Source organism: Pholcus phalangioides, unplaced genomic scaffold, assembly GCF_987345545.1.
Source record: "Pholcus phalangioides strain wild (caught in Gottingen) unplaced genomic scaffold, Ppha-v1.0 ptg000017l_1, whole genome shotgun sequence".
NCBI classification, from domain to species: Eukaryota; Metazoa; Arthropoda; class Arachnida; order Araneae; family Pholcidae; genus Pholcus; species Pholcus phalangioides.
The window spans coordinates 50352166-50479566 of record NW_028301610.1 but is presented as its reverse complement, the minus strand read 5'-3'; the positions used below and the strand labels follow the sequence as shown (position 1 = coordinate 50479566).

The 127401-nt window shown below is 38.3% G+C and overlaps 1 protein-coding gene across 4 annotated transcripts; it reads right to left on the bottom strand.

Annotated features, from left to right (window-relative positions):
• Nucleotides 1-44281: 44281 nt before the first annotated feature.
• On the bottom strand, nt 44282-109296 carry LOC149074061 (uncharacterized). Of its 4 annotated transcripts, XR_016194450.1 has the most exons (9): nt 109163-109296; nt 106079-106180; nt 103843-103944; nt 97950-98039; nt 67851-68019; nt 52214-52318; nt 49928-50050; nt 48550-48705; nt 44282-44527 (listed from the first exon to the last, which is right to left on the bottom strand). XR_016194450.1 is itself a non-coding variant. In XM_089246904.1 (8 exons), the coding sequence occupies exons 1-7, from the start codon at nt 109205-109207 to the stop codon at nt 49941-49943; spliced, it is 723 nt and encodes a 240-aa protein (XP_089103030.1). In that variant the 5' UTR covers nt 109208-109296; the 3' UTR covers nt 44282-44527; nt 49928-49940. The 4 variants fall into 4 exon arrangements, 3 of the variants coding, with proteins under 3 accessions (XP_089103030.1, XP_089103031.1, XP_089103032.1); XM_089246904.1 differs by lacking the exon at nt 48550-48705; XM_089246905.1 differs by lacking the exon at nt 48550-48705 and having other exon boundaries at nt 49938-50050.
• Nucleotides 109297-127401: the final 18105 nt, after the last annotated feature.

Below are 127401 nucleotides of genomic sequence, written 5' to 3'. Positions count from 1 at the left end.
AAAATGTCACGAAGTGAAAGATGATTCTGACCAAAAGCGGTCGTAAAATGATGACGATGATGTGAACAAGTAAAAGCATGAGCAATGGTAAATGGACTTTGACAATGAGGGCACTGCGGTTGACTCTCTCGTAGTAAAAGATACGATTGTGTGATACGACTGTGTCCTATGCGCAACCGGGCAAGCAGAACTTCCTCCTTTCGGTTAGTTCTGCAGCTCGAACGCCAATGGCCAAGTGTGGGCTTGATGGCATGCAATTTATTATTTATCTGATGGTTCCAATGATCCTGCCAGCGGTGATGCATCACTTCCCGGAGGATTGAGAAGTGGTCACTGGCAGGTACCAAAAGGTTATTGTCAATGTTAGTTGTTGTTCGAGCTGCGGTGTCTGCTTTTTCGTTGCCCGGTATTCCAACATGACCTGGTACCCAGTAAAATTTTACTGTGATACCATGATGAATGAGGTAACGCAGTTCATGAAAAATGGCATGAATGAATGGATGAGTGTGAAACGTACAGGAACACAGTGCTTGCAATGCGCTGAGAGAGTCGCTATAGATGATGCATCGTCGGTGGCGTTTGCGTCGTATATGACGTAGAGCCTGAAGGATTGCGTACAGTTCTGCCGAATATATAGTCAATGTGTCTGGAAGTTTGAAAGATGTCTCCTCACAGCAGATGTAGGCACAACCGACATGGCCAGGGCTCTTGGAGCCGTCGGTATATATGGGGAAGTACTTGTTGTACCTACCCCTGTGCCTAAAGAATATCTGTCGATATATGACATCTGCTGTGGTGGCTCTGGCGTATAACGATAATGAAAGAGAGACATCTGGCAGAGACTGCTCCCATGGTGCCAGTTGCCAAGCAACTGGGGCCACACGACTGATGTCTATTTGTATTTCTTCTACAAGTGCCCTCATACGAAGACCGTAAGATGGAACACATGAAGGGCGAGCAGCAAATAGTCTATGAAATGAGGGGTTAAAAATGACACGATGAAGTGGATGATCTGGAAAAGACTTCATCTTGATAAAATATTTCAAGGAAAGTTGCTGGCGTCTTGATGTCAGTGATGGCTCGTTGCATTCGACATACAGGCTCTCCATTGGAGACGTCCGGAAAGCTCCAGAACAAATCCGTAGGGCGAGATGGTGGACTGGGTCGAGCACACTCAGATAGCTCCGAGGTGCCGACCCGTATACAATGGAGCCGTAGTCGAGCTTCGATCTTATTAAAGCTTTATATAAGTGGAGGAGCGACTTACGATCAGCTCCCCACGATGTAGAAGAGATGACCTTCAAGAGGTTCATCGTCTTCATGCAACGAGCTCTTAATTGCGCAATTTGAGGTTTGAAAGTGAGTTTCTTGTCAAATGTGATGCCGAGGAATTTAGTATTTTCTACAATAGGTATTAGATTGTTATTGAGAAACAATTGTGGGTCATCATGTAGGTCTCGACGCCGACAAAAGTGCATAGCAACAGTCTTGTCAGCGGAGAATGAAAAGCCGTTATTATGAGCCCACTTGCTGATCTTGTTGAGAGCGGTTTGTAATTGTCTCTCGGCTGACCTCATATTCACTGATTGGTAAGATATCAACAGATCATCCACGTAGAGTGCGCCAGTGACAGACAACGGGAGTTGGTTCAACACCCCGTTGAGTCTTAAAATGAAAAGTGTTACACTTAAAATGCTACCTTGAGGTACACCTTGTTCTTGAATTTGGGGAGCTGATAACGTGCTTCCGATCCGTACCTGAAAGATGCGGCGAGCAAGAAAGTTCTTAATGAAAATGGGCAAGTTGCCCCGCAAGCCGCTATTATAGAGGTCGGAAAGAATTCCGTGCCTCCAAGTACGGTCGTAAGCCTTTTCTATGTCGAAAAATATGGCTAGCATATGCTCCCTCTTCACAAATGCTTGTCTTATTGATGTCTCAAGGCGTAACAAATTGCATGTTGTGGACCTGAACCGTCTAAAGCCGCTTTGATGTTTCGATAAAATATTGTTAACCTCAAGGTAGTGCGTAAGGCGATAGTTGACCATGCGTTCCATGAGCTTACATAGACAACTGGTCAAAGCAATAGGTCGGTAACTATTAGGTTGCTGAGGATTTTTGCCAGGCTTCGGGAATGCAAGAACAATGGCTGCTCGCCAGGTGTCAGGAAATGAATGACTGACCCAGATCCGATTAAATAATATGAGTAAATGTGAGAGTGATTCTGGTGAGAGATGCCGAATCATGGAATAATGAATGGCATCGGGCCCTACAGCTGAGTCAGGACTTCGCTGCAAGGCCGTCGTCAGTTCATGAAGGGTGAACAATGAGTTGTATCCCTCCGGTGTAAAAGGCCGGAAGGTGTACGATGTACGTTCGGCCGATGATTTAATGGGATGAAACGATGGGGGATAGTTCACATCGCTGGAAACAGCGGCGAAATGGGCGGCGATGGTATCCGCAATACCCCTCACATCGCTGATGATAGTGCCATTGGTGTCTAAAATATTGATGGGATGAGACTGATAATGACCATTGATTTTTCGGATCCGGTCCCAAATGATTTTGGATGAAGTAGATGAATTGATTCCCGTGGTAAACGTTTGCCAAGACTCGCGTTGAGCCTGGCGCCTGGTTCTTCTCGCTATCGCCTTTGCTTTTAAAAATGCCAACTTGTTGTCATGGGTAGGATACCGCCGGAACCTACTCCATGCTTTCTTTTGTGATTTAATCGTGAGATTACATTCGTGGTTCCACCAAGGTTTAGGAAATTTAGGAAGTTTCGAGGAGACTTTGGGTATTGATTCATTTGCTGCAGAGATGATACAACTGGTCACAAGGTCGACACAGTGGTCGACGTCGGGTTGCGAAACCATATCCTCCGTGATTTCTGCCTTGACCGTGAAGTCTGCCCATCGGGCGGCCACAAGCTTCCACCGAGGAGGACCCTCAGGTATGCTATGGCTTCGATCAAGGCACTTAACCACTAGAGGAAAATGATTGCTCCCGTGGAGGTCCGGATCAACCGACCAGGACCAGTTGGGCAAGAGTGAAGGTGAGCATAACGATAAATCTATTGCAGTGAAACTATTGTTTGGGGCATGAAAATGAGTGAAACTGCCATCATTCATGATGGCGAGGTCCATGTCTTCTAACAGCCGTTCAACCATCTCGCCACGTGGGGTGTTGCTGTTAGAACCCCATATCATGTTATGTGCATTGAAGTCTCCAAGAAGAAAAAATGGTGGAGGTAATTGATCAATCAGATCTTCTAGATCTCTCTGTAAGATGGTGTCATTTGGTGGCAAATAAATGGAACAGATGGTAATTCTTAGGCCTGTAGAGATTTCCACCGCGATGGCTTGCAGGTTCGTGCGCAGCGTTAGAACGCGCGACGACACGTAATGTGGAACCAGCAAAGCAACACCGCGGCAGGCTCTACTCCCGTCATCGTAATCAATACGGAACAGGGAATGTTGCCTGATGTTCCATGTCTCCGAGGGCTTCGTAAAAGTTTCCTGGAGGGCCACGCAAACAGGATGATAGTGATTGATCAAATCCTTGAGATCTTCATAGTTGGATCTAAGACCACGAATGTTCCATTGGATTATGTTGGCCATAAATTAGGTAGAAGTAGACGGTTCGAGGTCTTTAAATTTATTCCGGTCTAGTTTCCGGCGAGTACCACCAGATTCTGATACATTATCAAGATCCATGTCACCAATTGACTTGTCATCAATTAGTGACACATTCTTGAGGGTGGGACATTTTATTGCTCTCTGTATCGCTTTTCTTGAATATCCGGTCTTTTTGGATTTATTTCCAGAATTAATCTTGGGTTTAGTAACAGTAGGTTTTTTGAATGTGTGCACTGTTGCTTTTCCTGCCTCTTCTTCGGAGGTAGTGGACTCCCTCCGTAATCCAGCAGAGCAACAGCAGCCACAACTATTACACGGTTGGTTAGATGATGATGTTTGAGTTGATGTATCAGCTATTGGTTCAGTCTGAGTTGTTACGGATGCTTTGGTGACATTGTTAGTCATATTAGCTGATGATGGATTTGTTACCATATTAGAATATGATCTATTACCTATTGGAGTTTGGTTAGAGGTTATACGACGGCGTGCTTCGATATATGAGATGTTATTGAGGACCTTGATCTTCTGGATCTCTTTTTCTTCATTCCATTTCGGACACTTTCTGTCAAATGCGGGGTGGTTGCCACCGCAATTGACGCACTTGAATGGTGAATTAGTGCAGTTGTCCGAAATGTGGTCCTTCTCACCGCATTTTGCGCAGGTGGGTTGACTGCGGCACGCCGTTCGTGAGTGGCCGTATTTTTGGCAGTTAAAGCATCGAACAGGGTTAGGAATGTATGGCCGGATTTTGAGGTTATAATAACCTATTTTGATATCTTTCGGCAATGTTGGTGATGAGAATGTGAGAATTATGTTTCGTGTGGGAGCTGGATTGCCATCTTTGCGGCTCATAATATGTTTGGCAGATGTTACGCCTTGAGACGCCAGCTCTTGTGTTAGTTCTTCTTCATCCATGTTAATTAAGTTAGTATCTGAAATGACACCACGTGAATAATTCAACGTGGGATGGATTTTGACTGTTATTGGAATGTCTCCGAGAGATGTGAGCTTTTGAATGAGTTCGGCTTGTTTGGATGTGTTAGTCTCGATGAGAAGGTCTCCTGAACGAAGGGCCTTCACCGATTTTAAGGTACCAACTGTGCCATAGAGAGCTTTATCTATTACAAATGGTGATACTTTGGCCAGCGGTTTTTCAGCATCTGAAGAGTGCAGAAAGAAAAATGAGACAGTTGATGAATTTGAAGCAGTTACATTGACATGTGTTTGGTTTGAAGCAGTTCTTTGACGTTTTGGTGCATTTTGATTTTTTCCCATATTTGAATGGGTATGGTTCCACTCCCACCCACCATGCCCACCATGGAGCCCTACAAGGGGACGCGCACACGTAACCGGTGAAGGTTAGTAGCAACGTCAGGTTAGGTGGGAGCTATACACCACCAAAGCAGGCGAGCAGACGCGTTCAAGATCCAAGATCGTCGTGAAGCAGCACCAACAAACCTCAACGACGTCCGGCAGGCCCGGCCCCTCTACCTGCCCAGTAGTGTAACCCCTTCAGCCACCGAGGCGACCACAGCCGATTGACCTGGACGGGGCTAATCCAAGCCTCCCGTTTCGGCTGAATCCGAGGCCAAAGCTAGCGCATCAGGCTAACCAGGATCCCCATCTCCAGCCTTACGGGTCTCCACGCACGGCAAACACGCAGGTAGACAGCGTCCCAGACAGAGCTTACGCTAGAAGCAACGCCCCGTCTGGGAGGACCCCTCCCCGCCTAAGCGGGGTCCACAATGAGGGGTTGGACACAAGACATAAACATGTACAGGACAAAACAAGACGCAAGACAAGTACTGTAAGATGTGTAGAAAAAACATGTAATCTTGGCTATTGAAAGTGAAGGATATGAGCACAAAAAGCGATGACAATGACGTGTGATAGATTTGGCGTTACCCAGGGTGCACCACGAGGAGGCCTATCACATTACACCCCAATAATCACTTGTTATCAATAAACTGGATTAGGGTATCTGAGATTTTTAGCAAATTCGCAGATGACATGAAGCTGGGGGGGTAGTTGGGAATCAAAACAACAGGGAGTTGCAAGCAAAAGGATTACAGCATGGTCTAATGAATGGAGCATGATGTTTAGCTTTGACAATATATGCTATACAATTTAGAAACAAAAGACCACAATAAAATATATACTAGTTATTGCTCATTTCATTTTTAATTCTAATAAAATTAATTACCACTCAGTAAATCCCATATTAATTCATATTTACAATCAGTTTAATAAAATAAATTTTATTATGCAGACCTGTGGAATTGAAATTTTGGAAAATTGTCTGGAAACTGATGAACATACCAAGTTTTGGAAATCATGAAGCTTCGTGGCGCATTTTTGGTCACTGATTTTAGACGTGGCTCATTTTTGAATATCATGTAAAAAGTTTTTGCAAAAATTGATTTCGGTATAACAGGAGTAAATCTATAAAATATGTATTATTCTAACCTTTTAAATACCAAATTAACTTTACAAAGAATTTTTTACATAATCTATACCAGCGGTTCTCAACCGGTGCTCCCCGGAGCCCTAAGTGAACTCCCAGGTAAATTTTTAAAAAAATTAATATTTTTGAATAATAAAAATTAGGCCTACAGGGCTCCGTGGGTCAAGAAAAGTTGAAAACCGCTGATCTATACTATTATATATTTTTTATTATGTAGCTTTTAATATAAAAGTAGCATAGAGAAAAGAACAAAAATGGAAGGAACAAAAGCAGTTTTATTAATAAGAATTTCCTTGTTTCTAAGTATTTACTGAGATATTTGAATTCGAAAATTGGGGGAAAGTTTAAAAAAACCAGCAAATACTAATAGGCAACGCTTCTTTCCCAACTTTTCTCCGATTTCTGAATTCAGATATCTCTGTGAATATTGCACTTAGAAACGTAAAAATGTTTTCCTTGTCATCAGAAGAGACAGGGCAACAACTTTTTAATTCGGTTCTTGGGCACAGGTTTTCCGTATAAAAAGGTTATTTTTTTTATTTTATTTCAATAACTATACGATCCCTTGAACCGCAAGAATGACTTTAATATCTGTCACCGTTTTCTTGCTATTCCCATTTTGAAAACCATCAGGCGATTGTGGGACACTGTATATTCAAGTAATGCAAGCACATTCAAATCACACGAGTGCACAAACCACTGGCGGGCCCCGTCTAGAATTTTAATCGGTCCACGAAACAATTTTGAAAAAGTATTTCATTATTTCAAAATACGCTTTAGGACGTGCGGTTAAAGATATGTATAGATATTATGTAATGTGTGTGCAATTATTTATTTTGTTGCTAAACTATAACCCCCCCCCCCAAAGTATGCAGCTTTCATATTCAAATGTACGCACCATACATGCGAATTAAATTTAGCGGTGTTTTTCATCGATGTGTAGACGCCTGCATGCCGGAGGTTGTGTGCCCCCGCCCTCGTTATATGGCAATCGTTATGGATCGGAATAGGATACGAATACAGGACAGAAAAGTAAAATTTGGGCGCAACTATATACAGTACCACTTTTTTTGTTTTCATTTGTTTATGGGGGTGGATAAAAAAGACTGAAATGGGAGAGGGCGGCAAAATTTGTATAGCCCACAGGCGGAAAAAACATAAATACGGCCCTGGTCGTGAGCACCCTTACGGCAACTTTGACATGAGTATGCCTGAACTGCATACTTTGACATGAGTCTGCATAATTGTAATCCTTGGATGACGTTTTCACGGAGTGTTTAATTGATCAAGTGCTCGTGAGCAATTGGACACTCTATGCTTCCGGGAACACCATGGGGCTCGCGATCAACACGTTAAAGATGCCTGGCGTATGCCATGAATGAGTAGATGCGCTACATTATATACTCATAAATTTCTGGGGAGGGGACTTAAGTACTCTAAGGCCGGTATTACACTATAAAAGTTTGATAAAATCCCTCTTATAAAACTTATATCCAACCAATAAATCTCATAGGTTACATTTGAGAAAATGCAACCGAGAAGCTTATTGGTTGAATTTTTCATGTTTTATAAAACTTTTATAGTGTAATTCCGGCTTTAGTCTCATATTATAACGTCTGTGCTTTTACGAACAGTCGACCAGGCGCTGATCTAGGGCGATGTGTCGGGAGGGGTGATTTATTATTCAGGTTCTTTGAATCGTCCCGTATTTTACGGTACAGACAAATTTTTCCCTAGTTTTTACCTCTTGGGAAGGGCGATTACCTCATCTCCCTCCCATCTCTGGATCTGCGTATGAGCCGAGGCAGACACCTCCAGTGACAAATGAAGCAGAAGTGGACATCTTCTGCATTGAAAGGAGTAGAGGCTGACATCTTCAGCCTAGAATGTAGCCTAGGCAGGTACCTCCAACTGCGAATGGAGCGGAGACAGATATATTCAGCTACGAATGAAATCGAGCAGACACTATCAGCCCATGGGTGGAGATGGGGGGGGGGGGCGCGCCCAGCGTCAAAGGTGGAGTATATGAATTGACATCGTCATCGTGCCCCCCAGACTTTCAAGTCTATCTCCGCCTATGTATCAGCCGCGAATGGAGCAGTGACAGACATCTTCAGCTGGGTTATTAAAGCTGATTCAGACACCATTAGCTGCGAATAAAGCCGAGACCGACACCATTGGTACGTCGAATCATCCCGTATTTTACGTGACAGATAAATTTTTCCCTCATTTTTTGACTCTTGGGAGGGACGATCGCCCCCCACCCGGATCTGTTCATGCAGTCGACCCTCGGTTTACGAACTTACTACATGTAGGTTGTTCCGAAAGTCCTTTCGTAAACCGAATTGTTCAGAAACTGAAATAGTTTTTTCCCCCCATAGGAATCAATATAAAATTTATTAATTCGTTCCAATGACTCCGAATATTTTCAGTGTGAACTTTCACAGCAATGCTTTGCGTAATGAAATTTATAACGTAAAACCGATTGAAATCAAAACGCTTTTCCCTAGAAGTGTAGCCACCTTATCAAGTCGCCTTACCTATAGAAGAGACAATCCCAATCAAAGCGTATTAATAATAAGCGTTCTCACCAAAGCGTATTAATAATTCTTTAATACGCTTATAAGTTATAGTCTTTAATACGCTTTGATCCCAACCTTACGTCACGGGCTTGTATCCATCGAGTATAGCTACTAGAATAAGGGTCTTATCAAGTCGCCTTACCATCGAGGAGACAAAAGAAACCCTATTTTTCCTCTAAGCTTATATCCCATATCGAAGCACAGGTGGGGGTCACACACACGCGTCTGGTTTCTTTAATACAGTGAAACCTCTCTTTTGTGGACACCGACGAGACAAAAAAATTCGTCCGTAAAAGAGAGGTGAGCATGCTTTTATTTTTCAAGGGAAATTATTTCGCCGTAAAAGAGGGGTGTCCATTAAGAGGGGTTTTACTGTATTAAGAAGTCACCAACGAATAAGGAAAATTCACAAAAAAATGCATTTCGACACACAATGGATGCGTCTTCAGAGGAAAAAATATTTAACCATTAAATATATATAAACTGAAGAGCCAAAAAAACTGTTACAGGCATGCGTATGCAAATAAAGAGATATGGAACCAATCAGAGTACGGCGCTGCGGTCGGCAACGCCTATATAACACAACAAGTGTGTGGCATAGTTGTTAGATCGGTTACTGCTGCTACAATGGCAGGTTATCGAGATTTAAGTGTGTTTGAACGTGGTGTTATAGTCGGCGCACAAGAGATGGGACATAGCATCTCCGAGGTAGCGATGAAATTTGCATTTTCACGTACGACCATTTCACGAGTGTACCGTGAATATCGGGAATCCGGTAACAAATTAAATCTACGACATCGCTGCGGCCGGAAAAAGATCATGCAAGAACGGGACCAACGACGACTGACGAGATTCATTAAACGTGACAGACGTGCAACCCTTCCGCAAATTGCTGCAGATTTCAATGCTGGGCAGGGACGCCGGAAGTCAAAAATGATTGGTGTTGCTCAAAGTACGTCAGTTATTTCTTTGTACAGGCCACGATATTTACACATATTTTCGACTGACTATACGTCCTTTTTTGAAGTGAGCGTCCCGTTTTTTTTTGTTTCGAATCTATTTGATTTCAACGATGACCCGTTCTTCAACCTACTTTTGCAGTAGAGGTAAGATTTTTACCACAGTAAAATGTAACAAACCTATCCAGAAGGGAGTGTATGGGTACCATGTCTGTCCCAAGACCAGTGCCGCCTTTACGCATGGGCCCACCCGGGCTCCTCAAAAGAATGCTGGCCTCACAAAAATGAGACCTAGTTAAAATTTTCGAGAATTTGCCAGGTGGAATCTCAAAAATTACTTGGCCCGGGGGCCCATGACGCTCTAAAGACGGGAAGGCCCTGCCCAAGACAACCAAAAATTAAAATGATTTTTTTCAATAAATTAAAATATTGAAAGAAAAAATACCTTTATGTGTGCTATATTTTTCAATTTCTGTTAATTTAAAATGTCTCTGGGACAGATACCTTGTGCCCAGAGCCTTCTTAAGAGCATCGTGGGCACCCGGACCAAGTAATTTTTCTGAGATCCTACCAAACAAATTTTCGAAAGTTTTAACCATATCTCATTTTTGTGAGACTCTTTCTCCTGAGGCCCCCAGGCCGCACCCGAGTAGGCCCATGTCTTAAGACGGCACTGCCTGTGCTCCCCTCATAATATTCACATAAAACTGTGAAATTCTATTATAAATCGATAAAGTGGTGGAAAATGGGTTTAATCATCAATCAATGATTGTTTTGATCATCAGTTCTTCAAAACCATGCTATTTGCCAGCTCTTTTTTCTGAAATCGAATAATTCTATCGTATGTATTTTACAGTTTTTTGGATTGGATTGTTGATGATTTAGTTGGATTCGCGTTTCAAGTTCTCCGATAATTTAAATTGACAACCATCACCACAGAGTAAAGTCGCGGAACATTTGAGTATAGTGTTTTAGAATATTGGGGAAGCTTACATTGAAAAGAGAAAGTGATACAAATACATAAAGCCGGGGTTCTCGAACTTTGCGCCGCGGCACCCTGCAAAGATTTTTCGAAGAGACTCTTTGTTAAACTGCACTGTGGGGAGCTGCGGATAAGCGTTGATTAGAGAAAGAGGTGCTGCGGGTGTGAAAAGTTTGAGAGAACTCCTGATATAAGTGTAAAAGATGCCCCACACATCCTCCAACGCTGCCTGCACTAGGATCTTTGATGGGCCCCAGGCCAAGTGATTTTTCTGAGGCCGTATTAGGCAAATTGTCGAAAGTTTCAACCGGATCTAATTTTTGTGAGACTCCTCTTCTTTTAGACCCTGAGCTGTGCCTGGGTGGGCCCATTCTTTTTGACGACACTCCCGCCAGTACCTAAGGGGCCCGGTGCGTCTCAACAGTTTCAGACACGAAAAATATTTGCCCGATTTTATATATTTGGTGGGGAGAAAGAATCGGCATCCATTATTTCAAAATATACAAGAATGCTGCGAAATACCCATACAAAAAATGCTAAATACACAATTCAATAAATTAACACAAAACCTGGCGATAATTCGGCACTGAAGGTAATTTTAAACTAATTAAAGAAAAAAAAATCCTGAAACCGATAAAAATTTTGTACTTGATGAATCAAAAATAATTGAAAGAAATAATTCCAACATCAATAAAAATTCAGAAATTACAGGGGGGGGGGGGATTTCAGAATTGTTGAAACTTCAGAATTAATGCAAGAAGTAATTTCAGAATTCATGAAAGCCTCCAATAGTTTACCGTGAGTGCAGGGGTCCACAAAGCACGGTGCTCAGTGCGACCGGTCCTGTCGCACATTCCTGAGAGCAGCTCTCACTTTCACGGCGGAAATCACTTTATCTCATTTCTCTTTGACAGCCTCAACCGTTTTCTCCACTGAGGGCAAAGCAAGATTTGGGGAACAGGGGGAGGGGTGAGACTAAGGTGAAGAGGGGCTTAGCTAGTCAGTGAATATCCTGTTGTTTAATATTTTGTTGGCTGGGCTATGCCCTCACATCCCGTAGGCTGGGATTTCTGGCGGGCCCAAGTAGGAGGTGGATTTAAGGACCGGCGCACAACCTGGGCCGCGTAAAACCAAAAAATTACACTTTTTTCTAATTTTAGGAGGTCCAGTATTTACTTTTGTTTCATCTGCCCCCCCCCCCCAAGCAAAACTTTTCACGGGCTCTTTTGTAGTTAATTTATAGCTTGAAAAACCCCAAAAAATTATATTAATTGTTCCAGGCCCGTTCCCATGTCAGCCCTTCCCTTGTGGGGTCAAATGCCGAACTTCGAAATTGGGCGTCGACATCTGCACAACAATTTTACCCAATTTAATAGCTGAACTTGAAAATTATTGGCAACATTCCCAGTTTAAACGACGGCGGATGGTTTTTCTACAGTTAATTACACAAAAGAAAGCAAAAAAAATGTAATTTAAATAAAAGCAAACTTACGTGGGGTAGAATCTAGTTCATCAATATGTCACTATGAAATCCTTTGAACTTTGAAAAAAAAAAAAAAATCTTAAGTATTTTTTTGCTCACATAGGAGCGTTTCATCATTCCACACATGGCCCCGACATTCCCCCTAGGCTGGAATCTTTTGCGGGCACCCCCCCCCCCGACCAGACTTTCACGGGCGCCTTTATGATGGATTTATAGCGTGAAAAAACAAAAAATAATGAAAATCGTCCCCGGGCCCCAGGGCTGGAGCCTTGCCAGCCCACCCCTTGTGGGGGACATGATTCCACAATAGTAGAGCAAATTTGTGATTATTACTATCTGATAAATAGTTCAATCTTACACGAACGGCAAGGAATGGTTCGATTCTGTACATGCAGCTGGTCATCCGACAGAGATGAACGGAAAAAAACTTGCACAACATAGGAAGTCCAGCAGTACAACAGAAACGATTTTTTTCCCCTTCATATGGTAAGTATACTGCCTATCTATTCAAGGAACAGCCAGGCTGCACACCAATTGTATGCTATCAGCGGCTGTCTTTTCGCTGAGTAGTAAAAAAGACCGACAGCTAAAATATTGTTAATTGAACGCATGTGTTGGTGAAATGGGTCTGCAAAACGATTTTTTCCTCTCCCTATAGAAATATTTGGTTCCGAGGAGAAAAAGAAGCTATATCCGTTAATTCCCATATTTAGCCGCGGGCATCGGTGCCGGCTTTGATTTTGAACAATACAACGCGAATCACACGGGTATATGAATACAAGAAATGTGGGAAGAATATGACGACATTTGCAAGGACATTTGGTTAATGGTGTCCTTTTTTAAGCAAAATTCTGTTTTGTCAACCCTAGGGGATAATGAGCAAGCCAGACGTCTGGAAAAGTGTGCAGACTTCTCAAACATGAATTCATTGGTGACTTATGGACCGAAATAGGGCAGGCATCACCTTTTAAAATTCTGATTCTGGTTCTATGAATTCATAGGTTCTCCGTGGGTGAGGGGGGGAGTGGTGGCTTTTACCGTTGGTAGTACGGAAAAGTAATGAAAAAAACACGCAAATTAAAATAAATATTTGCGATAAATATTTGTGATTTATATATATATAATTAAAATACTTTTTTTCAATTACTCAAAAAATTTCCTTCACTTTTCCCTTGTACAACACGATGTATAAATTGTACGTATATATAATATATATGTGTACCTGTGGCGGATTACCGCACAGGCGCATGAGGCGCGCGCCTGGGGCCTCGGCAGAGCGGGGGGCCTCCAAGTAGTTGTGTGCTTCATCCTACATATGAATTTACATGCGCATCAACAAATCTCTTGAACTAAGTACAGTATCTGCTCTCCCTTTTTTTTTTTTAACCGCAATTTTTTTTTTTTTTTTAATGTATACTGTACGTATAAGAGTTATGGAAGAAAAACGGGAGCTGAAAGAAAATAACAATTTACAAGACGCAGCTCTCAAGGGCCAGTTCTTCCCCTACAAAGAAAGAAGAGACATTGTAAAGCGATCATTCAGGGAGGGTCATTTTCAAACAGTATTTCCCTAAGGGCACAAGCAGCAGGAGGGGTGAGAACAGCAGGTCCTAATGTCAGTCCGAAATGAAAATTGGAGTGAAGGCATAAACAGATGTCTCATTCATAGCCCCCACAAGGGGTGGGCTGGCAAGGCTCCAGCCCTGGGGCCCGGGACGATTTTCATTATTTTTGTTTTTTAACGCTATAAATCCATCATAAAAGGGCCCGCGAAAGTCTTGTCGGGGGGGGCCCCCGTAAAAGATTCCAGCCTAGGGGCCCTAGTCCAGGATGTGGGGGCCATGGTCTCATTCCACAGTATTAAATGCTTTTATGGGCGCCGATAATACGACAGCTTTGGTGTAAGCTTTTGTATACAGTATAATGGATGGCAAGATGGCTATCGGCAAGCGGCGACATCGACAGGAAGAGACACTCGTACTAATTAAAATGAATGTAGTAGAGCTCTTATTGTGATTTTGTCTCCCACTTGTTTGAATGAAATACTATAAGCTGGTTCAAACAACATATACATTTGCAATCTATGACTGGAACCATACGACCATATGACAAAAAAAAAGTGGGGTTTGAAATGAATGCTGAATGACATGCATTCTGAATCACGTGATTTTTCTGTTTCTCTTTTAACACTCCCTCCCCGGCTGAAAAAAATCAAGGGGGTTTATTTTCCTTCTTTCTAAAAAAAAGAGCTACATTTTTGGATTGGTCAAGGAGGCTTGGGTAGACAACATCTTTGTGTCAGACCGAAAAGTGTTTATTGTTAATGTAATTGTAATGTGTGTTATTGTAATGAAAAAAATTTTCATGCCGATCCTCAAGATTTGCTTTAGGATTTAGATTGCAGAATCTCCAAAAATAACGGTAAGCAAAACTAAAAATATATAAATTATCTGATAAATTTTTATTTGAGCATTTCAATTCACCTACAGTAGTCTCTCGAGAATTCGGTCGTGCTCTAATCCAGCACGTCCAGTAGTCCAGGATATTTAGGTGGTGTGGTGTCACTTTTCTCCTGATGCCCTAACCCCTTAACACGTTCTAATATTTCTTAATTGCTGATCAAGTCCTGACTATGTCTTTGCACGAAATTTCATATATTATTTCAATGGGTTTCTTCAAAGTTAATCCAGCAATTTCGGTAAAATCTGGCACACCGTGGTCTAATACGTACCGGATTAGCGAGAGTCTACTGCAGGAACCTTTGAGGCATAGCAGGCCATATTGAAACATTTTATAAAGTACGCGGGCCACAATGTTATACTGTGGCATTTTTCGTTATTATAACGGGGGGGGGGGCATAATATAGAAGATTTTTATTCACTCTGAATACAAATAATACAAAGGCAAAGGCCACAACAGGCAGAGTGCCCAACGAGGTGGCTGAAAGAGAAAATAATAATAATTAATATAATAATAGTAAAAATAAAATAGAATAAACAAATAAAAAATAATAATTTCTAAAAAAAATTTTTTAAATAATTTCTTTCATTAAATTTTATTCATTCTGAAATAATTTCTTTCATTAAATTTTATTCATTCTGAAATAATTTCTTTCATTAAATTTAATTCATTCTGAACTAATTTCTTCCATTAAAAATATAATTCTTATATTTACTCTGATATAATTTCTTCCCTCTATTGAAGAAATGTTTTTCTATTAAATATTATCAGTATCTTTATATCAAATCAAATATATTATATTTGAGATATTATCAAATCTTTATTAATCAGTAATATTAAATTACTAAAACTATGACGGATCTCCATTTTTGCCGTGTGGCTGAAGGCACCAGGGCGGACATCTTAGATTACTAAAAATATGATGCAGAATTTTACTGTGATTTTTTTTTTTAATGGGAGTGTGATTATTTTTCATCTAGTACCAGAGAATATCATTATATTTCCTTATCTTATTTTTGTGTTTATGGTTTTGGTGATGCAAAAATAAAAAAAAGTTATGATTTTCATAATATTGTTCATTTTAGTGAACCATCTCGTTCTTATTAGGGCCAAAAGGGTGCAGTGGTGGATAAACGCAAATTTGTGGGTGGGGGCGGTGGTTGTGACCATGTGTTCAATTTTTCAGGACGGTTCTGATTTTTTTTGGAAAAAATTCTGAATTTTCCCCCTTTTTTAAGCAAATTTATTTTCTTGGTTTGTTATTCAGTCAAAAACGTAGAAAACATTTTTTTTTCCATTTCTGCTCTCGGGGGGGGGGGGGGGTGACAGCCCCTACCTTTAATCCGCCCCTGATAGGGGGGCCTCCAGATCAGGTTGCGCCTGGGGCCTCCCAAAATCATGATCCGCCACTGATGTGTACGCGTTTATGTCCAGGAAAGAGATGGTCGAGACATTTTTGTCTCAATTTTCATGGTGCATGCAATCAGTGTTTGATCTCGTTTATCGAATCATTTTTTCTTTTATGCACAAGAATCATTGTTGAGATTTGTCTTCTGTAAATATAGAATACTGAAATGATTATTCACATGCGTTCTGGAAGTAGTAGCGGAGGGGTTTCCTGGTGTTTTCGACGATAACTTCATGGTCATTGGCGTACGCAAGAGGGGGTGGGGGTTGGGGGTTCTAACCCCCCTTGAGCCAAAATTGTAGTGTTATTTTGCAGGTAAACGTAAACCCCCCCCCAGAAGGGAAAAAAAACTGAACACCCCCCCCCCCCCGAGAAAATTTTGCTTACGCCTATGTTCATGGTGATAATTAAAATATTGTGTATCTTTTCTTTTTATTTGCAGTCATGTATTTTTTTTCTTCACAAATTCTCTCTCACAGTCAGAAGTCATGAAAAATAGAAAAACAAACGTCGAACCATTTCTCCTTCGTCTCTGAATCTCAATATATATATATATATACAGCATCTCATTTTATTAGGATGGTTTTTTTTAAATACAAGTTTCTGTATCTGTGTGAATTTGTTTATTTATACTTATGGTGTGCTTTGAATTTTAATTTTTGGTAATAGCGCTGGAATAAACGATTCTGCAGTATGATTTTTTTTTGTGGTATAAACTTCAGATAACAAAGCTATGTCTCATTATTGCATTTATTATTATTATTTTTTTTTAACTACATCGATGAGATGATGTTTTTATCTCTTTACAGGGCATAATAGCAATAAGCTTCCTTATGATTTTCAGCAGTAAATGTGTATAAATTAATGAAAAAGTAATGGGTATAGTGCATGGTTTTCCAACCTTTTTTGTCCCATCGCCCCCTTCTTCAGAAATTTTTTTCTCCCATCGCTCCCAACGCAATCTAACCCATGGGATCCTATGGTACACCCGTAGCTTCTACCGGCCCCCCCAAAACATTCTATCGCCCCCAAGGGGGCGTTATCACCCACGTTGGGAATCACTAGTATAGTGCATGGGCGGAGATACAGGGGGCATGCCTCCCCCCCCCCCCAGCGTTAAAGGTGAATTCGACTAATCTAATGTATATATTTATATAGAAATTGACATCATTATTAGCGTGCCCCCCCCCCACCCCAGACTTCCAAGTCTATCGCCGCCTATGGTATAGAGCAGCTTTTTCAAAGTGTGCGTCGCTGTTTCTAGGGGCACCGCCAACCTTTATGTGAGGTGTCACGGCGAGCTTGATATATTCATTTGTGCACCTATTTATGCTTTGAAGAAGTTTTTATACGGGAAAATATCTATTAATCTATCCTGAAGAGCCACTGACGAATCATGAAATAGGCAAGGGAGCCGTGGTTGAACGATTGGTATTTTATAGGGAAAGTGTTCCACTGAGAGAGGGATTAACTTTACAAAATATTTGGGCTTGTCAATGCTAAAATAAGAAAGCGAGATATCTTGTCAGTGCCACTCAAAGGGTTTAGATTTAACTGAAATCAACGATGAAGCGTACTATCTCAAGTCTATTGCTGTGACTGCCGTTGTGGTACTCTATGATGCTCATTTTATTCTCATGCTTAATGGATATACAGGGTGTATTGGACGTGAAATGACTAGCAAACAAAAGGAGCTATTTACAGCTATGCAACTCACAAGGAAAGGGTGTTTTTTCAAAAATTTTAATTAAAAAAAAACTCTTTCAGTGCAATATTTGAGCTATGTTCAAATAGTGATTGGTATGATTGGTATTGCTCTAGCAACACGAACAAATATGTTCCGGCGTCCCTGATGCTGGGCCATCAACAAGTGTCAGCGTGCGAACCATTCAACGGAACATCATCGATATGGGCTTTCGGAGCCGAAGGCCCACTCGTGTACCCTTGATGACTGCACGACACAAACCCTTACGCCTCGCCTGGGCCCGACAACACCGACATTGGACTGTTGAGGACTGGAAACACATTGTCTGGTCTGACGAGTCTCGGTTCCAATTGCTTGGAGCTGATGGACGTGTAAGGGTATGGAGACAACCTCATGAATCCATGGACCCTACATGCCAACAGAGGACTGTTCAAGCTGGTGGAGGCTCTGTGATGGTATGGGGCGTGTGCAGTTGGCGTGATATGGGACCCCTGATACGTCTAGATACGACTCTGACAGGTACGTAAGCATCCTGTCTGATCACCTGTACCCATTCATGTCCATTGTGCATTCCGACGGACTTGGACAATTTCAGCAGGACAATGCGACACCCCACACGTCCAGAATTGCTACAAAGTGGCTCCAGGAACACTCTTCTGACTTTAGACACTTCCGCTGGCCACCAAAATCCCCAGACATGAACATTATTGAACATATCTGGGATGCCTTGCAACGTGCTGTTCAGAAGAGATCTCCACCCCCCCTCTTACTCCTACAGATTTATGGACAGCCCTGCAGGATTCATGGTGTCAATTACCTCCAGCACTACTTCAGACATTAGTCGAGTGCATGGCAAGTCGTGTTGCGGCACTTCTGCGGGCTCGCGGGGGCCCTATACGATATTAGGCATATATACCAGTTTTTTTGGCTCTTCAGTGTATATACCTCACACACAAACAAACAAATAAAACGAAAGTACGTCTGTTCACTTCAAGGGAGTGAAATAATAAATTCCTAGCATGATATCTAACGTAGCTAGAAATTAAATTGGAAAAATATTTAAAAAACACTAGAGAGGGGGCGCAAATTTCCCTCTTTAACCTTTCCTTCGACATTACGAGGGGCGCCAAAATGCGTGCTTGCCCGGCTGACCAAGCATCTAGTTAAGGCCCTGCCCCGGAGTAAATTTTCATTTATAGTTGCGGCTCAGGGAACAGTGATTGGCTATAGCTATAATGCTGACGACGTCGTACTTTGCCAAAGATGGTGGATAAGTCAGCCTGGGCTCTCAAGAAGCCTTAAGTCATACTTTTACCGATAATATTTCACTTCAAAGCTCTTAAAATCTGAATTTTTTTTACAACTCTCTATGCCCCCACAATGGCTTCTAGTTTATTTTTCCTCGTGACCGCCTTTGGGGAATATTCCAGCACCGTGGTTAAGAAATACCGATTTTTTTTTAGTAGACAATGAGTATAATCAATTTTTCCCTTTGTTTGAAAATCAAAACGTCGATCCTGTCGAAAGACTTCTTATGATCTATAATGGATCCCGTTAATAAAGTTTTCCAAAAAAAAAAAATCGTCTTGATAAAACGTAAGCGGGAAAACGCTTTAAATATATATATGGAAATCTTGATAGGTATTAGTAAACGTGGCCACGAAAATGAGTCGTACTAAGTGGGAATGTTATAGGCGAAATCCACTGTACTTTCTGGGAAAGATCTCTCATTCACCAGGGTAGAATCGGATTTTCATTGTTGAATGGCCCCTTTAACTTTTTTCAAGGTTGTTTGCAGAAAAGATGCCCTTCACTGATTGGATGAAAATATCTAAGAAAGGCACTTGTATTGTGTTATTGTTAACATTATGAATACGAGTTTTTAGCGGCTTTTAGTTTGTTTTTTGTGAGGTCTTCACGTGCATTCATCTTGTATCGTCAGTATCAAAGTCGCTTGTAAGTTAATGCAGCTTTGTTCAGTATTCTCACTTGTATATTTTTATTTGAAATGATGGTACAGAGAGAGAAATATATGTACTAAGAATTAGAATATATATATTCTGGTGATAAATTGACTGAACTACATTATCTTAGGGAATACTGAAGAGTTTATTCTTCTTTAAGTCCCTCGGAAATGTGTGATAACAGTTGCTACCATGGCCCCCACATTCTGAAGCAGGGCCCCTAGGCTGGGATCTTTTACGGGCCCCCCGACCAGACTTTCACGGGGTCCCTTTTATGATGAATTTATAGCGTGAAAAAACAAAAAAATGATTAAAATCCTCCCGGGCCCCAGGGCTGGAGCCTTGTCAGCCCACCCCTTGTGGGGGCCATGGTTGCTACACACACGCTCGTATCATTCAGTGCAAACTGAGTTAGCAAAAACTGTATTAGGTATAATCGCGTGGCTAAGAATGCGGGGAGAAAAAGGAATTTTTCAACAGCAGGAACTATGATATGCAAAGGTGAGACGGTTCGCATTATAATTAATTGATCTAAATAATTATATGTAATTAAGCAGTTTGAATCATTAATATCTATTTCAAGATTTGATTATGACGTGATTAGAAAGCCGGGATTACACTATAAGAGTTCGATAAAAGATCTTTTATAAAACATAAGCGTGTGGGTTATATTCGAGCGAATGTATCCAGTAGGCTTATTTGTTGTTTTTTGTAAAAGATCTTTGATCAAACGTTTATAGTGTGTGTGTGATTACACTAAAAGTTCATTAGGCCGGCATTACACTATAAAAGTTTTAGAAAAGTTCTTTTATAAAACCTGGAAAATGAAACCAATAATATCATCGATTGCATTTGCTCGAATGTAACCAATATGCTTATTGGTTGGATTTTTAAAGTATTATAAAAGAACTATTATCAAACTTTTATAGTGAAATCCCGGCCTTATACACGCGTAGTTTAGGTATTTTTTTCTTATAGCTAGACTGATTTGAGATTCGTTTATGAAGACAATAGACTGTCTAGCACGTGTCTGTTGTACACTCGATTTTGTGATGCAATTTGGCCCTTTCTCAAGCTGGTGCGCCGGACCAGAAGGGGGTGCAAATTTGACACTTCACACACAACCCCTTCAACATTACAAAAGGATGCCGACCAAACATCTAGTTGTATCCGTGACAGTTTGTCAATATTTTTTTCTTGCCTATGGCTCCTGTATGATCATTATTTCTTTCTGTGCCCAGAGGCGGATCGAGAAAAAAAGTACCTGTGCGGGACATTTTTGGCGCCCCCGACCACGATTTTTTTCGAAAAGGCTTTTCCCCCTTTCAATTTCGATTTGTGGTCGCCTTTGCCGGTACCTCTGGTCATAACTAGTGCTCCAAATTTATGAGCGAGACCTTGCATATTTGAATTTTTTTATGCACTTTAAATAAAGGCGACAAATGCTTCCCTACCACAGCAGGGCCATCAGGATATGATCTTTGGCGGGCTCACTAAAGTGTGAAAAAGCAAAAATCGATAAGAATCGTTCCCGGATGGAGCCCTGACCCTCCGGACCACAGGGATATCGAATAATAGAAATGTATCTCATAAACATAAAATTCGCTTTGCAAAAGTTTTTCGATTAGCGTTCATACTTGTTTTCGATTGAGAAAAAAACCATTAATACTCAAAATATTTCACGGTCTATTTATATTATTGTACCTCGTGTTATTAGCATGCTGCGCTTAAATTTGATCTGTCGTAAGCATAACTCAGGAAATCCTTCCCCCTCCGCAAGGTTGGGGCTGACGAGGCTCCAGCCCTGGAGCTTGAGACAATAACCACCATTTTTTTCTTTTTTCATGCTATGAATTCGCTATAGAAGGCCCCGTGAGAAGCTTGGCTTATGGGCCCGCTAAATAAAGCTTCCAGCCTTGGAGCCCTGCTCCAGGATGTGAGCCATGCTGGAAATACGTCAGAAAATTCAATTAAGTGCCAAATAAACACATATACTGGGTGTCCTGTAAGTTCTAACTCGGCCTTTATCTCATCAACCATTCATCGTATAGCAATGGTTTCACAATTTGAAAAATTTTGAAAGTACATTCAAAAATCACCCTCTACCAGTATTTGGAGTAAAAAAGCATGCCACAAAATAAAAAAAAATTAAATTTTATAAGGACACCCCCGTCCTAAAAACCTAATTAGAAAGTTGTTTCCCTGTCTCTTCTGAGCCCAACAAAATTTGCAACATTTCTGAAATATTCGCTGAAAAATTTGAATCCACGAAATGGAGAAAAATTGGGAAAGAACAGCTAAAATATAGGAAAGGAGCATTGTGTCCGTTAGTTTATGCTGTTCTTTCCCAACTTTTTGCGAATTGAATTAAATGCCTCGGCGAATATTTCGCTTGGAAACGTGGATTTCCTTTTTTGTTGGCCTCAGAAGAGACGGAAACTTTCTAATTGGGATTTTTAGAGCAGGGTGTCCATATAAAAATTTAATTTTTTTATTTTATGACACTGTATTTTCACTCTCAAAACTGGTACAGTGTGGTTTTTTAACACACTTTAAGCATTTTTTAAATTGGAACCATTTCTTTAAGACTAACGTTTGATGAGATAAGGGTCGAGTTAGGACTTACAAGACACCCTGTATATTGTTGTACCGGTTGGCATCAATAAGTGAAAAGAACAATTGAAGCTATTTCCCAAATTTCTCGAAAAATGTTACTTTTTTTAACTTTTTTAGTTTAGTTTTTTGAATTAATTAAAAAAAGCCAAAATTAAATGTTAACAGCAGCCGACAAAAGGAATTATATAATAAGTAAGAGTTCATAAAAATCATTAATACAGATAATTAATGTAATTCATTAAAGAAAAAATAACGAATAGAAAATTGATTATTGAAGGAGGTGCAGGATGGAAAAAAATGGTAGCGAGCCACTCTCTTCAGCGATATATTTTCTTGGTCCTCAGAGAAAAGGCAAACAAAAGGCTTAGATTTGTTGTACCAAGTGAATTTCAAAATATGTGCCGCAATACCATGACAATCTATCCATTCAGTAATTCCATGTAGGGCCGTAACTAGGCTGGGCAGGGACGCCGGAAGTCAAAAATGATTGGTATTGCTTAGGCTGACCATATTTCCTCGAGAGAAATACGGGACATTGAGATTCCAAATACGGGAAAATACGGGACATCGCCAATTATCGCCAAAAATGACGCCAAAACCGAGCAAAGTTGCCAAATATTGTTAAAATTACGGTAAAATCACAATGGCGGGAAATGAAACGTTGCTGCAAATTGCAGTAGATTAAAATGAATTTGACGAAAAAAACGTTCACCAAGACAAATGTGGGAGATAAATATTCTCATTTATAGTTGTAATTATCATAATATAGTTTATTAGTTGAAAAATAATTTCAATCTTTGACTTCAATAAAGAATAAAAATTCAAGTAAGCGTCGTGTAAAATACGGGAAAAACCGGGACACTTTTGCGAAAAAGTCGGGACGACCAAAAATACAGAAAATACCGGGACTGTCCCGGGAAATACGGGACGTATGGTCACCCTAGTATTGCTCGCTGCGTCCAACTAACTTTCAGTTTCAATATATGGTGTGACCATGCGTCCCGTTTTCAATAAAAATGTCCCGTTTTGGGGCTTTTTTTTGTCGAATTCAAATTCCACATTTTTTTCGCCATTCCTCGCTCAGATATCTCTGAGGTTCCAAAGAAAATTGGAGTTCTCCGTCTGAATGATTTATTTGTGGAACCCACACCCTGAAGCACGGATCTTTGACAGGCCGCAGACAAGACTTTTCACTGGCCCCTCTTTAGTGAATTGATGTTAATCAGCAGCTTCGGAATTCCAACCAAGGCGTTATCCTTAACACCAGGGACTTCGGGAGCGTTTGAAACTTGTGGATTCTTGTCTTGTTCTTATAGAGGAAATTTTGATTTCTGAAACATAGTTCGGGGGTGGGGGTTGCTCGGACATATGCCACAAACTACCGTGGATGATCGAGCTACCCACTGAACCCCCAATTCTGACGGATCTGTTCAATACGGCTTTGACCGGCCCCCAACCAATCCAACCACAGTTGTTTTTTCCAAGAAGAGCATATAAATGGACTTTAATTTTTTTAGTCAATGAAAGTTAAAAAATAAAGTTTTTTTTTTTTGAGATCAAATGTTATTTTGGAAAATAGGTAGCAATGTAGGTAAAATTTCCTTGGTGATCTATAGCCCCCACATTCTGGAACAGGGCCCCTAGACTGGAATCTTTTTCAATTTCTCAAGCCACACTTTTCACGGGCCCTTTTGTAGTGAATTTAATAGCATGAAAAACAAAAGATAATGATAATTGTCCCGGGCCCCAGGACTACAGCCACTGCTGAATTTAAAGAAAAACATTTTTTTTTTAAATGACAGAAGTTTGTTTTTCCAGAGTTATTCATACAAATAAAATTCTAAGAACTCATTTAGATAAAAGTGGACTTACCCCCTTGAAGTGAAGTACAATCTACTTCATCAATGTGTGACTACGAAATTCTGAGGCAACAAATATTATGTAATTGTCTTTTTTTCCCTCAGAATAATGATGTTTCATCATTCCAATAATGCAAATTTGAGAAGTTTTAGGAGCGGCAAGTAGGAAACGGTTGCATTCCCTATATGCAACTGATCATCCAATAGAGATGAGAAAAATTTGCCACACACACACACGCCATGGATAGTTCTTAGAAAAAAGTATATGGCTGCAGCAGTAGAAACGAGTTTTTTTCCTCATGTGGCAAATACTGTATATTGTATATCTATGCAAAAAAATAGTAAGGGACTTGAGTCACTGGCATTCACTCATTGTATGCTTTTATCAGCGGCTCCCTTTTCATTGAGTAAAGAAACGATGGACAGATCCAATTGTTAATTGAACGCACGTATTCAGTATGTACAGTCTGCAAAAAACAATTTTTATTTTTTCGTATAAAAACGTTTGGTTTCGGAAAAAAAGCCGGTAAGTTGCTAACAATATCCGTTGTAATCATTTCCAGGGCCATGGTACCCTCGGGCATCGCGTTGAGGACCACCGAGAATTTCAACAACAGGAAGCAACACAGGGGAGTGTTGAATACATCAAAAGGCGGGTAGATGACAATGACATTCGGTCAGGGAGGTGTTCATTAAGCACAATCCGGTTTTGCAAACCCCGGGGATAAATCGCGCAGACCCCAGCAAGCGCCAGGCGTTCATGGCCTTCACAAGGGTGGGGCTGACAGGGCTCCAGGCCTGGGACGATTCACATTTTTTGTTTTTTCACGATATAAATTCACCATAATAGGCCCCGCAAAAGATCCCAGCCTAGGGGCGCTGATGTGAGGGCCACGTGTGTTCAATATTTGCGGAAACATTTACAAATATATGCTTATAACAAATTGTTATTTCTGAATCTCGGGTGATCTGCTCCTTGCAACAACCCGCTTTTCCGAGTCCGGAAGATAGTTTTTGTTTCCCCTAAAATTTGCCGTGCTCCCAAAATTGCTGCCCAGGGCCAAAAGTCTTTGTGAAAACGTCACAGCGTTTTACACGCCGCACGTTATTTTTCAGCAATAATTTTGTGGGGGGTGTAATGTTATAGGCCTCCTCGTGATGCACTCTGGGTAACGCCAAATCTATCACACGTAATTGTCATCGCTTTTTGTGCTCATATCATTCACTTTTCAATAGCCCAAATTACATGTATATTTCCACACATCTTGCAGTACATGTCTTGCGTCTCGTTTTGTCCTGTACATGTTTTAGTCTTTTGTGTCCAACCCCTCATTGTGGGGCCCGCTCAGGCAGGGAGGGGGTCCTCCCGGATGTGCTTCTAGCGTATGCCCTATCTGGGATGCTGTCTACCTGCATGTTTGCAGTGCGTGGAGACCCGTTAGGCTGGAGATGGGGATCCTGTTTAGCCTGATGCGCTAGCTTTGGCCTCGGATTCAGCCGAAACGGGAGGCCTGGATTAGCCCCGTCTGGGTCAATCGGCTGGTCGCCTCGGTGGCTGAAGGGCTTACACTACTGGGCAGGTAGAGGAGCCGGGCCTGCCGGACTTCGTTGAGGTTCGTTGGTGCTGCTTCACGAAGATCTTGGATCGTGAACGCGTCTGCTCGCCTGCTTTGGTGGTGTATAGCTATCACCTAACCTGGCGTTACTACTAACCTTCATCGGTTACGTGTGCGCGTCCCCTTGCAGGGCTCAATGGTGGGTGAGAGTGGAACAATACCCATTTAAATATGGAAAAATATCAAAACGCACCAAAACGTCAAAGAATTGCTTCGAATCAACCAAATGTAACTAACTGCTGCTTCGAATTCATCAACTGTTTCATTCTTCTTTCTGCACTCTTCGGATACCGATAAACAGCTGTCAAAAGTATCACCATTCTTGATAGATAAAGCTCTCTATGGCACAATAGGTACCTTAAAATCAGTAAAGGCACTTCGTGCAGGGGACCTTCTCATCGAAACTAACACATCCAAACAAGCCGAACTCATTCAAAAGCTCACATCTCTCGGAGACATTCCAATAACAGTCAAAATCCATCCCACGCTGAATTATTCACGTGGTGTCATTTCAGATACTAACTAAATTAACATGGATGAAGAACTAACACAAGAGCTGACGTCTCAAGGCGTAACATCTGCCAAACATATTATGAGCCGCAAAGATGGCAATCCAGCTCCAACACATAACATAATTCTCACATTCTCATCACCAACGTTGCCGAAAGATATCAAAATAGGTTATTATAACCTCAAAATCCGACCATACATTCCTAACCCTGTTCGATGCTTTAACTGCCAAAAATACGGTCACTCACGAACGGCGTGCCGCAGTCAACCCACCTGTGCAAAATGCGGCGAGAAGGACCACATTTCGGACAACTGCACTAATTCACCATTCAAGTGCGTCAATTGCGGCGGCGACCACCCCGCATTTGACAGGAAGTGGCCGAAATGGAATGAAGAAAAAGAGATCCATAAGATCATGGCCCTTAATAACATCTTATATATTGAAGCACGCCGTCATATAACTTCTAACCAAACTCCAATAGGTAAAAGATCATACTCTAATATGATAACATATCCATCGTCAGCTAATAAGACTAAAAATGTCACCAAAGCATCTGTAACAACTCAGACTGAACCAATAGCTGACACATCAACTCAAACATCATCATCTAACCAACCGTGCAATAGTTGTGGCTGCTGTTGCTCCGCTGGATTTCGGAGGGAGTCCACTACCTTCGAAGAAAAGGCAGGAAAGGCAACAGCAAACACGGTCAAAAAATCTAGTGGTACTAAACCCAAGATCAATTCTGGAAATAAATCTAAAAAGAAACAGTTAAAGACCGGATATTCTAGAAAAGCGATACAGAGAGCAATTAAATGTCTCACACTCAAGAATGTATCACTAATTGATGACAAGTCAATTGGTGACATGGATCATGATAATCTGTCAGAATCAGGTAATACTCGCCGGAAACTAGACCGGAATAAATTTAAAGACCTTGAACCATCTACTTCTACTTAATTTATGACCAACATAATTCAATGGAACATTCGTGGTCTTAGATCCAATTATGAAGATCTCAAGGATTTGATCAATCGATATCATCCTGTCTGCGTGGCACTCCAGGAAACTTTTACAAAGCCCTCGGAGACATGGAACAACAGGCGACATTCCCTGTTCTGTATTGACTACGATGATGGGAGTAGGGCTTGCCGCGGTGTCGTCGCGCGTTCTAACGTTGCGCATGAACCGGCAAGCCATCGCGGTGAAAATCTCTACAGGCCTGAGAATTACCATCTGTTCTATTTATTTGCCACCAAGTGACACCATCTTACAGAGAGATCTAGACGATCTGATTGATCAATTACCTCCACCATTTTTTCTTCGTGGAGACTTCAATGCTCATAACATGATTTGGGGTTCTAACAGCAACACCCCTCGTGGGGAAATGGTTGAACGGCTGTTAGACGACATGGACATCGCCATCATGAATGATGGCAGTTTCACTCATTTCCATGCCCCAAACAATAGTTTCACTGCAATAGATTTATCGTTATGCTCACCTACACTCTTGCCCAACTGGTCCTGGTCGGTTGATCCGGACCTCCACGGGAGCAATCATTTCCCTCTAGTGGTTAAGTGCCTTGATCGAAGCCATAGCATACCTGAGGGTCCTCCTCGGTGGAAGCTTGTGGCCGCCCGATGGGCAGACTTCACGATCAAGGCAGAAATCACGGAGGATATGGTCTCGCAACCCGACGTCGACCGTATGATCTCTGCAGCAAATGAAACAATTCCGAAAATCTCCTCGAAACTTCCTAAACCTTGGTGGAACCGCGAATGTAATCTCACTATTAAAGCTCAAAAAAAAGCGTGGAGTAGGTTCCGGCGGTATCCTACCCATGACAACAAGTTGGCATTTTTAAAAGCAAAGGCGATAGCGAGAAGAACCAGGCGCCAGGCTCAACGCGAGTCCTAGCAAAAGTTTACCACGGGAATAAATTCATCTACTTCATCTAAAGTCATTTGGGACCGGATCCGAAAAATTAATGGTCATTATCAGTCTCATCCCATCACCATTTTAAATACCAATGGCACTATCATCAGCGATGTGAGGGATATTGCGGATACCATCGCCGCCCATTTCGCTGCTGTCTCCAGTGATGCGAATTATCCCAATCGTTCCATCCCATTAAATCATTGGCCGAACGTACATCGTACACCTTCCGGCCTTTTACACCGTAGGTGTACAATTCATTGTTCAACCTTCATGAACTGACGATGGTCTTGCAGCGAAGTCCTGACTCAGCTGTAGGACCCGATGCTATTCATTACTCCATGATTCGACATCTCTCACCAGAATCGCTCTCACATTTACACATTTTGTTTAATCGGATCTGGGTCAATCATACATTCCCTGACATCTGGCGAGCAGCCATAGTTCTTGCATTTCCGAAGCCTGGTAAAAATCCTCAGCAACCTAACAGTTACAGACCTATTGCTTTGACCAGTTGTTTATGTAAGCTCATGGAACGCATGGTCAACTATCGCCTTATGCACTACCTTGAGGTTAACAATATTTTATCCACTCATCAAAGCGGCTTTAGACGGTTCAGGTCTACATCATGCAATTTGTTATGCCTTGAGACATCAATAAGACAAGCGTTTGTAAAGAGGGAGCATATGCTAGCCATATTTTTCGACATAGAAAAGGCCTACGACCGTACTTGGAGGTACGGAATTCTTTCCGACCTCTATAACTGCGGCTGGCGGGGCAACTTGCCCATTTTTATTAAGAACTTTCTGGCTCGCCGCATCTTCCAGGTACGGATCGGAAACACATTAAAGAACCACGTGTACCTCAAGGTAGTATTTTAAGTGTTACACTTTTCATTTTAAGACTCAACGAGGTGTTGAACCAACTCCCGTTGTCTGTCACTGGCGCACTCTACGTGGATGATCTGTTGATATGGTATCAATCAGTAAATATGAGGTCAGCCGAGAGACAATTGCAAACCGCTCTCAACAAGACCAGCAAGTGGACTCATGATAATAGCTTCACTTTCTCCGCTGACAAGACTGTTGCTGTGCACTTTTGCCGGCGTCGAGAGCTTCATGATGACCCACAAATATTTCTAAATAATAGTCAAATACCAATAGCAGAAAATATTAAATTCCTCGGCATCATATTTGACAAGAAACGAACTTTGAAACCTCATATTTCACAGTTGAGAGCTCGTTGCATGAAGACGATGAACCTCTTGAAGGTGATCTCTTCTACATCGTGGGGAGCAGACCGTAAGTCACTCCTGCACATATATAAAGCTCTAATAAGATCAAAGCTTGACTACGGTTCCATCGTATATGGGTCAGCACCTCGGAGCTATCTCAGTGTGCTCGACCTAATTCATTATCTCGCTCTCCGCATTTGCTCTGGAACTTTCCGAACTTCTCCCATGGAAAGCCTCTATGTCGAATGCAACGAGCCATCACTGACATCAAGACGCCAGCAACTTTCCTTGAAATATTATATCAAAATGAAGTCTTTGCCAGGTCATCCACTTCATCGTGTCATTTTCAATCCCTCATTTCATAGACTATTTGCTGCTCGCACTTCATGTGTTCCATCTTACGGTCTACGTATGAGGGCACTTGTGGAAGAACTACAATTAGACATCAGTCGTGTGGCCCCAGTTGCTTGGCAACTGGCACCATGGAAGCAGTCTCTGCCAGATGTCTCTCTTTCATTATCATTATACCCTAGAGCCACCACAGCAGATGTTATGTATCGACAGATATTCTTTAGGCACAGGGGTAGGTACAACAGGTACTTCTCCATATATACCGACGGCTCTAAGAGCCCTGGCGATGTCGATTGTGCCTACATCTGCTGTGAGGAGACATCTTTCAAACTTCACGACACATTCTCTATTTATTCGGCAGAACTGTACGCAGTACTTCAGGCTCTACGTCATATTCGACGCAAACGCCATCGACGATGCATCGTATATAGTGACTCTCTCAGCGCATTACAAGGACTGTGTTCCTTCAGTTTTCACACTCATCCATTCATTCATACCATTTTTAATTAACTGCATCACCTCATCCATCATGGTACCACAGTAAAATTTTACTGGGTACCAGGTCATGTTGGAATACCGGGCAATGAGAAAGCAGACAATGCAGCTCGAACAACAACTAACATTGGCAATAGCCTTTTGGTTCCTGCCAGTGACCACTTCTCAATCCTCCGGGAAGTGATGCATCGCCGCTGGCAGGAGCACTGGAACAATCAAATAAATAATAAATTACATAGCATCAAGCCCACACTTGGCCATTGGCGTTCGAGCTGCAGGACCAATCGAAATTAGGAAGTTCTGCTTGCCCGGTTACGCATAGAACACAGTCGCCTCACGCAATCATATCTATTATTACGGGAGAGTCAACCAGAGCTCAAGTCCATTGCTCATGCTTTTACTTGTTCACATCATCGTCATCTTTCACTTCATGACATTTTAAATGACCATAGCGATGCATCTCGCATTCTTAAATTCATCAAGGCCATTGGTTTTTATTACAAACTATAGTTCTACAATTCATGTCATTGTTTTACGTTTCATGCTGCTTTTTATCATGCACTTTTTTAATTTTTTGACATGACAAAAGGACAATCTTCTTTTTTATAATCATGTGTTTTCGCGCAGTTTGACCAAATTGGTCCTTGCGCCAGCAAATTTAAAATCCAATCCAATAATTTTGTGCCCCCAATAATTTCTGAAAAAACAATGCAATGCACCTTCTCTCCTGCGTACGCGCTTGAGTCTCGAATATACGGGACGACCAGCAACTTTCATTCCCCCCCCCCAATGTTTTCTTCATGTGGGCGCCTCTGCATGTCCCCCCTCCCAAGATTGTTGAGGCTGACAGGGCTCCAGCCCAGGGGTTCGGGATGATTGTCTTTTTTCATTTTTCACGCTGTAAATTTACTATGCAGAGGCCCGCCAGATTCCAGCCTAGGCGCCCTGCTACAGGATGTGAGGGCCATGCCACGGCATGTTGCGATTAAGCTCTTTACGAGGGCAATACATGATTTTTATTTATCAATTAATCAAATACATTTGCGGTGAATAAATACTCAAAAGCGCATTTTTTTGGTGGTACTAACAACGCCGATTCAGAAAAGATGCCAACAGCAACAGAAATTTCAGGGCATGTGATAATGTTGCCTCTCGATATAACGATAATTTCTCTACAACGATATTTTTTCTTGGTCCGCAAATCGTTATATCGAGGTTTCACTGCATTTCATTCAGCTATTGTTTATTTGTCTTAGTGTTATTAGTCATTTAGTATTTGATCAAAAATGTTTAGGCCCTTGCACTTGCTCCCGAGCTCGATAAGTAAAATATGGCTGTCGGAATGTACTTGTTTTGGTTTCAATCATTATTGGCTTATTTTTTAACCTTCCTTTTCCTCCTGCTTCGTCTGGAAGCCTCCTTCCCCAAAGGTCACGTTCAAACAAAAGTGATGCTTCTGAATTTTTCGACAGCGGCAACAAGGAAGGACCAAAGCACCTTAACCCCATCCAGAGACGCATGCCTTTGGGGCAGCTACGATTGTCACCGAGGGAGAATGATAATTGGAGATCGAGCGTCGTCGTTGACCGTGAGAAAAATACTAGAAATTGTTACAAAGAAAAAGCCAAGGATAAGTCGCTTGCGATTTTTAAAAAAATATTAAAATAAAATTTCGAGCAGATTCTTTTTACTAAACTATTTTTGGGACAATTTTTTTTAATCATAAAAATTGTTTTTCCGAGCCAAATATGGGAAACGTATCCACACGATTTTTGGGGGGGGGGGGCGGCAGAGCCGTCTGAAGAACATCATGGGCCCCCGGGCCAAATAATTTTTCTGAGGCCCTACCAGATAAACTTTCGAAAATTTCAACCAGATCTCATTTTTTGAGGCAACTTTTCCCTTGAGGCCCATGCTTTAAGACGGCGCTGCGAGGCGGTCTTTCGAAATTATTGGAGGGGCTTGGGCACGTGGGCCGGATACAAGTTTACACCTATGAGAGGGTGGATGGTGGCTTTTACCGTTGGCAGGTGCGGAAAAGTAATAAAAAAAAACACGCAAATTAAAATAAATATAGTGGTTTAAAATAATTTTTTTTACTCAAAAAACATTTCCTTCACTTTTCCGTTGTACAGCATGATGTATAATTTGTGTATGTCCAGAAAAGAGATGCACGAGACATTTTTGTCTCAATTTTCATGGTGCATGCAATCACTGATTTCTCCTTTATTGAATCATCGTTGAGATTTGTCTTCTGTAAATATACACTGCTCAAAACAATTAGGGGAGCAAGCAAAAAAGTGAAGAAAACCGTGCGAGACAGCCACGTATTGGCATACAATGGATAGTACACGCATATCAATGCGCAATACAGAAAAAAGACGTAAAAAAATTTGGAATTAAGCTTTAATTCTTTGAAAATATGGAAAAAACATGAAAAGATGATTTAGGGCAACAATTTGGTTACATGTAAACGATAAAAAAAAGTACTGTTTAGACATGATGCACGAGTTTTAATAGGGCGTGTGGTCTCCTCGAACAGCTAAGACTGCTGCACACCTGTTTGCCATGGATGCGATGAGGTTATCGATCAGACTTTGGGGAATACTGTTCCACTCCTCAAGAAGTGCAATCTGCAAGTCTCGGACAGTAACAGGCGGCCTTGGTCGCGCAGCAATGCGTCGTCCGAGCATGTCCGGACATGCTCGATTGGATTCTATGATGCTCATTTTATTCTCATGCTCAATTAATATACAAGGTGTATGGGAAAGTCGCTTGGCCCTGAAATGACTTGCAAACAAAAAGAGCTACAGCAATGCAACTCCTCACACGGAAAGTATCCCAAGGATATGTCTTCAAAAATTTTAATTTAAAAAAAAAACACTTTCAGTGCAATATGCTCAAATGGTGATTGGTATTGCTTTAGCAACACGAGCAGATATGCTCCGGCGCCCCTGCCCCTTGTGCTCTAGAAGTAAGGAATGTGGCCAGTGAGAGACAGAAGGAGTTACATTGTTTTAAAAATTTCTACCCTGATAGCCCATGGGTGTAAGGTTTAGGATGCAAAAAGGTGCATAATCGGGCCTTTAAATAGGCTGGGGCAACTTGGACATCGAGCCAAATGGGGTCTCACAAAAAATATGTATACTTATTTCGCAACCTTTTAACAGGGACCCCCAAGAAGGCACGCTACGACCTTGCCCAAGATCATTTAGTTTATAGTCTAATAAATATTTTTTCATCATCACCAAGTAGGCATGTCCCCCCCCCCACCCTGAAGCTGAATCCCTCGGCTGGAATTTTTGGTATAGGCCCAGCTGAAACTGGGTTGCAGAGGTGCCGACATGACATGAAAAAAATATCGAGGGGGCTGAGAAAATCCATATTCGTCCCGTACGCAGGAGGAATGGTGTGTGTGGTATTTGTGTGTTCTGTATATTCGTGAATTATATGAGTTGGAGGGAGCTCAACATGGCTCACCACAATTGTGGGGCTGACAAGGCCCGGGACAAATAGCATGGAAAAATCAAAAATTATGGTATGACTTTACTATAGAAGGGTCTTACCCCAGGATGTGGGCCATAAGAGCTCAAATAGCCTCGGTTCCCAGCACGTACGGCTCAATCACCTTGACAACCCTTATTTACCTTTTTTTCACTCTGTAAATTCACTAGAGGCAGGCCCATTTTAACCTGACCTAAGGGCGTGCCAAAGATCACAGCCCAGCAGGAGGAAACGGATTTATAAATTTAAATAAAAAAACATTATATTGGAAAATTTATCCTCTAGTTCGATAGCAATATAGTAAAATAATGCTTACCTTTTCTCTAAACACTGTCTTCGGCGTCAACTGTTTGGTCCCTCAGATTTCACGTCTTTGTTTTTAAATTTATATACTTATTTTTAACATTAAAATTCGTTTAAAATTGCTACGTAGCTACGCCGTGCTTTTCTCTTTTCCAAAATGGCCGGCTTTGTTGACGCTCTCTGACAGGGAAGACGGTAGAAACGCGTCGTGAGGGCCTATACCGTTCTTGGTCGCTGTCGGTCGTTATAAATGGCAAGTGTGACGTTATGATGGGCGAAAAATTTGGATTATTTCAGAAGAAACTAATTATCGTATAAGATATTCTCCTTCGAAACGAAATGCTGTAAAAATGAGAGTAAAACTATTTTAGAGAAAAATGAAGATATTTTGGCGTTTATTGAGTGAATACATTTTTACTATACCGTTCGGTATCGGACACGTAGAATTTTCCGGCGCTCGGTATTCATTCGACGATACCGTTGTACTATTGGGGTAGTTGCGGCCCTGTTTCTGTATACCTAATTACCTACATCTATTTTTTTTTATATCGGGGGTTCCAACGTGAAGTTCCTCATGGAACCCTTAATGATAATGAGGATATTCTACAAACTCAAACAAATCTTTGAATATTTAATCATAAAGCATGTCCTTACTGCCGTCCCAACATCATAGCCTCACGGCAAAATGAAAGAAGGCTTAGGCACCACCTCTTAGTTTACATATTTATTGTCATAAATCATTGTGCAGATCTTGTCGTGGAAGCTCCTACTCGACTGAGGTCCCTGCATGGCCCCCACAAGGGGTGGGTCTGGCAGGACTTTCCCGTGGGCCCACAAGGATTCTTATCAGATACGATTCTATTTTTGTTTTTCACACAACAAATTCATATTAGAGCCCGTGAAGAATCTGACCTGGGAAGTACACCAAAGACACAAGCCTAGGAGCCTTACTGCGAGATGTGGGGCCATGAGTCACCGTGCCGTTGAACTCGTGGTTGAGACTCACGAGTTCAGAGCCTTGTAAGAATATTGAAAGGCATTCACGAATCAAGAGTATTGGTTATAACCATCACCAGACGATAAGCACGTACAAGAACTCCTTGTTGTCTGTGAATCATCTGAGTTGTCTCCTGAGTATGAAATCGAGCATCTATCATCAATGGCATAAGTGAACAATGTGACCCCTACAAGGGTAGGGCGACTGGCAGGGCTCTAGCACGGGGGCCCGGGACAAAACTCAAGTTATACTCCACTATAAATTCACTATAGAGGAGCCTAACTCCAGGATGGAAGAAAGGTGTGATGAGTACTGAGATGCTCGTGGTAAAAAGGAAAGATTTTATTCTTACATGAAATGTGCCCTTCAACTTTTTTCCCCCAGATTAAGGAGGACATTCTTTTATTTCACCTGCACAGACCTGTTTCTTTACTCACAGAATTTCAATATTTGATATCTATGCGGAATGACACAATAACATGCTACCTTATACAATATAGGGAAGTTTTTCTGCTCAGTAAAAAAAAACTGTGTACATGGAAACATTCTCAGACTCTAAACGTCCATATTTTGTTAATTTTTTCACCATGAAAAAATGGTGCCTTTCTTAAGCACTTTTGCTTATAGCCAATGAACGGATAAAATAAAATTTCATCAACAAAAATATGCCTTCTAGAAAACATTGAAATCAATTATGCAATACTGTATTATATTACATATGAGAAACAGTGAATTAGAACCCCTTCCGCCACCTATCAAGTGAAACTGTTACAATTCTTCAATTGAAATTAGCAACCAGAATTTGATTAATGTGCCACGTGAAAACAAATGCGATATATTAGTTAATATTTTATAAGCAAATATATTAGTTGAATAGTCAAGTTTGCTTCAAAATTTGAACAGTTGTTACTTGTGTGCGGTAAATTAATGTAAGTAAAACGTGCAAAAATGACCCATAGCTTTCTCTGCTTGCAATAGGAAAAATAATAACCTAGAATGTTTCAAACTTGTTTCCTTTGCATATTCTTTTGGGTTACAATCACAGAAAGTTTAAAGATGACACATTAATCAAGATTCTCTTGCAGATCAATCAGAACACAAATTAATCAGAAACTCTTCGGTCTCTGATTTTAATTGAAGAGTTTTAATTTATACAAGTTTTTTTAACAGTTTCATTTGATAGGTGGCGCAAGGGGTTCCAGTTCATTGATGTTTCCTCACGCGTATGTGATACAGGGTGATTCGCTAAACGCATGGGACAAACTTTGAGAGGTGATATGACACCTACACAAGCATTTTTGATCATAGAAGCCGAATCGCAATAGCGAAGGCGGGTTAGATAGTGCACAACAACACTTTACCAAAAACATATTTTTCAGAAGGATTTGCTGCGATGTGTCATCAACCATTCGAGAGTGCATTTGCACATTCATATGGGATTGGAGTTTTTTTTATTGTGCAAGGACCATCAAGGTTTTGTTACGCCAAACAACGATCATGCGGTATAATGAATTGTAGAATTTACATTACACCCAGGTTCTACATGAAAAAGACCTACCACATTACAATACCCTGCACCCTGGTCATGAGCAATGGTGCACACAAGATCGACCTTTAGAGGGGCACATTGGGTTTGGGGAACGCAAGGAAGCTCTTCTAGAAAATGCTTTAGCTACTAACCTTGAAAATGCATTTTATAAATTAACAGAAATGGATAAAGATAACATCCACACAGTATGAAGGCATTTTCTTTCAATGTGTTAATTGAGAATTTTTGAAAATATTTTTTAATTTTGCATGCGAACCACCTACCATCGTCGTGGACGACCTCCAGTCTGCAGACCATAGATTGAGAAACACAGATATATACAATGCATATCTTCTCCCCTTTCCCAAGTGGGCGATCCCGAATCTCGTACACATGGGACATCCAGCAACTATTCTCAAAGTTGAAAAACCGAAAAGAAACGCACTGATTAGAAAGACAACACACATACTGTAAAGTATGTGTTGCACACATTTTAAGGGTGCCTACCATGCTAAGTATAGGTTTGGCAGCATGGCTGACAGGGCAGGGACAATTCACAATTTTTTGCTTTTTCACGCTATAAACTATAGAAGGGTCCATAAAAAGTCTGACTTTTTACGACCATGCAATAATGATTTGATAGTCATTCTCGAGTGGCAATGAAAGACCAGTGAACATGGACACTGTGGAAGTAGCATATGCATGATTTTTTCGGGGAAAGGGAGTGTTCCCTGCCTCAAGAAATTCACCATGTATTGGGAGGGGCTAACCCCAAAACCACCCATTTGCTCACAATAATGCACGGAAGAGGGGGGGGGTGGAAACCACTTTTTAGAGGACCGCAAGCTTATTTTTGCACCGGGCCACAAGAAACTTGAGCCCGTCCCTGCATGTGCATTTGAGCGCAATGATTTGTAGTTCTTTCTTAACGCAGTTATCATCAAACTTTCATTCTTTCATTTTGAATGGAATCAGTAACTGTTTTCATTCACTCATTTTAGGTATGAGAAATGTAGAAAAGCTAATACAGGCTACAGAATAAGTAATCAAACATGAAATGCAATCTCTTGACAAAATAAAAAAAGTGTCATTTTCCTAAAACATTTAATGTTGGTTGCCGGTTCTTATCCCTATCATCATTTTCTCATCACATTAATCAGGATGATATTTAAACATATCTGACTACAGGGCACATTGTGGCAGGACAGGCACAGTAATCCAGGTTGATAAGATACTCATCTAAAGTAACGAAGGATGTTTAGAGTTGTTGAGAGTTTGATACCCGGTTCATTCTTGTCAGAAAACTTTCCTGACACGGGTACAACAGAAACGGCGACATGACCACAGAAAAAATTGCTACCGTAGTCCCCCCCTGGTCGAGGGGGTTAGTGCACCAACCTCTTGATGAGTATAAAAACAAGCCTGCCATTTGGAATTTGCAATAAATTGTAGGTCCCGGTCTAGAAAATTGGCCCTTGTGTGGATAAAATGATCGTGGTGAAAAACTCCACAGAAGATAGATACATTTCACTCTCGATTTTTATACTTCAAAATATTTTTTCGATTCAAACTATTTAAATTTCTGATAGGCTGATATATTTTTAAAAAAAAGCAATTCAAACGAGTTCTGTGCCTGAACTCTACCTTGCCACTCATGTATTATTTAGCTTCTGAAGGGATTAAGAAATATATAAAATTCACACATAAGGTCAAATATATAGCACATTTCAAAATCCAAAATACTCTGGAACTTGGGAAAAAAAAATCCATAAAGCAAAAGAGTCTACAATCAGACTATTACAAATTTTTTAAATGGCAGGATTGAAAGCGGCTTTAGTTCATTGAAATTCATATACTATTCAGAAAAGCAACAGATTCATAAGAAAATAATTCTTGCACATTAGACATTACACCTAAACAGCAACTTATAATGAAAGCAGATTATTTAATAGAAATGAATTACCTTTTGGGTTTGATAATACCAGGGAAGACCAATGTGTTGTCGACCCAAAAATTGCAAAAGGAACCAAGGCTAAATGTGTTTCAGAACTATATGAAGTTCCTTCATTAGTGTAGCAAAGAAAGAATAATGAAAATACTCCTTATAGCAGGAGTTACTCGCTGTTCATGGGTGGAGATACGGCAGGTCCCCCAACATCAAAGGTGGAGTCGACTGATCTAATGTATATGTGAACTGACATCATCATCATGCCCCCCCCCAGGACTTCCAAGTCTATCTCCAACTATGTCGCTGTTGTAGACAAAGGGACGAATTCATAATGAACAGGCAACGAGCAGAGGAGAAAAGAAAAAAATTGCAGAGCCAATCACAAACGAGAATGCGATGGTGATGAATAGAAAATAATTATTGTAGAAACTGTTGTCAGATTTTTGGGAAGGGTGGTGTGTTAGTTAGGTCGTTGACCAACTGGTTTGAGTTTTTGTTGATGTGGAATGATTCGAAGAAGTCCAAGTCAGATGGTGAGGGGCATTTTTGAATAATTTTGACAGAAGTAAAGTCAAATTTATGGTCCAGGTTTGAATTGCTTTTTTTTAAAAATAAATCAGCCTATCAGAAATTGAAATAGTTTGAATCGAAAAATATTTTAACGTATGAAAAGCAAGAGTGAAATAGGAAAAGTATCTATATTCTGTAGAGTTTTTTCCAGTGTTAGGATGAATCCCCCGCAGAATATTGGTCAGCGCATCCTGACGGCACTCAAATATGTACTCGGGACTTGAGATAACGATGGTCTGATCAACTCCTTGTTGCCATTTCTTTTTCGCTTCTTCCTAGCACTGTTGGATCTACATCACTTATTTCTGGGATGCAGTAGATACACCATACATTTGCCAAGTTTTATAAAAAACTTAGTGTAATACCAGCATAAAAAAAAAACAAGGGGGGAGGTAAAGAGTTCTCCAATTTGTCATCACAAACATGAAAATCCGCATACGTTTTGTTGGCAGGAGTGACTATGAAGTGAAGATGTATTGACAATGTAATTCACCCTTTACACATGATTGGATAAACTGGTAGTTTGATAAATGGTATGATATATCAGCTTATTGATAGGGCAATTTCTGAGTCTTGAGTCGATCAAGCTCCAGTTCAGCTAACTGCTGTTTGTCTACTTTCCTCTCTGCAATTTTAACAAAACAAAAAAAAGATTGTGAACGACAGAAGACAAAAAAAAAAGATTTAAAAAAAAAGTACTAAAACAGAAATTGTTAAAACGTTCAGGATTCCAAAAAGTTCATTGAGTACTCTAATCAAAGATCAATAAAAGATCATTTCTGTCGCAAGTGGATCCAGCGGCGTTCCACCATCCTGAAAATATTTCAGAAAATCAAAATTTCCGGATCTCGAAAAGGCACTTGTTGCTTGGTTTGAAAATGAAAAGTAAAAATTCTAATCAAAGGAAACTTTTTGAAACAAGCAAAATTATTTGCCTAAAAGTTAAACTTCAAGGATTTCAAAGATCTGATGGATGACTACAGAAATTCAAGAAAAAACACTGACTTTTCGAATATTGTGTGGAGAAAGTGAAGCTGTGAATACAACTGTTACCAGTGAATGGAGAGACGGGAAGTTAAAATCATTGATTACTGAAATTGCCACCAAATGTTACAATAAAGCAAAAAAAAAAAAAAAGATTTTTTTGGAAATGGTCAAGTAATTGTGGGTGAGCAACTTTTTTACTTTTCCTTTTTTTTGTCTCTCTCTCCCATTTACAAACTTTCAATTCTATGAACTAATTATCAAGTTTGTACAGGTTCATAAAAACGAGCGTCAACGGTATACAAATTTCTGACCTATGAAAAACAAAAATACAGAATATCTGGCCCGTTTACTAAGAAGTTGTGCACCTTAAACTATTTTAATTGAAATAGAGAGCAGCCCATTCTTATAAAGTTTCAAGAAAAAAACTTTTCAAAACAATATGACTTTCATTTAAAGAACTTTAATGAATAATAGTTTAAATGTTCAAACACACATATTTCTGACTAATTTTAATATCAACATAATCATAATATCGACATTTAATTATCAACATGGTCAAGAGACAATACCATCTAGCAAAATACAGTTCCAGCATCATGTCACATGAAACTTTTTTTTTTAACATTTATCTCACACACATTATTCAAAAGGGGGGGAAAAAAAAAACAAATCCAGAAGGAACAAAAAAAAAAAAAAATCCAAGGAGCTAAATTGCTCTTACTGGCTATCGCAACTTCAAATGAGAAAAAAAAAATTACATCAATGTTATAAGTGTGTCAATAACATTGTATTTATGTATAATACTAAACAGTAAATCGTGGTAGCAGGCAGGCATGTGGTGAAAAAATCCAAATATTGATAAAGAAATAAGGTGCAGAAGAAAGTTGTGCAAGAAGTTCAAAAATTAAAAACTATTACTGATTGAAAACAGATATAATTTCAATTTTTTTAACATTGGAAATGAAGTGTTGTTGCTAAGGAGTTGTATAGGAAGAGTTATAGAACTTGAGAACAAGGTAGGAAAAGTGTTTTTGACCAATTGTTTTCTTGGTTCTAGGGACAAAATAAGTTCTTTTTCTTCTTGCAGATGAACAAAAGGTATTCAAAGGTAGAGTATGCTGATTTTTCATAAGTATAAAGCATTGATTTAAAGGAATACAGGTAGTGCAGTGGAAGAGTATTCAGGGAACGAAAAAGGTCATAGGAAGGTAAACTGTATTTATTTGTTATCAGCCTTATAATTTTTTTATGCAGAATAATCGAGGGACTTATGTAACCTCAGTGATGTAACCACTACCCCAAGCAATTAAGCCATAGAGTAGTTGGGAATGAAAAAAAGAGTAATATAGTACTAAAAGAAAAGAATTTACATAATATTTGAGATAAAAGAACCTGTACAACAAGTAGTGAAGTTTACTATGAAGTTTTTGTACATGAGAATTCCATTTTAAGTTTGAATCTACATATATGCCAAGGTATTTAATTGTTATATTCTGGAACAAGTAAACTCAATCATTAAAAGAACAGTTGGGATTATGGAAAATCCCTCATGTTAGGTTGAGGGTTATTCAGTAAAGAAAAATTCATGAAGTTTGTTTTTGAAACATTAACATTTAAATTGTTAGCTAAAAACCAGCAACGCATTTCTAATAGGTCTTGGTTTATTATATTAGTTTATGTATGATAGTCTTTAGCAGTAAAATATTATGGCTGTATCATCAGCAAAAGTTACTGTCTCGCCAGAAATTTCAAGGTTGCAAAGATCATTGATAAAAATAAGAAATAACAGGGGACTAAGAACAGAACCTTGGGGGATGGCGTTGATAATTTTCATTAAATTACCATTTTTATCTCGGCATCGAACATATTGGTATCTATTGCTAAGGTATGATTGTATATAGGAGTTCAAGAGGAACACCTCTAATACCACAAAAATTAAATCTTTGCAATCAAGATTCTGTGAGAAACTATCAAAAGCTTTTTTATATATCAAAAAATATTGTAAGTTTTGTATGATTTATGAATATTAGTATACCCATTAGTATAAAATCTAAGAGAGCTGTTTCAGTGTTTCTATTGGGAAGGCATCCATGTTGTATGGAAGAGTAGTTTGATTTATGTAAAAAAAGTGGCAAGTCTTGATTTTATAATTGTTTGATAGATATTTTAGAAACAGAATTAAGAATGATCTAGTTATTAAGTCATTGGAATCACCAGATTTATAAATCAGAATTACTGATGCACTTTTTAAACTGTCAGGGAAAATATCGCTCACAATGAATGAATTAATCAGATTTGACATTGTGAGGATCATACTATCAAGAAGTATTTTTAAAATAGACAAGTTAAGAATACCAAAGAAAGCATAATTAGGTAATTTTCAAATATATTGAAGGAATTCATTTATATCAGCCAGAGAGAAAAAGAGTTAATTCATTTGATGTGTTACTATTTAAACCAGAAATATTTACAAAACGAAAGTTAAATTTATCAGCTAAGAGCAATAGATTTGATTCTGATGGAAGCCTTGACTGTTTTTCATTAGATCCTGATAGTTTATTAATAAATTTCCATTTCTTATCTGGGGTATTGCATCTACTAAATTGTTGAGAATAATAACTTTGTTTAGCAATTTTTAATTTTTGATTTAACATAAGAAACAGTACTTTTGTAGGCAGTTAAAATCAAATTATCAAATGGAAATCTTTTATTTTTTATGTATAACTTTTGTTTTATTTTGATCAAATGGAGATCTTTTTAGTAAACCAATCATATATTTTTCATATATTAACAGTATGACTACTGGTATGATTACTAACAATTGTTTCGAGTTTTAGAATGAATTCATCAAATTCCTTGCCTGGATCACTTGTAGAAAAATTAAAATTATGGTTAAATGGTGGGAAGAAATTGCAGTATAATCGACATGTTTCATCAACTTTTGTGTATTAACAGCAATCATCGATCTAGGAGATCAAAATATTAACTTGCAAATTATAGGATAATGGTCACTTAAATCAGTAATAAATACAGATGATTGAATGTTAGAAATGTTATTAAATTTGCGAATAAAAATGTGATCTAAACAGGACTGAGAAATAGGCCTGGTCACGTCATTAATTAGTGGTGTTAATCCAGCATATCCATATAATAACAATGATCATTCGAGTCAGAACATAAAATATCAATATTGATGTCACTAATAAAAATAATATTTTTAGATTTTATGCATTTTAAAATTGCACCCAATTCATCAACAAAACAGTTTATTGAATGAGAGTGAGATCTATATAAGTAAAGTAGTTTGTAATGTGGTTAGAGATAAGGCAATCATATCAGCAGTCTGCATAGTTAGTGAGTCAAGATTTACAAAAGGGCAAGATTTATTTAGAATAAGAAAAAATACCTCCAGATTGATTATAATCATGACAATAATTAAATTGAAACTTAGTATTTTGTAAAAGAATCAACCTCGCGCGAGTATAAACCCATACTTCTGTCAGAACAAGAACATCTATTTTGTTAATAACTAAATATAAGTAAGATAAAAGTGAATCGAAATGAGACCTGACACTACGTATGTTGAAATGTATGATATTTAGTTTTGATAAGATCAATTTTTGATTGGAAATAGATGTATTTAAAAAATTTTCAAAATCCTCCAGGGTATGAAGCGTGAAATGATTTATTTCACAATTAACAAACATGCCACAAAGAAAAATTTTGAGTTAAACACATCCCGGACAACTGAAAATGTATATGTAATAATAAATTTAATTACGATGCAAGTGAACAGGTTTTTATGGGATATTCTGAGTTTGATCACTGTATACAAAATAGCAGGCTGATTGTTAGGAATAAATATCAGTAAATTAGAAACAAAAATAAATATATGACAAGACCCGATGATTGAAAATTATTACTGAAATCATATATTGAGCTCATTATAGCAAATTTCTGATCAAGTCGATTTGAGTTAAGGCACACATGAAAATTAACACAATATATATTATCAAAGTTCTTGAGCAGCACTAAAGAAATAATGGAGAAACATGATAAAAACTTCATATAATCTAGGAATAAATGAATATTATGAGAACTCGAGCATAGGTGAACATAATACAATTGTATTGTAACTTAAACGTTATTTTAAATACTGATAAGAAAATAAAATTTAGGTTATTGATGACAGAATATGTAAAATTCACAAAAATATTAAGAGTTATAAAAACAGATAAAAATTTTAATCTAGGACTCGTGATTAGAAAAAACATACTCTGGATGCACAGACAGACTTTAGTATTCAAATCAATATTAACTATTAAGTCGATTTTAATCATCAAGATGCCGATTCTTTACTCCATTACTTTCAAGTAGATGCGATTCTTCCTCTGAAGATTAAAACGACTAAAAGAATTGTCTGCTGGGCCCTGCAATGAATTTAATATTATAAACGCACATACATATTTAGATGAGACACAAAAAACAATGATACAGTGAATGACAGCCCAAAAGTGATCAGAATGGTTGGCAGGCTGTTGTAGTGTTTGTGTTTAGCTGCTAAATGTCTTTCAGAAAACCTACATCCATCTGCTGATCAGTACAGTGGAGTAACGTGACAGCAGTCATGTTGTCGCATATATATAATATTTTTATTAAACCTTTATTGCTTTTTATAGATTTTTATGATGGGTAAAAAGTTGGAACAACCATACATAAAGTGGATAGACTTTTTGAACTGTAGGAAAAGGAACTGTCTCTTCTGTATACACCTATGGCTGTTTTCAATTGGGAAAAGTGGAATGGGAAACAGTTTACCTAGAAGCTGATCTGGAAAAGCACAAGTTCACAAGTGGTTCCCTTGTTTTAGGACTGAGGACTGATTAATTTTCCCTTGCAAACCCTTTGCTCAGGTTGACTATCCTCAACCTCCAAAAGGGAGTGAAAACTTTGAGAATTTGTGGCAGGAAAAATGCCAGAATCCATGAACAGATCTTAGAAGATTGTTGAACTGAGGAACTACCTAGCATGTCCTAGGGTTCTTGCCAACAGATTTTGCGCTAGGAAATGCAGAAAGTTGAAACAAGTGTTCTTTAGATTAAGTACAGTACACACATGTACTCATGACTGCTTTTGATCAGACATAATGCAACTATTCTCACCTGTGGGGTAACACTGATTAAAATCACAATTTAAAAAAATTATCGATTTAAATCAGAAAACAAAAAATTTCATTTTTCTTTAACTTCAATACTATTGAAAAAAAAGTAACTTAGTATGGTATGCATATATGTTATTGGAAATCTGTAAAGTTCTTGATCTAAAAAAAAAGTTATAAAAGATCCCGTAAATATAGATTTGAACCTAATTTCTAGATATAGTGCAGAAAGATGGCTGTTCTAGTTTTAGATTTTCTGCGTGGAAAAAATTGCAGAAATAAATATAGGGCACTAGAGCTCCCGATTAAAAAGCATAGAAATTAATTTTTGTATAAAGCCTTGAATAATACCCTAATCACTGATGTAAAATAATAAATGTTTTACCAACATAAATACCATTGCACTTGAAATTTTAATTTGAAAAGAGTGAAAAAGTATAGAATTTTCATTTTTTTTTTTTTTTTACAGAAACATTAAATTTGAGAAGAATGAAAATGCATAAATTATTAAGTAGCATCATGCAAGCTGGAAACATATTACAATAAATGCATCCACCAATTCTAAAAGAAATAATCTGAATCAATCTGAAATAATCATTGAATAATATTAGTCTATAACTGACATTTTTATAACATTCGTTATATACGCGAGTGATATGCTAACGTTTTCTTACAAAAAGGTATGAATTTTTTTAAATATTCAAAAAATTTCAAACTTTATCGCCACAATAGTTATGGTTATTACCTACAGATGACGATTCAAAACAATTTTTAATTTAAGCGTCACCTGTCGGTAATAAAGGTAACTATTCTTACAACAAATTTTTGTTATTTAATAAAATCCTGTCCTTGTGTGTGTTATTATTACTGTTAAAAGAATTATTACTTTACTTTTTATCACCTTATCTATATTTATATTCAAGGAAAATTTCCCTCAAAAATTTCTCACGCACACACTTTGGAAAATATAATGCCAGCTATCAGTGAAAATATGTAGTCAAGTATGCTTTTAGTAAATTGTTTAAATGCATATATAATTAAAATATAATTTTTTTTTGTTTGATGAACTCAAAATTTCTGCAAATGTCAAGAAAACTCCTTCGTGGATAAATTTTATCCAATTTTTTGCAAGAATATGGAAAATTTATCACTAGTTATTATCACTGAGGGCGCGGAGTCTAGCATGCTGGGAAGACATAACAAACTGCGTAGGACTTTTCTTTACCTCTCCACTGCTTCATCCCAATGCTCACATTTTCGTGCTGCTTCTCGAGCATTGAAAATATGAACTGAACTTATCGTTTAGTATAATCTCTTGCTTAAAGTTCTAAATTATTCTCCCCTGCAAATGGAAACGACATTTCACTTCTGAATATTTTTTCAATCAAACAGCAATAAAACCCATGGGATATATATCAGTTTTTAGACATTAAATTAACATTCAGATAACTTAGAGCATCAAACTGATGTCTGGAAATTCTCTTGGGGGGGGGCACCTTTGCACCTTCCTTACAAGTTGCTCTTCCTAGGCCCTCCACAGCTATCACAGCTTATAAAAAATCTTATCCTGGCACTTGGAAGAACACATTTCCCCCCATGATTTAGTGTCAATTGAGAAGACATCCACGTCAGAGGTGGGTAATTCCCTGTCAGTATTATTATCATTAACTAACCCCATTTCCGACTACATGGTCTGGGAGAAAAAAAAATTGTCAAGCCTGGCTTTATGGCAAGAAAATTTATAACAATAAGATCAAATGCGCATATTATACTTTAACGTGCATGCTAGTAAGAATATAATAATTTTAGTGCTCTGTATATGCACAATACTATCAGAATTATGCACATTTTTTTAAGGAAAAAGTATATAAAATTTTCTTCAAACAGTGGCAGAAACAGTACATTTTAACCAACACTTTAAAGTATTAGGATCCAATTGAAACTAGTTTGAGTGGATTTATTAAGAACAAAGCAGCATGTTAGATGATGTGCCAGAATCAAGCAAAGCTATCTATAAGGAAGCCATAACGCACTCATATTTGTTAGATGTCACTGCAGGGATTCAGACTTACATTCAGCTTCTCGAGAAGTTCATGAAAAAGGGCTTTGGTTAGCCCAGAACAAACTTTTTAAAACTACTGAGAATAAGCAACCCAATATGCTTTCACATGGTGTAATTTTACAACACAATAATGCTCACTGTTACCATTGCTGAAAGAATTCCCTAATTTACATCTAAAAGTTTTCAAAAGTTATCAAAATACTATGTAAGTTTGTTTTCAGTTATTGCCACTTCATCTATTCAAAGAATTTTATTATATTATTTATCATAATCTTTCACCATGTGCAGTATCAAAAAAGTACAGTAGATAGAACCTTAATTATCCAAAGGGGGTAAGACCAATCACCTTGATGCTCGTCTACCACTGTGAAGGATTGGATTGGATCTCAAATTTGTTGGCACAAGGACCAATTTGGTCAAACTGCGCCATAACAATCGATCATGTCAGAAAAATAAAAACTAAGCATGATAAAAAGCAACGTGAAATGTAAAACAATGAAACCAATAGCTTTAATGAATTTAAAAATGTGAGATGCATCACAATGGTCAGACAAAATGTCACGAAGTGAAAGATGACTTTGACCAAAAGCGGTTGTAAAATGATGACGATGATGTGAACAACTAAAAGCATGAGCAATGGTCAATGGAATTTGACAATGAGGGCACTCTGGTTGACTCTCTTAATAATAGATATGATTGTGTGAGGCGACTGTGTCCTATTCGTAACCGGGCAAGCAGAACTTCCTCCTTTCGGTTAGTTCTGCAGATGGGAAAGATTCAGAAGATCGGTAGATGGGTACCACATGAGTTGAATAACAGACAAATGGAAAAGCGCAAAAACATATGTGAAATTTTGCTTGCTCGGTACAAAAGGAAGTCGTTTTTGTATCGTATAGTTAGGGGATAAAAAGTGAATTTATTTTGAGAATCCAAGCGCAAAAAATCATGGGTAGACCTAGGCACACCGTCCACAAGACCGAATCACTTTGGTGGGAACAGAGGGGCATGGTCTATTATGATCTGTTAAAACCTGGGGAAACTGTTAACACTAAACGTTACCAACAACAATTGACTGATTTGAACCATTCGCTGCTTGCAAAAAGGCCAGAATACCGAAAGAGGCAACACAGTCATTTTTCTTCAGGACAATGCTCCATCACATACAGCAAAACCGGTTCATGCCATGTTGGAAGCACTCAGCTGGGAAGTTCTACCACATGCGGCTTACTCACCAGACTTGGCTCCTTCCAATTACCACTTGTTTGCATCGATGGGTCATGCACTTGCTGAGCAGCGCTTTGGTTTGTACGAAGATGTGAAAAAATGGCTCAATGAATGGTTCGCAGCAGAAGGGGAAGATATTTACTTGCATGGTATTCACAAATTGCCTGAAAGATGGGAAAAATGTATAACAAGCAATGCTTTTTGAAGCATACTTTGAATAAAGTACTTTTTATCATTCTTCTAAATTTAACGAGTTTCTTTTTTTTGAAAAAAAAAAATCCGCATTTCATACTTGTACACCTGGTATAAGTCTTACAGTAGAAGATAGAGGTGGTGAAGTGGTCATAGTGATGGAGAGGTTCTGAGTTCGAACCACACCGTCACCGCAGTGGTGGTCAGCCAAAGTTGGTTTTCTATGGTTTTCAACTTTGAGGTGCGAATGCAAGCCAATCTCCCCATTAACAAGTCTCACCGCAGAGAGCAAAAGGCCTACAACGATAAAATCTTCAAACATTACACTTTACTCATAGTTCGAAAAATATGTGACAGATGGCAGCACAAGCATCACACAGAAACAAGCTTTGCATTAGGTTCACAACATGGACATGCACATTCCAACATGTACCAATTCATTAAAAATTCTGCAGAGGAATATGGATGAGGTACATGTGTGGTTTAGTAGTAGTAGGAAATAGAATGGCAAGAAAAGAAAATTATTTCTCATTGAAAATGCAGAAATATGCAAAATAATGCTCCATCACATAAAAATACTGAAATATGCAAAAAAAAAAATATGCAATCATAGAAATTCTAACCCAAGTAATGTGACACACCCTCCTCTGGAGCAGAAAGTTAGGTAAATTTGCATATTTTTTACCTATGTCTTTTTTTTTATTTGTCCCTCTCAGGGAATCATTTCTCTATAACGAATGGGTAAGCCTTCAAGCTTTGTTAGAAATCCATTTAATTTAGAAGAAAATCATTTTTAGGATGAGAGTGTATATGCAGAGCATAGGCGTACGCAGAATATTCTCACAGGAGGGGTTTTCAGATTTTCTTTCCTTCTGAGGGGGGGGGGGTTTAATTTTTTTCCCCTGCAAAAATAACACTATAATCTTGGCTCTTCGCCCCTTTGCGTACGCCAATGATGCAGAGTGATGTAAGTCAGGGTATTATTGCATAGCTGTTTACAGATTTGTGTAAGAATATATATTTATATTTTATATATTTATTAATATTTATATATTTTATTAATATAGAATATATATATATATAATATGTATTGAGCACTATACAAAGAATACCAATTCAAAAAAAAAGTCTGGATCAAGCTGTTTCTTTTTGTGAAAATTTTTAGACTGATAAAAAAAAGATAAGGGAACCTACAGACACCAACTTTTCAAGACATGTCTTGGAGTACTGTGTCCATCTCATCACCTATTCTTTCTGTCTCTTTTTTCACATTTTCTACTTTTTCACAGAACTTGCTGATTCTATGGCCCAAATTACCTTATAAAAAAGGAAATAAGAATAATGCAATGAAATGAAGTTGGATCAATCACAACAATGAATAATTCTTTCAAACACACATACTTGCAGACTTTATACAAATACAACACAACAGGCAAAATGCCCAGCGAGGTGGCTGAGAAAAAGATGCCCATAACAAATATGGATGTCATAGATTTTAAAAATAAAGCAACCCAATTAAAAATATAATTAGAAACATTATAAATAATATATACACGATAAAATACTATACAATACCCATAATGTATTTATGGTTGTCTTATACTAAGTATGGATAGCTTCTCGATTTACCCCAACATGCAGTGCCGTCGGAGCCGGGGGTGCTCGAGCACCCACAGAATTGATTCAAAAATCGAAATTTCCTACATGAATCTCAAGAAGGGCACCCACAGATTCAAAACACTTCCGACGCCCCTGCCAAAATGTTTATCGTATTTCTTTTTAAACGTGTCAATTGTGTTACAATTAACTACCGCGGGGGGGGGGGGGGGGTAAGCTATTCCATTTATTAACAACCCTATTAGAGAAAAATTCCCTGCGACACCATAGCCTTGCATTGTCCTTCACCAATTGATACTGGTGTCCCCTTGTAAAAGCAGTCGATTGGCGATGTACTAAAAGTTCATGGTCCATCCTATTCATCCCATTGAAAATTTAGAACAGTTCGATCATAGGCAAAATTCCCTCTGCTCCCCCCTCCCGGCTACGCCACTCCCCAGTAGCACAACGATATAGTACAATATCTGGACCATATTGTTATATATCGAAATGTCAGAGGAATATCAGATGTCATAACTATGATATAGAACGATCTCGTCTTATATGGTGCAAATTATTTATGATGTTAATTGATCAAGTCTTTAATTTTTCAGCCGAATATGTATTTTATTTCATGTGAATAATCTCTACTTTGAAGGACAGCAACTTGGGACAATAAATAATTTTAACATAGTTTGAAACATAGATATAGTAGATCATTATAGTATATAACATTTAACATAGTAGAAACATAACATAGATCTATATCGTGCACCTGACAAAGATCTATACCAGATTCTCGATATAGACCTGATATAGATCTATCAAAGAAGACATAGCTCTATATCCTGAACATGACATACATCTATATCGTGAACCTGACAAAGATATATATCAGATACACAATATGTTGATATATCAACATATTGTGTGACTTTAAATAAAAATATTGCCTTCAAATAAAAATTTGGGGAAAATTTAAAGTCGAGCGTACAATTTTTTGTTTGAATTGAAATTAAAAACGTTTGAATGAATAATTTTTATATGAAATTTTGATTTTAATAGGATTGATTATGTTGATATATCAAAATCATTTCGTCAATTATAATTGAATCCTTACTGTGTATGTTTTACATCGTAGATGTTGGTATTTTAGGAGGAGCGAGAACTTATCCACCGTAACTTTAATTGCCACTTTATAATTGCACATATTTTTTAATTAAAAAAAATTGCTCTTGTTTTTGTTGTGTGTTTTTCATAAAATTATTTTTTTCCTTCGATGTTTTCATTTTTTACCATATTTTTCACATATTATTTATTCTGTATTTTTTGTTTTATTAGCATAAATTAATAATTTTAAATAATTAATATACTACACAATACATTAATTTGATTCTTGTGTTATATATAATTTTTCAATTATCTGCCTCAAAATGATAAATATGTCTCACAATTTCTATTCTGTAACTTTTGCATACATGAAAATGAATAAATTTGATTGAAAATACAAGTAAAAAAAATTAGTTACTTGTAAATTAATGTTATAATAACAACTAGTAACCAGTGCTGTAGTGGTGGGTTGGTAAGATACGGGGTTAGAGATGGGAATAATTCAGGTTACATGGGTTCAAATCCACCCACCTCCAAATCATTACACTTTTTTTTAATTTTTTCCGAAAGGGCGCCATCTATCGTCCAAAATTTGAATTATTTGAGTATATCACGTTCACGATATAGATCTATTTATCTCCGACTATGCCTTTTTTAGCCAGAACGATATCGTGGCCCGATATAGATCTATATTGGAAACTGAAATTTTACGATATAGATCTATATCTTTGTGCTACTTGGGCTGTTACTGATGCTTATCCATGTTGCACTCACCAATAGTTTTCTGAAATTCCTCCAATGCATTTTTCAAATTTACTTCCACATCTCTTTTGAGAATAGAGTTCTGCTGCATCAAGGGGCCATCATATCCACCATCACCTGGAACAAAATTACATATGAAATGGGTAAATTTTTTTCTAGTCATTCATGAATAAAAATATCATTAACTCACAATTATTGATTTTCCAATGTTGTTACGAAAATAAAGTGTGTAAGGTTTATGTAATATAAAGGCTACTACAGTGAAACCTCTTGATAACGAACACACATGGGGCAGAAAATTTTGTCCACTAACCAAAAGTGTCCCTTAATGGATAGTAAAATACATTGAGGACTGTTGACATAATTCAAAAAAGTGTTCATTGACGGAGGTGCCTGCTAACGAGAAGTGTACGTTATGGGAGGTTCTGCTGTACACAACCTAATTTTTTTCTGGGGCATTTCTAACAAATTGGTATAAGTTGGAAAATGAATGTGTGCATGTATGTATGCATGCAGGGGTGTGGGAAGACATGAAGTCAATTTTTGAACAACTTTTTCGAGCAGCAAAATATAGGATTTAGAGTTTTGAAGCAGAAAAAAAAGTTAGTTAAAAGTTATAGCAAGGGTGTATAAATTGGAGCCGAAAAACTTAAAATAAAAAAATAATGAATTAAAGCAACAATATTTGGGATTGATAACAAATGAAAAAAAAACCAAATTTATCAAAAAAAAACAACCATATTTTCTTGAATTTTTTTTACACCAGTCTATTTAGGATGACACAATTTTTTCTTGCCAAGGGCATTATTTGGTGCCTAGAACAGCAACAGTTTGAATAGGCTGAAAATTATCTATAATAAGTTTTGAATTTTTTTCCCTTAAATTAGTAATTTACTCAATAGAAAATCTTAATTTTTGATATTTTTATACTTTTGCGCACAGTAGTTGGTGCCACCTATCTTCAAAATCATGATGCCTGGCTATGTAACTGGGTGTATATTTGTATTATATGTCTGATGATTGCCATGGCAACATTTATTTTTTTTCAAAGAAATAGAGGATTAAAGTTGAAAAACCACAGAAATTCGTATTTAGCGAATCACCACGGAGAAGTGTCAAGCCACACCTTGAAAGTTCGGGAAACGCTGTAAATTTTCACCCACTCCCGATATATTGATATATAGTTTAAAAAAATGGCAAAAAAAAAAAAAATTTCCTTTTTCAAGGAGCACAGTGATAAAAAGGTGCTCAATGGTCTCAAAATAACGTGTGGTTTTTTAAAAATATTCTGATAAGTGTTAGAATAGGATTGGATTCTGACCAATAAATGTTACTTTCTTCAAACATGGACAATGCACCATGTTGTAGGTGTGGTGGGGGAGAGTCTAGGAAGACCCTAGGCATGTGCATGCCACTTCCATGTTTGCAGTATGACTCCGGCTGCGATAAAGCAAGGTTGTGTTGTGCCATTTTTATCGTGGATCATACTTGTTTAAAGTAGAAATGTCCATTATCTGGTGATTCAAGTGACATCAAATGTAATATGTTAATACCTATGACGATGTTATGAAGTTTGATATGAGCGAAACTGTCATAAGATAAAATGTGATAATAAAACTAATAAAGAAACCTTGTATAAAGAAATAGAGGACATTGTCATGGCAAAAATCAAAGAAATATGGTCAAGAGCTTCCATTCCTACTGTCCAACATAAACGAGTGAAAGCGATGTTGAAGGCGTACCTCATCTGAAATGCAAAAATCTTTTAAAATGACACCCAACCAAAGGGATTTTGTTTCCATCAATGGGGGACCCCAAGGAAATCCCTCTATGGACTCTGCTTGTTTCGCTCAATACCTTGTTTAGTGTTTACTCATTATTTGCTTGATGTATGTACTGAAAAAGTTGGAAACCACTGCTGGTAACTGAAGCGTTGACAGCTGAGCTACACTCACTCCAGCAACTTCTTGGGTTCATGTATACGCTTTGAGGGCTTGGCTATTTGTGTAGGGAACATTAAGCATTCTTCTTTCACTTACAGTCGCTCCCCCCCCCTTTGTATTCGCGGGGGTTATAAGTTCTGGGGGTGACCGCAAATATGGAAATCTGTGAATAACCGAAACCATAGGTCTTTTGTATATCTCGTCTATTGAACAGCATGAGAAGAGTAGGGTGATGCAAAAGGTAGAAGGGAATGTTAAAAGAGGGTGAAGCGATTGTTGCTGATGTTTTGTGAAGTAACGTATGTTGGAGTACGATGACAAGGCTTCTTCTACCAATTTTTCTACTTGTAAAGAACGTACCATAGAGGGATCTATGTCATGAAAACAATCTATTGCTGATTTGAACTTGAGCGCGCTTCCGCTATGTTACTCATGGTGTGAACTTGTCTTCCACTTCGTTATCTTGATCTTCATCTGGTACCGCTTAAGTCAACTGCATTAATTCCTCCTCGGTCAATGCTGAATTGCTCAGTTCTTTGAATTGTTATTAATGAGCTGTTCGACTTCTATATCCATATCATTGAACCCTTGTCCACTCACCTGCTTCGCTAACGTGACAATGTATTTTATTATTTCTTCAGTTGGCTTTGTAGAAATGGTTGTGTCCTTTAGCGTCCATTGTGACCAGAAGTTAATTCAACCCGAGGTGACTGTTTCTCTCTCAGGAGCTGTCACTGCTCTAGTGATGACAGTAATGTCATTAGCGAGCCATCCTAAACATGCACAACTCAAATTTTGTAAAAAAAATACAAGATGATTTTTGAGTGTTGCAAAAAAATCTCCAGTAAAGATTTTTTTCTTTACTGGAGATTTTTTTCCCCCACAAATATGGAAACTGCGAATACAGGGAGCTGCCTGTACTCACATTCTAGACAGTTAATTTGTCTTTCTGTGAATGACTTTAGAAATTCAATGAAACTTTTATAACACACCAAACACTTCTCTTAACCCTTTCAAAGGAAGACATTTTTTCCAAAACCGATGGAAAACAATGTAAACAGGTGGTCTGACTATGGGGGAGACTGACCAGAAAGGGTTAAAATAAAAAGAAACACTACAGTAAAACACTCATTTATGACATGTCTGTATTTACAAACAATACCTTTAACTTCATTTACATCTTATAATTCTCAAACAAGATGATAAAATGGAAAAAATTCATTAAAAATTTCCAGCTTTGTAAACCCGATTTATGAAAACTTTTACGTCAGAAACCCATAATCTTTGTCTTCAAATAAAGTTTCACATACTACTACGTACATAGAGAGACAGACTCTCAATAATCCCTCCAGTAATCTGGCGTTTTTAGACTGGTTTTATTCGAGAATAGAAGAGGCAAACATATCAGTGAGCATAAGTTAATATTATTTAAAAAGGCTTTTTGAATCAACTGCCGTCTGACAGTCGAGTGGTTAGGAACTAGGTTCTCGCTGTGCAGGTCTGGGTTCAAATACCAGTTTGAGCATGGATGTCTACTAACCCTACCAAATTCTTTGGACAGATCGTAAAGATCTCTTGGGAATATGTGATGATCACATTAAAAAAAAGAACTTACAGTAATTTGGTGATTTCTGTAACCCAGTGCTGATCCATCCGCATGCTTCACTACTGAAGACAATGCACTATTTACAGGAGGACTAAGTGGGCTGGAGTGGGCTGTAGCCCAGAGCAGCAAGTTCAGAAGGTCGGCAAATTTGAAGAGTGAGTGGCCAAGAAAGTTAGCAAAATGGGGGAAGGGCAGTAAAAATTTTATAACCCTCAATAAATCCCATGTCTGCCCAAACAGCAAGTGACCAGGTCAATGAGTGACCAAACGAGTGACCTGGAGAGTTCGGAAGAATGCGAGTGAGCAAAAGAGTGACTTAGAGCATGAGTAAGCATGTGAATGACCAAACGAGTGACCTAAAGAGCGAGGGCTCAGTTCAGTGAGTGGCCTAGAGTTGGCTGTCTGAAACGTATCCTGGGCCCTCGGATGAAGTGACTTTTCTGATGCCCCCACCTGGCGAGATATGTTAACTTCTGAAAATTTTAACCAGAAGCGATGAGAGCGGCATAGGCATAAAGTTATTCAAAATGTTGGAGGGGGGGACCTCTGTTTCAATATAACAAAATCTCGTTTATACGATGCGTCGTATAAACGAAGTTTGTATGCTCATACAGGTCAAAACGTCGTATAAATACGAAAGTTGTTTTACTGAAATTTTTTGAAAATGACCCCTCTCCTTCTTCAGCCATAGCCCTTTTTTAAAGAATTTATAGTTTCAATTCAAAATCATTGGTTTCTATTTCTGTGGAAAAAAATTGTGGTAGGCTGTGTGTCATGGACAAGGCTGCAAGTTTCGATATGAACACTTTCTTGATCCTCGAATCTCGATGTTGGTACTTTCTTTCAAAAGGAACACGCGGACCAGGCTCTATCTGCAACGGGGGGGGGGGGGGGGGGGAAGAGGGGTTCAAACCCCACTGTTGCAATAGTAGTGGTCGGCTGAAGCTGAAGTTGGTTTTCTGCGGTTCCCAAGTTCAAGGCGCGAATGTGAGTCGATCTCCCCATTAAGTCTCGTAACAGACCTACCAACAGCGCAAATATAATTCAATCGTAACACATCACTCACTTCACTTCTGAAATATAGATGGCAGCACTGAAAAATAAACACTACATATCCACTCAGACTGTTAGGTACAGACATTGTTGCACCTCCGGCACAACTCACTAGGTAGTAAATCACCCATAAATGGTAATAGACCTGAGTTGTGCTCGGTTTAAAAAAAAGAAAGGCTCTATCGTATTTAGCCAATTTTAGTCATTGCTCCAGTGAAGGGACCGGACCGTGTAGGAGAAAACTTTAATGAACAGCGTTGTCGCTACTGATATAATGATATTGGTATCATCGGATTTGTCTTTAAAATAGCTAATAGACAATATCGTCTATTTACGTTGCAAACTTAAATACAAATACAACGCCACAACAGGCAAATTGCCCAACGAGGTGGCTGACTTAAGAACATCATGGATCCCCGAGCCATTTTTTGGAGGCCCTACCTACTACTACTACACCCTCCCCCCGGAACCCCCCAACAAATCGGTACATGCGGGAATGTGCATGTAACTTGTCGAGATAAAGCGCAAAACAATTTCGCTACGAAAGCGGGCCTGGTGTGCAGACCGGGAAATCTATTTAAACCAGAGTAGAGTACCCAGGGTCGCAACTAGATGTTTAGTCAGCCGGGGCAAGCACGCTCACCGGATATTTTGCGCCCCTTTATAATGCTGAAAAAGAGGTTAGATGGTAAAATTTGTGCCCTCTCTGTCCTGGCGCACCAGACCAGCCTGCTCCCCCTAGTTGTGGCCCTGGTAGTATCATTAGATTTGTCTTAAAAATGTCTATCATTGGCTTATATTTTCATTGCGAAGCCGGGCCTTTCACATACACAAAAGAGATTTACCAGGCCACATGATTCCAAATGTTTAGAACGACTGACCTATACTACGAAGGCCGCAACTAGATAGGTACTTGATCAGCAGATAGGAAATCTGCTCCTGCTCTGGCCCGGCGTCCGTGGCAGCAGACTCACCGGCTCCCCTATAGTTGTGGCTCTGTACTCTGGAACTAAGCTTTCCTTTTTTTATGACAGCCTATTCTTCTAGCGGCAACAGTGTGGCGCCATAGTTCATTTGCTTAAAACTGTCAAGTAGTCAGAATAATATGGCCATTCAGTGTATAATGCAGTAAAACCTACCTTTTGCGGACACCAGTGGGACAAAAAAATTCTTCTGTAAAATAGGGGTGACCATTAATCAGAGGTTTGAAATGCATACTTTTATTATACATGGGTAAATTATTATTTGGCCTTAAAAGAGGGGGGGGGGGGTGACAGCATCTGAGAGGTGTCCGTTAAGAGGGGTTTTACTGTATAAGCAAAATGAGTTAATTGTTTTCTTACTAAAGCTCACTGACCTCTAAGCAGGGCCGCAACTAGATGCTTGGTCAGCCGGGCAAGCACACATTTTGACGCCCCCTCATAATGTTGAAGGAGAGGTTAAAGAATGGAATTTGCAGCCCCTCTAGTCCGGGGCACAAAATCCGCCTACACTCCCCTAGTTGCGGCCCTGCCTCCAAGGATCCCTAATAAAGAACAGTTGATTTTAAATCTTCGGTTCAAGTGTTTAGGCGAATTGCTTGTTAGTTTCACTTTTTATCCATATCTGTGGCAGGGCCGTCTTAAAAGCATCGTGAGCGCCCGGGCCAAGTGATTTTTTTGGGGCCCTACCTGGCAAAAATTCCGAAAATATCAAACAGTTGTCATTTTTGTGAGGTCCCCGTTCTGTTGAGGCTTCCGGGCTGTGCCCGATCGGGTCTATGCGTTAAGACAGCACTGATCTGTGGTCAATCATCATTTTAAATCAGCAAAAAAATTTAAAAGTTGACGACTCACAAGCTGGGATTTTTGGTGGGTTTCTAAATTAAAAATCCCCCCCCCCCCCGGTTCAATAAATTTATGATATAAAAAATAAAACAATATTAGAATTCGTACCCCTCCACCATTTTTAGCCCTCTAAATAATGGGCCACGCATCCAGTAATTGTTATTGCCTCTAGCTGGAGCCCTGTGAGCACCACACTTGGGGGAAGGGGGCGGGCATGACATCCATCCCAAGAAAGTAGTGAGGGGTGAGCAGGCCTATAGACATAATACGAGTTCCCAAAAATCCTCCTAAAACAGTGGTTCTAAACCTTTTCAAACCGCGACCCGATAAATCTAATTTCTATGAGTCTACGGCCCAGTCTGCAATAATTTACTTGTTCATAAGGTAATAAATAATTAATAAACAACCAATTACTTTTCAATTCAGTGCCAATTAATTGATTAATTAAAACACTTTAATAAATATTTATGAGTTCATTACTATCTCACGGTCTTAACGAACTGTTAGAACATTTTTCCTTTTTGGTGCTATATTAATAACGCACAGAAGTCAAAATATATACCTATGAACGAAGCGTGTTTCATCAGCAACTGCAAACATCATCATTGGAAAATATAATTGGTCACAAAATGAATCGAAAGGTCTTAATATTGAATTTCATAGAATAATTTTGCATAGTTTTCATTCACAGTGGGAAATGAGAATCTTGCCATATAATTTAAATTTATTTGTGCTGACTTACATCAACGTAACACTTATTTATTAGCACGTTTTGTTACTAATTTAGTGTAAACTATATTTTATGACCGAATTTTTTATTTTATCTTAGCTAGAAAAAAAGGAATGATATAAAAAAATTCTACATTGTAACTCACCATAAAAGTCAGCTGAAGAGCAGGAGATGTTCAATTTTGGGCGAAACACTCGTTTAGGTATATTCACGATAGACGCTCATGTAAATTTTGTAACTTTATAAATTTCAAGCGATTTTTTTCTACTGTAAAATTTGAAACTTTTTCTCTAAATTCGTAACAAAAATTTATATTTGTGAACATATCATTTGAATAAATGAACAATACAGCACTGGAAAAAAATCACAACGGAAACTTGCAACGTAATTCACTGCATGCAAAGAAAACTGTACGATACATCACCAGTCATGTGCACCTTGATGACCGATTCAAAACAATATATTCAGCTGGTACTTCACTGATTAGTCGCTGACATTTGCCATGCAGAACCAAAGATTTTCAGGTGTTTTGCGGCTGGTCTTCAGAATCTTCCCTACTGACATACAAACATTCCACACAAAACATACACATACGATCTCATCTTTTTCTTAATACTGGTTCCCATTTTGAGGGTTGCAGATGTCTGCCAACAGATAGGCACAGCCATAAATTTTTCTCTTTGGATTTGGCGGATGGTCATAAATATCTGAAATTCCCAATCACTCACCAGTTATTCTACTTTGAAGTTATGCGGCTTGTCCTCCAGCGAGTAACACAAATGTAAAACGTGTGCCTGGATCTCCTGTCCTATCGATGCACCCAGTGTATCCCTGGGGCAAAGCAAGTAAGCCCCCACACTACCGAAAATTTAGAGAAAGAAGGGTGGTGTGGGAAAAATACCTCTTTATTGGCGGCTAAAGACAAGCAATAGTTTCGGGGGGGGGGGGAAATTCAAAACTCACCGAAGGCAAATACGGATTTTTCATTCTTCCCTTGTTCAATCATGGCCCTCACAAGAGTGGGGCTGACAGGGCTCCAGCCCTGGGGCGATTCCCATCATTTTTTTTTGTTTTTTCATGTTATAAATTCACCATAATGGGCCTGCAAAAGATCCCAGTCTAGGGACCCTGCTTTAGGATGTGAGGGCCATGTATGTTCAATTCAATATTTGCGGAAACAATTACAAATTTATGCTTATAACAAATTTTTATTTATGAATCTGGAGGGGGGGGGGGGTGCTCCGCTACTTGCAACAAACCGCTTTTCCGAGTCTGACACCATTTCATCATCAGTCAGACCTTGGTATAATGTCACACCCGAGGACAGAATAAATATGACTTCATTAACGGGGTGATTTACTAACGAGTAAACGTTTTGCCAGTTAAGCAAGCAGGACTTTAAGAAACTGACATTATATGCGTGTTGACGTTAAGAGTGGTTGAAGTTATACCGAGGTCTTAGTGTATATGAATGATTCCCAGAGGGTGAGCCACATGGCTCCCCCATGAAAGAAGGTCCCACAGAGCTCCTGGCTGAAGTCCCGGGAGGAATTTTTTTTTGTTTTTTACCATATAAAATCACAACAGATGGGGGATTGGGAAATCTTGCCCTGATACCCACAAAACATCTCAATCTAAAAGCCTTGTTCGATGACGTGGGGGCCCATTGCTGAGAGATACTTTGCAGATAAATTATATTGAATGTACAATATATTGAACTGTATTGTTATACGGCCGTGATTCCCCAATCTGTTTGCTGCAGCACTTTCTGGGTGCTGCGGACAGGGCCGTAACTAAGAGTGTAGATTATTGCTGTCGAGTTGGGGGGGGGCTGAAACAAATATAAACTGAAGAGCCAAAAAAACTGGTTTACCTGCCTAATATCGTGTAGGGCCCCCGCGAGCCCGCAGAAGTGCTGCAACACGACGTGGCATGGACTCAACTAATGTCTGAAGTAGTGCTGGAGGTAATTGACATTCGCCCAGCGCGACCCAACCTGCTTGGGTAAAAGGCTTATATCCCGGGAGGGACAGAGCCTGGGTCGTGTCTGGTTTGTCGGAGGTAATTGACACCATGAATCCTGCAGGGCTGTCCATAAATCTGTAGGAGTAAGAGGGGGTGGAGATCTCTTCTGAACAGCACGTTGCAAGGCATCCCAGATATGTTCAATAATGTTCATGTCTGGGGATTTTGGTGGCCAGCGGAAGTGTCTAAAGTCAGAAGAGTGTTCCTGGAGCCACTTTGTAGCAATTCTGGACGTGTGGGGTGTCGCATTGTCCTGCTGAAATTGTCCAAGTCTGTCGGAATGCACAATGGACATGAATTGGTGCAGGTGATCAGACAGGATGCTTACGTACCTGTCACCTGCCAGAGTCGTATCTAGATGTATCAGGGGTCCCATATCACGCCAACTGCACACGCCCCATACCATCACAGAGGATCTACCAGCTTGAACAGCCCTCTGTTGACATGTAGGATCCATGGATTCATGAGGTTGTCTCCATACCCGTACACGTCCATCAGCTCGAAGCAATTGGAACCGAGACTCGCCAGACCAGGCAACTCAAGTCCAATGTCGGTGTTGTCGGGCGCAGGCGAGGCGTAAGGTTTTGTGTTGCAACGTCCCTTATGGGAGTTGCTTGCCCGGTTCGAAATATCCAGTAATAAAGTGGCAAATGACAAGTGGAAAATGATTGCAAATAAACTTTCGCATGAAATATCATTTATTCAAATTAATTATAAAGTTAGTCAATTTTAACAATAGATTAGTATAACGTGGAGCCCTCTATTTGACGTTGACAGAAAGATACTGGCTCACCAATTGATGATCATCAACAGTCAAACTTCTATATTGATCGGACATCCGATGTTGTTAGACACTTCGACGTAGCCTTTCCCCGCAAGTAACAGAGAAGGTTTCTCGGTTGAGAGCCGGAACACCTTGATCAGCTCCAGGGGCCTCTCGGTTGAGGGCCGGACCACCTTGATCAGCTCCAGGGGGCCTCTCGGTTGAGGGCCGGACCACCTTGATCAGCTCCAGGGGGCCTCTCGGTTGAGGGCCGGACCACCTTGATCAGCAATGAAGAACTTTGACTGTGAAGATTATTTAATATTTTCGATTCCGGACCTGCCGGAAAACTGATTCAAACACTGTAAATTATTGCATTTTAACTAATTACCAGCTTAAGGCTAATGGATACGGTAGCAAGACGGTGAACCGTTCTACTAGAGGGCTTCAGTTGAATAGAACAAACAAAAGATGAACGCGGAATCAGAGCTGTTACAACGTACGGCCGGTATTTAAAGGAAAAACTTCAGACCGCACGTGTCAAATCAAGCCAATCGGCTTCAAGGTCACCTCATTTGCATGTGATCGTAGGCGGACATCACGATCGGCCTTGATCGTTGCCATACGATCACCGCTGCCGATGAATAGTAACAATATTAGTGTAAACAACAGATTTACGTAACGGCGACTACGGACTTTTACGCCGGGGGACCATCGGCACGTTACAGTGTCATGCAGTCATCAGTCCGAAAGCCCATATCGATGATGTTTCGTTGAATGGTTCGCACGCTGACACTTGTTGATGACCCAGCATCAGGGACGCCGGAACATATTTGCTCGTGTTGCTAGAGCAATACCAATCATACCAATCAAAAAAAACGGGACGCTCACTTCAAAAAAAGGACGTATGGTCAGCCGAAAATATGTGTAAATATCGTGGCCTGTACAAAGAAATAACTGGCGTACTTTGAGCAACACCAATCATTTTTGATTTCCTGCGTCCCTGCCCAGCATTGAAATCTGCAGCAATTTGTGGAAGGGTTGCACGTCTGTCACTTTAATGATTCTTGTCAGTCGTTGTTGGTCCCGCTCTTGCATGAACTTTTTCTGGCAGCAGCGATGTCGTAGATTTAATTTTTTACCGGATTCCCGATATTCATGGTACACTCGTGAAATGGTTGTACGTGAAAATGCAAATTTCATCGCTACCTCGGAGATGCTATGTCCCATCTCTCGTGCGCCGACTATAACACCACGTTCAAACTCACTTAAATCTCGATAACCTGTAGCAGCAGTAACCGATCTAACAACTATGCCAGACACTTGTTGTGTTATATAGGCGTTGCCGACCGCAGCGCCGTACTCTGATTAGTTCCATATCTCTTTATTTGCATACGCATGCCTGTACCAGTTTTTTTGGCTCTTCAGTGTAGTTTTACATCACCTCCACAGTGTAAAAATCGATTACTTTGAAAGATAATTTCTCTCTTTCACCCCCCTAAAATTTGCCGTCCACTCAAAATTGAAGCCCAGGGCCAAAAGTTTTTGTGGAAATATCACAGCATTTTACACAACGCATGTTATTTTTCTGTAATGACTGATATTGAAATAAAACTTCATTTTTTAATTTATTTCTTTTTCCCGGGCCCGACGGAGCCATTTGAGACCTCTCCCAATAAATTTTGTGAGGGAACTAAGTCCCCCCCCCCTCCAATAATTTCTGAAAAACAATGCAATGCAACCTCCATGGCTCCCACATGGGTTGATATGGTCCCACATAGGGCTGACAGGGCTCCAGCCCTGGGGACCAGGACAATTATCATTTTGGATTTTTCATGGTATAAATTCACTATCGAAGGGCCCATGAAAAATCTGGTTCCTGGGGCCTGACAAATATTCCAGCTTAGAGGCCCTGGACCAAGATGTGGGGGCCATGGCACCCTCTCTCTCCTGCGTACGCGCTCGAGTCCTGTATATTCGGGACGACCAGCCACTTTCAGCCCCCCCCCTCTTCAATGTTTTCTTCATGAGGGTGCCTCTGCATGCCCCCCCCCTCCACATTGGTGCAGCTGGCAGGGCTCTAGCTCGGGATGATTCTTGTCATTTGTTTTACTTTTCACGCTGTAAACTTACTTGTTGGGGCCCATGATAATCAGTCTGTCAATGTATCCGCCAAAGATCCCAGCCTTGGCAGCCTACTACAGGATGTGAGGGCCATGCTACGGCGTATTGCGATTAAGCTCTTTATGGAGGCAATACATCTGAATGAGTTTTATTAATCAAATTATTTTTGCGGTGAATAAATACTCAAAAACACCTTTTTTTGGTGGTACTAACAACGTGATTCAGAAAAGATGCCAACAGACAGAAATTTTAGGGCATGTGATGATAATGTTGCCTCTCAATATAACAATAATCCCTCTACAACAATATTTTTTCTTGGTTTACAATCGTTATATAGAGGTTTCACTGCATTTCATTTAGCTATTGTTTATTTGTCTCAGTGTTATCAGACATACAGTATTTTGTCAAAAGTGTGTTGGTCCGAGCTCCCGAACTCGATAAGTAAAATATGACTCTCGCAATGTACTTGTTTTGGTTTCAATCATTATTGGACTATTTTTGAACCTTTCTTTTCCTCCTCCTGCATCGTCTGGAAGCCTCCTTCCCGAAGGGTCACGTTCAAACAAAAGAAGAGATGCTTCTGAGTTTTCCGACACCGGGAACAAGAAAGGACCAAAGCACGTCAAACCCATATCATCTCCAGATGCCATCCAAAGATGCATGCCTTCGGGCAGCTATGATTGGCACTGAGGGAGAATGATAATTGAAGATCGAGTGACGTTGTTGACCATGAGAAAAATACCACAAATTGTTACAAAAAAAATCCAAGGACAAGTCGACTGTGATTCAAAAGAAGTATTAAAATAAAATTTCGAGCAGATTTTTTTACTGAACTTTTTTTGGGGCGGCAATTTTTTTAATCACAAAAATTGTTTTTCCGAGCTAAATATGGGAAACGTTAATTTTCACGCAAAATTTTTTTTGGGGGGGGGGGGCTGAGCCGGTCATTCAAAAATATTGGAGGGGTTTGAGCCCGTGGGTTGGATATAAGTTTACGCCTATGGCTCCTTGAACCTTTGAACACAGGACACATCCCGCTTCACAACTCAGAGATATCGAAGCGTACCCGGAGGACAGGGGAGTGTGTGTGTGGTGTAATTTTTTTTCCATATAATCAACACTCGACAACGGCGAATCATAATATAGAATAAAAAATCAACTATAAAATCAACACAATATTCTTAAGTTCTTGAAGAGTCAAGGTTCTTGGTTTTGGTCGACGGGCTCTTGAACCTTTGAAAAATTATTTTTTTATTTCCTTTTTTTTAAAAAATCAATATTATAATTCACTTGTTTGTTTGATTCTATGTTCTACCCCACCCAAATTTTGTTGTAAAGAAACTTGAGAAATGTTTCAGCATCAGCCCTCAAGATCTGTTATGAATGGACATTTAGAATGTACTGTTTTTTCCCAATATATGCAAATCTATTGAGTGATGTCATCAATTTCTACGTGAGCCGAAAGCCAGCAGTACTTTGATCATAAGTCAAAATTGTTCTATATTACTATAAATATTCAGAGCAGACGCTACATCGTCGCATTTATTCCTGCAGTCTCTTTGAGAGCAGCTTTTGGTGTACAGCGGTAAAGCTCTTCACCATAACGGACTAATATGTAACGTGTTGTTCCAGTCTACTAACAATGTTTGAATAATATTTTCAAGTGAAGTACATCTTACTACTCTGGATGGTCTGGCTAGTCTGTAGTAATTAATCATGATTTCTCTCGTTTATTCATAGATGATTCCGTATGTTCTAGTTGTGATTGAGTGGTTCAACTTCAGTGTCGGACGTCCTTCTGAAATGTGTTATACGTTTTCTTGTCTACGAATCTGTGTTCCAAAATTCACTTGGAATCTGCTACGAATAGCAATGGCCATCATCAGTTGGAGAGATAATTGAGATCCATTGTGTTTTCATCTAGGAACATGCTGTCATCATTGCGAGCCACGTCCTCGATATGCTGTTCCCTCGATAGTGGACTGTCGCAGTGTGCAATGGATTGACTTTCCAATCTCTTTAGTGACAATTAGTCTCTTCAATTAAGGAGAGAGGTGTTGTGTATTTCAGTGTATGCAAATGTGACTGTGTGGCACGTGCATCGATGCTATGCTTTTTATGTACCTGCCGAGATGGAATGTGCTCTTAAAATGCTTCTTAGTTCCCATTCAACATGTTTTAATCTGTTATTTGTTTAGTTTTATTAACCCATTGCCGGTTGGTAAGAAAACTTGCCATTCAAAATTTCAATTTTTTTCTTTGTAAATAAATGGTGGAAGTAGTATCAGTGTTTTTTCTTTCTAAAAACCGAAGTCATCTTTAATTTGTTAAATACATTGAGTTGAATATCACACAGTGTGTTCATTAGATCTAGATCTACAAGAGATTCTGACTTAACACCAGGAATTTCATGATAGAAACCCTGATGAGGGGCCAATAGTTTAAATAAAGGGTTGCAGTTATGCCAATTTGATTTTTGGGGACAAAGTTGAGTGTGAGAACTTGCTGGGAAAATCAGAGAATATATCAATTCAAAAAAAATCTGCAACCTTCTCTCTAGTTTGGAAAATTTTTCTGGACTTCAGGCAACTCTTTCAATAAGAGACTAGAATAGATTTTCGGTTTGGCATGTTTGTAGCATTTAAAAAAAAAAAACTCTTGGGGTAAAGTTGTGAAGGGTAAATAAAAATTAAATATTTTTGTATTGAAAATTTTTGTTAGAATAAAAAAAATCTCTAGTGTTTGCAAAGTGCAAAAAGCACACATGGTTATATAAAGTTTTTCCCAATACAGTACTGTACTTTGCAGTAGTCAAACTACTTTCTAAGAGAGATCTCTTTTTTTCAAAGTCACAAGTTAGTGCGATGACAGAAGATGAGAAGGGGGAACTACGGAGAAATAAAACACGCTCTTCTCAGAAAAAAATTGTTTCACAGCACGTAGGAACATTTTTTGACATCCTTTTCCGAAATACCGGGCACAAAGAGGTTGGCGCAGGATGTTAATTTTGGAGCAAAGTTCCCACCTCTGTGCAGAGCTTAATCATATTAATGATATCAGAGTTGTTTGTGCTTGGTGTTCAAGGAGTGCAGCAGAAATTTGTGACCTTATGAACTATTTCAGTTTTTAGGGCATACTTTCAACATTTTGCAAACACACACACAGTCAATATTACCATTACCACTTCATAAGAAGTGCATTAGCATCTCCATTCGTTACATCAGTATTTTTATCGTTATCATGCGTGCCTAAACAATCTGAAACACCTTAAAAAAAAGCAAAAAGATAGAAATACTTTTTTTTAAAAAAGCAAACCCTAAAAGATATACGATACTAAAAAAACTGTGTGGTATCAAAAATTAATATCAAGTTCCCTGAGAATTTAAATTCCCATAAAAAGTCATAGAAGGTGAGAAGTCAACATTATTCGACCATTCAAGCTGAGGAAGCTTGAATTCAGCAAGGAACTTGTCTGGTTCACGACTGCTAATTCAAGCCACTAGCAATGGTACAGCCCTGCTTTATCAAATCTATATTTTGTTTACATCATTCAAAACAGTTTGGAACAAAAATACTTGCTTGAAGATGGACCAGGCCCATTCTCTGACTCAAGCGGTATCATGGTCCGAGTATCTTCAGAACTGCCATTCACAGTATCACTGACTGTTTCCGCAAGATTGGGCTTGACATTGCATCTCAACAATTCACAGAATTCTTCTTCACCTACTGGTATAGCAACCAAGTCCATCTGAAAAATGATTACTTCTTTTAATTATTTAATAAATAATTATTTAAAAATAATTACAGTAATTTTATTACTGTAATTATTTTTCTGGTAATTCTTTAATTTCAAAAATATAATTTTGAAATAATTTCTTGTGATAATTCTGGAATTATTTCTTTTATCGATTATGAAATAATTATCGTTAATCCTGAAATTATTCCTTTCACTAATTTTAAAAATATTTATTTCAAAAATTATTTCTTTCAGTAATTCTGAAGGAAATTTAAACCACGTTGGTTTTAACCAGGTGGTTTTTTCAAAAAATCAAATATAAAAGTGGCCTAAAATATAATTTTTTTCATGAAAAATATCATATATTGGTTCATTATTAGAAAAAAATTTTCATTCTCACCACATTTTATATTCTTGGTGTTGGGGTACACTCTGATATATCATCTTATACCACTTAAAGATATACTAAGTGGTTTTTTTCAACAAGTCTCATAAAAGTTTGGCCTGAATATTTTTATAATATATATTTTCATATAAAGTATCTTAAAGTTAAAGTTATATACACAAGCCAAAATTTCTCATTCTTACATTTTCTAACCTTTGGCTACATTCTGATGCTCTATTTTTAACAAATTCATGAATAAGGAATAAAAACACCAGCTGTCTCTTGAAGGACAAAGACTAGTGTACTAATAGTTACATATATTACCTCACAGACATTTTAATTTTCTTTTCCATAAGTAGCACATCTGCTGTATATCTCCCAGTCTTAATATTCAATAGTTGTTTTTTTTATACTTTCACCCTTAAGCCCAGTTAATCAAGGTTCTACTGCAGAGTTTCCCCAACTGGTGTTCCCTGAGAGCATTTTTGGGGTTCCTCAGAATTAAAAGTGACGGGAACCACAAAAAACCTAGAACCCTGATAGCTTCAAAAATTTTCTTCTTACTGTTTCACCTGAAACAATTTTTTATTTTGATTTTTGTTGAGAACATGTAATCAAAAAAAAAAAAAAAAAAATTTGGATAATCAACCAGTAGGAGACAAACAATATTTTTGTGTTAGCACCTTTCTATTCTCACAGATTATCCTCTTATATTAGACTCTATTCTCAAGTCCTTCAGACAATAACAGTCAAGACCTACATATTCCTCCAAGGATGCTAAACTTTTGAATTGTTTCTTTGCATTCTGTGGCCTCGTCTCTCTCCCTTTTAGAATCGTCAATTGAGCTTCATGATGTTGGATTTAATCATTTTACTGAATATCATATCCTAAATAGCAACTGTAAGACAGAGAAAAGGAAAAAGCTTTACTTTCTAATTTGCCTGAGGTTACTTTTTCCATTCTACAGATTCTTTTTACCACAAAATGATACAATGTTTAAGAAATCACATCAAAACGTCGTATAAGGGTGAAAATCGTACAACTGAAACTTTTTGTGGAAAATGGCCCTCCCCCATAGACCTCAAAGAAAATATCATAAAAATTCAATGGTTTTCATTACATTCTGTTTGCTATATACTAACCATTCTTGAGAAAAATTACCTAAATTAAATTTTTCAAAATCATAATATAAATTATATTTAAATAACTATAATTCACATTACATCACTGTTGCTTAAACCTTGAGTATTATTATATTCTTCTCCTGAAAATTTGAAAAAAAGAATTTAATTATTCAATTAAAAAAAAAAAAAAATTCCATATCTAAGCAAAGCAGATAATGCATCGAGCCCACTGCTCTTTAAATGTTGTCTGAAAGAACCAAAATACTTTATCTGTGTTTCTTAAACCATGTGTCGCAGCTCTCAGGGGCAGGGTTGGACATTTTCTTCCAAAGCGGAAAAAACCTGCTGGAAGAAACTAGTTTTCCTTCAATAATTTATCATATAAGTTAGAATTTATGCTTTAGATATAGCAAATGTATATTTTTTATATCTTTTGAAGAGTTGGACAGTTTCTTCCGCTTGGAAAAAAAAACTGACTATGTAGAGAAGAAGACGACCATGCTTCTTCCAAGCGGAAGAAACCAGCAGGGTTGTTGTGATTTAAATCAACTGATTTAAAAAAAAAAATCACTGATTTAAATTGGTTTATTTCAAATATGAAAAATTATCTGTTTTAATCGAATAAAATTATTTATGCAGCTTTAAATATATAATTATTAAATTTATTAAATTATTCTAAACAATTATTTATAATATTGTAATAAAAATTAATATATGTACCAAAATATTATAAATATATACAGAAATTATTTTGAATGTTCTTTTAAGTCAATTGCATTATCATATGATGAAACCTCAACTTTCTGTTTCATAAGATGTGCTGGTAGCTTTATTGCATCTGATTGGTCAGTTTAGTTTCTTTTATTCTTAGTAGACCAGTTTCAAGCTGTGATGTTTGAAAGGGGAAACATGTTTCAGAGTCCAGCTCATTTGTGAAAGGAGAAACTTTTCTCTTCTTATACACTCATGTCCATAAATTAAGGATAATTCAGAATCGCACGGAAATCGAAATCTAAAGTAAAAATTTCACCTGTAGAATTATCAAACACATCTGCAAGAATGATATGCAAATTTCAGGAAGCCACCAGATGATGCCGATAGTATGTCACAATGACGAGAGTGTAAGAGGGGGGTATATAAGGAATGGTGGCAAAGACGTGAAATTGTTCACAAGAGTTCTGTAAGGCGCTCAGTGCCATAAGCGAATAGTTATGACACAGAGGACGCATGTGGATGATTTTTTACGTGGTAGAATTATCGGCCGCCTAGAATGCGGGCGTACTCAGATGGAAGTATCCGAGGAACTTGGAATTGCCCAAAGTGTCATCTCTAGGCTTTGGCAACGATTATTAGATAACGGAAATGTCAGTAGACGTTACAGTACAGGTCGCCCCGAGTTACAACGCCGAATGAAGACCGGTATTTGGCAGTAACTGCCAAAAGAAGCAGATGGAGCACAGCATCCGACCTGTCTCGTCAGCTATCTGCAGCCACGGGTAGCACAGTTTCAAGGCAAACCGTGTACAGACGTTTGGGAGATATTGGTCTATATGCTCGCAGGCCTGTCAGATGTGTTCCGCTCACGGCAACTCACTGTCGGCAGCGATTAGCCTGGAGTAGAGAGCAATGTGGACATCGTCACAGTGGGCTTGTGTGATGTTTTCCGACGAGTCCAGGTTTGGCTTGCAGTCTGATTCACGTCGGACTTTCATATGGAGAACGCCAAGTACCCGTTACCACCAAGACAACATCATCGAACGACACCGTTACGGTGGTGCAGCATTGCTCGTTTGGGGTGGAATTATACTGGGTTCCAGAACAGGTCTGCATGTTCAAACCGGAACCATGAAAGCCAAAATTTATTGGGACATCATTTTGGAACAACATGTACGTTTGCTTAGGGGTGCCATGGGTGCAGAATTTGTGTTTATGGATGACAACGCCCGTCCTCACCTAGCAAACATTGTAAACGAATGCCTTGAATCTGAGGATATAACCCGTATGGAATGGCCAGCATTCTCACCTGACTTGAATCCGATAGAGCATGTGTGAGACATGCTTGGCCAACGAGTTGCAGCCTGTCAACCACCTCCTACACGTGTACCGGAACTTCGGAGAGCGTTGCTTGCTGAGTGGAGTCATCTTCCTCAAGATCAGAACGATAATTTGATACTCAGCATGCCTAGGCGTTGTACGGACTGTATTTCATTGCATGGGAGACATACAATTTATTAACCATCATACCAACCATGTAATAGTAAGTTTTTGTAAAGGAGATATTTTTTACAATTGCTCCAGGGAGCAAAAATTGTAGTTTTTATGAATGGTATCATACATACACCATCGTTTTGTTCTTTATCTTTTGTTTAATAAATGGGCTTCATGAATAAGTAACGTTTGTTTTGTTTCTGAACCTTTATTTGCTGGAGCTGGCATTATCCTTAATTTATGGACATGAGTGTACTTAAATATTTTTATGACTATAAGACATATCTAAAATTTTGTGTTTGAAAATGGCAAGTTGTGGAAGGAAAAGGGATCTTATTTGGAATCATTTTGAAGAGTTGCCGAAAGGACTGGGTAAAACTGGTGTCAGAGCTAGATGTATATATTGTCATTATGAAATTCAAGGTCTTGTAGCAACAAAACTGAGAAAACATCATGATAAATGTTCGATGAAAACTGTTACGGCTGCTACAGGTTGGATTCGATTGGATTTTGGGTTTAATGGCGCAAGGGCCAGTAAGGCCAAAATGGGCTGCTGCAGGTGTTCCAGAATTAGAAGAATGCTTTAATCAAGGTATGTACATTTTTAGGGGCAGATATAACCAGTTCAAAGTGATCCCCTCCCCACTCCTTATTTGTTTCTGTTAACTCTATCAAATTTGTATTTTGAGCATAGTTACCTTTATTACCTAAATTTTAAACAACAATCACAATTTTCAGTTTTGTAAAGTATGATTACTACTCTATTTGCTATTTACAAGGTGCTAAGGAAAGTCCCTTGGCCGCATTTTACTGGAAAACCGTTGATTCTAGAAAAAACTTCCAATTGGGAAAAAGTGTCTAAATAACATGTAGATTTCAGATACATTATTCATATTGCAAGGAGTTGCATAGTAATTAAAATTAAAAAAAAAGTTTTTATTCAGACACCCTGTCTTAAAAACCCGATTGGGGGGGTTTTGTTGCCCTGTTTCTTTTTGAGGCCAACAAAGAAACTTCCATGTTTTTAATTGAAATATTGAGATATTTGAATTCAAAAATCTGAGAAAAGTTGGAAAAAAAACAGTATAAACTAACCTACAACCTCATAATGTTGTTCTTTCCCAACTTTTCTCTGATTTTGAATTCAAATATCTCAACGAATATTGCACAAGAAACATGAATTTTTTTTCTTTTTTGTTGACCTCAAGAAAGACCAACTTTTTAATTGGGTTTTTGAGAGCAGGGTGTCCACATTAAAAAAAATTGCTTTTTACATTTCAATAACTATACAACCCCTTGAAATATGAATGATGTACCTGAGGTCAACATGTTATTTGGATACTTTTATTAATTGGAAATATGCCTCTAGAATCAACGGTTCGCCAGTAAAATACTGCCAAGGGATTTTAATTCATACCCTGTATATATCAGTCTTTCTCAACTACCAGGCCCTGTCAACAGTCAAACTGGGCCATAAGTATTCACTGTTTTATTTTGCTCTTTAGTCATGTGCATAACTGGGCCTTCCACACAGGCGCGGATCCAGGGTGATGTGTTGGGGGGGGGGGCGATTTTTCACAATGAAGATGTCGATCGGTGAGACCCAACCTAGCGTCCGCAGGTGCCAAATGTACTTAAAATAAAAAAACTAATAAAAAATTAATTAAGAATTAAAATTATTTAAAACTTTCAATTAATTTTCATTTAAAAAATTAATTAAAATTAACATTAACATTAAAATTAATTACGATTACATTTTAATTGAAAATAAAAATTAATTAAAAATTGAAGGCAGTTAAAAATTAAATCTAAATTAAAATTTATATTTATAAAAATTATATTTTTTCAATATGTAGCATACTTATTTAAAAACTTGCTTGCAGCAACTGGTGTTACAATTAATGAATAAGCTGTTTTTGATAATAAATTTGAACGTTTGTGCCGGCTACCCTAGCAAAAAATACCGTACGAAAAAAAAGTTTGAGGTGCAGACTGAATAATGTGTGTTATATTTATAAACATTGTAAGGAATTCTGATGCACATTACCAACTAAAAATGTTTTTTTATTAACAGTATCATGAGCAATTGTACAAATAAATAAAAACTTTGCAGATGAAAAGAGAGCAGAATATGAAAAGCGTATGAAGAATTGGTATTTTAAAATGTTCCTAGAATACTACTACTTCCTCCTTCGCTTGATAAAAATTAAAAATTAAGGCTCACAGTTAACCGAACAAAACAATGCGCACAAATAAAAATTCATCCGAATGTATTCGATAAATGCTTTTTTCCAGCTTTTCAAGTCAAAGTAGAGATATACTTTCCGTTTAAATTTAATTTTTTTGATCCCTGTGAAAGTATTAAACGTTTCTCTTTGTGACGTTATGATAACAATTAGGCAAATTAATATGAATAAAATAAGGATCTCGGTCAACCAGAGGAAATGAATTCTAAGCTAACTCGGATGCAAGAAACCTCGTTTAAGAGAGACGATCCTTGAACATTTGAAGGAAAAAAAAATTATCTAAAGCCTTGACCATGGCCTCCACATCCTAGAGCGGGCCCCTAGGCTAAAGCCTCTAGTGGGCTCCCAGACCAGACTTTTCACGGGCCCCTTTATAGTTAATTTATAGCTTAAAAAAACAAAAAAAATGATGAGAATCGTCCCCGGCCCTGTCAGCTCCACCCTTGGGAGCATGAACTTTACGCACAACAACAAAGTAGTTATCAAATTAATAGGTAGGCTACTACGCGCACACCGACAGCCCCCTTACCCGTAACGGGTCGCACTGAGCTTGTGAAAAATTCTTGTGACCGCTCAAACTTTAAATGACTTCATGGCTTCAGATAAAAAGCTGAACCTATGCGCCGCAGCTTTTGTCCTCTCATATGTAGGGTCCGTGATAAGGCAGTTTCGGTTTCAGTACAGCACAGGGTAGATGTTTTCCCTGTTCAGATTTTGAATGCCGGTGATGGGATCAGCCAAATGAGCTTTGTTTACATCAGTGATTCCAGGTGAGCCCTCTGTGGTCTGTCTCGAATTCTATCTATTTGCCGGCAGATCCATGTGGGGCCCTCAACTGGCTCTGCTTGTCTCGTACTAATTCATATCAGCTCAGTACTCCCCACTCGGCACTGGACCCGACCAAAGGGACTTTGTTTCCATCCATGGGGTCCCTAAGGTGGTCCCTCTTGTTTCGCTCAATACCTTGTTTAGTATTTACTCATGATCTGCTTGGCGTATGCACTGAAAAGATTCGGAAACGCTGCTGGAAACTCAAGCATCCAAAGTCGAGCTACACTCACTCCAGCAACTTTTCGTGTTCACGTATACGCTTCGAGGACTTGGCGATTGATGTAGAGAACATTAAGCAGTCTTCTTTCAGTTACTCACATTCTAGACAGTTAATTTTTCTTTCTGTGAACAATTTTATAGCACACCAAACTTGTATCCTTTCTTAAAATGAAAATAAGTACTACACACAGTAAAACACCCATTTATGACATGTCTGTATTTACAAATAATACCTTTAACTTCCTCATTTATCACTTATAATTTTCAAACGAGACGATAAAATTAAAAAAATTACAAATTTCCAGGTTTGTATACCCGATTTATGAAAATATTTTGCGTCTGAAACCCATTTTTGTCTTCAAATAAAGTTTCCCATCCTACTACGTATAGAGTCAGACTTTCAATAATCCCTCCAGTAATCCGGTGTTTTTAGGCCGGTTTTCTCCGAGCATAGAAGAGGAAAACATAGTGCGCACATGTTTATGAGCAGAAGTTTGTTATTTAAATGGACTTTTTCAATCAATCTGCAGTAATTCGGCGGTTTCGTTAACCCAGTACACCCTGGTGTGGTATGTGCCAGATAAGCGAGAGTCTACTGTACTAATAATTCATATCTCTATTAGTTCTAGAAAAATTGAATTCCATCAGCCTTTTTTTTTTTGCTGGTAATTTTTCAGTTTTTCCCCTCAATTTTTTTTTTTTTTTTGCAACACTGATTTTAACCATCCTCATGCCCCGTTACTGAAGACAATGTCCTATTTACAGAACTAAATGGGCTATAGCCCAGGGCGGCAAGTTCAGAAGGTCGGCAAATTTGAGGATTGAGTGGCCAAGAAAATTAGCAAAATGGGAGAAGGGCGGTGAAATTTTTATAACCCTCAAATAAACCCACCTCTTCCCAGACAGCAAGTGACCGTGTCAGTGAGTGACCTGGAGAGTTTGCAAGCACGTGAATGAGCAAAAGCGTGACTTAGAGCGGGAGTAATGAATGATCAAATGAGTGACATAAAGAGTGAGGGACCAGTTCAGTGAGTGGCCTAGAGTCAGCCATCAGAAGCGTATACTGGGCCCTCGGAAAAAGTAATTTTTCTGAGCCCCCTACCTGGCGAGACACGTTTACTTTTAAAATTTTAAACCAGAGGCCCCTCTGCATTTGAGGCCCCCGTCCGCGGGGAATGCGTTAAGACGGTATTGTCTAGAGCGCATGTAAGTAACGAAACAATTACCAAAACCAGCGTCAAACACGTGTGTGACCAAAACAGGGTGCAAACATGTAAATGACTAAAAGGTCCGTCCCACGAGAGTTTGCTAGGGGACGCTGGGTAAGATAATTAAAGTTAATAAAAGTCTTTGTCGGACATAAACCGCAAAAATAACAGCCGGCGTGAAGTAAACCGTGCTTGTTCGGTCATTCACAAAGGAAGACGCTCGTTCCTCTGCCTTTGTATTGAAAGCCTTAAAAATTATTGCTTCCCAAGCTGCTGACCAAGCATCTGGTTGCGGCACTGCTCTTAGAACCTTTTCCCGCTTAGTGCGATTCGATTTCGTGGTTCCAACTTCAACTAATGCTCAGACCATAGAGACGTTGCAAGCGGAAAAAAGCTTTGAAATATTAATATTTCCCGTTTAAAGCATTTTTCCGCTTAAAACGATTTTATGGCGGTTTTTGGAAAAGCATTATACGCACGATTCACTTATAATGTTTAATGCAGGTACTTATTTCAAATTACAAAGGCTTTAATTATTAGATGGGGCCGAGGCCTATATTTTCATAGATATTATAGAGAAGCTATGTGTGTTCAAATGCTCACCTTCTGGCGCAGGTCTTTTGAGCTACGTTTTCGAGGAGGGGGGGGGGGGCTTTGCTGAGATTTTTCATACTTTTAGGCCCCACTATTGTGAATTTGTAGAGTGAAAATCAAAAAATGATAAGAATTGTCCTGAGCCCTGTTAGCCTCACCCTGTGGGGGAACTTCCGTTAATGTCATTATCAGTGAATCCGTAAGCGAATGCAGCTTCATTCTCTGGGAAAACCCCAGATGTGCTACAAAAAGTAATAGAATTAATTTTCTTAACATCCATTTATTTTAAAATTTTTAAATTTTCGCTTACTGAAAACAGTTTTTTTCGAAGACATGGTCATTTTTTGATCCACGTCAAGCTTGCGGGTTTCAGGACTGAATTAAAAAAAAAAGAGATAACAAAGGCTAGAAAACGATGATTCATCTTATTGGATGGCTTGTGCTTTATTGCACGTTACCAAGAAAACTGAAGGGTGTACATTTTTTTGCCTCTCTACACGAGCCCTTAGGCGCTAGGGGGTAAGCGAAAAGGCAGCGTGACAGCCGAATCGTATGGAATCCCTGTAGAACCTTGCTGGGAATACAATTGACCCTCCTCCGGCTATGACTTCTTTATTTTTTCGACCTTACCAGCAGAAGAAATCTCAAGGTGGAACTTGGGGAACAAACTTTAGGGAAAGGAACTTTGAGAAAAAAAGGAAATTAATTTAAAAAATTAAGGATTAATAAAGAAAAAAAGTGAGGTAACTGGAGTTATGTTTGCTTGAAGGCTCTTGGGAGGGGCGATCGCCCCTTCACCTATTGTTTAAAGGCTCTTGGGGGGGCGATCGCCCCCATCGCCCCCCCCCCGGATCCGCCACTGCTTCCACACTCACAAAAAATACATGCAGCGGGCTTACAAAGATTGAGAACCACTGCTTTATGTATAATACTCTTAATTTTAAAATTTATTGATTGATAACATAATGCTTGCTTTATGTTGCTTTATATTTACAATAATGTGAGATAAAAATATATATTGAAAGAAGTAATAAATATTTTCAAAAACTTAAATCTTTAATATTTAAAAATTAAAAATAAACTAAATAAAAGTTCATTATAATGGGCATACTGAGAACTTCCAGTTCGATGATGTGCATGTAAAATTTTTGAAAAGCCATGCACATGGATGTTGATTTTCCAGAAAATGATATTTATCAGAAGATGATATTGTAATTAAATCGTCTTGAAGGTGGTATATCTCAAATAAGCAAATTCATTCATTTTCCCAAAAAATTTTGAAATCTGAGCAATATGATATATATACTAAGTATAGTACTACTTCCTTGTAATTCAAGTTTAAATAATTAAATCTATGAACACTGAAATATCAATTTAAACATTACATCAAAGTGTAATGAAATGTTAATTTAAAAAAATGATTCATTGTGAAAGGATTAATATTCTTTTTGAGGTTGTTTACAACTGCCCCACTAAAAGGAAATATGTGAACAGTTATAAAGACCAATCTATTTTTAGTATTTGAGGGCCCATATGACAGAAACAAATGTTCAATAAGCATTAGCTTAGTTGGTAACACATTTCTTAATCTGAGTACTAAATCTTAAACTTTTATTTCTTTTTAGTGCATGCTGATGAACTTCCTACTCCTAAAACTTCTAAATCACAGCCTACAATTTCTAAAAAATTAAAGTTAGATGCTTTTGTGATAAGAACATCTGCCAATGAAAAAGATAAATTTGATGAACAAGTTTCATGATTTATATTTTCAGCGAATTGCCCCTTTAAGTTGGTAGAAAATAAGGAATTTCAACAGTTTTGTACTTCTTTACGACCAGGTTATAAACCACCTAGCCGTACTGATGTAGCTGACAAATGGTTACCCAAGATTTACAATGATGAAGTTAAGGGATGTAAAGCTGAGTTAGAAAATCAGACAGTTTGCATGGAAATAAATGGATGGACGAATATTCACAATGAACCAATTGTGTGCGTAAGTGTTATCAAAGAGTGTGGTAAAGTCATTCTCGTTGATACTATTGACGCATCCAGCTCATCACATACTGGAAATTATTTAGCAAATTTGGTTGTTCAGTGAAGTCAACAGAAGAAAACTTCAAATGTAAAATATCAAGTTTTGTTACAGACAATACTGCAAATACGGTTTCTGCCAGAAAGACTCTGGATGAAGAGCTTGGCTTTTCACGGCTTACATATGGGTGCAGTGTCCACATTTTAAACCTGCTCGCCAAAGATTTGATTAAAACTGATGTAACAAAGCATGTTACAAGTATATTAAAATATTTTCGCAATCATCATCTGCCGAAAGCATGGTATCATGCAGAAGGTGGAAGTGCATTGCTACTTCCTGTAGAGGTACGATGGAATACTTATTGCGATTCTCTTGAATCTTATGTTAAAAATTGGTCAATTCTTACCAAAGTTTGTGAAGACCACAGATCTCAGATAGTGACATCTCTAGTAAATCTTAAATATTGGTTTAAAAAGAAATGTTGAGGACATGATGGTGATTCTGAAGCCAATAGCTGAAACTATTGATTTTGTACAAAGGAACAACTGCTCCCTCGCTGAATGTGTATTAGCGTGTAAAAAGCTGGAATTGCAGATAAAAGAAGCAGCAACATAGAACAATAAAAAGGTCTTGTCATCAGCATATAAAAATAGATATGAAAAATCATTAACAGATGCACACTTCGCTGCATTTATTCTAAGCCCATCAGTGCTAATTTCTAATATGGATATTAATGTCATTAAAGAAGAGAGAAATAAGGGTCTTGAATTTATCAAACAAAAATGTGGCTCAGGTTTCCTAGCAATCACATTAAAATTTTTAGGAAAGTTGAAACCATTTTCTGCCGAACATTTTTTTTTTTTACCCTAAGGTTGTTACAATGTCTAATTTTGAGTAGTGGAATAGTTTTTATAATGTTTCAGGTAAAGATGTAATTACTGAGAGTGATATACAATTTATGAACATGCTAACTACAGCTAAAGCTTCGACTGCCTATGTTGAAAGGATTTTTTTAACATTTGGTGTAGTTCATTCCAAATTGCGAAACAGATTAGGAATGAACAAAGCATCAAAACTAGTTTCTAATGAAGCAAATGAACAGTTATTGAGGGTAAAGCTATTCAATACTGCTGTTACATAATTCAAGTTTTTCTCCTGCTTTTCTTAATAAAATGTTCTGATACATTTCACAAGTACATGATTCTTTAGTTTGCAAATATTTTTATGTGTAATCATTACTTTTATAAATTAAAATTCCTTTAATTGTATATTCTTTAATGAAAATATATATCAATGACTGCGTTAGTAAAATATATTTAAATATATATTTTCTTTAAAAAAATCATGATTTAAATCAAAAAAATCAGATTTAAATCAAAAGAATTGATTTTTTTGAATAAAAAAAAAAATCAACCCTGGAAACCAGTCTTCCTTCTGTATTCATCATTTGCACTACAATGGGCAAATATAATACAATACTACAATATGGCAAATACATTTTAACACATCTAATAAATTTGAATTAGGCCTATGACAATTTAACTATGCACATGTAAAATCAATTATAAAAATTATCAGTCCTTTTTGACCGTAACAAAACGATTAAACATTTTTCATTTATGACACTGATCTCTTCTGTACTATTGGAAAATGAAAACTTTTATCTTATTTTTTAAAGATCGTTAGAAAACAGATTATTATTACGAATAATAATTACAAAATATCAGAAAATATTAAAAAAATCCTCACTTTCCTCACTGCATTGCAACATTGAAAAATAAGTGTTTTTAGCAGTAGTATGCTGTAATTGATTTTTAAAATTAATGAATGCAAAAAATGAGGAAATTATTTTGCGGTCTACAGAACTTGAAAGGGGGTGCTTAAAACATTTTGACATATCTACCAAGTTCATCAGGTATGTTGCTGCCAAAATTAGGAAACTCCTTCGAGTTGGAAAAAACACGTAAAAAACAACAGGAAGAAATAGGTTAAAACAGTAAGAAACTGATTTCTAAAAAATTACTTCCTTTCATACTCCTGCAATCATAAGCTTAATTTAATGCTGTTACAGAAGGATTTTATGAACTGTAATGTTAATGTAGTATCAATTTTGAAAGGTTTTATTAGTTGTATATTTGAATCAGAGTTGGTAAAAAAACCAAAAAACCGGGTTTTTTTGGTTTAAACCGTCTTTTTTTAGTTTAAATAGTATTAATATTAAAAACAATAAAATTTCTGAAAAATCAAACTTCTAATAATTAATTAAAATAAAATGTTTATTAATGTAATTAACACTATTCCCATGCTAATTGATCAATAAATATTTATTATATTTTAACAAAAACCAACTTTTGGAATTTAATTATTTTTTGCTTAACTCAATGGATTGCTGTGTGTTTGAAAATTCTTTTAATGTTATTATTAATCATATAATATATAAAGGTTTTTTCTCCAGTTACTTTCAGTATACTTAATTAGGAAGCTATTTTGCAAAAAGTAATAAAACTTAGGTGAATATAATGTATTTAACGAAGCATAAATAGTGCAGATTAATTAGCAATGATTTACGATATACATGGTGATTATAACTAAGGTTCTGATTTCAAAACACTGTAAAAAAAGAATGATTTTCAGAATGACTTGAAAATTGGCATGAATATTCCTGAAGAAATGGAATTTTATTTGATAAAGGGGGAAAAATACTTAAAAATGTAAAATTAATGACATCCAACATGTGGGAAATTTGGTTGCAGAACGGAAACGATAGCCAGTCATGGCAAAATTATAATTATAGCATTTCACGATTTCATAATTAATGGAAACATCCCTAAAAACCAAAGTAATCAAACACAACTACAACTTACTCAAGAAATGTTAAATATGTTGTCCACTGTGTTCTGGCTATGAGATGTAAGCACAAAAATTCTTGTTTAACAACAGAGAATGCCATAGTCATGATGTGAATGTGCTTGCAATTCACCTTTATTGAACCAACCCCCCCCCCCCCCATTAATATTCCTGAGGAACTGCTAACATATAGGGGATGCGCTGGAGATTGCAATTCACCAAAGTTTGCAATCTGACCAAGTTCATAACATCTTGTGGTACCCCCTCCCCCCGCCAGAAGTTGCAAGGGTTAAGTTGCATCATGTTATTGTCAAAATGGGTCTTTAGCAGCTGCTTTGCTGGCATTGCAATGTGCAAGAAGTTGTTCTACCCACACACTGATGCTGTGGAAGTGCCAAAATGATGTGGTTGCACAAAATAGATTATACTGCTAGCCAAGTACAGCATCATCTACTTGCACATTTTGCACTTTTTTCTTTTGCGAAAGAAACTTCCATTGCTCCAGGAGTATCCATGCAAATTTTCAAGTCATTCTGACCAGTACCTATTGTATAGTTTTGGAATCAAAACTTATTAATCACATATAACTTATTAATAACAAATTATAATCACCCTGTATATAGCTGATTATTTATCATAAATCTGTTACTATTATACAGTAGAACCTTGATTAACTGGACTTGACAGTGAAAGTATAAAAAAAAAAATCTATTGAATATTAAGACTGGGAGATATACAGTAGGAGAGGTGCTACTTCTTATGGGAAAGAAAATGAAAATGTATGTGAGGTAATGTAACTACTAGTACACTAGTCTTTGTCCTTTAAGGACAGCTGGTGTCTTTATTGAAATACAATACCACCTGCCCCTAGCATGATGGTGTCACTACTGTTGCTGCTTCTTTGTGAAGGGAAAAAGAAACCTGTGAGAAATACACCACTACATTTAGATGTGCGATGCAATCCTTATTCATGAATTTGCTTAAGATAGAGCATCAGAATGTAGCCAAAGGTTAGAAAATATGGTAAGAATAAGAAATTTTGGCTTCTAACTAATTCTAAATAACTAAGATACTTCATATGAAAAAATATATATATACTCAGGGAAATTTTATGAGACGTTTGAAAAAAACCACTTATAAAATCTTATGTCTCATTTAAAGATATACCATCAGAACGTACCCCAAGGATATAAAATGTGGTAAAAATGAAACATTCTGGCTAATAATGAACCAATATGATATTTTTCAAGGAAAAAAAATGGTATTTAGGCCACTTTTATTTGATTTTTTGAAAAAAACCACTTGGTTAAAACCAAACAACCCTGATTTGAATAAAAAGTCCTTTATTTATTTATGAACTTCAAATTACTATTATTGACAACAAATATAAACATTTTAAAATTGTTCACTTTCAGCAGTTCAGTGTAACTAGGGTTGGCAGGTTTTTGACACGTTTGATGGTTTGATTCTGCGATTTAAACTGTCACATCAAAAACCCTTCATCAAAAACCTTCGCCATATTGTCAAAAACCTCAAATATTGCTTTTCAATATAAAAATTCCCATTGGAAATGCACACGTTAATTGCATGTAATGTTTAAAGTGACTATGTTGTACAAAGAATAAATATTTAATATGATTCTAAAATAATTTTCTACTCTACAGAATTATTTTGAACAAAAAATATATATGTTTTTTTTCTTATAAAATATACAATTTGAATAAAGCATAGCATAAACACTGAAGAAAAACTATGGAATGATTTGACATTCCAAAATTTCTTCATTTGCTTATTATTAAATAATAACAAGCAAATTATAAATTATACATGTGCTTTGATATAAAACTATGGAATGATTTGATATTCCAAAATTTCTTCATGTGCTTATTATTAAATAATAAGCAGCAAATTATAAATTATACATGAGCTTTGATATAAACCATCTGCTGTACTCTTTTTACAACAGATAAGTGCTTGAAAAAGTTTATTACATTATATATATAATGATTTCTGTTGTTATTAAATTATTTAGATAATCACTGAGATACTCTTATTGTGCATAACATTGAAATATATCTAGCGATCAAAATACTAAATTGTACAAGGAAAATGTCATTTAATTTGGTAATGCTAGCTTGTACATGAAGCTTAAAAAAAACTCCTGTAACGTATCTTTAGTCAAACCTAGTTATTCTTACTTCTGCACTATGATATGGTATATTTAATAGCATTTATAATGCAATGGTTTTCCAGTTGAAGCTGTATTTAAGTTTAAATATAAAAAAAATAATAATTTGAAAATACTCTTTGAAACTGTGAATATACACTGAGCTCCAAGAAATTTTTAGATGAAAATAAATGTGTTTAATTAGTGTATTAGAGATTCTGTGAGAGAATTTTTACATGGAATAAAATTTTGGGCAGATCAGAAAATTTGAAGTATCAAAATAGATTCTCAGTAATTATAATTCCGAATATAAAACCCTTTAACCTACATAAAAGTAAGTTTTTTATTTAGCATATCAGGTTAAAAAACTATTTGACAACATTGACAATAAGTTTTTTACTGCTTTAACGGGGGGGGGGGGGGGGGGCATTGATGCCCCTCAGCGTCAAAGGTGAAGTTGACTGTTCTAATGTATATACAGCTTGCCCCAGCTGACTAAAAACATTTAGTTGCAGCTTTGATACCGTATCTCTGTCAACAATTAGTCAATCATTAAAATTTAGGTCTTTTGAGGTGACAATATACAATGAACAACTATTATAGCCACACATTTTTGTAATCTACAAATACATCGATTCAAGTTGAAGTGAAAACGTCGAGTAATTAAAGTTTTTGACTCATAAATGTCCTGTTGCTTTCTTTTTTTACTCCTCGTCTGTGAGGGACTCAGGTCATTTAAACCACATGAGAAGAAATAGAGAAAGGCATTGAATGGCATTTATTTTTTTGTACCAGTCATTTTTCTTGTTTAGTGTTGAAAGAAAAGCGCAAGGGAAATTTCCTACCAGTGTCAGTCATTGTATGTGGGTGAGTTCACCAAAAATTTCAAGATCCTGCACACCAGTAACACACAATCACTCTCAATGTCCAATCAGTGCTGCTCATATAACATCATGCGACAAGCAAGCAGGGTTAGTAAAAAAACCATTTTTCAAAGAAACATTTTCTGGATATTAATGCTGAGGTGAACTCGGAAAGTCATCTTGTCTCCGCCAGGACTCGAACCCAAGCCCTCTTGTATACCGGGCAAGCATGCTACCATCTACACCACTGGAGACACGACCCTGCCTTTAAGAGAGGCTACTAATGTCTCTACTTCAGTGCCTCACGCCACAGTGCGTGAAATAAGGAAGGCAGGGTCGTGTCTTCTTGGAATCCAGAACTTTTGAAATTGGAAGATTCTCCTGAAGAGGGGATACACCCCCCCCCCGCCCTCCTAGACTCGATCAAAAAAAAATTTGTTTCGAATATTTTTTTCCCCATCAATTAAGAAAAAGTTCCATTTCCCCCCCCCAAGGCAGGTTCTGTATTGCATCCCTCTCCCCCCCCCCAGCAGAATATAATTCCATGTCAGTCTTTCCATGCAGAGAATAGAGAAATAACATCTACATATTCATAAAACATAAGTTTCCTTTCGTGGATGCTATCAGAGATTGATAATCTTGGGTATAAAATGTACTCTTGAAAGCTTTATATTTAGGTTTATATGGCTTATAAAGTCTTATATTTTCTTTCTGAAGGCATATTTAATCGGTGGAAGCAATTTAAAAATGTCAAAATACAAAGCTGCTGACAAAAAAAACTTGTGTTTACCACATGGCTGTTAATGGGATACAATAAAGATTATACGTGAATTTCAGCAACCAGGGTCATGCCCCTGATCAATGATTGCCGATAAACGCTACGCAAACAAAGTCACATCTTTGCCAGTTGCTTAAATGCGATCACCAAGACTTTATACGGCTGCTCGATGGAAATGACCACGGCTGTCCTCTATGGGTGTTTTCCCTAACGACGACGGCAGTCATTGACGTCACGACAACGTTAAAGCTTATGTAAAATCTAATTTTCTGCCAAAATCAAGAGAAATTTAAACAAATCCAGAGAGCGAGAGAAAGGATGAGAAATCCGGAGTCTCCCGCCTAAATCCGGAGAGTTGGCAGGTCTCTAAATGTTTCTTTGATATCTTGGGCTGAGAAAAAGCCATCTATCTCTCTAAACTGTCCCACCTGGGGGCCATTTCCTGAAGTTAAGAGAGGCTTCTAATGTGTCTACTTCAGTGCCTCACGCCACATTGTGTGAAATAAGGAATTCAGGGTCGTGTCTCCAGTGGTGTAGATGGTAGCATGCTTGCCCAGTATGCAAGAGGAATTGGGTTCGAGTCCTGGCGGAGACAAGATGACTTTTCTTTTTGAGTTCACCTCAGCATAATATCCAGAAAATAAATGTTTCTTTGATATCTTGGGCTGAGAAAAAGCCCCATCTATCTCTCTAAACCATTTTTTTTAAAAAAACAAAAAAACCAAGTTTTTTTTGTTTTAAATTGTATTAACATTAAAAAAACAATAAAATTTCTGAAAAATCATTCAAACTTATATGGGGCCATTCACGTATTATGTAAGCAGATTTTTAGCCATTTTTGACGCCCCCCCATTGTCAGCAAAACACTGACCCCCCCCCTTGTCATCAAAAGTCAGAAACCCCCTCGATGCTAACGTAATACTTGGATGACCCCTAATAATAAATTAAAATAAAATGTTTATTTATGTAATTAACACTATTCCCATATTAATCAATCAATAAATATTTCTTACATTTTAACAAAAACCAACTTTTGCAATTTAATTATTTTTTTGCTTAACTCAATGGATTACTGTGTGTTTGAATATTCTTTTAATATTATTAATCATATAATATAAAGATGTTTTCTCCAGTTACTTTCAGTATATTTAATTAGGAAGCTATTTTGCAAAAACTGCTTTAAAAATTAGGTGAATATAATGTATTTAATAGAGCAAAAATAATGCAGATTAATTAGCGATGATTTATGATATACAGGATGATTATAACCAGGGGCAGTCTTAGGGTAGTGCGACCAGTGCAATTGCACTGGCGCTAAATGAGTAGGGGCGCCGAAACATGAGAAGGGCGAAAAATGGAAAAATGATTTCTACCCGCTCTAGGAGGAGTGCCAAATCCAAGGTAAAAGGGCAAAAAAAAAAATCTGACATATGTTACGACATAAAATATCGCTGTTCCTTTGAACGCATCAAAACGAAGTGATTGAAACAAAAGTTTTTTTTTAAATATTGGGGAGGTCGGGGGCCCAAATATGGGTCCCACTCGGGTAAAGATTTTGTCTCGAGCCGCCCCTAAGTGCAACGTGTGTGTGTGTGGACTTGAAAATTGCACCGGTCGCACTGCCCTAAGACCGCCCCTGCCGGTGAGTGACGGTAACGGTAAAGCTTCCTATGAGGCTCCTAGACAGTATCTCTGGTAAGGTGTGACCACAATGGGACTTTAGAAGGACATCTTTTTGCTTTCAAGAAACTAATGAGGAACGTATGTTGGAAGTTCAATTTGATTTTTATAACAGCTTTGCAAACCAGATTCTACAATCATGGACCCCCCCCCCCCCCCCCATTCTGTTTTTTAAACTAAAAAAAAGTGAGGTGCAAAATATATATTGCTCTATTCCATTGGGATCGTTGTCCCTAACATATGCTTCACGACATTGTTTTACACCTTCGTAAGGTACTAGGTGGAAGAGAATTGCGTGTTATCGTTGAAATTGAAGCCGAAGTCCCTGAGGTTAAAAAAAAAAATCTAGAGAGAAAAATAACCCCTTCTCAGTGCTGTTTTAACGCATGGACTCACAAGTAGAGGGGCCTCACGAAAATGAGATCTAGTTAAAATTTTCTAGAATTTACTAGGCAGGGCATCAGAAAAACCACTTGACTAGGGGGCCCTATGATGCTCTTAAGATGGCCCTGTCCCTTCCCCAGTGTCCGTAGTGTGCTTTCTCGGGGGCAGACTTTTCTTGAAATGGTTATGCTCAGATAAAGGAGTTACAAGTGCCCCCCCCCATTCCGCTCGGGTCACCGTCCAAGTTGCTTCAGAATAGTTACGGGCCTACCCAAGTTGCAGAGCCCGGTGCTTTAGCTGGTGTTTGCCTGCCCCTTCCATTTCTCAGTACTGGGTCTGAAAGGGATAATTTTAAATGAAGTTCACATGAGTTTTATAAATATGAAAGTAATCATACGAAAATATCACTTTCACTTAACCACTTTTATTATCAGTTTAACCCTTACGCGTGAAACTATACTTATTTTACCATAAAATTCAATTAAAATAAGTATGAAGAAGATAGATCCTTTGTGGTGAGTACCCTGCATAAATGTGTGACTTTTTTTTAATGTTTTTAAATCAAACAAGTTGGGTTTTTATGCTAGTTTACAAGTTAAATGGTGGTAACCCCATTTTAGGAAGAAAGCTTTTCTGACTTCTTCGTCCCTTAATATCGAACCAACGGGGGGGGGGGCAATGGGGACGATCACCACACACCGAGTCAGATAATATGGTAGAATGAATCTGTCTCGTATTTTACGGGACAGTAATGACTAGCAAAAATTGCCTCCTCCGACACATCACTCTGGATCCGCACCTAGGGGGGGGGGGGGGCGCTGATTACGTTTTTGCACCGGGCGCAACTTGGTCTAAGACCGGCCCTGATTATAACTAAGGCTGATTTCAAAACACTGTAAAAAAAAATGATCGTCAGAAAGAATTGAAAATTGACATGAGTATTCCTGAAGAAATGGAATTTTATTTGGTAGAGGGGAAAAAAATACTTAAAATTAATAACATCATCCAACACGTGGGAAATTTGCTTGCAGAATGGAAACGATAGCCAGTCATGGCAAAATGATAACTTAATTATAGCATTGCACAAGTTCATAATTCATGGAAACATCACAAAAAACAAAGTAATTGAACAAATAACTATAGCTTACTCAAGAAATGTTAAATATGTTGAGGTGAAAGCACAAAAATTCTTGTGCAACAACAGATCAGAGTATGAAAATGTATGCCAGGTAATGTAGTTACTAGTACACTGGTCTTTGTCCTTTAGGGACAGCTGGTGTCTTTATTGGATTATAACACCATCTGCCCCTAGCATGGTGTCACTACTGTTGCTGCTTCTTTGTGAACGAAAAAAAAAAAAAGAAACCCTGTGAGAGATAATACACCACTACATTTAGAGCATCAGAGTGTAGCCAAAAGTTAGAAAATGTGGTAAGAATGAAAAATTTTTGCTAATAATGAACCAATATGATATTTTTCAAGGAAAAAAATTATATTTAGGCCACTTTTATTTGATTTTTGAAAAACCAAACTGGTTTTTTAAAAAAACCACTTGGTTAAAACTAACGTATAAACCAAACAATCCTGCAAGCAAGTATTTAGCATGCTCAAGAAAAAAAAACCCACTCCATGGTGAATTGCTAAAAACTGACTGTCCTTTCAATTCATGCTTTTATGTTTTTGCTCAGATTGTACTACTCGCGCTGGAATTTTTTTTGCTCCTCTGAGACTACGATTTCAGTTTGTATTCTCTTTCATCAGAGAAGCGATTTAGCGATTTTGGTGTAGTTTTTACTATGTTTTTATTTGTGAGAAGCACCTCAGTTAGAGCTTATCTTATTTCACTCTGCAGACAAGTAAGAATAAATAGTTTTTGTTCATATTTAATAGAGCTGGTGCTAGTTTGGCGCACTGGACCATGGTGGGGAATTATTCACTTTTTCTGTTCCTTTGACACTCTTTCTACATTTCGGATGGGAATGGTGTATGCCAAAATTCACACTCAATGCGGCTGACCAAGTAACGAGTAATATTTTTTTCTCGTGTTCTGTATTTTGTTATCAAAATATCGTCGCTCCAAAGAACCCGTTTCCACTGATCTACGGTCCAATTTCGATGTGCTTTGCACCACATTAACCGAGCAACGCGGTTGGACTTTGTGATCAAAGGCTTATGGGCAGCAGCACGACCATGAAAACCAATCAGATGTGCTTCCTTACGGATGGTATTCATTGAAACAGTACTCCCGGATGCCTGTTGAAACTCCTCGCGGATGAGGGCCATTGGTTGGGTGCGGTTCTTCCGAATTTCTCTGGACAGCACCCGTCAGTCTCTATCTCCCAGTTTCATTGGTCTGCCGACTCGGGGCAAATTCCGACAATCACAGCTCACCTTCCACTTCTTAATCACATAGGTCACTGTCGATTTTGGGTACTTCAGCTCGCTAGATATGTCCCTTAAGGATTGGTCATTTTTGTGATACCCGATAATTATACCTTTCTCGAAATCAGAGAGCTCCGAACTGTGCGCCATCTTGCATGCGACTAATGCCGATGTTGTTTCCTACACGATATATACCGGCGGAGGGCGTGACGTATCTCAGGACCGCAGATATTGTCATTTGCATAGGTGTCCAAATACTTATTGGTAGATAGTGTATATGCGAAGACAATGACGTGTGATATATTTGGCGTTAACCAGAGTGCATCACGAGGAGGCCTATCGCATTACACCCCGTGGAATATGGTAGCCCAGGTCATGAAGATACTCACAAACTGTGCCACAAGAAGATCAGAGATGTGTGTTCAATACCCTCTTTTATCCATGCCAGTGCCTTTTTCTGATACAAGGAACAATTGCAAAGACAGCACCATGGTGATCAAACAGTACATTGCTATTGAAGAAAAGCTGCACACCAATTGTTTAGCATATAAACCTTTCGGTGAGAAAGGTAAAAAAAGACGTACAGAATAAGCTGTGAACTGTTTAAGTAACGATCTAATTATCCTATTATTCAGTAAAAAAAGGTGGTGGTGGAAAAAAATAAACATGTTTTCCGTTATTCTGAAGCTATGTGTATAAGCAAGATGGTCAAATGAAATAAAAAAGTAATATTTTCATTGATGCATAAGCTCATGTTAAAATAAATTCATGGTTTAAAATTTTTTCTGAAAAAATAAGTGTTTTTTGACAAAAACATTTTTATTAAAATGATCAAACAACTGAATATTATGAAAAAAATATTCGGTCCTGTAAAATATGGGCCATATGGTCACACTATGTGTATAACTCCCAAATATATATTTTTGAAATTTTTATTTACTACAAGTGAGGACTCTTATTCCGCCAAGCGAATGTGGACTTTTTGGACACCCTGTATATTGAAGAAATTTTCAAAATTTGTTAAGGGTTCCACAGAAGCTTTCACGTTGGAAAATCTTGTATGTTCTACTGTGTAGTGGTCACAAATTTATGAACAATTATCAGCTATATATAGGGTGGTTATAATTAAAGATTTGATTCCAAAGCTACACAACAAGAACTACTGATCAGAATGACTTGAAAATTTGCATGGGTACTCCTGAAGCAATGGAAATTTCTTTGGCAAAAGAAAAGAAAAAAGTGCAAGTAGTGCAAAATGTGCATGTAGATGGTGCTGTGTACTGGCCAACAGTAACCCGATAATCTATGTTGTGCAACCACGTAGATATTTCAACAGCATCAGTGTGTGGATAGCATAACTTTTATCAAGATGACCATTGCGATACCAGCAAAGCAGCTGCTGAAGAACCATTTTGGCAGTAACAGGATAACATGACACCCGGCTGGCTGCCAGTCAACCTGACTTCAACCCTTGCAACTTCTGGCTTTCTGGAGGTACCTCAAAATGTTATGAACAGTGCTTGGATTGCAAACTTTGGTGAATTGAAAGCACATTCACATCATTACCATGACATAGCCTGATCACATTGGACAACATAATTAACATTTCTTGAGTAAGTTGTCGTTATTTGTTCAATTACTTCATTTTTGTGATGTTTCCCAGAATTATGAAATTGTGCAATGCTAATTGCATTATCATTTATCATTTTGCTCTGACTGGCTATCGTTTCCATTCTGCCAGCCAATTTCCCACACGTTCGGTGAGTACACTGTCATTAATTTTACATTTCTAAGTATTTTTTCCCCTTTACCTCACAAACTTCCATTGCTTCAGGAATAAACATGTAAATTTTGAAGTAATTCTGTCAATGGTTCTTTTTTTTACAGTGTTTTGAAATCAGAACCTTAGTTATAATCACCCTGTATATTATAAATCATAATTTTAATCTGTACTATTTATTTAAAAATACAAACTACAGGCAAAAGCCCAGTTACAGTTTGAATATATGAATACAAGATAAAGATAAAAATATATGTATATACAAAATAAAAATTTAAAAATATACATCAGTATTACTGCATCTTAGAAATTGGTAAAATGGATAATTTTTCAAAACATTAGAGAACGATATGGAGGAAAATGAAAAAGATTACGGCATCTTTCAGGTTAACTTTGCAATGAAGAGAAAGGTAGAGAGTATTCCTTTGCCGCAAAATATAGTTCCCATACATCAGAGGTTTATACTGAAAAAATATCGTTCTGAACCAATGTTTAATCGTTTAAAATGTTTAAATTAAAAAAAATATTGGTTACCATTATCAAAAATCCATAGCAACGGCAACAACATTCTGGCGCGATATCGTAGAAATTTTCTCCGCCAATATCACTGTCGTGTTTTTTTCATTACACCGAATTATATATACTGAAATATACATACATATTTTATATCGCTATTTTCGGTTGAATTTTCCATAACGATACAATTTTTCATTCAGTTTTACATGCAGTTATAGGCCTACGAATATTCATTAAGTTTTTTTCTCCCGAAAATATGCTTCAGTGAATTGAGATATTCACTCGTAGATAACAGGAAGTGTCTCTCTTCCACGAGAGCGTCGATACCGTTGTGAAACCCTTTATGGGTGCAGAAGTTTTTGGTTTTAGATGCTCCTTTTTCTTAATTATTTATTTCTTGCCACCTTCTTGGGAGAGTAGTGGTTGCTGAATCCCCTATTGCCGATCACGGAGAGTGTTAACACGAGTCACGTCTTCACTCACACGAACGCCATGTTCCATCCAGCAGGACCACCTGTTTCTCCAGATGCCCCTTGCCTTTAGTTTCTCTTCAGATAAAATAAGTGGGGGGGGGGGGCACAGTGGGTTAGGCTTTCATCTTTTATGTGACAGTTATATCTATCTTTTCACGCTAAAATGTTCTCTGGCACTTCCTTTCCAATACTCGCTGCAAACAAAACTCGATAAGAATCATCAGTCATAACCCCATGCAGCGGCACATCAACGGTAAGTAACAAGAGACTAAAACTCGTGAAAACAAGGGTCATCGACATATACCGTTCGAGGAGGGGGGTGAGTGACGGAAATTTCGGCAAGAAAAAAAAAATTCTAAACTTTTCCGCATTATTATTATTATTTGGTGCTATTCTTGCATTTTCACATGAAAACAGAATTAATCTGCTTGTTCTTAATTTTTTTTTTATTGCCTTCAAAAATTTTATTTAACGTGCATTTTTTTCATATAAATTAAAAATCCCAAAGTTTTTGAGAGCCATGGTTAATATACAGTATTTTAAAATAATACGTTGCTTTCGTATTATTGTTTGGAATTTTTTTTATAAATAAATTTCAGCTAAGAAGGAAGGGAAATAATGCAGAAAAATATATGTTTTTTAAATTTTTTTAGTGTTACTTACGGCACATCAATATGATAAGTGACACGCTGATGTAAGATAATTATTTTTCTAAATTTTAAAACACTTTCTTACAAAAAAAAAACAAAAGCAAATTATTTCAAAAACCTCACTTTAATTTCTGAAAGTATCGGCACTGGTTTCTTTTTTTTAATTCTATAATTATTACTAATTTACTGTGATTTTAAAGATTTTCCTCAGCGAGATTGGCGAGAATCGGCCATACCTTACCAAGGCTGTGCATAGATACATTGGTTAAGAGGTTTTTGTTCCCATAGCAACGAGCGATGCAGTTCCCTCGTAGCTTCCCCTTCACTGCAAAGTTAACCTGAAACGGACTATAAGATTGATTTGTGGGCAATAAAAAGTAATAAGGTTTAGAATATTAGGTGCGCGTCAATATCAAAGTGAAGAATTTTTACAAACAATCTGGTAAGGGCCCGGAGACGGCGAGTTTCAAGTGAATCATAACTGAATGATGAGCGAAGTATTTCGTTTGGTAAGTAATGATTATATGACTGATGTTTCTTAAAATACACATAGCGTAAAAATCTGTTAAGTACCTAATAGTGAGTGCGTATCTAGTGTTGGTCAATTCAATTGAATACAAAATATGTATGTTTAATAAATAGCCATGGTGATTAGCAGTACATTTATGGTAAAAAAAATAAAATTAAAACAACATGGGCCACAGAGCCCTCTATGCTCCTACTTCGCTTTGTATCAGCCATGACGTCAATTGATAACCTCTTGGGGCAGTCATCGGTCAGCTGTACATATACAACACAGTCCAATGCCTGAGCTAGACATGGGAAGCATGTGGAGAAACAAAAATTTCTAATTTTCCTCTGCTTTCCTAACAGACTTTGTTGATCTGAAACAAAATCATTCATGTCTAATGCCATCCAGTCAAAGCAAAGCTAATGCATGGCAACACTACTATCACAGACCACTTATTAGCGTCTAAATGGGGCTTTAGAGGGAGAGGGAGGCTTTCTGATGATAACTAATACTGAGAGAAAATTTTAAACAGCGCAATAGTTTTTTGATTATGGCCTCTGAAATTCACTAATAAACTTGTTACAATAAACTATTCACTAATAAACTATGTTAAAATAGGCATTTATTTCATGGAAATTTCAGAAACTGCATTTTCACTAAAAAAGTTTTAAAATCAGCAAAAAAAGGCATTTATAGCATTTTGCCTGAGGAACTTCCAGGCTCTAACTATAACATACTGAAGATTCACTGCACTTGTGCAACTGCCCTTTTTCTTATGTGTTGTGGCATCCATTACTTTATTTTACCCTTCCCACGTGGTTGCTTTTTCCCATCTCATTTCATCTTCAAAAAATTGTACTTTTATTTTTTAAATTAATTTACCAAAAGGCTCTTCTCAAGGCTAAATTACTTAGTATTACCTTTTACTTACGATTTTTTTTTGGAGTTTATGATTATTCTTTCTCCTTTATTTCATCTGGATTACAATGCATATTCAGCCAGTTTTTTCTTCAAGCACCTTGGTGGGTGCAGGCAGTGAATTGTTCGCTCATGTGGTACTCCATCTTCAGCCGGCCTCTCACCCTCAATCTGCTCTAGTCGCTGTCCGAGCCAACTACGAGTGTAATTATGGCGTCTAATTTGAGAAGTGGTGATAGAGATATTTAATTGGCAGTGAGTGTCACCAAATTACCGGAAGCAAACTTCCATTTAACAGGCAAATACTATCGATGCTATTTTATAGTTCACGGTAGGTTAAACTGTACCTAAAGGAAAGTGCCAACGTAGTAGTGCACGAATGCATCATTTTTTGGGAGAAAGCAAAAACTCCTACAAGAACGATACCTCATTGTGTAGAAAAAATTATAAATATGTACTCTCTCTCTTATTGGCGTGCAATCTTCAAAAAAATGCCCACCGTACTTCAGAATTATAACTAATATTATATTAATATTAAATATTTTTAAATAGTAAAAATAAATCAGTAACATTGATAAATAATTAAAAAATTGGCCTAGGGGGTTATGCCAAGGAATTTTTTTACTTGAAAGGGCTCCACAAGTCAAAAAAGGTTGAGAACCGCTGATATGAAACAAAGAAACAAAGGATTATCAAAGTACCCACGGATATCAAAAAATTCGTAGAATAGTAACACACAGGCAATTGTAAAAACCAGTGGTAGTAAAAAGACAAAAATCATAAGTCGACTTAAAGAGAGTTAAGCCAAACATGTGTCGAGTTAGAGAGTTTCCCCTTCATTGAAATTAGTACTGGGCCAACCAAGGGAATAATAGATGTCGAGTTATCCACGTGTCGAGTTACAGAGAGAGTACTGTATATATAACCTAACACACACACACACATATCCCCCTTCCAATTAATCCAGTGTTTCCTTAACTTTTGGAACCTGTGGCCCCACCCTGACTTCATCATTTATCTGCAGCTCTGTCCAGAATGGCCTAAATTAGAGATGTAAAATTCTTGAGAATAATCTTTCAGAGAATATTCTCATCAAGGAGAATATTCAAGAATATTCTCTGGTAAGACTACTATTATAAATAACTTGAGAATATTCTTATAAGTTCTTGATGAGAATATTCTTGTAAGTTCTTGATGAGAATATTCTTGTAAGTTCTTGATGAGAATATTCTTGTAAGTTCTTGATGAGAATATTCTTGTAAGTTCTTGATGAGAATATTCTTGTAAGTTCTTGATGAGAATATTCTTGTAAGTTCTTGATGAGAATATTCTTGTAAGTTCTTGATGAGAATATTCTTGTAAGTTCTTGATGAGAATATTCTTGTAAGTTCTTGATGAGAATATTCTTGTAAGTTCTTGATGAGAATATTCTGTTAGTTACACATATAATATCTTTTGAGAATATTCTCTGGAAGGACTACTTTCATCAATTACTAGGGAATATTCTTATAGAAAATAAGAATTATTCTGAAGTTATTAATAATAGTCCTTCCAGAGAATATTCAAGAATATTCTTGATTTTTCTGAGTTCAGAATATTCTGAAAAAACACAATTTTATCAATAATGCTTTCCACTAAGTGGTTAATTCTGAAAAAAGTTGTACAGCCAAATCAACGGTAATAGAATAAAAAATTCACATCGTGCATTGCGACATGAAATATCGCTGTTCCTTTTTACGAATCAAAACGAAACGATTGAATAAGTTCAATTGAGGGAGGTCAGGGACACAAAAAATAGGTCCCGCTCGGGTAAAGATTGTCTTGTCAAACCACTAACAAACCATGCATACGCAACTGAACATCTTTTCGGAGTTTCATCGATCTTGTCCCAGATACCCGAAGAGTAATAGTTAAAGCCTCCTTAGACATGAATGAGTGCCAGAACTGCCTCCTAGGCACTATCTATACCTAGGACGCCTTGATAAGTTCACCTTGAAGTCACTTATCAGCTTCACGCCTTGATAATCCCCCTTCAAGAAACTAATGGGTAACTTGTATGAAAAAAAATCATTGAATTTTCAACACATCTTTGTAGAAGAGATTCCACCCCACCCCCAAAAATTGTTTTCGAAACTAAGAAAAGTATGGCTTATCCCATTAAGATCGTTGCGCCTAAATATGCTTCACTGTATTATTCAGCAACTTGGTAAGGCATTGAGTGAAAGAGCGATAATTAGTCTCAAATTTATTAAATAGTGCACCACTTCATTCACATGTAATTTTTTCACTACATTATATTATTTGGAAATACGAATCATTGTGAACGGAATCTAGCTGCCTGCAACTGTAAGGTGGGCTTATGTATTACGATATGAAACACAGTGGATAGCATTTGGATACACAAAGGGCACCACAAACCAAAAAGAGAAATTCGGGAACCAGTGATTTATGACAGCGTTTTAGGAAATACAAAAATAACGTTCGAAAGAGAAATACAAGATTGGGTAGTCTTATGTTGCTATTAAAATACTAATCTTAAATGCTATGCGTGTTCAAGTGATTTATAAGTGTACTCAGAAAGTTAACCATTTTAAAAATTAGATTTGAGGGTCACTGGCCACACCAGACGACTCCAGGGGCCACAGATTGAACACTCACGGCCTGCACCAGTTATTGAAAAAAATTACATATTTCTGTTTGAGTTGGTTCATTCAGTAATGTTTAATTATATTTCTGAAATTAAAATATTATGCATTCTTGATGTTTAATAAATCAATTGCTCATGAAGCGGCTTTGTTCTCCTGTATCTCTGTTTATGATCCAATTTGAAAATAAATCTTCAAAGAGAAACTAAGATTTTGTGAATAATTCTAAGACAGGACTGGACAAAGCGCAAAACGAATCTCTGAGTCAGAACAATTTTTCAAGCGAAAATTCCCAAAAGACAGTTTGTGCAATCAGATAATGTTATCATTCGGGAATTGCTTTTTGCATATTACTTTCACAAAATACAAATCAGAAGTATGTATAGAAACAAATTGAAACAAATATTGGTTAGCAGACTTTGCTTTAGATGAAACTTTTTTCATAAACCAAATCAGTAAAATTAAATTTGAATGATTTTGATAACAAAAATTGGCCATACCTTGGGCAAGGGTGAAGTTTGAGGCAATGCGGATGAGCAACGTGTCAGACTTTTTGACGGCTTGCCTTTCTGTTTACCTGGTTTCGACATCTATAAAGAAATAAAAATGCTATAGTCTAAAGCAGTGGTTCTAAACCTTTCTTTGCCCATGGCCCCCTTTCAACCATTTCTCATTCCTGTGGCCCCCCTTGCGAACATGAATAATTTTCTACTCTCCCCCCCCCCCCCCCCCCCGTTTTCCCATTAGAAGATAGTTATTCAAAAATTGTATGGAAGTATAAACACTTTTGAATTTAATTTGATTAATTATTAATTTATGAAAATAACGAAAAAGCAAAAAAAACATAATAGAATACAGTAAACATAGAAAAAATCCCTTGGGGTCACAAACTGTCTGTATCATCCTAATGTTACTTTTTGTGAAGTTTATTGTTTTGTGTTTTTCTCAGTTTGATTTGTATGTTTTATGTGTTGTGTCACACAGTCCAATTAAAAATATATATATATTTTTAATTGGACTGTGTGACACAACACATAAAACATATGTGTAATATGTGTACGTAAACATATGTGTAAACTCTGCTCTTGAAGACGGCACAATGTCATCAACTTACTGTACTGGATGAAATTTTTATTATTTTCAAATTAGTTTTTTTTTTTGTGTAAAAGATTATGGTTTCATTGAGAAATGTCAGTTGTAGCTTCCAAAATATGCATTCTTATAATGATAAAAATCTCAAAAAGTGGTAGCAAGCAGTTTTATTAATTTTATTCTCTTCATGCGGATAAGAGTAGCAATGAGGGAGACCACACAAATGAATGACAATTGAAAAGTTCAACCTTTCACATCGTTTTTAACAATAATACATGTATCAAGGATATAGGTTCAAGTTTTAGCCCTACTATGAATTTAAAAAAATGAACTAAAGTACGTGTGAAAACTTTCTTAATATTTGTTTGAACCATTCATTCCAGAAAAACCATATACGCAGTGGCAAAACTGTTCATGTGATCAGAATAATGATTCATTGTCAGGATTTCAAGCCCATCGGAAAATATAAATAATCAGATTTTCAAATAAGAAAATTATCAGTTGACTTCAATTTCGATACGGTAAAAATCTGATATTTCGTTGGATGACAAGCTACCTTCAAGTGGCTTTTTGGTTCATAATGTGACCGCTCTCTCGCAGGCGAATGAAGCAGCGTGCGTGTTGGCTTAAACACAACACAATATTTCACATAATAGTCCGTACTATGTTTAATATACAAGGCGCATAGGTAACGGGTCATATGACATTTTACTGGTGAACCATTGGTCCTAGGGACATACTTCCAGTTGGAAAAAGTACCCGAATAATGTGTAGTACTCAGATATTTGATTAATGTTGCCAAGGGTTACATAGTTATTAAAATAAAAATGTTAACTTTTTATGCGGACACCCTGTGCCCCAAAACCCAATTGGAAAGTTGTTTCCCGGTCTCCAACAAAAAATTCAACGTTTCTAATTGCAATATTCACTGAGATATTCGAAGAAAGTTGGGGGGAAAAAAAACAGCATTAAATGCGGGAAAACCATTTTACCCGCATTTAATGCTGTTTTTTCCCAAATTTCTTCAATTTTTTTAATTCGCATATCTCGGTGAATATTGCACTTAGAAACATGAAATTATTTTAGTTGGCATCGGGAAAGACAGAGCAACAACTTCTTAATTTGAGAGGACGGTATAAAAAGTTGTTTTTTTAATTTTATAGCTATACAACCCCTTACAACATGAATGACATATCTGAGTTGGACACGTGATTTGGATTCTTTTTCTAGTTGGCTATGTCTCTAAGACTAATGGCCCACCAGTAAAGTGCCATACGCCGTGTTACCCATGCAGCCGCCCACACGTAAAAAAATAGCTTGAGAGGAAATACAGTCAACTCTCATTTTAACAAATACCATTATAACGGGAAAAATATCGTTTTAACGAAAATCTCTCGGATAGGTTTACATAGGAACAATATAAAAATCTGGAATTCCTTTGTAACAAAATTTCGTTATTACGAAGTGATTTCTCGGGCGTCTTGGAGTTTGTCTAATGGGGTTTGACCAAATCGTATTAATAAAGGGTCTTTAATACGCTCTGGGTTTGACTGTATTTCCCCCAAAAAAAATCTGACATTTTTGCAGTAAAGTAATTGAACTTCGGCAATTTGATCTGAAAACAGTCCTTTTTATAATGATTGTCCTTTTTACTTTTATAAATTTAGGAAGGAAACAAAGGGAAGAAAGGGTGGGGAGAAAAAAGAAAAATGGCCAAGACGGGCTCGGTTGTGCGTAAATGCCTTGAAATTCCACTTGTGTGCAAGGGGATTCGTGCCTCACTCAGTTTTATGACAAAATTTCACATTTATGAGACGTATGACTACCGGCGCGAGATTAATCTCTATATCTATAGCTTTCAATATTAAAATATTTCATTTATACGAAGCACAATTTCAATTATTTGACATTTTCATTTTGATTCGAACTCCAGATCTTCGGCATTTAGACATCATTTCCAACTATCAAATCCAAGCAGTTTTTGCAGATTGTGAAAACGCGTTTCTGAATTGGTTTTGCATGCGTATTATCAACACTAAAAACCATAAATTTTAGGTTGACAGATACAAAGAGATGCATTGAGCGGGTTATGGACATTTCAAAGTGAAGACTTACGTGAGAATTTATTGCACTTTTTTTAGAAATCAGCAGATGCAGTGAATCTCTAATAAACAGATTTAAATCGCTTTAAATGTAGTCATACACCTTTTTAGAATTTTTTTCTAATGTCCACAACATTGTTCTTGCAGGATAGGAAAATTGCATTGAAATTATTTAGGATGCTGCAGGCCACTAGTAGGGCAGTTAAAAGGAAGCATTACAGTACCGATTAAAAAACTCTAAAGATGTGGTGTCAATATTAGAGGAAGTCCCAGGGGCGGCTCGAGCTTACCTGCCGCCCGGGTGTGAAGCCTCATGTGCCGCCCCTACTGGCGACCCCGCCAGGAGGCTGATAGGGCTTCGGTTAAGAGTACCTCGAGATAAACCTGATTTTTTTTTTGAGAAGAAAGCCGCACATCATTGTTTACCGTGCAAAATGTGCATGACCATACGTCCCGCTTTTGAAGTAGAAAACTTTTTCCTTTAGTAAAATAATTCTAGAACAAAAAACATTCTTAATAAATGCCAGATAACTTAATCCTTGAAAGAGCACTTATTTTTGTGAGCCATCATCACTTATCCTGTGAAGATATTAAACGGGGTAATTTTTATTAAGAAAATTTTTTCTAAGGTGTTTCTGGTATTCCAGGGGCAAGTGAAAAACCAAATTTTTCCTTTGCCTTCATTTGACTATTGTGGATCAAATTCTGAGTGAGGGTATGGGCCCCTAGGCTGGGATCTTTTGCAGCCCCCCCCCCCAGTCAGATTTCTCACGGCCCCTTCTATAGTTAATTTATAGCCTGAAAAAGGACAAAATTATGAGAATTATCCCGGGCTCTTGTGGGGGCCATGGGTGAGGGAACCAAAATGCACACATGGCCCTTGTTATAGAGTACAGAGGTGGCGCTTGGCCATGCGACCCATTGCGGCCACATGGGGCACCGCTTAAGAGGATGCTAAATCCGGGGTGAATGGGTAAAAAAAATTCCATTGGCCAAAAAAAACCAAACTGTCGGCTCTGGAGGGGCGCAAAATCCGAAATGAAGGGCCAAAAAAATGTTTTGTTAGGAATTGTTTGGATAAATTGTGAGGGAGGGGCATGACCTTCCAAGGGTAGGGCTGACAGGGCTCCAGCTTGAGGCCCGGGACTAAATCCTAATAACTTTTCTTTTTTCACTCTATAAATTAACTGTAGAAGGGGCCCCGTGGAAAATCGGGCATGGGTCCCACGAAAGATTCCCTGACGCAGGAGGTGGGGCCTATGGAGGGAGCAATTGTTAGGAAATGGAAAAAATAAGTCCCACACGGGTACTGATTTTGTCTAGAGTCGCCCAGATAGCTAACATTCTTGTTTCTGGTATTACGATTAGAGGCCTTGTCTATTTTCTCAACGTTTCCGTTGTCCAGGTATGGTATGACTCAAAAGCTGATGTCGTGAATTTTTACTGTGTTAAATTTTGTTGTCTTAAGTAAAGTCTGGTGCGCCGCACCCCTTGCACCCTCGCTTAAGCCGCCCCTGTCCCAATACATTATCACAGCAATGTAGTTTCGCGGGTATTTGGTCTCTTGGAGTTCGTTATAACTGAATTCGACTTTATTTCTTTTCAGCAGAGGCAATGGATTGGCACCCCCTTTCAAAATTCATAAAAAATACCCCAGAGCAATCATTCTCTATTCGATTTCTATAAATATATTCCCCATCAGACCACTCAGTGCTGGCTGAAGATAGCTTTGTGCTAAACTAGATGGCTATCCGTCTGTAATTGCATGAAAACGATGGGTTTTTACAAGCTTTCATTTTTCACCCATCTACTTCTTGTTCAATTTACTACCAGCAGTCAAAAGAATGTCAATGAATGGTCAACAAATCTTTGTCTGTTTTCTTTATGGCAGCCCTCTTTGAATGAAAAGTCTGAACACACACAATTTTCTATCTTTACAGTTACTTCATTTTGCTTAAACCTGTTCTATAGTTTGTGTCAGGGCCCACTATCACCCCCAAGTCATAAAACCACCGAGATTACATGAACCACTTTTTTTATTTCCTTCCTCATGTTAATGTTACTTGAATGGGGAAAAATTACGAAAATATATTCTACGCATTTTGTTTGAAATTACATTTTTTTAGTCAGAGTGACTAAAAAAATTTAATGTCAAAAATTTCTTCGTGGCCCCCGTATCAGTAGCCGTGGCTCCCCTTTTGCAAGATTTTCATCCGTGGCCCCCGGTTGAGAACCACTGGTCTAAAGGATGCTCAACCTTGGAGAATGCGGGTCACTTCATCCATTGGGAAACGTTATGGGCCATTCAAGTGATCTTTGATTCTGCTTCCAATGTAAATAAGTCAAGGGGGAATGGGATGGCAGTTGTCTCCCACAGCACTAACCATCCATATAGAGTTCCGGACTGCCACGTAGCTAGGCTAGAAGAGATCTCGGCAACAGGATAAGTCCAATGTTCTGGCGTTCATTCATTGCTGCATTATCCATCCTTTTTTAAGACCGGATTTGTCCACCATTTTACTGTTGGATACCAGTGTACTAGGTTTAGATGAACGAAAAACCCTTTCAAACATGAACACAGAGCGAGGCATCCACTTGTGATCTTTATCACTCATGTGTATTCAGGTCAGGCAAGTGATTTCCGACACAATTACATCTGCAAGTGTCACAGGTCACTCAAGAGTAGGTTACTCATGATTTGGGCATGTACTGTGGGTCACGTGATCTGGAACTGCGCTGCAGCTCCGGATAATACTAATATACTGCAGGTCTCTTTATTGAAGAGACCCGCGGTTAAACTTCACAAGTGATTACATTTGTAACCACCTGTAAATGTGCAGCAGGCCACCTAACTCATCTAGGATTGTGCTGCGATCTCAATACTGATCTTAAATACATTGCGGGTCCCTTAAGTGATCTGTTAAGGTGCTCAGAAAGTTGACTATTTAAAAATTAGATTTGAGGTCATGGGCCACAGACGAACCCAGGGGCCAAAGGTTGAGTACGCATGGCCTACAACAGTTATTGAAAAAAATTCACTACATATTTCTATGTTTGAGTCAGTTTAGTATGTTTCAGAAATTACTTTATATGCATTCTTGATGCTTAACAAAATGAATTAGCTTAATAAACAATCATTTGATTTAAATTTTAAAAAAATTAATTTGAATGATTGTGATGCAACAAAAATTTGTCATACCTTGGGTGGGCTCAGACTTCGAGCCAATGCGGATGAGCGACGTGTCAGACTTCTTGACTGCTTCTCTTTCTGTTCACCAGTGCCTTTACCTGCTTTCACCACCTATAAAGAAATCAAAAGGATATAACCTATACAACAGTACGCATGGCCTACACTGGATTCGGAACAGCTTTGGTATAAGGGACAGATTGGCGATTTTTTTTTTCTGACGCCAAATATGTCCAACAGTCCGAGAAAAAGCCGCCAGACACTACGTGCGCCAGAAAAAAAAAATCGCCAGCATAGAAAACAGCAAAAAACAATAAACAAAAATAAGCTCTGGATTGTTTAAAAAATAAAACTCTGGAAAAAAATAAATCAATCAGGGTTTAAATAAAACCCGGACCGTTGTTTAAATAATAAATCGATCAGGGTTTAAATAAAACACGGGCATTGTTTAAATAATAAATCGATCTGGGTTTAAATAAAGCCCAGACAGTTGTTTAAATAATAAATCGATCTGGGTTTAAATAAAGCCCAGACAGTTGTTTAAATAATAAATCGATCTGGGTTTAAATAAAACCCGGGCATTGTTTAAATAATAAATCGATCTGGGTTTAAATAAAACCCGGGCACTGTTTAAATAAAGGAAAAAAAAGGGAACAATACAACCTGACCAGTGACAAAAATGTAATCCAAACACTCGACACAACCGACAACAAGAACAAACGACAAAATGGCTGTACGACTATTTGAAAAGATGTGCTACAACAACTAACGCCGCCTGGCAGAATTTTCCAGAACAGCGACAACCCAGCAGAACAACACCGAACCAGAGTGCGCCAACGATGGCAACTTATCGCCGGAAAAAAGTCGCCAATTTGGCGTGTCCCTTATACCAAAGCTGTTCCCTGGATTCTTTTACTGCATATCAATACTGTAAGTTTAAGCAGAGGTAATTCAAAACTTCTTGAAACACGTCACCCTATCCATGTAAGTAGGTCGCATTTGATCCTGGACCATAATTTGCCCATCACTAGTCTAGAATATGACAAGTTGGACATGTAGGGCTCATACCCAAAAACTAAAAAGGGTTGGGGGAGGGTACCTCACCAAACAAACATATAATTGAAAAAAATTTTACTTAAATTTATAGTAGAACATTATTTCAGTATCCTACGAGATCGACTCCAGCCAAAGCAAAATGACAGAAATGACTTAGTGGAAATAAAAATTTGAACGAAACGGGTTTATAGCAACCAGATACTTTTCTGCCTCTCCTCACAGTATAAATAATTACATTTCTTGAAGTCTTCCACAGTGAAGTTTGTCAACAGCCTTCTAGAACGCACAACAAATTATGAAGACATGTTTAAGAATGACGCTCTTTCTAGACCGCATTCAAAAGCTCAGTACAAAGTGTAAATTACAAGGTCAGATGTGAATAAGTCAAGGTGAACCGTATGGTTTCACTGCGTTGATCTTCAAGGGATTTGTTTGAATCTTACTGTTCAAGGCGAGTAATCATTTGAAAAATGAAGCACTTCCGTGTCTAGCTCTTTGCTGAGCATTGTAAGTATTGTTTATGCCCAAGGGCGTAGCGAGGGGGGGGCCTTGGGGGTCTGGTCCCCCCCACCCCCCGAAATGTGAGAAAATGACCCAAAAAAGGAAAAAAGATGGCCAAATCCATTGTTCTGTCACTTTGGTCCCCCCCCCCAAACGAAATTTCTGGCTACGCCCCTGTTTATGCCTCTGCATGCCGTAAAAGTACAGAAGACAATTGAATGCTACAAACACGTTGCAGCTCTCTCGATGATATTCAAATATACTGCATGCCTCTTTAGTGAAGAGTTACCCGCGGTTCAGTTTCACAAGTGATTACACCTGTAAACGTGTAGCAGGCCACCTAACTCATCTAGGATTGTGCTGGGATCTCAATACTGATCTTAAATACGTTGCGGGTCCCTTAAGTGATCTGTTAAGGTGCTCAGAAAGTTGACTATTTAAAAATTAGATTTGAGGTCATGGGCCACAGACGAACCCAGGGGCCAAAGGTTGAGTACGCATGGCCTACACCAGTTATTGAAAAAAATTCACTACATATTTCTATGTTTGAGTCAGTTTAGTATGTTTCAGAAATTACTTTATATGCATTCTTGATGCTTAACAAAATGAATTAGCTTAATAAACAATCATTTGATTTAAATTTAAAAAAAATTAATTTGAATGATTGTGATGCAACAAAAATTTGTCATACCTTGGGTGGGCTTGGACTTCGAGCCAATGCGGATGAGCGACGTGTCGGACTTCTTGACTGCTTCTCTTTCTGTTCACCAGTGCCTTTACCTGCTTTCGCCACCTATAAAGAAATAAAAAGGATATAGCCTACACCAAGGGTGCTCAACCTCAAGTTCAGGCCACTTTAATAATTTCAAAACGTGTTGCGGGCCACAAGTGATCAATAAAATGCTGCAAATCATGTAAGTGCACCGCGAATCAATTGATCACCAAGTGCTCATACAAATCACGAAGCCGAAACAATCTTTGACAATCAGATATTCTGATTGTCAGACCTGTCATACACATGGGTGGAGATAGGGGACAGCAATGACCCTTCTCGGTGTCTCTCATAGGTAAAGCAGACTGATCATGTATTTGAGTATATGAATTGGCATGCCCTCCCCAATCATCGAGTGAGGGAAGTGCAACTGCACTTGACAATTTGTTTTTCTGTTCAGTGTCTTTATCTGGTTTCGACACCTAAAGAAATAAAATGCTATAGTCTATACCAGCGGTTCTCAACAGTTGCTCCGTGGAGCCCTCGACTGCAGTCTCGAGAGAAAACGTAAATTTGAAAAAAAATAATTTTCGATTTAACGTGGATAAATAAAAATAGGACTACGGGCTTCGCCATAGAAATTGTACACCAGAAAGGGCTCTGCGAGTCAAAAAGGTAGAGAACCACTAGCCTACAACATAATTACTCAAACTTTTGGTTCCATCACCCCCTTCAGAAATTCAACGATGTCCTCAACTCACAAGCTATCCTATAAGATCCTGTTATACACCTAGCATCTATCGCCCTTCGGAACCTTCCAATCGCTGGCCGCGCGGCCAGCCGATATTTTAATGAGTAGAATTTTTTCGAAACCTTTTGATGAATCACAACTTTGGACTCTTTTCCTTGTTAGAGAATGTGTGAGCATGGGAGTCAGGGCCACAATTAGGGGGAGCAGGCGGTTCTCGTGCTCCAGGCGCTGGACCAGAGGGGGCGCAAATGTTATTCTCAAACCTCTCCTTCAACATTACAAGGGGGCACCAAAATGTGCACTTGCCCAAGGTGGCCAAGCATCTAGTTGCTGTACTGATGGCAGCGCCGTCTTAATGCATGGGCCCACCCGGGCTTGGCCCGGGAGCAAGGGCGTCGGAAGCGTTTCGAATCTGTGGGTGCCCATCTTGAGATTCATGTAGGAAATTTCGATTTTTGAATCAATTCTGTGGGTGCTCGGACCCATTCTACAAACTTCCGTGGGTGCTCGAGCACCCACAGCACCCCCGGCTCCGACGCCACTGCCCGGGGGCCTCGAAAGAAGAGAGTCCTCAGAAAAATGAAAAGTGGTTGAATTATTTCAGAATTTGCCAGGAAGGGCCTCAGAAAAATCAATTGGCCCGGGGGCTCATGATGCTCTAAAGATGGCACTGCCTGATGGGAGTGACCTAAGACCTGTTTAAATGCGTGATTAAGTAGTTAACTAAATTTTAAGTTACAGATTGTTCAAAAAGTATCCGAAAGTGATTAAGTAGATGCTCATTGGATAATTTTTATAGAGACCAAGAGCAACTGGTGCATGTGCATAGAGCCTGCTCAAAGAAAAGAATTTTTTATGCTTTATAGCTCGTAATACCAGTAATGTAGCTAATTCATGAAAATTTCACACACCTGCGAGAAAAATTGGTCAATGTGGGAAATTTCTTGGCGTTTGTAAGAAATTCTGAGTTTATTAAACAATATTTTTAAAATTATTTAAAAATCTTGTTTTTGAAATTTAATACAGATGCTCTTCTTAATGTTAAATACTCTGTTATATATTTTTACCAATAGATGGCAGCAAATCCATTTTGAAAGAGGGACATATTCCAAACCCGTCTAGTTTCAAACATATAATAAAATCCTCCACACCAGAGCCCGATATATATTTTTGAATCTTTAACTTTTTTCAACTCCTGAGAGCACGTCGACCAAATACTTTATAGCTTCCACTATTTCCAACACCGATTGATTTTCAGCTCGTTTTTTTAAGGTAGTTTTCATTTCTATAGCCCAATAAACATTCATGGCATAGATATTCAACAAACTTGAAAGTTGTTGTCCTCCCACCACTTCACTATCCCATATTTCTGAGAAATTCTAGCTAAATGGAAAATAACCCCCCCCCCACCCACAGAGAGAGCGTAAAGACCCCTCCAAGACTGCCAGGCAAAGCTCACTAACGCATGCTCATTGGTCTGGATTATACTGCATCTGTTCCGCACTTACCAATTAAATCAGTGTAAATAGCCCTTATCATCTGCATGCATTTTAAAGTATCACCCGTGCCAAGCCCGTAAGGGCAATAACTTCACAAAAGAGAAGTACAATATATAATTTAGTCTGTACAACAACTATGGCTACACGCATCTAAACGCTAGCAGACGGCGAAGATAAATAAAGGGGGTATGTGTCACTACCGCAGTGACAATTGGCACCCCGTACCCACTACGTATGGTATTGGCATTGGTAAAGTATCACTTAACGTGTGTAAATAGGCCTTAAGAGACACGGGTGTACTTGCAGGAAAGGTGGGAGAGGCCAATCGGTTATAGCACAGGGTGGCAAATTTGAGTAAAAAGTCAAGAAAATCCGACTGGAATGTGAGAAAGGTGACAAACATGGCCACCATAAAGGGGGGGGGCCTAACAGGGCCCGAAACAGTTATCATTTTTTAGTTTCTTACACTAAAAATTAACTACAGAAGGGGCCTGTGAAAAGTCTGACCGGGGCCATCAAGAGACCCCAGCCTAGGGTCCCCGCTCCAGGTTGTGGGGGCCATGGTGGCAAAATCCACGTACCCCAGTGTTCTGTTTGTTCCTTTTTCTCATCCTGCCATAATTTCAGCAGTAGTGTTGGATTTCAATTTAGCTACACATGGATGGGTAAGTAAAAGCTTTTGTCCCCAATAAGGGCAGTCATGGGGAAAAAAATGCAAAATGAAAAACTGATTTCCCGATGCAAAATAATATTAATGTGAGAAATTATCTTAAAAATATTTATAAACATGATCACACAGGTAAGTGTAAGTACCTCCATTATGTGAGAAAGATCCTCGATCATAGTATTCTGAGCCATTCTAGCTCTCCGAAACCGAAAAACTATACACAGCGAACTAAGCTACAAACACCTCAAACGAAAAAATGAAAGCGGTCTCCACGTTGGCAGTGCTGAGAACCGTGTTTCCAAACATTAGAACCCCTCTATATAACGAAGTATTGTATATGAAGGCGGTATTACCCAAAGCTGCATAAGAACTTACAAGCGGCTTTGGTATTACCGCATGTTCACGATATCTACAGACAAAATGTTCGGAAGCCCGTATTCTGTTCCCTGATTGGTTAATTTAGTTGAGGGTGGTCAGGCCAAAATAATAAAGTTAGCAAACATCCTTACATAAATACCACGGGAAAAAAAATACTTGAAGCGGAATAGCAAATATTGAAAAGAAAAGCCCCCCCCCCCTCTTTTCATTGGATTTTTTGTGATATGAATAGTAATTGGGCGCGGTAGCCCGGTCGATAAGATGCTCGCCTAAAGTACCAAAGGATGTTTTGAGGTGTCGCGAGTTCGATACCCGGTTCGTCCTTGTCAGAAAACTTTCCTGACACAGGGGTACAACAAAAAACGGCAACTTGACCGCAGCAAAAAATTGATACCGCAGGGAGTTCCCCCATCGAGAGGTTAGCGCACCAACCTCTCGATGAGTATAAAAAAACAAGCCTGCCGTTCGGAATCGGCGATAAATTGTAGGTTCCGGTCTAATTATCCCTCGTGTGCAGAAAATGACCGTGGTGCGACAGAAATGATCAAATGAATAGTAATTTCAAGAAATAATCTTTTTTTTCCATTTCATCGCTTTTTCTCTTCCTTTATTGTGTAAAAAGGTAAAAATATGTGGATATGCAAACGATGGAACAAATGCGTCACGCTAGGAAAATTCAAACACCTAGCATAATTAAGTTTTTTTACGTTTCTGCCGACCGGAAATGGTCTTAGGGTACGTCCATAGTGCACCGCTTCCCGCTTCTCGCTTTATTGCTTAAACCGCGGCAGTTGTAGAAGGCGAGATGATCCCGCGCGATTCTAGCTGGTGGTGGTTATAGTGCACCGCTCGCGGGAGCGTCTGCCTGCGTGGGCAGTTGGCATCATGGAGCTATCACGTCGGGATCTATTGTGTGTTTTTGTTGACAACAAAAAATATTTATTATAAAATTAAACATGAAAGAATGACGAATGTACATGAAATTAATAGGACTCGCCTTGAAGTTGCAATGGGTTTAGTGTAATCGCTAATTATAGTAAATTAATTAATTGATGATAAATCAGCGATTTCGCTTTTAGTGCCACAACAAATTTTCGATTAGAAAAACGAAAATTAATCGTTACAAAATTCCGTTTGATTTAGTTTTATCGTTAATTAGTTTACATTAATAATAAAACTAAATCATGATCAATAATTAACTAAATCAACTAATAACGATAAAACTGAACTGACCGATAATTAACTAATTAACGGCAAAATCCGTTGGATTTCGTTTTATCGTTAATTAGTTTATTAACGATAAAACTAAATCATTATCAATAATTAGTAACGATAAAACGAAATCCAACGGTATTTTGATTAATTAACTATATCGTTTTCATTACGTCAATTAATTAACGATTAGTATTAACAATAATTAGGCGTCATAAAAACTCCGTTGGATTTAGTATGATAATTAATGATCCTTAATTAATTAACGATTTCGCTTATTATGTCATAACTAATTAACGATTAGTATTAGCAACAATTATCCGTCACAAAAACTCCGTTGGATTCAGTATAATCGTTAATTAACCTTAATTAATGATTAACCAATGATATTGCTTTTATTATGTCATCTAGTTAACGATTAGTACTAACAATAATTAATCGTCACAAAAACTCCAATTGGATTCACTATAATTGGTAATTTTCTTTAATTACTTAATGATTAACGATTTCGCTTTTATTATGTCATAATTAATCAACGATTAGTAATAGCGATAATTGATCGTTACAAAAACTACGTCGATTTACTATTCCATTATAAAACGAACACTTAGAGGAAAGTATCCGTTCAAAACTGCAAGCGGTTAGCCGGTCAAGCGAGAAAAAGAAATAATAATTCATTCTGGTTAAAGCGGGTAAAAGCAGTTTGAGCCGGTAAAAGCAGGTAGGCGGGCGCACTATGGCCACCCCGATGAGTTTTCACGATCTTTTTTCAGCCGCGATAAAGTGAGTAGCGAGAAGCGGTTCACTATGGACGTACCCTTATTCGGGTCACGCGGATTTATTAGCGCAGATTATATGGTTCAAGGAACCTTTGCCCCCGGAAATTTCGCCCCGGACATTTCACACCGGGAATTTCGCCCTGACCTTTCGCCTGCCCTGACCATATCAGTGACCCAGTGAGTGATCATATGAGTGACTCAGTGAGTGACCATATGAGTGACTCAGTGAGTGACCATATGAGTGACTCAGTAAGTAATCAAGTAAATCGGAAATTTATCTCTGATATTTCGCCAGCCCTTATCGTACGCGTGACTGTATGAGTGAACATATGAATGATGGTACAAGCGACCAAGTGAGTGACCACATGAGTGATCAAGTGAGTTGAACATTTACTCGTGACATTTTGCTTCCCCTGATCACATGAACCAAGTGAATGAATACATGAGTGATCGAGTGAATTGAAAATTTATCCCCGGACATTTCACCTGCCCTGACCATATGAGTGACCCAGTGAGTGATCATATGAGTTACTCAGTGAGTAATCAAGTGAATTGGAAATTGACCCCCTGTCATTTTGCATACCTTGACCGTACGCGTGACCGTATGAGTGAATATATGAATGATAGTGTGAGTGACCACACCGGTGTGAGTCGTAAATTTGGGAAAAATATTTTATGCTTAAACTGAAAATTCTAAATTCTTAGAATCCATTAAAGTGTGAGTCACTTGGTCACTCAGTGCTACGTAACCACCTATAAAAAGGGAGGGGATGAGGAGGATCATCTTTGCAGACACTCCACCCTCGCACTTTACCAATCACTCAATTGCTCACTCTGTCAATCACTCAATCGCTCACTTTGTCAATCACTCAGTCGCTCACTGGGTCAATCATACGGTCATTCACTTTATCAATCTTTCGGTCACTCATGCAGTCATTCACTTTATCAATCTTTCGGTCACTCACTTGGTCACACATTCACTTATGCGTTCCATCACTCAGTAACTCCCTTGGTCACTCACATGGTCAGTCCCTTGATCACTCACTTGCACACTCGTACCGTAACTCACCTGGTCACATATACAGTCACTCACTTGGTCACTCATGCAGTTAACCACTCGGTCACTCATGCGGTCAGTCACTCGGTCACTCATACGGTTAATCACTCAGTCTCTCCCTTGATCACTCATATGCTCAATCACTCAGTCACTCGCAAATTTATTCAAGCATTCACTCTGTCTTTCATTCCGTCAGCCACTCGGTCACTCATACGCTCAATCATTCACTAGGAAACTTACACCAGTATTTAATTAGCCACTCACTTGGTCACTCATTCGGTCAGTCACTTATTCACTCAAACGTTCCATCGCTCAATTCCTCCCTTTGTCACTGACACGGTCAATCCCACTATCACTCACTTGATCACTCATACAGTTAATCACTTGGTCGCTTATACGGTCATTCACTTATAAAGTCAATTGCACACTAGTTGATACGGTCACTCACGTGGTGAGTCATTCTGCCACTCGCTCAGTCATTTGTACGGTCACTAACGCACTCCTACAGTTAATTTCACACTCACTTGGTCACTCATACGGTCACTCGATCATTCACACGGTCACTCATACAGTCAATCACTCACACGGTCACTCATACAGTCAATCACTCATACGGTCACTCATACAGTCAATCACTCATACGGTCACTCATACGTTAAGGGCAGGTGAAATGTCAGGTGTGAATTTTTCGGGGGCCAAACGCACCAGGGGCAAAATGTACCGGGGCGAAATGTCAGGGGCGAAATTTCCGGGGGCCAAATGTAACGGGGACGAAACGTTCCAGGGGCGAGATGTCGGGGACGAAATGTCGGGGGCGAAAGTTCCGGATCCCGATTATATAATGAAAAAAAAATTCCCTCTCCCAAGTTGAAGGGTGGGGGTTATTTAATGTCTGATTTGCCCAAGGCCATGGTCCTCACATCCTGGAGCACGGCTCCCTAGTCTGGGATCTTTCACGGGCCCCTATATGATGAATTTATAACGTGAGAAGCGTCCCAGGCCATCTCGTCCATATTCCTGGACCATAGGGCTGGAGATCTGTCAGTCCCACCCTCGTGGGGGCCATGCCCAGGGCCCTTGCAAAAGTTGGTTCTTGAGGCGTATACCCCGAGCAGGGCCGCAACTAGATACTTTGTCATCCGGGGCAAGCCGGCATTTTGGCGTCCCTTGATGTAGAAGAAACAGTTAAAAGGTGAATTCGGCGCCCCCTTCTGGTTCAGCGCCCGGGGCACCACGAGACCCACCTGCCCCCCCCCAGTTGCGGCCATGGCCCCACATCCTGGAGTAGGTTCCCTAGGCTGGGATCTTTTACGCCTCCCCCCCGGTCAGACTTTCCACGGGTCCTTCTATAGTTAATTTATAGCGTGAAAAAGCAAAAAATTATGAGAATTGTCTCGGGCCCCAGAGCTAGAGCCCTGTCAGCCCTGCCCATGTGGGGGCCGTGGTTGCGGCCCTGAGATCCCAGCCGTAGGCATATATATATAATATATGAATTGACGTCATCGTGTTCCCCAAGATGTTCAAGTCTATCTCCGCGTATGCTGGTGACCCATGTCCACCCACAATTACGGGTCTGACAGAGTTCAGGATGATTCTTTTAACTTTTTTATATTTTTCACAGAACAAATTTACTGTGGGGGATGGGATGCCAAAGATGATCCCAGCTGAAGGATGTGGGGTACAGCCTGAAGCAATGCCCCTAGGCTGGGATATTTTGTGGGCCCGCAGACAAAACTTTTCATGGGCCCTTCAACAGTGAATTTGTAGCATGAAGAGAAATGAGTGTCCCGGGCCCTACCTATCCTTGCGGGGCCATGGCGACCATTATATATTGCATATCATCGTGCCCAGAACTTCTATGTATGCCTTACACGGGTGGAACAGTGTCATCTTCACTCGAGCCTGAACACAAACTCACTCGAGCCTGGCGGGATCGTCTTCAAATTTTCTTTAGTATACATGTAAATTCACAGGCAGACCATTTTTAGTCAGGTAGGACCTCAGAAAAATCTTGGCCAGACATCCACCAGCGTCTCAGGTAGCTGTTTAAGATCTGAAGTTCTCTTACATAGCCAGAAATTTTTTCTGTGGGGAGAGAGAAATCTACCCCTTTCAATGAGACCTTGCTTTGACTACACCCAGCATAATGTTAATTCTTGAAAAGGTTTCCAACTGAGCTGTTGAACAGCACTCTTGGGTACTAGCAAGCAATTGGCGAGATGAGTCTTAAATCATTAATCTATAGGGAAATTCAAAGGAATCTCGTTACAGCCTTCGCTCCTCTGGACCATTTCATCACCCCCTCAGAAGTTATTGGTTGACAAGGAGGAAAAAATTTAAAGTTTGGGAAACTGGGCTGATCACTTCTCCATGGTGTCAGAAGTGTTTCAATCATGTGGGTGATTGTCTTGAGCTTCACATAGGAAATTTTTTATTTCTGAATCGATTCTTGAGGGAAGGGGGGTGATCGGTCCAACATCATAAATTAGCTGAAGCACCTCTTTGAGCATCTTCAATCACAACATATATTATTTCAATTAAATTACAGAAAAACAAAGATATTAGACACTTGAAAATGATCTAATCCATTTATTGCAATACAAAATGTCAGCAACAATATTTCAAAGTTCAATCTACATACATGCACAAATGAAAATTATAAAAATAATTTTTTTTGAAGAAAAAATTTATTCATTTTCACTTATACAAGATGAAGAAAAAGGGAAAAATATATAGTATATGCACAACATATTGTAGACTGACGTAAATATCGATACACTGAGTTGCGTATGAGTTGCCACGGGTTAACTTGGTTTCCAGTGCTGACAACATACAATAAAGCTAGAATTAAAAGTCGCTAGTACAATTAGTATTGCCATGTTAAATGCGCAAAGGGGGACAAAAGGGTATGTATGAATATATATGTGAGCAGCAAATTAAGAAAATACATATACTAAATTATAAAAAATAGAAGAGGCGAAAAAGCATTTATATATTTGTAAAAAAAATAAGCAAATTGCTTCATTGAAACACAATCAAAATGAATAAATTTATGTCTGAGTATTAAAATAAGTTTCAATAGTGTATATTAGCAATGTATTGCTGAAGTCGTTGTGTATAAGCAGGAAACAGTGTCATGGGTGGAGATATGGGGGGAGTGTGGGAGGGGCAAGTCAAAGGAGGAATCGACAGATCTAACGTATATGTATATATATATGAATTAACATCATCCTCATGCCCCTCTCCAGACTTCCAAGTCTATCTCTGCCTAAGAACAGTGTTATATTTTGCAATTCAATGGGTAAGGTGTTATAAATTCTAGGAGAAAATGTAAAAAACATTTTTGTGAAAAAATTTTCTATGTGAGGGAATCTCAAAGACCACCTGAAGTTGTCTCAAAGAAACATTCATTTTCGGTGAGCAAATATTTTTGTTTTTTTGCAGAAAAATTATTGCCTTATAGAAGACAAGTCGTAGGTTTAGGATATATTTATTATATAAATATCATTTGATGTTGAGATATTTGTGTTGAACAGTTAGAATTGGTAATAAGTTAGTCATAATCGCAGCCCCTTGTAAGTATACCGTATTCGCGACAATATAGCACTTGAGCTAGGTACTTGAGCACTGTACAATGTACACCCATCTAATACAGTACGAGAAAGCCTATTGAATACAGAAATAATAAAAACGCTATAGAATATACAGGGTGTTAACTATCGACCGCCTAATAATAGCACACGTGATTCTTTGTGAAAAACTAATATGGAAAAGCGTTTTTTTTTTTTTGATTTGACTAATAATTAAGAAGTTATAATACTTCAAAAATTGATCACGTCGCTAATTACTTCATAATCTTGCCAAATTCACCTAACGTGCACCAAGCTTATAACTTGGCATTTTTGAAGGTGTAATAATCTATTAACCCTAAGAGAAATTAAAGAAAGCAAAAAAAATCTATTTTTTTTCGTAAGTGTGTGCATGCTTTTAAAATTTTTATGCGGTTATGATTTTCTCAGATTGCAGTTTTCCAGTTCATCCGTGAGATAAACCACTTACTTCACTTACAAGTTATTAGCAACAAATTTGGATTATCTCTATTTGACGAATCGGCGATAAATCTCCTAACCTCGTCCTAATCTAACCGCACGTTAGAAAAAGGAAGAGGAAAGGGAAAAAATTATAAAAGGGAAAAAGTATAATATATAAGGCAGATAAGAGAGTTTTTTCAGCCCTCTTTTCACCCTCAGTCTACGAGTTCTCTTACGTGCATATAGTTGAAAGATATATGTGTGAAGAAAAATCATTTACAGGGGTATTAAAAAAGAGCGAAAGAAAAAAAGAAGCAACTTCAGTTGATAGGGTTACTATAAACCTTCGCGATGGTGAAGAGAGGAAAGAAAACATAGAGAACTTGTTTGAATGTATTCCACTAGCGTATGGACGCAATATTACGTCGTGATCGTAAAGAGATTAAAACTACAGCCCCAAAAATTCTGAAATTTTGCAAAAATGTTCACTTGCCACGTGTTAGTAAAACGAAAACCTCAGATTTACAAAATAACTAAAGCATTTTTTAAAAATGTTTAAATATCTTTCTTAGATTTTTGACATTTAAGCATTTTTTCAAATTTTAAAAATTCACAAAATACTAACAAATAATCAGATATCGAATTTCGAGGTTAATTTTATTAACACGTATAAATATTCCTACAAAATTTTTAGAATTTTCGGTACAGTAGTTTTTTAATCTTAATTCGGATTAAATCTAAAACTGCAATTTGAGAAAATCGCGTTAAAAGTGTTTTTTCTTGTTCAGGTTTACACTATACAGGGTGTCCTGTATGTATATATTTTAGAAACCTTGGTAGACCACTTGGCACACCACTAGTGTCAGGCGTGTGGCACAGGCGTTGTATAGGCCACGTTCAACTGTCCCAGGGATGTAGCCAGAAATTTCTTTCGGGGAGACCAAAGTGATAGAACAATAGATTTGACCATCTTTTTCCCTTTTTTCGGTCATTTTCTCACATTTCGGGGGGACCAGACCCGCCAAGTCCCCCCCCCCCCGTTACGCCTTTGAACTGTCCATAAGATCATGCGGAATATCCTCCGATATTATCCGTACAAACTTTCATTTGTGCAGCGGTTGCTTCCACATGATTATGACGTTCGACTCCGGTTCTCACTGCAGTTTCTAGCTCGCGTTGAGGTCGATTCAGAATGGCCTTGGAATATCCTCTGGACAGACGAAGCGTATGTTCACTTGGATGGTGCAGTCAATACTCACACCTGCCGAATTTGGGAACCAGAAAATCCGCACGCTATCTTAGAGGTTCCATTGCATTCACCAACAGTGACGGTATGGTGTGGATTTACTGCATCTTTATTCTCGGTCCCTACTTCCACGAGGAGTTACGTTCTACCGGTCTAGTGACATGTTCGATCACCGGGAAGCGATATGCATTGCTGTTACAGAACGAAATTGTTCCGGCTCTGCAAGCACGTCATTGCCTTGCAGACACAATCTTTATGCAAGACGGATCACCTCCGCACATTGCAGTGTGTTAAGAATGTTCTAAAAATACGTTTTACAGAAAAACGTGTCATCAGCCGGCACTTCCCTGATCTATGGCCTTCCCGATCCCCGAACCTTAATCTATGCGATTTTTGGCTTTGGGGGCATTTGAAACGTCTGGTAAGTCGTGACAATCCAAGAACTTTACGTGACCTTAAAGGCAGCATTTCACGCCACGTGCTGAACATTTTCCCGCAAACACTTCGGTCAGTTGTGGAACATACCATCTTGTGATTGCACATGGTATCTGAAAATGATGGTCATCATGTGGAACACGTTTTGTTGCAGTAATAATTGTAAAAGTGTTTAACAATTGTTAAAATTGTAAACGTTTGCCTAAATGTGTCAGTTCTTAACGAAACGCCCTCTGGTGGCGACGTGTGCAATTAATCCCCCGAAACATTCCCATCACTTCATGAAGTCCTCCACAAAATTTCACACTTTTCTGCTGACTGGTTTCGCCTGTAGGCTAATTTAAAATACGGTCTTTTAATTATGGACGCTCTGCATTATTAATAAAATATGGTTATATATTATTAAAAATAGCAAACTACATGCACAAAACAATTACGCGTCATTGCTTTGATATAGCTGTCACTTAACATCATCAAATAACATTGAAAAGGAGCATATAAACAATATTCAGAAACCGCTATTTTGAATGTTCGCCATTACTGCTATAGGCAAAATCTGAGATGGCCTCTTATCCAAAATTAAATCTTCATCTCTGTAGTATATGTGCCCGAAGTTGTATGCGTCTATCATTCAATGCGAGCCGAACTCCCCGTTAAAAAGTCTCGCCACAGAGAGCAACAGACCTACAAACAGCGAAAAAAATAATTCAATCATAACACATCACTCACTTCACTTCTGAAATATAGACGGCAGCACTGAAAAATCAAACACAACACTACATATGCACTCAGACTGTTAGGTAGTAAATCGCCCATAAATGGTGATAGACCTGAGTTGTGCTCGGTTTGAAAGAAAAAAAAGAAAAGAAAAGCTTCTATCATTAAAGGCACAATTATTTCACCCAGGGCCGCAACTGGATGCTTGGTAACCTGGGGCAAACGAGCATTTTGACGCCCCTTTGTAATGTTGGAGAGGTTTCAGAATGAAATTTGTGCCCCCTCGGGTCCAGCGTCCGGGGCACGAGACCCCTTAGTTGCGGCTCTGATTTCACCTATCTGCAGTATCTTTTTTTTTCCTTATACATTTTTTACAGAGCGAGCTTCGCGGAAAACACAACCACAAAAAATTATTCAAGAAGCTCTCAAATAAGATGTCTAGCCATAAGGATATACACCTAAGTCACACGAGAAAAGGGAGTGACCTTAACACGTTTTCCAACTGCTTACACACTGATAATCAATTATAAACACATATTGTTTCTTATCATATCCATCATCTCTGCAACAAAAAAAAAATTGAAAAATGTGACTCGTTCACATAGCCTTTTATATATATATATATATATATATCGTTCTTTCCACTATTGTAATGTGTGTGTAAGAGAATATATGAAACAGGCTGCTTCAGAATTCAATGTAAAATGTCCCAGGGAAGCAGAGCGGCTCGAAACAAAATTCTTACCAGTGTATGACTAGATTGCTCTCCCCAAATGACGGGCCTGATTGTTCATAAACCATACTAACATGTATATCTGTTTGTCTGTAGTCACAATAAATGCAATGCATCCAAAATTACAGTTTTCTGTGCGAATTAGTCCTTCGATAGGGTATGATCTGTGCACGCGTGTTTCCGATTCCGAAAGTGGGTGTGGTTTACTCGCGCCGAGAGAGGGTGTACATAGTGCAATAGCAGCACCAGTATATATCATATAACGCATTAAAATTCTACATAAAATTTACTAAAAATAATTTGAAGGAAAATCTTATTCAATCAAGTATCATAAATGTGCATTTTGTATATTTATGTTTCCAATGTATTTCCTGATTAGTAATTCCAAAGCTCGTGCTAAAATGATTCCAAATTAAAGTTTTCATCCTTTGAGTTTTTCATTTTCACAAACGAGAAATTTATGTTTGAAGATTGAGAGTAATGTTAATGATCTACGGTTTTCCGCACGTGGGCTACACGAATTTTGCCGCCCTTCTTCCATTCTAGTCTAATTTTCTTGACTATATACTCTTTCCTCGAATTCACCACGCTGTGCTATAACCCGCTTGCCCCCCCCCACTCCTGCAAGTACACATGCGTTAAAATCACTCTTTTAGCCATTCACATGCTTGCATAATGTTTCGGACACACAGGTGTTTGCAAGGGCGTAGCGCGGGGCCCTCGAAATGTGAGAAAATCACCAAAAAAAGGGGAAAAAGATGGCCAAATCTAGCATTTTGGTCCCCCCCCCCGAAATGAAAGTGGTCTCTCCCCGAACGAAATTTCTGGCTACCCCACTCGGGGTTTGACACTGTTTTTGTCATTGTTTGGTTACTTGCATACGCTCTAGGCAATGCTGTCTTAACGCATGCCCCCCCCCCCCACACGGGCGGGGACCTCAAGTGCAGGGAGGGGAGAGGAGAAAATGATATCTGGTTAAAATTTTTGAAAGTAAACATGTCTCGCCAGGTAGGCAGTGGCGTAGCCGGGGGGGGAGCAGAGGGAGCGATTGCTCCCGCAATCGAAATTTTGCCTCCATTGGCGCCTATTTTTCTAAATGACTTTTGATCTTTAAAAAAACTTGAAAAATATTGACTTTTTCATTTTCTACCTTCATTGACTATAATGTGATGAGTAAGGAAAAAAAATCTACATTTATATTTGCGCCTCTTACAGTTTCACAATGGGTTTGTACTAACCCGTAAGAGAAGAAGTAAAAAAAGAAAGGGTAGGTTTTCATTACCATTTTTGACAATTGCTTTCAAGCTCTTCATCTGAAAGCACGTTCAGATCAGCCTCTGTTCCCCCACCTTTATTAAAGGGCAGAATCTTGCCCGCTTCTCGCTCTAGCTTTTTCTATTGCTATTCGTCGTTCTCGGTAGAGCTCCTTGAAATACCTTTTATAGGTATGAAGATATGGCATTCACGAAATGTTCATTCTGTTCTGAAGGGCCACCAAGAGCTTTGACTAAGGCGCTTTTTGAAGAAATTAAGCACGGGAACCTATTGTGGACAGACCACTGAACCTATGAAGTAATGGCTAGGATTCAAGCTCCAAGAAGTATCGCCTTTTCTTTGGGAGCCTTATGTAGAGCTTGAAGCATAGGCGGATATAGACTTGGAAGTCTAGGGGGGGGGGGTACGATGATGTCAATTCATCTGGAAATATATACATTAGATCAGTCGACTCCTCCCCCTTTGACGTTGGTTGACCTCCACCTTTAACCGCCCTCCCCCCGTATCTCCGCCCATGGCTTGAGGTCCTAGAAATACCACTTTATGTATGGGGGGGGGGGACTTAGCTAGATTCATAACGCCTAGAAATGCCACGTTATCTGCAGGTGCCTTGGCAAGAGCTACTAGCTTGTGTATAGGGTAGTGTCAAAGACTTAGAAAAGGTGGAAAACAGATATGAGCTTTTGAGCCGTAAAAAAACCTAAGATTTTGGGGCACAAAAGGGGGTTCTGGAAGAGTTTTTCTTAAAGTTGGGTAAATAAAAGATCTATAATCTTGGGTCAATAGCGCTCTGATATGTAGAAAATGGGAGAGGAAGTTAGTCTTCTATATTTGTGCGGCAATATATTGTACTATATTAAACGGTGATAGTGCATAGTTTTATTTTTAAAATGTGACTTTTTCAGAAACATAGTCTTTTTTTGCATGGTGTAGTTTCTCTTTTCTATGAATCACTGTTTGTTTCAACACACACTATGAGAATCCGTTGAATATTTCCGAAATAAAATAATAAAAATTCACTATATATACTCATTGCTTTTTAAAGCAGAATTCCGGGCGTTATTTGTTTCTTTATTTCCCACAACACATAGGTGGTCTACGCTGGGTCGTCTTACGGGCATCAAAGGGACTTTTCTAAAGCCCTTTACCTGTTCAGAAATGTCTGCCTAACAGATCATACTCTCGAAAATTTTAACTGGATCTCATCTTCATGAAGTCCCTTTTGCACTTGAGGCACCTGGACTGGAATTGTCCATGTATTACGAGGAAAGTTTAAAAGTAACTAAAGATACATAGGTATACTATTTCAGAAAAACAAAAAGTGTCCACGAAACGTTGAGTCTGCTCTTAAAAGATTATCTAGTGTTTTTTCCATTAGCACTTATCCGAGGGCTTACAATACTTTCTAATATGAACTATGGTGTCGTGAGGTTTGCCAGCACTTACCCGAATGCCCCCTGGTCAAATTACGAGGGGAAAAAATCCAATAAATTATTATTCCAGAGGATTCTCAAACTGTGCGTCACCAACCTTTGTCGGGGGCACCGTGGACCCCCCACGGACCAAAACCTGGCTACGCCACTGCAGGTAGGGGCTTCAGAAAAATCACTTTGTCCGAGGGCCCAGGATGTGTTTAAGACGGTTGACCCTAGGCCACTCACTGAACTGATCTTTCGCTCTGTAGGTTAATCATTTGGTCATTCACATGCTTACTCTCGCTTTAAGAAACTCTTTTGCTCACTCACGTGCTTTCAAACTCTCTAGGTTACTCTTTTGCTCACTCACGTGCTTGCAAACTCTCTAGGTTACTCTTTTGGTCACTCACTTGCTGTCGTGGAGGTGGATTTTTCGAGGGTTATACAAATTTCACTGCCCTTCTCCCATTCAACTAATTTTCTTGGTCCCTCTGAACTTGCTGCCCTGGGCTATAGCCCGCTATGCCCCCCCCCGTACATACGACACTGTCTTCAGTAGTCGGACATGCGGGTTCAAAATCTGAGTGTTGCAGAAAAAAAAAATTGAGGAAAAAACTGAAAAAATAACGGCGCAAAAAAAAAAAAAAAAAACAACAACAACAACTCGGATCGAGTTGAAAATTTCTGGAACTAATAGAAATATGAATTATAAGTGTGCAGTAGACTCTCGCTAATATGGCACATATCACACCAGGGTTTGCTGGATTACCGAAATCGTCGAATTATTGTGAAAATTGATTGAAAAAGCCCATTTAAATAATATAAACTTCTGCTCATAGACATGTTCTGTTTTCTTCGATTATAGAAGAAAACAGGCCTAAAAACACCAGATTAGTAGAGGAATTATTGAGAGTATCTCTATGTATACGTAGCAGTATGGGATACTTTATTTGAAAACGAAGAATATGGGTTTCCGACGCAAAAATGTTCATAAATCGGATGTCATCATCAACAACCATTTTGAATCTACTGCTGGATGAAGGTCTCTAAATTTTTCCATTTTGCTATGTCTGATGCTTTAGCCATCCAATTGACTCCAGCCACTTTTCTAATCTCATCGATCTATCTTGCGTGGGAACGCCTTCTCGGACGTTTAACACCACGGGGTACCAATCCAGAATACCTGCGGTCCATCTGTTCACTGTTGTCCTGTCTTCTTACAATATGTCCAGCCCATTCCCATTTTAAACGTTTGATTCTTTCCATGATATCGTATACCTTTGTGCGGTTCCTTATCCAAGTGATTCGTTTTCTGTCTCTCCTTGTGATGCCTAGCATACATCTTTCCATGCTCCTTTGTGTTATCTGTAGTCTTTGTATCGTCTTGCTTGTGAGTGTCCATGTTTCAGCTCCATAAGTCAGTGCTGGTAGCCAGGGCCGCAACTAGGGGGGGGCAAGCGGGTCTCGTGCCCCTGACGCTAGACCCGAGGGGGCGCCAATTTGATTCTGAAACCTCTCCCTCAACATTACAAGGGGGCGTAAAAATGAGCGCTTGCCCCGGGAGACCAAGCATCTAGTTGTGGCCCTGCTGGTAGCGCAAACGCTGGTTAAACACTTTTTTTTTCAGGCATAATGGCATGTGACTTAAGAATTACAGTTTTTGCTAAAAGTGCTCCATTCAATCCTGATCCTTCTGTTTATTTCATTAATGATTCCGTTGGACATGGTAATTTCTTGTTCCTGGTATACATAGCTTTCTACTTCTATCTTTGTGTTGTTGAGCAAGACTGTCCTCTTCAATGCAAAGGGGTTCAACATAACTTTAGTCTTTTGCATTTGCAGATTAATTTTCACGCCCACCTGAATACTTGCCTTCGCCATTTCTTGTGTGTCATTTCTTCTAGTTCGTCTGGTTTACTGCTGATAACAACAATGTCGTCTGCAAAACGCAAATGGCTGAAATTCTCCAAATCGGATGTAAAATGCTGGAAATTTTTAATGAATTTTCTTGATTTTATCGTCTTGTTTGAAAATTATAAACAGTAAGTGAGGAAGTTAAAAGGGATTATTTGTGAATATAGATATATACAGACATGTTATCAATGGGCAAAAGCTTAGTGTTTTTACTATAGTGTTTCTTCCCATTCGAAAAGAGGATACAAGTTCGGTGTGTTATAAAATTTTCTTTGAATTTCTAAAATCGTTCACAGAAAGACAAATTAATTGTCTAGAACGTGAGTAATTGAAATAAGAATGCCCAATGTTCCCTAAACAAATCTCTGTCTTCAAAACGTATTCGTGAACACCAAAAGTTGCTGAAGTGAGCGGAGCTCGGCTTTGGGCTCTTGAGTTTCCAGCAGTGGTTCCCGACCTTTTCTGTGCATACGCCAAGCAGATCAAGGGTAAAGACGAAACAAGGTACTGAGCGAAACGAGCAGAGACCACAGAGAACCCACCTGAGGGTCCCTCATGGATGGAAACAAAGTCCCTTTGGCCAGGTCCAGTGCTGGGAGACACGTACTGAGCTGATATGAATAGAGAACGAGCCAAGCAGAGCCAACTGAGGGCGCCTCATGAACGGGCCGGCATATAAATGGATTACCACATAAGGGTCAACCTGGGGGTCCCTCACTGATGTAAACGAAGCTCATGTGGCCGGTCCGAGCGGCAATACAGAAAATATGAATAGATAACAAAACTATCCTGTGCTGTATTGAATCCGAAACTGTCATACACGGAGAAGGCAAAAGCTGCGCCGCGTTAGTTCAGCTTTTCTTTCTGATAGCATGTGGTCATTTGAAGTTTGAGCGATCAAGTACATTTTTCGCAAGCGCAGTGCGACCCGTTACGGGTAAGGGACTATCATTGTGTGTCCACAGTGCATACCTAATTGATAACTGCTTTGTTTTTGTGTGTCGGGGTTTCGATTAATTTTTTTTTCTGCAAATATTCGAGGACCGTCTCTTTAAACGAGGATTCTGGTATCCGAGGTAGCTCAGAATTGGTTTCTTCTGGTTGACTGAGATACTTACTTCGTTCATATTATTTTCCGTATTGTTATCAAAACGTCGCAAAGAGAAACTAATACTTTCACAGGGATAAAATAATTACATTAATAAGGAAAGTATCTACCTACTTTGACATGAAAAGCTGAAAAAAAAAAACATTTATCGAATACATACGGATTTATTTTTATTTGTGTATATTGTTGTCCGGTTACCCGTGAGCCTTAATTTTTAGCAAGCAAAGGAGAAGGAAGTAAGAGAGATTCTAGGAACATTTTAAAATAATAATTCTTTATATGCTTTTGATATTATGCTCTCTTTTCATCTGCAAAGTATTCATTTATTTGTACAATTGCACTTGTGTGATACTGCTAATAAAAAAAAATTTAGCTGGTAATGTCCATCAGAATTAACGTGATCCTCACGTATTCCCAAGAAATCTTTGTCCTGTCCAAGCAATTTGATAGTGTTAGTAGATATCCACGCCCGAGCCGGCATTTGAACCCAGACCTACTCAGTCAGAGGTTAGCTGCCTAACCACTTGACAGCCAGGCGGTTAAGGAGGACTTCACAACGTTTATAAATATAACACATTATTCAGTTTGTCCCCCGAACTTTTTATTGCGTACGATATTTTTGGCGAGGGTAGCCGGAACAAATGTCCAAATTTATTGTTAAAAACAGCTAATTCATTAATTGTAACATCAGTTATACAAGCAATTTCTTAAATAAGTGTGTTCTTATTGAAAAAAATATATTTATAAATATAAATTTCAATTTAGTTTTAATTTTTAATTAATTTTTAAAAAATATTAACTTTTATATTTTAAGCATGTTTGGCGTTTGCGGATACTGGGCCCCCATTGATCGAAACCTTTTTTTTCATTGTAAACATCCCCCTGGATCCACACCTGCTGGCACTATGTGCAACCTCTCTCGACGCGAGTAAACCACACCCACTTTCGGAATCGGAAACACGCGTGCACAGATCATACCCTATCGAAGGACTAATTCGCACAGAAAACTGTAATTTTGGATGCATTGCATTTATTGTGACTACAGACAAACAGATATACATGTTAGTATGGTTTATGAACAATCAGGCCCGTCATTTGGGGAGAGCAATCTAGTCATACACTGGTAAGAATTTTGTTTCGAGCCGCTCCTGCTTCCCTGGGACATTTTACATTGAATTCTGAAGCAGCCTGTTTCATATATTCTCTTACACACACATTACAATAGTGGAAAGAACGATATATATACATATATATAAAAGGCTATGTGAACGAGTCACATTTTTCAATTTTTTTTTTGTTGCAGAGATGATGGATATGATAAGAAACAATATGTGTTTATAATTGATTATCAGTGTGTAAGCAGTTGGAAAACGTGTTAAGGTCACTCCCTTTTCTCGTGTGACTTACGTGTATATCCTTATGGCTAGACATCTTATTTGAGAGCTTCTTGAATAATTTTTTGTGGTTGTGTTTTCCGCGAAGCTCGCTCTGTAAAAAATGTATAAGGAAAAAAAAAAGATACTGCAGGTAGGTGAAATCAGAGCCGCAACTAAGGGGTCTCGTGCCCCGGACGCTGGACCCGAGGGGGCACAAATTTCATTCTGAAACCTCTCCAACATTACAAAGGGGCGTCAAAATGCTCGTTTGCCCCAGGTTACCAAGCATCCAGTTGCGGCCCTGGGTGAAATAATTGTGCCTTTAATGATAGAAGCTTTTCTTTTCTTTCAAACCGAGCACAACTCAGGTCTATCACCATTTATGGGCGATTTACTACCTAACGAGTTGTGCCGGAGGTGTAACTGTGCGTGTACCTAACAGTCTGAGTGCATATGTAGTGTTGTGTTTGATTTTTCAGTGCTGCCATCTATATTTCAGAAGTGAAGTGAGTGATGTGTTATGATTGAATTATTTTTTTCGCTGTTTGTAGGTCTGTTGCTCTCTGTGGCGAGACTTTTTAACGGGGAGATCGGCTCGTATTCAATGATAGCAGCATTACAAAGGGGCGTCAAAATGCTCGTTTGCCCCGGGTGACCAAGCATCCAGTTGCGGCCCTGGGTGAAATAATTGTGCCTTTAATGATAGAAG

Excerpts from the sequence above, each read along its gene's own strand:
- LOC149074061 (XM_089246904.1), bottom strand. The coding sequence starts at position 109,207 with ATGGCTCAGAATACTATGATCGAGGATCTTTCTCACATAATGGAG. Across the intron at positions 106,181-109,162 it reads ATCTTTCTCACATAATGGAG|GTGGCGAAAGCAGGTAAAGG; the intron begins GTACTTACACTT and ends ATTTCTTTATAG. Across the intron at positions 68,020-97,949 it reads AAACTTCACCCTTGCCCAAG|ATGGACTTGGTTGCTATACC; the intron begins GTATGGCCAATT and ends ATCATTTTTCAG.